Source organism: Schistocerca americana, chromosome 4 (genome assembly GCF_021461395.2).
Source record: "Schistocerca americana isolate TAMUIC-IGC-003095 chromosome 4, iqSchAmer2.1, whole genome shotgun sequence".
NCBI lineage: Eukaryota > Metazoa > Arthropoda > Insecta > Orthoptera > Acrididae > Schistocerca > Schistocerca americana.
Genome location: NC_060122.1, coordinates 266,395,393 through 266,539,571, shown reverse-complemented (window position 1 = coordinate 266,539,571; position 144,179 = coordinate 266,395,393). Strand labels below are relative to the sequence as shown.

The window sequence follows — 144,179 nt, the reverse complement described above, 5'->3', positions numbered from 1 at the left end:
ATTGCATTCCTACATAGTGCTTACTACTTACGATATAAATCTTAAAGAGTACATAATTTGAAACAAAAAATTATATCTACCTGCTGCAACCAACAAATATAGCTAAGCCGTTCAATATTACATGTGATGTATAGAACCAACAGCTGAATGTAGTTTTTCGTTGTCGGTCAGTGTTGCCAATGTAGAGAAAATGCCACTGCGAATTCTTATCAGACACCAACTGTTATTCGACCTGACCCCACTATTCAAACGTCCCCTGAAGGTGGACCAAAATGTTATCAACAGTAATCACACAAGGAATACAGTGTTAGCAGCGCCCGTTTTAATAACAATCAAGGTGATAAAAGTAGCAATAGGCCCTGCAAATTTTTTTGTAGTATATCTTATTATAATCACAGTTGCACCACAAGAACTAACAGTAGGAAACAGCAATTACAAAAATGCAATTGGTTAAGTATTAAATGTGGCTCAACCATATACCTTGTGATGAGAGCGCAAGTCACATGACGATTTTAAAGAGTAAGCTCCCATATTCAGATAAATATACAAGAATATTGAAGAATGGTTTATAATATGTTAACAAAATAAAAAAAACAAGTGACTGTGTTCAACTGTGTCGACAGAATTTGTAGAGGACTAAATGTGAGCGAAAAAGGGGACTGCTTTTTTTTTCTTTGTTAAAGTTTTAAATTTCTTTGAACATTCCTTTCTATGATATCTGAAGATGCGAGGCTGCTCTCGAAAGCCGTCGTATCCCTTGTCGCTTGTGTTCTAATCAATAATTTTATGTTTTTGAGCCAGTTTTTAAAATACTAAATTTGTGAAAAAATACTGAACCTAGCGATAACCTGTAGTTCTTTCTTCTATAATAGGAAACGAACACGCGGCTAAGAACACAGTGATGCCACAGAGAAATTGTAGGGTAGCGTGTTTGTAGCCATCGGAATGTCAAAATCGTTGTAACCACAGTAGACTCAGGTAAAGTAAAAGTTATGTTATAAATGTTGTAAACTTAGATTAAGTTTCAATGTAAAAAACGTCTGTACTTAAAGTAATTGCCATAATGATTAACATAAAATTTAATTTAATCTGTAACGGCGATTCTTGTTACAAAGTGAACTAGTATGATTAAAAGTTATTACGTCATATATGGCAAACAGAGAGAAGAGTTAATCAGAGCTGCATTCTTTAAAAACATTAAATCACCCAAAATTTTGGATGGCAGTGAGGGGCTGTGGAGGACATGAACTACTTTACTCATGAATCGGACAATAAATCTGGACTGCAGATACAAGTGGTCCGAAACTAATAGTTACTCTTGAACGAACATGATTACCTACTAGTGGCATGTATTAGACTGAAATCAGTTTCAGAATGAATTCACAAAACTGTTCATAGTAACGCACAGCATTTACTTGCAATAGCTGTGTTGAGGGAGGAGTTCAGCACGACTGCTGCTGTAAAGTGGACCACAGACGTTCCATAATTTTCATATGACCTGATGGCTCAGGGAAGGTATTGAAATTGGGAATGGAACAACGTGTCTTCTTTAGGGTGCATTTTATTAACTACCATGTCTGCCAAATTCTTCTCTGCAACTATTCACTGGTGTGTTAGAAGAGCGCTACAAGAATACGTTTACAGAATAAGCCCACAGTTTTACCTCACCTACATCCAACCACCTTCATTACGAATAAGCACTATACACCTAATAAAGCCAGCTGTGAATCAAAATAATCAGAGTTACTGTCTCATGACATTTCGGTAATAACGCACTCTCAGTACTGATGGAGCAAAGTCTTCTGCTATGAAGAATCCGTATTGGAGAGGAATATTCACGTTCGCTCGAAGATTTCTCAGCTGTTTTGACTGCTGCTATTCTAGAATCGTTACACGTTCCAGAAGTGAACTTTGTTTCTGCTGTACTGACTACTGAGATGTATTAAGCACCTGGAACTCTGCTTGAATGTTTTATACCAAACAGAACTTCCTGCTGTCAGGTGCAACACAATTCTGTTTTAAGTTCCTCATGTGTTAAGGTAAATGGGTAACTGGTGGCGTTAACCTTTCGCAGTGGAAAATCGTAGGGAATTGATTCATACGATTCCAAATAATCAAAATCCATATCCCTCATCCTGCGAAACGTTTTTGAAAATCCTGAAAAAATAATTAAGTGTCTGGGATGCTGTTATTGGTGTAGATTATCTCGAAAAGATGGAACAGGACGAAAATTTTTGAGCACCCACAGAAGAAATTGTAGAAGAGGCAAGTACATCCATCACTTTCCTACCACAATGGATCGCTTAACGAACACTAGAGTGGTAACCCGTTCCTTGTGTCAAACTTGCCTTATAGCAGATGGGTGTCGAAGGTCTAAGATCGTTTCTCGTGTGAGAAACGTATTGTAGTTAGAGAAAGGACAGTCCTTGGGGTAAATGAATTAATCCGATTATTCTTAAGGCTGCAGAACGAATTAATTTCGTCGAGTGGAAATACTAAAGGAAGCTTAACAATTGTAAAAAGGAAAAGAATCACAAACTTTAATTACAGAAACCTTTCCCCACTCATTTACCTTCATCGAAAATCATTTACTTTCGTCGACTTCGTAAATAATTTTGCTCCTTCAAATTTCAGTGTAGCACGTGTTCCAAGAAGCTGTATTTTCTCATCCCAGAAGTAAATCATTCTGTGCTCTGTTCTACTGCCAGTCAGCACAAAATCACAGTAGTCTTCAGACAGAAAAAATTATAAACCAACGGAAAATAGCCCCTGCCGGAGCACTAAAGGGGTGAATATGTTTCTCTTTAAAGAACTCTGACAGAAAAGTGGTGTAGCAGCTGCCTCAATTCTCGTACAGCTTCCCTCATCAAACATTTTGGCATGGGCACAAATTCGCTCTCTTTTAACGCATAGCTTTCAAAATCTTTTCATCCGGTCTCTCTTCATACTCAGCATCTCCATCTCACTTCCACAGTCTATACATTAGGTCTCTCTCTCTCACTATGTCCTTTCTCTCCCAATGATTTACAGCGTATCCCACGGCCACTCTCTCCTCTGTTACTTACACTGTCTCCTTTTGTCTTTCAACTCCCACTGTCTCCTCCATACTTCGGGATTTCAAAAATTCTGGCGGGTCCAGCTTTTTCTCATAATGTCATGTGTTCAAAATTTCAGTTCAAAATGTATCCTCCCCTATACTTACATGTTTATGTTCGCCAATCTGGAGAATCCACAACATTACTTCGGAAACTCAAAAATTCTGGCTGGTCCAGCTTTTTTCCCCATGGAGTCATGTGTTCAAGATTTCATTCCAAAATGCACACCCTCCACCGTGCTTATATGTTTCTGTTCACCAGTCTGCAGCATTCACACCCCACACAAATCTTCATATGTTCTCCACTCATTTGTACTTTTGCCTCTCTTTTGCTACTGGAAAAAGTTTGGAAGCTCCCCGAGAACACCATCTTAATAATCTGTACTAAAATTTTTGACGGTCTGCCATGATCAGAAATTATAGAAATGGCCATCCAACTAATACTTCTCGTATTTAAAAATTATGGTTTTTCGGAGCTTCCTCGAGAACCGGAAATGAACAATTGTTGCTTTTTTGAAGCCGCCTAAGTTCCACTTTACACCATATCTAATGCAGAAGAACCAACAGATTTGTTCAATTTGTCGGGGCTGGAGGAAGTGTGTAATACTTAACTTTAACCCTGTATTGTAGGATAGCTACGGTAGGGCCGATCTTCCGTTAGATATACATATGGTCGCTACGACTAGGGCTATCTGGAAGGGCTGTCCAGACCACCTATGTGGTCTGTGGAACCCGATATATCATCCCCTGAAAAATCGCATTTTAGGGCGCCGCTTTTTGGAACAAGGATGTGTGGCACAACATTATTCGGAGAGTTCAAAGTTTACTGCGTGGTTCTTTGGCAGGCTGCCCAGATGTTGGAGCCAGCACGTGTAGGATAGACTAAAAATGTCGACAAGACTTGAGCTTTTCGTTCACGGTAGGGGACAGTATTATATCTGAGGATGTTGTACCTATGAACATGTAAGTTTTCGAGGTCGGTGTTTCAATATTGTGACCAATTTTAGAATCACACGAAGGAACGTGCGCTTCCAGCATTTTCGTTTTTTGTTGTTGTTGTTGTTGTGAGAGATGAGGTTGTGTTTCATACAGCATTTGTATATATTACGAGCTCTACACATGTAAGTGCTGTATATTAAACCTGTGTTTTTAGGATACTGTCACTCCTTCAGTTACGGAGTTTCATGGTGACTAAGATATTGTATATTTTTGAAACTAGTTACATAACCTGTTGACGGCTTAGCCACACTTTGTCAGTCGATCACTGACTTATACCTTGAAACGGGAGGAATCTTTACTGTGGGCCTCGTGATATTTGTAAACGAACTGAATTCTTTTAATGTATTAACAAATTCCCCTGTCTTGAAAACGGAAACTTGCGTTAGTTCCCAACAGATTCTATTTCAAAATGTCTTTAACTTGTGTGGTTTTTGATAACAATTTTTCTCAGTTTCATTTCACTTATGGTTTATTTGTATGTTGCAGAGTAATAATACACATAGAGTATTAGATACAGTACTGAAAATATTTTCTTGATAGCAGTTCATTTAAATCTGGGTAGAATATTTGTTCCTAGGTACATGGCCGTGCTGTGCCATGGAATAGTTCGCACATTTCGAGAAGCTCAACTTTTCCCGAGTAATTTTTGAAATTTCAGAAAAATACAGCACACGTACAGTGAATGCTATTATTTCAAAATGGAATAAAAAAATATTAAACTTCTTTTATAGGACTGGCTAGAGGCTAAATCAAAAGTGTTTCAAAGTACAACACTTCCTTCTATGTATTCCTCTTCTGTCAACCTAACATCATTTCATACATTAAAAAGGTACAGCTCTGTTGCTAATACTTCCTTCAAGTCAGTGTGAAATATCATCGTTGGTATACCATATCCGCCATTCTGTTTTCTGAGGTACTCTACTCTTACGATGGTCCGTACGACTTGCCAGACGGAGAGCTTTGATCGATCATGGATCTGTGAAGTAGCAAAGAAGAATGGAAGATTACCATCATGGCAGGTATTATCCCGCACACAGAGTCAGCGAAGGATGAGCAGTGTCCAAAACTGATTGATAATTTTGGATAGAATACCCGTTGAAAATCACTATCGTTATTGAACGTTCTGGAGTGATGAGTAATTAGTATCACAGAGATTTCTGTTTCATTTCGTAATGGTATCGGAGACTGTAATTATTACCTTTTTTGTACAGGAGATGAACACACTAGGTTTGTAGACTCGACCGCTATGCTTTCTCGTCAAAAAATCACACAAAAAAGAAAGGAACTACATTAATGGAGACGGAGCCCTAGCTAAGGAGGAATAGACTCGGGGTAGTGATACTGTGTGATTGTATCCGATAAACGATCACATTTTTCACATTACACTATCTAGTGAAACCATGAAGAGCCTCATCAGCAACGCCTGGAGGGGGTGGCTTACATTCTGCTCGTTGTAAATATTCCGTGCCTTAACTGCTCAGTACCTCATCAGGACCCTAACAGCAAATGGAAACAACTCCAAAAACCACTGCAGTGATTGCTTGACAATAATAGCTCACCGTCATTTCACCAGTCTTCACTCAGAAAACAATAGTTCCTGTCCGGGTAGCCGAGAGTATTAAAGTGTCTATTCCGAGATACGGAGAGGACAGCCTGTCTCGGATCGAATCCGCCTCGCGGATTAACCGTGAGAGCTAGTGAGTTGGCCAGCCTGTATGTGGGTCTTAGGCGGTTTTCCCTCGTCGTTCTAGGTAAACGCCGGGGTGGTACCCACGCTCCGCATCAGATACACGCTACGCAAACATTGAGAAAACTTCCTCACTTGAGATGAGATTTACTCCTGACGACGCAGACAGGTGCGGTACACAGATTCCGTCCGGGTTGGTCGGGAGGGCGGAGGGGGGAGGGGGGAGGGGGGGAGAGTAGTGGAGTAGTGGTTTAAATTACTGCGATTACATAATTTCATTATAACATACTCTTAACAAGTAACAAAACCTTTTGTTTTCACTGATGTCCAGACTGTGCGAGCTAGCGCTCCAATTTTGCTAGTCCGCTCTGCTAAATTGCCAATTCACTGTTACTATTATGTTAAACATTTGCGAACGTTTTGTATTCATTTACCAGAAAATAAACTCAGCGTAGAAGTTTCCTTCAAAGTGAGGATGTTACACGAGAAATTTTCTGAAAACAGCAGAGGAGAACCTCTCGATAAATTCACTTTAAAGTTGATCAAGAACAGAAAAGGAGATTTATTCTGCAGAGAAATCGCGGCCTATGATGAACAAATTAATTACAGACTAAAATGTAAACAAAGAGTAAGCTGCCTTATATTCTCTTTAATTCTTTTAACCAATAGTAACTACACAGATTGTAATTATATTGCATCAACATGAAAGTACACACTTCAATTTTCTGCAACTTGAATCTTTCCTCTCATCAAAACACGCGTTATGGCACCCTGACAGCTTTCTGTACGAGATGTAGGCCTCAACTGGTGCTTTATAGCACTGTCTGTAAGAGCATTTCAAGCGACAGGAGTGAAGCGTACTTCTGTCTTAGGTGAATGTGCGTCTGTCATAGTATTTCCAGCGAGTGTGTTCCGTGCTCTAAATGCGAAGAGCTCATCTGCGCTGCTAATAACCTCTTTGTCATACTCTATATATTTTTATCCCAAAGTTGTGCTTGGGAGTTACGGAACTGTATGAACAAATCGTATTTCGAATGTGTCCAAATCTAGCACTGTCAAATCACTTAGTGTTTCGCCGTTTGCAAGGTCATCAAAAAGGTGAATGCCGGAAAACACTGACCATAAACATACAACCATCGTGTATCTCGCATAGGGATCATGAGTAGGAAGTGTGAGAGACCATGGCGCGTTTAGAGCCGTCTCTTCCTCGCTGAACTCGCAGATGGGAAAGGACACTAGATCTCTAATTTTCGTTATAATTATTCTCCGCCACAGACTGCGTGTATACGTAGACTTAGAAGCTTCTGGAGAATGAAATCGGCTATTTTGATGCCGGGCCGCTGTGCTTCAGTTGTTTCCTTTGCGGCGTGACACGGGGTACTTGGAAGATGAGGCTATAGGCGTGAAATCGGCGCAAGAAATAAAGTTGATGTGTGTAAAACATTTCAAACATTGCCTTCTCACCTTTACTTTTGGTCAGCACACAAAAAAAAATAAGGGATCACGCACCAAATGTCTCGTAGTTAATAGCTGTTGTGACCTTCAGTCTGAAGACTGGTTTGATGCACATCACGCTGGTTAATTTTGTGCGAATCTCTTCCTCTCCGAATAATTACTATAACCTACATCCATTTTAAACTTGCCTCCTGTACTCAAGAATTTGTATCCATGTGCAAATATATCCCTCCCCCCCCCCCCCCCCCCCCGTTATGACACACATTTATTTTCCCTAAAGTCGTTTCAGTAACACCTCATCAGTTATTCAAAATTCTTTTATAGCGCCACTTTTCAAGGGCCTCTCTTCTCTTATTGTCTGAACTGTTTAACGTCCACATTTCACTCTCACACGATACTGCACTTCATAAAAATTCCTTCAGAAAATATCTAACACCCAAATTTATATTAGGCGTTAGCAAATTTCTCTTTTTCAGAAATGCATTTCTTACTGTATTTTGTATCCCATCTCCTTTGGCTGTCAGTTATTTTTACTGCCAACAACCTAATACTGTCCGCACCACTTAATTTAATTCCACCACATTGCATTGCACGTGTTTTGTTTTTACTGATATTCATCATACAATATAACCTCTCTTCAAGACACTATCCATTACATGTAATTACTCTTCCAAGTCCTACACCATAGTTGACAAACTATAAGTTTTTATTTCTTCTCCCTGAATTCAAATTTCCATTCCAAATTTCTCTTTGTTTTCCTTTACTACCTTCTAAACGTACTGATAAATTAGCGTTGGAGACAGGCTTCAACCCTTACTTACTCACTACCCTTTTATGATCTATGATTCTTATAAGTGCAGTTTGATTTCTGTATAAATGGTGGATAGTTTTGCGGTCTCTGCACTTTTCTCCTGCTACATTCATAATGTCGAAGAGTTTATTTCGGTCGCGTTGTCAAAAACTTTCCCTAAATTTCCAACTGCAAAATGTAGGTTTGCCGTTGTTCAGTCCACATTCTAAGTCGTAGCATCAATGTAGCCTCGCGTTTCCCGAGGTTTCTTTACATTCCTAACTGACCTTCCTTGAGGTCGGCTAGTTCCGAGTTTTCCATTTCTACATTACGTATGTAAAATTGAATTACTCTTTCTTTTTATATACGCGTGCTTATGTCAGTGCTGGTTCATTCGCCGTTCGTCCGATTACTTCCTCAGCGTTGTTCTAGGTGTTCTTTGCATGGATCACCTACGAGAGATGTATGGCTGAGGTGAATTCTGCTCGTCAGTTCGTAACTCTTTAGTATGAAAGGGCAGATTTGTTGCAACTCTTAATTAACGTTCGATAAATATATTTCGAAAACAAATTGTCCAAACCAAATAAGTGTGTGATGTGTGATATTCCAGTTTATCCATTTCTACGAAACACCCTCGAAGTGATTGTTTCCGTAGATCAACTTGACACTTCTCTTACTGAGAAAATTGTACCAGCTGAACAAAAACGACATTCATACACGACGTCTTGCAAAGCAATAGATGGAGATGAACTGCCAAATTTCTGTAAGGCACTAGACAGAGGGCAACTCCGTTGACTCCTAACCAAGATATGAACATACGTAGTATCTGCGCAAATACGTGTAAGATTGGCTCTAGTAATATTTCGCAAACACAATCCACTACGTTATACTGGACGGCTAATGGTTCATAAGATAAGATCAGCTCACTGATGACGTTGTACACAGGAAAATATCGCTGTTGGACCACCTTAAGGAACTGCGGAAAGTCTCACAGTAAATTTCCAATTGGTGTAACGAGTGACAGCTCTCGTTAACTGCGGGTAAGTGTAAGGTAATGCCGACAACAATGAGGAACAACAGTACATCGTTTTATTTCATTATTAGTGATGCACATCAAATCGTATAAGTATTTAGGATAATACGAAAAAGTGATAAGAAATGCAACAATCACGTAAAATCGTCATTAGAGAAAGGGGATGGAAGACTCCACATCTGTAGGAAGATTCTGGGAAAGTGCGACGCATCTATAAACGAAATCACGCACGAAATGCCAGTGTGACCGATTCTACAACACTGCTGCAGTGTCTGGAGTACTTATCAAGTACTTACGACGAGATGCAGTGAACGAATTCAGAGATACGCTGGTTACTCGTAACAGGTCGATATAGCCCTGGGGAAATATAAAAAAAGAAGAAAAAAAGTTCCGGGAACTTACATGAGAGTTGTTGGAAGAAAGGCAATGTATTCTCACAAAACACTGCTGGGTAAGTCTAGCGAATCTGTATCGGACGATGACTGTGGGACCTTTATGCTGCGAGCAACAAATATCTCACGTGTGGGCCCTGAGAAGAGGACAAGAGAGATTAGTGCTCATACAGAGACATATAGGCATTTTTCTCTCGCTCAGTGACATTGATAATACTGTCAGGATGCAGTCTTCAGATTCAGCCTCGTGGCTGCTCTAGTGTCTGAGGATTACGCAAACCCTTCGATGCCACTCAGGTGGCGTTTATCCGGGTTCAGGCGCTAGGGCAGCCACTAGGCAGAATGTGTGTGGAAATTTCTGACAGCTACGTATGTAAGTTGCTGAGTTAAGGTGTGTGGGTGGCTCTGAAGGTGTTGCGAACCATTTTACCGTTTTATTCACGCACACACTGATATTTAACCTCCTCCCCTCATGTGATCACGCCATAGTAGGGCTCAAAAAAGGAGTGGTGGAGATGCATATGAACCCTTTGCTGCTTCGGATGGCGCTCATATTTCATCGAATGGCCTTTAACAGTCCCTAGCGACTCCAAAATGTACAGCAGAGCAAATACTGCGGTCGCATTACACCTCATAAGGGGAAGATCACGTTCAGTGCTGTTTCAGACCCACGATATCCTGAGAGTGGCGTTGAAACGCCCAGAGGGTGACAGCAGTGGAAAACATTGTCAAGAATGACGTCATTTTACTCATCGCAACGGCAGCTATCTTTTTGACTGCTATCTGTGTGGGAATCAACGCCCCAAGGGAAGGGGTGGTTCCACGCACGCCCATTATGCACCACCTGTATCATTTTCGTTTTGATTCTGAACGGCTGTGCATCTGAAAAGCTTTTCTCGGTCTCCCATAACAAAATCGTGTACTTTCAGCTCTGGGAGTCGCGGTTCCAACATACATCGCAGAGGTGCCAAAGGAAATGATGAAATTTTGGTGAGAGGGATACGACGGTCTTTCCAACGTATGACACGTGCATGGTAGTGATGGACAGAACTGCAGTGAATTTTTTTCCATGTGTCGACACGTCGCTAATAAATATCTTTATGCAGAAATAATCAGCAAGTAGCGGCATAAAAGAAATTTTGTCTTCTGAACATTTTCTTAACTGACTTCAGAAACGTACTGCCCTTCCTCAGAAGGTAATAATTTTTTCTGATGATAAGGCTGTGGTGGTTCGTTTTCTTTATTTATATCATCAGCTGCAGCCCAGCGTCCGCAAGAATCACTTTTTCGAAACTCTGCAATTATATACACCCAGGAGTTATGCGGCGTAAACGAAAGTTGGTAGGCGTGTTTGTACACCTGGAAGATGATGTCTATTCACATTTCGCGTCAATCGCATCAGAGTGGCGCTAGTAGTGCCATTATGAGAATGCAGATCAGGTTTGCTTCAAACACACGCTGTAACGGTCATGTGCGTTGGTTACATGTAAGACTGAAGTTTGTGTGCTGATGCCTTTAAGGGTCAGCGGCGCGATATCCTATTAAAGCAGGAACACTCTCTGTGTTATCCCACCCACGCTCACTGCAAATTTGTACTTCACTCTGGTGACGAGATCTGTTGTCTTGCCATTCATGAACAGCATTCCAGGGGGTGTTTTACAACAGTATAACGCTCTTCCACATACAGATATTGTAACCCAACATGCTCTACAGAATGCCAACATGTTGCCTTGGTCAGCTCGATCACCAGATTGTCTCCAATTGAGCACATGTGACGCATCATTGGACGACAACTCCAGCATCATCCACAACCAGAATTAACCACCCCTGTAATGACTGGCCAAGTGCAACAGCCACGCAGCTCCATCCCACAAACTGACATCGGGTACCCTGACAACACAATGTTCGCATTCATGATTCTGGCGGTTAAACTGGTTATTAATGTAGCAGTATTTCACATTTGCAGTGGCTTATTCCGAGCTTGTATTAACCTCTAATCTTGTGACGTTGACAACTTAAGTGTGTTACGGAGACAAATGTGTCCCTGAAATTTCATTACTCTACATTAATTATTTTTTGGTGTTACGACTTTTTCCGTCAGTGTATATTAGGCACTGCGCTCAATCAGGTTCCGCAGCTGATTGCTTTCCAGTGAAACAATTCTTTAGCTGTCGCACGCCAGGCGCTGCCCGCAAAGCGCTCCTCAAGAATTTCCGGCTCAAGTATCGGAAATTTGTAAATGCTTCAGAGCTGCCCCGGCCGGCTGGCGCCCTCCCACGCGCGCCCCTTCAACTTCCCTTCCCTTCCGCCCCCGCCCCTGCACCTACTCACGCCTCGCGCCTGCCCTTCCTTTAGTCAGCTCTCCCGCGGCGCAAACTATGTTAAAACTTCACAGCTCTCGAGGTTTGTTCTCAACTTTGTAATGACGGAGCTGTACGTACAAGCAAGCAAGCGAGCAAGCGGCCGAGCCAGCCGGCGTCTGTGCGGCGTTAAGCGCCCGAACCTCCCACCCCGCGAAAAGCGAAACCCTTGTAGCCCCCAGGCGTCTCCGGGAAAAATGGAAAGACGCTAAAAGAGAACCGCATTTGAAACTTACGCGCGCCGCTTCTCACAGACACTGGTCGCGACCCGCCATCTGCAGGGTAATTTACTGTAATTCGGTGGATGAGAATTGTAGAATTTGTGCTGTACGGACGCACAGGGGCAGCGGTCGTCCTTACAATATGTATGTGTGTATGTGTGTGTGTGTGTGTGTGTGTGTGTGTGTGTGTGTCATGTGGAGGAGGAGGAGGAGACTGTGGAGGGGGTAGGGGTAGGTGTGTGCGTGTGTGTGTGTGTGTGTGTGTGTGTATGTCATGTGGAGGAGAATAAAGAGTGTGTGGAGGGGTGCAGAGAGGGGTTCTATAAAGTGTTTAGTGTTGGTGAATGCTGTATTACGGGTCATAAGGCCGTGGTCTAAGGCATATTTCGGTGCCAAACCTTTTCCCTTCTAATCGTCAGAGATTATAAAGACTCACAGAGCCGAGTCAAACATGAACACGCTAAGCAAGCCGAAATATTTATAAGTATCCACTCAACTGTCGCGTCCTGACGTCATCAGCCCGCTGATTATGATATCGGGTTCGCATTGATGAGTTTTATGAGGCTTTTAACGAGGAGGGGTTGGCACTCACACCCAGAAATTTTCCAGTTTTTGTACTTCTTCTTTCCCCTTAAAGTTGTTTCTGTTGTTTTAGATTTCTATGTCCTGTCTGTACGTCCTAGCATAGTAATGATTCTATCTTGATAGAACTGTATAATCCGAAAAATGAATTTGATGGCTTTCTGGCCCCAGAGCATGATCTGCTATTGCCAATTAAAGCGTTTCCATGACGATAAGAGGCCTTGTGGTTTTTAATGCTTTTTGTACTTCCTACCTGCTGCCTTCCTGCACTTGCCCGCATGTGTAGAGCATTTTGTGTATTCATCAAGTACTAAGCGGCGAACAAGGTCCTTTGCAGTGTTCAAGTATTCGCACGTTCAAATATTCAGTATCTTTTCTTGCTGATTTAAGCACACTGGCAATTCCATGTTTTCTCAGCAGTGTGCTGCTGCGGTGCGTGACTGTTTTTACGAATGGAAGGTAAATTTTCCCTTTCGTTGGTTCTTTTTCGCTTGAAGCTCCACATATTACGTGCTGCAGGGTCTTATTTATACTTAGTTCGAGCACCCGTTTCTTATGAAAACAGTTCTTGAAGAATCGAGCGCTTCCTCCAAGTACTGCCGTTCACTTGTTCTTTCGCACTGCTGATTAATGTCCTTAAAACAAAATTCACGAAAGACGCTCGCAAGGTCGTGATGGACTTGAGTGTATAAGTAACGTATCAGCTTGTCACATACACCGCGTCAGCTTAAAATCGATTCAGATTTTGTGTGCAAAGGTAAGTTTCGTGTAATCATAACTCAAGAATGTGAGAACAATCGCAGAACGCAGTCCGATCAAAATTTTGTGTGTTTCGCTCCCGAATGTCGGAAAAAGAACAGATTTCCTACGGCTCAGAGACGCGTACTAAATCTGAAAAACCAAAGAAATGGTAAGGAAGTATCAGATGACATGAAATATCACTGAACTTCATGTCCCACCAAGATCGAGATTAGTCACGATGGCAGGAGATGTTTTGCGCCTTGCCACTCCTTGCATCCTTTCCTTGTATACTGGATGCACGCCCTTTGCATGATATACATGATACACGTACACGTCATGGCCAGCATACTTCTTACAATTATCTCATGAACAGAAATGCCACTTTCATACTCCACTACATGAATGTCCAGTTGGTAATATGGAGGCCACGGTTTCTGATAGTAACGCGCTGTGATGTTAAATGCGTGTTTCTCTTTGTACATATACATATGTTCTTGCTGATCTGTAACAACAGGAAAACAACTGTATAGTTACTTGCTCGTTTCTCGGGTTTTGTTCCAGTTGAACATGCATGGGACGCTCTAGGTCGACGGTTTCCATCCCTTACATCCCCATCACAGAAATAGTAGTCTCGCACTTCAGGCGCAGGTCAGATGCACGTGGTGTGCATTTAGCAGCGGTGTACGAAAGAGACAGAGCGAATAAACTTCGCACAACTTGGCGGAAGTTTCCGAAGACAACCGTGAGGGATTCGCCTAATGACACAGCCACTTGCGTTACCTACAAAACCACGTGAAACTAAGGCGGGTGGGCATACGAGCAATTAAAAGGAGAACGGTACAACCGGCTTTCGGATGAAATTGACCGGTAAAATATGCGCGAATATGAACATTAGTCTGCGTTATAGGTCAGTGTGATAGAGCGATCATTATTTGGCATTCATATTGTTGGCTTCGCCAACTTAGACGGCCTCTGTGGCCGAGCGGCTCTAGGCGCTTCATTCCAGAATCGCATTGCTGCTACGGTCGCAGTTTCGAATCCTGCCTCGAGCATGGATGTGCGTGATGTCCTTAGGTTACTTAGGTTTAAGTAGTTCTAAGTCTAGGGGACTGATGACCTTTGATGTTAAGTCCCATAGTGCATAGAGCCATCTGAACAATGTTTTTCGCCAACTTACTATCAGATTATCACCTTTAAAACTACCCTAGACTTCGGGGTTAGCTCCAGATCAGACTGCCTCCACAACCAAATAGACCGATTTCAACCAAACGTGGGTTTATGCGCACTCATTTTAGGGAATCATGATGTGCATAGGCAGCAAAGTTGCAAACATGACGATAACGGCAGAAATACTCTAACCGGAAGTGCCATTGCTTGAAACATGTGAAGTATCTGTTTCTTCATGAGCTCTGTGTATGCTAGAAAATAAAAGTACAAATATTTGTGACAAAGAAGGCTATTGCTCCTCGTTTCACCCGCAGCAGTTTAAGCTCTCCTCTTAGGTTTCTACCTAATCTAGGATTTCCAGATAATCCGTTTTTAAAGTATTGCTCATTTTCTTGGATTTTATTTCGTTTTTTTTTCCTTTACTCGGAATTACTTTTTTTTAGTTGTGGAAAACGACAGATTTAACAAGGCCCATAAAGGAAAACATATTTTTAGATTTATAAATTTGCAAAGGGTGGTACAAAATTGTTAAGAGACACCAAATTATCAATAAAGTACAACTGAAGAAAAACTGGAATATAAAATACGTGGTATCAGGATTTACTCATATGCAGTATAACTAAATGTCGAAAGGTAACGATTTGCTCTTTTAGTGTATCGATTCACAGTAAATATGTGTTCAGTATTTATGCAACTTTTTTTTATCTAGATTGTTTATTGAAAAATGTGTCTTGTGTTACTGTGACCTCAAGGAACAAGCATTAATGTCACAAAGCCGTTGTTTTAGTTTGTGTGTAGCTGTAAAGTATCTGTGTGAGTTGGGAAGAACAGCCACTAAAAATCACGAGGCAGTACTCCATCTTTTGGTTTTGAAAATCTGGGAAACCCAGCCCAATAACACACTCGGAAATCGACACATATTCGGAAATAAGAGAATTTATTTCAGCCTTAGTTCTACAACCAGACCGAAATCTAAATAACACGGAATGTTGTAGAATATACTTGTATTATCTTCATAAGAAAGTCCCAGAATGTGTCAACAACACTATGATGAAAATAATATTACCATACAGCAGGACGCATACTTTCCTCTCGCACGTCGGTAATCCACGGCACTATCTACTACGCTGTAAGTGTCTCGTGACAATTCATTCTCTTGTCTTCGTTATCATAGTATCTCTTGAAAGTTTATATCATTGTCACGCTAACAACTATGTTCAGAAAGGAGACTTTCCGATCTCTGCCGCATTCGGGCTATGAAAGAATCCATGCCAACAAATGAAAATTTGGGCTAAGGCCGGGAGGTGAACTCCGCGGTCTCCTGCTTGCTAGGCAGATTGTTAACGATCTACGACACGTTGACACAGTATAGTCTTTCAAAAATGTCCGAAAGTGCAGACACCACTCATATACATTAATAAGTGCCATTTGAAGAAAAAGATAACAACATTATAATAAATTTTCAGCACACAGTTACTTTAAAGCGACGTACTGTGTGATATATTACGAAACAGATAAATACGCCAAAATGGACAATGGCGCCTGTCTGCTATCTCGGCAAAATCCACTGAGATAATGGGTACTTGTAGCGACGAAAAGGGAAGTCTTTCTTACTGTAAAAGTTAGCAATCTGACTGCAAGAATTTTGAACAGTGTGAACTGCTTGAATAATTAACATAGACATGAAAAACGTAAGTTGGCCCTGACTGAATAAATAAAACAATCAAAATATTTCTTCCTTACCTCTAATACGCACAAAGCTGCATAAAGCGTTGCAGTACTGCTCTATCTTGCGCGCCGCTACGCTAAAGCTGCAAATTACTGTGTCTGCTGAGACACTCGAAAGGTGCAATGAGTTCTCTGTTGATTGCAAATCGAACATACTTGGTAGGATCATCCATTAAAAAGAATTATAAGAGAAAGGTTGGTAAGCAAATGAAACATGCGCAAATATAACAACACCATGTTTACAGTATATTGAGATTAACTGCTTAAGACAGATTTTTAATTTAATGAACTTCTCTACATCCAAACAATACACTTCCCTGTCTCTCAAATGCAACAGCTTTCAGTACAATAACCAAGTTAGTTCGATAGCGCAGCAACAGTGAAAAATAATAACACCATTATTGTATTTACCTGACATTCCGTTAGATTTCTTTATTCAAAAATCAGTTTCGTAATCATTTTGATTGAACAAAAGATAAATTTTAATTTGAATCATAAAACTGCCGTAGCTTCCTCACAACACTGCTTAAAATTACCAGCTTAACTTTAACACAGATGAACTTCGACTCCACTCGCTACCAGAGCTAAACATTGTCTGCTTCCACTGCCCTCGCACGCAGCTCAAAGATACTCACTTAACTTCTTCGGTACAGCTTACAACATCGCTGCTCGTTCACAATCGGTTCATATACCAAAAACTCTTATACCAAAATTATACATGACTCCTATCAACAGAAGTCATGGGACAGCGAGTTGCACATAAAAATGGTTCAAATGGCTCTGAGCGCTATGGGACGTAACACCTGAGGTCATCAGTCCCCTAGAACTTAGAACTACTTAAACCTAATTAATCTAATGACATCACACACATCCATGCCCGAGTCAGGATTAGAACCTGCGACGGTAGCGATTGTGTGGTTCCAGACTGAAGTGCCTAGAACCGCTCGGCCACCCCGGCCGAACAGTTGCACTTATACCGATGATACTAGTATTGGTTACACAAGGTACAAAATGGCAGTGGATCGATGGAGCTGTCATTTGTATTCAGGTGATTCGTGTGAAAAGGTTTCCAACGTGATCATGACCGCACGACAAGAATTGACCGATTCTGATGGGGGAAACTCAGTGCCCGGCGTACTTCACTTAACAACCAAGAGCAGCGGTGTTTCCGTAGTGTTACCGGAGCTAACAGACAAGTAATAGCGCTCGAAAAACCGTAAAAGTCAGTGTGGGACGTACGACTCACTTATCCGTTAGCGCAATGTGGCGAAATTTGGCGTTAAAGGGCTGTGGCAGTAGTCGACGACGCGAGTGCCTTTGCCAGCAGCACGATATCACTTGCGACTGCTGTCCCGGGCTCGTAGTCACGTAGTATTTCGTTTGGGCTCTAGACGAGTGGAAAATCGCGGTCTAGTCATATGAGCCCGATGTGAGTTGGCAGAGGTCTTCGTAGTGTTCGATTGTGGCGCAGACCCTACCAAGTCATACACCCAAATTTGTCAAAAAGACGTTTTGCAAGCTGGTGGTGGCTCAGTAATGGTGTGGGCTGTGTTTACATGAAATAGACTGGATCATCTGGATGTTCGGCTACTCGGAGACCATTTGCTGCCATTTGTGAGCGTCATGTTTTCAAACAACGATGGAACTTTTATGTATGACAGTGCACCATGTCACAGGCCACAACTGTTCGCCACTGGTTCGAAGAACTTTCACTCCAGTTAGAGCGAAAGATTTTGTCACTCTCATCGAACATTTACAGGACACAATCGAGAGGGTGGTTCGTCAGCTAAATTCTGCACCGGCAACATCATTGCAATTACGGACTGCTACGGAGGCAGCATGGTTCATTATTTCTGTAGGAAACTTCCGACGATTTGATGAGTCCATGCCATGTCGAGATGCTTCACTGCGGCTGGCGACAGGAAGTCGCTCACGATTTTAGGAGCTATTCCGTGACTTCCGTTACCTCAGTGTGTACTAAGTTGCAGCGTGCGCGAGTTCAGTGCACTCCCCGTGCGCTTCGAGCTGCGCTGTAGCTAACCGCCGCCGCATGGCAGGGGCCTGTCGAGTCGCAGTCGGGGAGTGCTCGCCCACACGCACGCGAGTGAGACCGAGGAGCGTGGGTGGCAAGTGCTGGGCAATGACTGTCGCTCGCTCGGTTTCGCTCCGTGGACGCAGTGCTCTAGTTATCAGATCACCACAGTGTACTCGTGAAGCAGTGAATGGCATACGTAATATATTATCAACTAGGGTGGTGGTGGTGGTGGTTAGTGTTTAACGTCCCGTCGACAACGAGGTCATTAGAGACGGAGCGCAAGCTCGGGTTAGGGAAGGATTGGGAAGGAAATCGGCCGTGCCCTTTCAAAGGAACCATCTCGGCATTCGCCTGAAACGAATTAGGGAAATCACGGAAAACCTAAATCAGGATGGCCGGAGACGGGATTGAACCGTCGTCCTCCCGAATGCGAGTCCAGTGTGCTAACCACTGCGCCACCTCGCTCGGTCAAATAGGGTGAGCTGCACCGTGGACAGCACTTATGAGTCCTGTTTTGCAATTCATTGGTGTCACACCCCACTAAATACTCCTATAATGTCGAAAGGAGTATAAAGTTTGGAAGCGAATGTAGGTTCTAGATAAGTAACCCTAAGCCTTATTGCACAGAAAAATGTGAAACAGCGGATCTATTACCAGAAATTTCATTTTGTAGGCAGATGAAGTAGTTATCTCTAAGTAAATAGTATAGTAGCAGTAGAAAGCTAGATCAGCCAAAGTCTGGCAAATATTGTAAACATAAAAAAAAGGAAAAAAAAGGAAACCGAGTTCTGTTCTTCACAAAAGTTTGTCACTGTTTGAGTACTGGAGTTATGAGCCACTACTAGGTTGCGTAACGATCATGGGGATGGTCACGTAAAATAAATATTTGACAGCATGAATGCAGCCTACGTCTACTGTGAAGTGCAGTTTTTCCACTAAGACATTGTATATAAAACACTTGTATAACACTTACTTGATTACAGCTGGAGTGGGTTCGATTTTTATCAGTTCGGAGCATCGAGCATAAGCCAGAAACAAAGTGACAAATGCACACATGTTTGACTGACTAGAGACTAAGTATAATGGAACAGCACTGACTGTTTGTTCGCAGGCACTTGTGAGAAATTCAGCTGTGGCTGGTTTAGTAAGATACATGCTTACATATTTAACGATTGTGTGGTACATGCCAGTGCCGTGGCTGTTTACTTATGATGGTAACAACATAGTGTCACATGATGTGAATTTGTGATGTACAGTCAAGTTCGCTTGAAAATGGTCCTATATCCCAAACTGAGCAGTAGCATTTGGAATAAGTCATTATTCAGTGGCGGTGGAAATAATGTTCGCCCTCGTGAAATTTTAAATGACTGTGTAAGAAAACCTGAAAAATGTAACAGCTGACATTCTCAATAAGTGCACTCACGACCACCTTCTTTAGGGCAACAGGCGACCGAGGCGACGAGAAGAGCACTCAGCACCAGAAAGATAGCTTCAACGAGATCGCAAACATTTCTCATGTTCGAAATGAGTTTTTTTAGTTTTATGGCTTCCACAACACTTTCGTGTCCCCTAAATACCAGTGTCAGATTTTCACCACAGTGCCGTGCACTAAGTACGATATTTTCTTCTTCCCATCATTTTATAAATCCAGTTTCACATTTACGAATGCATGTCGTGCATGTATTCCTAATATGACGTTTCACATATCTGACTGGCGTCTAAAACCAATAAATGGTACGAAGTAGAAACACCAGCATATAGAAGGGCGCACAAAATTTGTGAACCGACTTATTTAAAATATGAAGTTGTACTCTACGGTCGACATTCAAGAAGAATGGTTATTTTAACAAGGAGATTGGTCGAGCACTTCGCCCTATGGAGAGAATCAAGATCGATGATGAACGACAGCCACCCAAAGGGACCGTATTCCTTCCGTTCATCAGTACGATTACAGATCGCATTGCCGAAATGTTAAGCAAGTACCCTCAGGCTCACCAGAAAGATAAAAGAATGTTCAGCGTCGGCAAAAGATTTACGACGTCCTTTGGCTACACCGAGTGTGTATGAAATTCCTTGTAGTTGTGGACTGGTTTATGTTAACACTACAAAAAGAAGTGTTAACACCCGTCTAGTTAAAGGAGAATTGCCGCCTGGGACATACGGATAAATCGGCTATAGCGAAACATCTGTAGCAAGAGGATGATCCTGAAATAAAATTCATCTAAGACAAGTGTCATATCGAAAACCTCGCTTTATCATGCGCGTATGCGTAGAGAGACTATTGAGATTTGTACGCACCGTAGTAAGTTGTAGGTGTTAAATTACAGAACATTTGGATTTCAACATTGCAATATAAGTATGACGAACGATTAATTTCAATCGAGAATGCTGGCATTACCAGAGGTAATCTCGCAGCCGACGTCACGTGATCCTTGTACTGTCCTCTATACGGCCCATACATTCGGCACTTCCTCAAGTTCTGGTTGCATTTCGCCACTTTACATCTGAACATGTCTCCCGTAGTCAGAGAGAAAACGTAAGGAGAAAGTTTTATACATCGACGTCGGGCTTTTATCCCAGAAGTTTCATGTGATGATTGGCGAACAATACTTGAGTGATGCTACAGGTCATGTTGGAAGAATCTGAAGACTAGTTCGTATAGTAATATCGTGGTCAGGATGGTGGGTGCCAAGGCTCCGTCTGCTGATCCTTTCGAGCTATTTAGTTCCGACCGGCCGCCGATTCATCCTCGCCTGTGGCATCATTCAAACGCGTTTTGGAGAGGCGAGGGGTCAGCACACCGCTGTCTCAGACCTTGAAACCGCTGCTTCTCGAGCACCTCAGTTGGCATCAAATCTAGGAACCCAGGTCCTACTCATAGTTGTAAGAAACGCTTATCACTGAGCTAGGGAAGCAGATGATGGTGGTTGCAAAATAGGGTGTATCTAATACCGTTAGTTATAACAGCAGGGAGGAAAGAGGAAGCTTGAAGTACAGATTTGACGCGTAGTCTACCAGTTGGATTCTACATTAGAGTAATACCGCCAAACTCATTCGAAGTCTGGAGTCTGATGTTGCTGTTGCAGTTGAGAGAGACCATAAAGAAGCAAATAGGTACACCGGACAAGTTAGTATTGCCCAAAAGACATCACGCTATTAGTGTAACACCGTATATACCCTCGAAAACAGCTTCAATTCAGCGTGGAAGGGAATGCAGCAGTTTCGCCAGATATGTCACAACCACGTGAAGCCACTCATTGCTATTTAGATCCTTTACACTTACCAAATTGCGGGAATGCTCATTCGTTGATGATCCAAATAGTCCCAGACATTAGGAATGGAATTCGGGCTGAGTGATAACAGTGGGTCAGAAAAGGTGCGGTGCAGTGCACAGTGTTCGTCAATCCAGTCTGCGTGCATCGCTGTGAAAATGCGAGGGTTGTAAGATTAGTAGTGGCAACTATTTATTTACAGCTCTTACAAAGTAGATACGTCTTGCAAAGTTTTACTGACCTTCAAAGTAGTTATCAGCATTGTGTATAACCCGTTGCCAGCGATGTGGAAGTCGTAGGATACTCTTAGCAGTGTCAGTTGTGTTGACAGTTGGAGCGGCGCGGTCTATTGCCCGACGAAATTGTAGCAGTTCTGAAGCGAATGCCGTGAAGTGTTTCCTTCAGTTCAGAAATCCAGTTGAACTGACGAGGGCTTAAGCCAGGTGAGTGCAGTTGGTAGTATAGCACTTAGTAGCCCCATCAGTCAAACAAATCAGTAACAGCTTGCACTGTACGTACTTGAGCATGGTCCTGCATAATGGATGGTCAGATCCTGCAGTAAGTGTCATCACTTCTGTCTCTATGCCGTTAATTGCTGGAACACAACCTATAACAAGCTTAGAGACAGAGGTGCTGACACTTTCTGCAGGACTTGACCATTGTAGCTGCATTTATTCCATACACAGGCGCACTCTCGGGGAAAATCGCCCGCATTCTGAAGAAACACCGGGTCGGAACTGTGTTTTGTCCTCCAAATAAAGCTCGTGCATTGGTGGGGAGCGCCAAAGATGACCTCAGTTTGAGGAAGGCCGGCGTGTACCAGATTCCGTGTCAATGTGGGAAGTCGTATATTGGTCAGACGATGCGTACCGTCGAGGATCGATGCCGTGAACACCAGAGGCACACTCGACTGATGTATCCGAGCAAGTCGGCGGTCGCTGAACATTGTTTGTCGGAAAATCACGCCATGGAGTATGATCGCACGAGGATTCTGGTACAGACGTCGAGATACTGGGACAGCATTGTTAGAGAGGCCATCGAAATTTACACCAATGACGACCTCATAAACCGTGACTGTGGCTATAATCTTAGCAAGGCTTGGGAACCAGCGATCGGGTTAATTAAGAGTAATCGAGCAAACGTATAGTTGTGACGACCACGGCAGACAGAGCCATCACACCGACGTCATCTCAGACGCCGTCGCAATCTGTTCCACCGCGCGACCGTGGCGCGGGGCGCGGATGGCGGAGGGAGCGCGCCGCGGGGGGAGGGTATTTAAATCGGCCGCCGTCGCGACCGAACCCAGTTCCCTCTGAGCAGCCATAGCCTACGGATCTCCGTGCCGGCACGTTCACAGGAGCTCAGTCCGTCAGTTCACCTGATGATGGCGACATGTATGATCGCCGAAATATTGTGCCCATTGGACACTATAGACCGGCAGCATACCCGTGGATATTTTGATTATCAAATACGCCGGGAGAAACTCAAGAATCACATTGTAGCTGGTGTTACCTCGGAAGACGGGAGTGTCCACAGTATGCTGTTCACGAAGAATTAGGAGAAGGCGATACTAGATCACCAAGAATGTTGTAATAATGTTTTGTTCATGTTCAGGTTTACCTAAAGACTGAGCTAAGCTCACAGTGCAAAGAACACCCTGTAAAAACATCACAGAATAATTCCGACCCTGTAAAAACCTCACAGAATAATTCCAACCTGATGTACACACTCTCTCCTGACTGAACCTTCAGTGCACACAATGGCTTATATCTTCTGAAAAGAAGCAAAATCGTGACTTGTTGGCTAATATTACATAAATAATATCAGCTATTGTAGATTGTGGGTGTTTTATTGCCAATTAAAGAGGAGAAGCTTGATGAGCCACTGTGAGCAACGCTCTTTTGATCGGTATTTGTCTCTAAGTCTGCATTACGTCTTTTGCAATGATCACTCGGAAACTAGTTCAGATGGACACGTGTTCGTTGACAGCAATAATTCCAGTTACGAGTATACCATTTGTTGGGTAATCACCTTATTCAACTCTTTGCAATAATTTAAGTTCATTTTGTCTTTGTATTCAGTTAGTTCAGTTAGACGAAAAAATCTTCCCCGTACCACCCGGAGGGACAAGGTAGGCAGAGGCAAGCGGTAAAAGAGCTAGCTTCTTCTGACCTAAGGGTATTACCTGGTCTTACATGCTGACGGTGCGATGTTGAGTCTCGGTGGCACCGTGTTAGAGTGTGAGATGGAAACACGTGAAGGCCGATATCTACGTGAAATAGTTCCAGAGGCAAAGCGCGGGCTCGTGATGAAAGCTGCGTTATCTGTCTTCAACGCTGTAGAGGCAGCTGAAGTCTATTTAATTTTTCAGGTGTGGTAAATTTAACACTGAAGTAAAATGCAAAATTATCTAAAGATGGTCATTGACTGAATTTAAAAAAGTAGAAACAGTTACATACAACTGTCCGACATTATGAGCGGTGATCGCTGGGTACAAAGAAATTATGTAGGTTCGCTGCATGTTCTTTCCACACGACAGTTACAATATTATCTCTCTCTTTGGCCCGGGTAAAAATCATTTTCCCCTGAGGATATCGTACAAAGTGTGACTTTCCTCCTCCTCTTCTAGGTGTGTCACGTTTTTTGTCGGGTGGTGTATTTTCCAAAGAGTTTCGAACACTTTGCCCCATTGTAGAGCGTCGAAAGGTCGACAAATCATATGGCATATCTTGGTTTCTCTGAAGTCTACCGGCCGCTGTGGCCGAGCGGACCTAGGCTCTTCGTTCCGGAACCGCGCTGCTGCTACGGTCGCGGGTTTGAATCCTGCCTCGGTCATGGATGTGTGTTGTGCCCTTAGCTTAGTTAGGTTTAAATATTTCTAAGTCTAGAGGACTGATGACCTCAGATGTTAAGTCCCATAGTGCTTAGTGACATTTGAACCATCTCTGAAGTCTCTTTTCGATTACCAACCGCAACAGCGTAAGTGCCTGTATATTGCGTTTACCTTTCTTTAACACCCCAACGACCCCCTTAAAGTCAACATCATAATATGAAGTAGGGAAGAGTTATCTTGGAAAATACGACATCTTTGCCGATAAGCTAACACCAAGAAGTTTTGATAACAACGACATTATACATCACTGAGAGTTTTTGTTATGAAAAGAGGAGGAAGAAGCTTCAGATTTAATTAAGGGATAAATATCCAAGTGATAATTGCAATTAATATGTTGAAAGCTAAGTCTAAGGTGATGTTAGTCAGAGATAACTTTTATATGGAAACGAGGTGTAAGCGAAACGAAGTAATTCAATGCGCCTACAATACTCTCTCACAGAAGAACTCGCTTGCTGGCTCTCGTCCTGTAAAGACGTGCGAGAACAATTCTTGTCTTAGTTATTGAGAGTACGGAACGCGACGAGATTGTTTTTCGCACATAAGTGTTTCTTGCGTGACGTGATTCACGAACTTCGGAAACTGATTTTCTAAGCAGAGACATGAACCGATAGACGCGTTTAACCGTGCATAATGGGTTAATTGAACTCTATTGACGAAACTAGTAAATATCGGACTTTCAAATAGTTAGAACTAAAAGAAGGGTGGATATTATATCAAAGGAATACACTCAATTAGTCTCGAGTAGGACACAATTACACGGCTTGACGAAGACAATACAATTACGCTGAAGAGTCAAGTTGTCGTAATTCTCAAGAAACTTCATTTTAATAGAACTGACTTTACCAACCAACTGCGTGTGCGTGTGGTGCGAAAGTTATAAAGTATTTAGTGGCCAAGGAACAATAAACTGTTCCTTCCAAGTGAAATATCAAGCGTGGACTACATTATTAAGTGATTTAATCAATGATAGTTAACCAACGACTGTTCAGCAGGGACAATTTAATCTGAATATCAAAATACCTAGTTCATTAATTGAAAAGAGAACGTTTGAACATTTTTTTTAACATTGCGGCGTAGGTTCACTCAGACGTGACCAAAGAGTATCTGTGGATCTCGCTTCATACAGGTTCAACAACTCCGTAGCAACGAGCCAACAACGTACGGGAAGACTGATAATTACAATGTTTCCTCGCAATTGGTGGTGTGTACGATGCGGAAGAGATAAGCTTTAACAACTAATGCATATCCGGGCAATGAATCATTCAATCTGAAATCAGAAGAAGCATCCATCGTACAAGTTCGCATTTCTGTCTCCTGTTCACCAACGGGGACCTACGTCATCGCGCATCGTGCCTCAACTCCACTGCGAGAGCTGTGGCAGTAGCAGCTCCACGGCGTCGACAACATCAGCACGCGGTTGGAGTGCGGGGACACCACACTTTCCTAAAGCGAACTCGACCTTCACCTAACATATCCACAATTTTCATTAACTAAAGGGTGTAACAAAGTTCTGACTGTGACTGTGACTTTGTCTCGTTGCCTTATAGGAGGCATCAGTGAGAGAACGAATCAGGACCCCTAATTAGATCCCTGAAAGCCAATACTCTAAGTCAGATCACAATACCAGCTGCCAGATTATCTGCACGGGTGCTCCGAGGTAGCAGACGCCGCGTTCTCAGTTACAAGAGCGGCCGCTTAGCAGTGGGCGGCAGCAGGTGTTGGGGAGCGCGCGCCTGATTCACGGCCAGTGGCCGCCGGCGAACACCGGGGGGGACCTTTCGTCGACAGATCTCATCTCTGCGCCGCTGAGTTATACACTGGAGGCGTATTTCTGGCTGTCGCCGCGCCTCCTCTGCCCACTCCCGCTCCGCCCCCGCCGATGCCGCTCCTCTTTCTCCGGGCGCTATGTTTATTGCGCAGCCGTGGCGAGAGAGAGTATACCCGCCCCCCCTCACACTCCGACAATCTCGCTCTCCGCAGCTTTTCTAGCGCTGCGGAATTTACGGCCGCGCATTTTCACACGGAAATTGTTTTCTTGCTTTACGACGTCCATACATCGAAGGCGCCGGAGCGTTTGCCTCGCCGCGGACCGTAAGTCAGGCGGCCTAACTAGCAGTTAGCCGCTCCGCCCAGCTCGGACGCCCGCAGTTTTCGGGCCGAGGGACCGCTTTCGGCGTCCGGACGGTTGGCCACCCTGCGGGACCGCGCGCCGTTTTGAATAATTGAAATCGACGGTGGGGGACCTTTCGCGCAGTCGCCGCATAAAATTTAATTGAGGTGTCCGGCCGAAAAAGAGAAACGACGTCTAAACAGCCGCCTGGGAGGCGCGCCGGGCACGTCTGCGCCGTACTGATTGCGTTGTTTACAGTATCTGCTTTACAGACTTGTCCACACGGCGCCTGGAGTGATGAGGTAGTAGTCGTGCTGGGGCTAGCATAGGTGGGGCTCTCGCAGCGGGATTCGAAAACTCGTTTTCGTCGTTGGGGAGCTGACGCCGCAAATTAGTCAACGAAAATTTCGTAGCTCCACCGATTTCTCGCTAAATCACCGACGGAATAGATGTCGTGAGGCTTCTAGGAGGAGACTCCCAGTTTGGTCAGTCATGTGACTAACAAAACCTTCGGAGTGCGGAACCAAACTATAGCGTGAAATATAACACCTGTTACACTAGCTCAATTGGCCCAATTGAAGTGTCGCTTGAGCAGATGACAAGGTGGTGCGCCAATATGAAACAGTCTACTAGAAATAAGATCGAAACTTTATTACACTACTGCTCGTGAGAATTGCTGCAACAAAGAGACATGCGATTACAGTGAAATTTATTCCACAGGTTAGCGACATGACACTACACAGACGAATAGAATTTCAGGCCATGACAAACCAGTATGATGTGAACAGGGCACGTCAAACTCTAGACGTCGTGGAATTCAATCAAAGAGGGCATGGGTATTCAGACACCCCCGATTGAATTATGGTAATCTTCTACATCTACATCTACATCCATACTCCGCAAGCCACCTGACGGTGTGTGGCGGAGGGTATCTTGAGTACCTCTATCGGTTCTCCCTTCTATTCCAGTCTCGTATTGTTCGTGGAAAGAAAGATTGTCGGTATGCCCCTGTGTGGGCTCCAATATCTTCGCGAGATATACGTAGGAGGGAGCAATATACTGCTTGATTCCTTGGTGAAGGCATGTTCTCGAAACTTCAACAAAAGCCCGTAACGAGCTACTGAGTGTCTCTCATGCAGAGTCTTACACTGGAGTTTATCTATCATCTCCGTAACACTTTCGCGGTTACAAAATGATCCTGTAACAAAGCGCCCTGCTCTCCGTTGGATCTTCTCTATCTCCTCTATCACCCTTATCTGGTAAGGATCCCACACTGGTGAGCATGTAATGTCTCTTGCAGCGGTCTCTCCGCGATATTTTCAGAAATTCTATAAATTATATAACTCAGTACATATCTCGAAATATCTCTTCTTATCTTACCGATTCCTAATCTTTAATATACGATGATTATCAATGCAAAGTAGTTTCAAGCCCTATTATTCCTTGGAGCGTGCATTTACTCCATGGAATAGCTTCTCTGCTATCTATGTTTTCTCTTGCCGATTAGCGGTGAAAGAACGAAGATGTATATGTATGTATTGTAGGGCTAGTCGCCATCTTGATCATATTCTGTATGAGAAGGAATTTAATACATGAACTAAAGTAAAGTAAATGTGTTCGTGTATTATTTAACTGATTATTGTTGACAGTGTCTGCTAACTACGCTGTGTTGCACGGGTTCAGTGGGGAACGTCTGATTTACACAGGACGAACCTGCCGTTTTGTACGCTCAAGATATCCAGTTTATTACTTTCAATAAATGGGCTAACACGGTCTTACCAGCAGATCTCCGGTCTTCCCCATGTGATCACCGAAAGTTAATAATTATTACAAATGTTTTCAGGAGATCGACTGACAATTTTCGTCGCACCGAGACTTCGAAATTGCTTCACTGCCGTATGGAATTTAAGTTAAGCTCACTTTAATCAGGATAGAACAGTATTGTACTGTGTGAATGTGATAAGCCTGCTTTCTGAATGAAAATTCCCTTAATATAGGCATGTTTTTTATTATCCTGATCAGTGAAGCTAAATCAGGCCAGTGTGAGAGAGGTTTTTAAATTTCAGATCCCACAAAAATATTAAAAGCAGTATTCAAGCAGTGGGCTAACAAGTGTACTGAAACCTACTTCTTTTGTTTTCGGACTGCATTTTCTTAGAATTCTTCCAATGAATATCAGCCTGGCTTCTACTTTACCGACGATTAATTTTATAAGGTCATTCCATTTTAAATCACCCCTAACGCCTACTCCCAGATAATTTATGGAATTAACTGCTTCCAGTTGCTGACCTGCTATATTGTAGCTAAATGGTAAAAGATCTTTCTTTCTATGTATTCGCAGCACATTACCCTTGTCTACAATGAGATTCAATTGCCATTCCCTGCACCATGCGTCAATTCGTTGCAGATCCTCCTGCATTTCAGTACGATTTTCCATTGTTACAACCTCTCGATATACCACAGCATCATCCGCAAAAAGCCTCAGTGAGCTTCCGAGGCTATCCAGAAGGTCATTTATATATATTGTCCTACGACACTCCCCTGCGCCACACCTGAAATCACTCTTACTTCGGAAGTCTTCTCTCCATTGAGAATGACATGCTGCGTTCTGTTATCTAGGAACTCTTCAGTCCAATCACACAATTGGTCTGCTAGTCCATATGCTCTTACTTTGTGGGGAACTGTATCGAACGCCTTGCGGAAGTCAAGAAACACGGCATCTACCTGTGAACCCATGTCTATGGCCCTCTGAGTCTCGTGGACGAATAGCGCGAGCTGGGTTTCACATGACCGTCTTTTTCGAAACCCATGCTGATTTCTACAGAGTAGATTTCTAGTCTCCAGAAAAGTCATTATACTCGAACACAATACGTGTTCCAAAATTCTACAAAATGGCTCTGAGCACTATGGGACTCAACTGCTGAAGTCATTAGTCCCCTAGAACTTAGAACTAGTTAAACCTAACTAAACTAAGGACATCAGAAACATCCATGCCCGAGGCAGGATTCGAACCTGCGACCGTAGCGGTCTTGCGGTTCCAGACTGCAGCGCCTTTAACCGCACGGCCACTTCGGCCGGCCAAAATTCTACAACTGATCGACGTTAGAGATATAGGTCTATAGTTCTGCACATCTGTTCGACGTCCCTTCTTGAAATCCGGGATGACCTGTGCCCTTTTCCAATCCTTTGGAACGCTACGCTCTTCTAGAAACCTACGGTACAGCGCTGCAGGAAGGGGGGCAAGTTCCTTCGCGTACTCTGTGTAAAATCGAACTGGTATCCCATCAGGTCCAGAGGCCTTTCCTCTTTTGAGCGATTTTAATTGTTTCTCTATCCCTCTGTAGCCTATTTCGATATCTACCATTTTGTCATCTGTGCGACAATCTAGAGAAGGAACTACAGTGCAGTCTTCCTCTGTGAAACAACTTTGGAAAAATACATTTAGTATTTCAGCCTTTAGTCTGTCATCCTCTGTTTCAGTACCATTTTGGTCACAGAGTGTCTGGACATTTTGTTTTGATCCACCTACCGCTTTGACATAAGACCAAAATTTCTTAGGATTTTCTGCCAAGTCAGTACATAGAACTTTACTTTCGAATTCATTGAACGCCTCTCGCATAGCCCTCCTCACACTACATTTCGCTTCGCGTAATTTTTGTTTGTCTGCAAGGCTTTGGCTATGTTTATGTTTGCTGTGAAGTTCCCTTTGCTTCCGCAGCAGTTTTATAACTCGGTTGTTGTACCACGGTGGCTCTTTTCCATCTCTTACGATCTTGCTTGGCACATACTCATCTAACGCATAATGTACGATGGTTTTGAGCTTTGTCCACTGATCCTCAAGACTATCTGTACTTGAGACAAAACTTTTGTGTTGAGCCATCAGGTACTCTGAAATCTGCTTTTTGTCACTTTTTCTAAACAGAAAAATCTTCCTACCCTTTTTAATATTTCTATTTACGGCTGAAATCATCGATGCCGTAACCGCTTTATGATCGCTGATTCCCTGTTCTGCGTTAACTGTTTCAAATAGTTCGGGTCTGTTTGTCACCAGAAGGTCTAATATGTTATCGCCACGAGTCGGTTCTCTGTTTAACTGCTCAAGGTAGTTTTCAGATAAAGCACTTTAAAAAATTTCACTGGATTCTTTATCCCTGCCACCCGTTATGAACGTTTGAGTCTCCCAGTCTATATCCAGCAAATTAAAATCTCCACCCAGAACTATAACATGGTGGGGAAATCTACTCGAAATATTTTCCAAATCATCCTTCAGGTGCTCAGCCACAACAGCTGCTGGCCAGGGGGCCTATAGAGACATCCAATTACCATGTCTGAGCCTGCGTGTCCACACGCGTTGCGGTCCACCAGTGTCGGGACAACACTGTGGACGAAACGGTTCTGTCGGCAACGGCCATGCGGATATGATGGTGGTCATCCCGCGCTGTGGCCGTATTGTGTTGTCCATTTACCTCTCGAGGCTGTGTTTGACACCAAATGCAGGGTGACGACTCCAGCGAGCGACCAAATGGTGTAGGTTGCCCTGAAGATGACCCCATCGCGGGTTGAAACCGGCAAAATAAATAATGCGATTGCGACTGTCATTTTGAATAATTGATTTGTTACGCTGTCGTATTGAAGCAGCGTGTCTTGTACGAGCCGCGATATCACGGTAAGACAAACCGTTTTCCTGCAGACCGGTCATTCTGCCCCGTTTCAACTTGCTCACCAACTGATTGCGCCCTTTGACGTCGACTAGGTATGCCGGCACTTACTCGTTTCCACTTCGTTTGACGGCTTTGCACCGACTCATTGTAGCGTAACCCTTACATATTTGATCAAAAAAGAGGACGCTGTTTGGTCGACGCCCACGCCACCTCTCTGCAGTCTTTTAATTTATTATTGTTCCACAACCCTAATCATCCTCCCATTTTGGAGTGATTAAGACCATTCCTTGTAACTTTCACAAACAGTAGTGTAACTGCAAAGTTTCCAAGCACCATCGAGTGTCTGGATTCGACCACGCCGCATTTGGCGCATATACAACCGAGATTAAGGAGGCTCGCAGCATAACAGGATCTCGGATCTGCTGTGTGCTCGTACGATCTAACCGCGTGAATACCGCGCGAATCAGCGTCTTCCATCATCGAAGTTTGGACGATTCTTTCAGAGCTAGGCTGAACATTGGCCAGAACAGCTTCGCCGTGTACAAGAGCGAGGGGCCGTTCAGGGCGCAGCGCGGGTTAGCCTAGCGGTCTCGGCCGCCTTGTCACGGTCCACACAGATCCCCCCCCCCCCTCCCATGTCGAGTCATCCCTCGGGTGGGGGTGTGTGCTGTCTTTATAGTAAGTTAGTTTAAGTTAGATTTTAAGTTAGATTAAGTAGCGTGTAAGCTTAGGGACTGGTAACCTCAGCAGTTTGGTCCCTTAACACCTTAAGCTGTCGGCACACGGACCGTGCATCCGAACGTTGAGCGTTGAGCGTGCCGAGTTTCTGACGTCACAGCATGGAATAGCACGCTCGTGAGTCTTTCCGAACGTGCAGAGCAATATCTGGCATGTCAGATATTCTAAGCGTGCGTCTGAGCGTGGACCAATGACATGGCACAACGCCACCTACGTCACACGCACGCCGTCTCCCTTCAGTTCAGAGTTGTGACGCGCCATATTGTCATTCATTTCAAGCCTATACGTGTATATTCCGTTCCGAGCACCAGCAAATTGAGAATCACTGCAAAACTCATTGTTAACTGTGTGATTCGTTCCAATAAAATAATGAGAAACATCATATTCGCGGCAAAATAATTATTGTAACTTGCGTATAATGAGAGTAGGCTATTTGAAGGCAGCGACACACTGAAGATCCACCCAAAACGCATTGTTCTTGGTACAATGTGTTATAATTAAATTTCAGTTAGTAAAATATCTACGATTAAAGTTTTTAGCAAGCGGTAAGTTACTATTATTAGATACAGCTGATGCGATGTTGGTATAGCGTAATGAATAGCATCATTGTATACTAATGAGGTTTTTTTTGTTGGGGCGGTGGTTCGCGTCCTGACACTACAAATTTTTTTTTTTTCCTAACATTCGCGTTTTTATTAGGTTCTGATACTTTATTATTAGTTTAATATAAGTATAGACTGTAATGTTTGATTTTATGTAAATACAAGTTCACCTTTTTTTGAGGGGTGATTTTGTTCGATTGGCTTAATATAAAGGACAGCTTACGCTACTTGTATAAAGGTATTTTTTCTCCTTTTTCTTTTACGCTTCGTAATTGACATGTTGCAAAGATTCTGCTACTGGGTACGAACAGTGATCAAGTAAGACTGACCTTGGGGTTTTACTAAAATGTGGGAATGATGAAATAATGTTTATCTTATGCGGAAAGTATTCCAATTTTGTAACGCACTGCTTGTAATGGAACTTTTATAAGCCTGTGTCCTTATTGATTGGACGTGGTACTTTCCTTTTCGTGGACGATGGAAGAGATGTGCATTTTAATAGAGCTAACTTGGGAATTTTACGCGCCCGTTGAGTAAACAGTGTGATTAACGAACTAGAAACATCCCTCAACTGTCGCTTGAGTGCGTTGCGATCGCGTATACCACGTTGGGGTCCACGTACCGTGTGCACAAGTCGCATCATTCCTGAGCGTTGAGCAGCACGTTGAACTGGGCACGCTCAACGTTAACGTTCGGCAGCACGGTCCGTGTGCCGACGGCTTTACCACAAATTTCCAAACATTCACGGTGGTGTAAAGTCCGCCGCTTCGTGAAAAACAAGCCAAGGAAACAACTATTAGTCAACTACTCTTGGTGAGATGTCGGCCAGATTCGTTGTACAATATTACTCGTTACTACTTTCGTGTCTGCAGATGGTGCAACACCGATTAATTTACTGTAGACATAGGATAATTAAATTTCAGTAGGTGAAAGAAAGTACGGCAATCAGCCGCAACTTATGTGTATTGTAGCAGATCTTTATTTCGGTCAATGAATGGCTATCTTCAATACAGCAGACAAAGTTAACAGGGCAGTTTGAGCTCTTAATACATATAGTCCAGGAGGGACTATGCAAAATAACGGCTGAAATGTATTAGAATTTTTGCTGTGTTGAAGATAGTCATTCAGTGACCGAAATCTAGATCTGCTAGAGTAAACACAAACTATAACTGACGGCTATACCTTCATTCACGACTTGAGACAAGTGCGGTCGCTGAGCACTTCCATGTTCCAGGTGGACTCAGGTTTAAGAACTAATTAAGTTTCGTTTATAATCAGTGCGTTTCAAGCCTGAGTAATGAAACTCGACCCCACAGGAAGAACAATGTCTCTGGCATTTATTCCTTTCGCTAACTTTATCACCTAGACGATAACAGTTAATATTACATCCAGACCGAAATTGCTGGGCGCCATTTAGAGTTACCAGGTGTTAATATGTTTCGTTTCCTGGAACTTGCTTCCGACTGAATCCATTGCCTTACAGAGGCCGAAACAAAGTAAGGGGGTCTACGATGTAGCATTCGAAGTTACGAGAAATAGTTGCAGCTAGCATTATTCGGTGCTTAATGTCGTCACCAAAATGTGCTAGGGCGTGTGGTTCCATCACATTCAGAATCCAGGTGATCGAGATCTGTCCTATTCTGTCATAGCACAACTGTTCACTACCTTCACCCCTGTGCCCCGCGGCACAATTAGAAAACCCAACTCTCTGCATATAACAAGCATAAAACACCGAACTTCAATCAAGAATAAGCAATATGAAGTGAAGACGAGATTGGATTTTATTACTATCATCAATCTCTGACTAAACACCGTATCGATTTGCTCTTACGAAGCACAAGGTATACCAAACTAATCTTCTATAACAGTTATAGTGTCATTGTCTGTCTCTCTCTCTCTCTCTCTCTCTCTCTCTCTCTCTCTCTCTCACACACACACACCTCTGAGAAATTCAAACAACTGCCAATGACGTCTTCAACTGTTTCACTGTCTGCCATCTTATTTTTCACACTTTCTACTGTTCAACTGTCAACAATCTTGTTATTACAGCTCGTAAACAGTGACCGTGACAACTCAACACATAGAACTTGACAATGAAGAAGATGACGATAAAAGAAAGCGAAAGTAAAACATAATGTAAATAGATATACATACACACACACACACACACACACACACACACACACACACACACACACACACACACACACACACACACACACAACCTTTCACCTGAATTATTAATCTTAGCCATATCCATTACAGTTTAAAAATCGTAATTTTTGCGTGAATATTTAGCCTACATTAAGTTGTATATAGTTGGAGCTGACAAATTGTAAAGAAAAACAGTCACTGTAAAAATGTAATACAGCTCGAAAACTACATCATGTGGTAAGAAGGTATGAAGACACAATTTTATGTGCTCTTCAAAAACCTGTAATTACGATTTAGAAACTAATATTTATATGTATTTAACAGTAAAGAGCATTCCTTATGTTTAACTGCCATAATAGTGAAAAAAACCACTGATGATCTGCAACTGCAGTGAAACATGTCTGGGACAAAAATCAAAATTGTGTTTTGTTAAAGGCGGGTCCACCTCAAAAACATATGTTATTGAAAAATAGGGTTTTGTGGTCAAAAGAATGGGGAATAATGTGGTATATCGGAATCCTGAATAAAACCAACCTGCTTTAATAAAAGAAAGTGCTACATTGCTTATTGAACGCCCCTTGTAAAACTAAGATTATAGTGTGAACATTCTCCACCCAATTAAAAAGGACCTCAACGGCCAAAAATAAGACTAAGCTCAAGCATCAAAAGACATTAAATTATTTGTGCTCCTTTTCAAGAAGGTAATAAATAATTTAAAATAAAAAAGACAAAAGTAATAGGTCGTCGAAGCAAACCTATTAATTCACGACAACACCCTTCATTCCTTTTCGAGCCATGTATTTAAATTACATTTGCATCATCAGTAGCTCATCGTATATAGTGACCGCCATTATATTAGGGTACGTCAGCGACCTTGGTTTCTAAGGTCGGTCAAATTGAAGTACACTTGATGAAGCAAGTATTTCGAATAAACGTGCAGGCGATGGAAAAGAGTAGTCCAACCATCTACCTTATTAGAAGAAATACATTGGAAACAAGGGCACACACTAAATGGGGGGCTGAATTAGTTAACCTCCAATCATCGTCAGCGCGATGTCACGTGTCATCATGGTATATCACAGGAAACATTCAGGATCTCATGATGACTGCTAAACAGCTACTACACGACGCATGACGCTTCTCCTAAGCACGCATATTCTGCAAAGTGTATTCATATAGTGCTCCTTTTCAGCATTAGTGTGTCCATTCGGAGTATGTATTCGAGCAGATGTAGTTCAGTTTAACAGCTGCACTTGTCTCAGACACTGACTGAATGACGGTATAGTCAGTAGTGAATGAACATTGCAAGAGATAGCATCTAGATGGACTGAACAAGACTCAGAGCAGGTGATAAATCTCTTTGGCTGGAAAGTTTATTCATATAAATTAAATCCTCATCGATACACAGTTATGTGATTCGGAATATACTGGCCACCACTTTGTTCTACAGACCAGACGGTCTACAAAAATGTTTTGTAGGGCATTCACGTCCCTGTATCGTTCTACCGTGTGAGGTGATGTCAAAGGCATCCCAGTTCTCCCTGAATAACTCTGACTCTAAAATCGCCGACCATTGCCCTATCCTGTTGATAGCGTTGGTCGTTCACACATATAATACTCATCACGTGACATATTTCTCGAGTCATCACTTAAAGCAAATTTTTTCCGTAACCCGACTATAAATGCTGGTAGGTACGGAGTTACAACGCAGTGAATATTCGTCGTTATTGTGGATGCTACGGATGACTCTTGTATTTTATTTCAGCGATTAATTTTATCTCTTGACAAATTTTCCAGTCCTAATAATGACGCGTTTTATGCCAAAGCGCGTTAACGGTTTATTGCCTTTTAGGTGCCGCTACATGAAAGGGGTACTCCGTCACAGACATATGATCGCTGGCGCAAATTCTACAGTTAATAGCCGTTTTAAGAAGGGAAATTTCTTTCATGTAATTTTAAATTTGGATTCTATATTTTTAAAGCTGGTAAAAAAAGAAGTTTTCTCCCATGTGGAAAAATACGTCACAGCATAAAAGTTAAAGAATGAAGTTCTTTATATCTTTCTTTGATTTAAATTTTTATCCGTTTTTCATTTTGTTGTGTTCGATTAGAAATTAACTAATTTCACTTAGTTGGTAAGGTGAACATTATGTAAACTAATGAATAACAGAACACACATTGTAACATTGTTACCAGCTTTTTAAACCCTAGCAGTATTAACTGGGAGATACGTCTTGCCCACCTTTTGCAAATATTATTATCTAGTCGTGAGCTTCGAATTTTAAAATTTTGAAAAAGAAATTATTGTTTCTAACGACTTCTTGTAGTAGATTCTATAACTGTTTTAATTTTTGTCAGTTAAAATTAATCAAAAAGTGTAACTGAAGTGTTCAAAGGTTTTTATAGAAATTTATATTTTCATGTGGTTGTCCTGAAGTAATCATGTGATTGTCCTGAAGTAACTAACACCCCTCCCTCCCTCCACGCCCATTGGTAGCATACGGTGCTGAATATGCGTTCGCATTGCTAGGTTTAAAGGGTTAACAGACGAAATTATGGAAGAAACGTTCTTCTGGCGTGGATGGTAAGTTACTCAGTTTGAGCTCAACATATACGATTGACTTTATTGCGAAAACCACAGGTGGAGATTCCTTTTGCCGACAGTGTTTGTTGTTTTCTCCATATTAAGTTAGAACGTCCAGAAACTTAAGTATAAAAGTCTAGCAGTTATTTTGCTTTACCATGTTATTTCTCATAGCGGAGCAGAGAAGTAACAGATACATGAGGTTCACCAACGCCTCACAAAGATATTTCTTCAGCATTTTCGTGAAACATCATTCCGCATTTACAACCCTTCGTTTGGAATGCTCGCTTTGTTAGATTCAATCCGTAGCGCCTTCCATCGCAAGTTTTGCGCTGTAAACAAGACCTGCCTTTACCACAAATAAACAAGCTTGTTACAAGCTTGTAGTAAATATCACCGTTGCAGCACGTAAAAAGGGTTTTCCTTATAGCTCAACAGAGCTTTTAGCAGACTACTTAAAACCTGAGAACGTTTCTATGAGACTACGCCAGTGTCGATGTTCTTCATTCTTAAATCTCATAGGAAGCAAAGTGCAGTACATGAATGAAAATAATTTTGAAGACACGGTGCCATTCGGAAACCACCACTGAAAACAGGTAAAAATGTGATACGCCAGCTCCACAAATACAGTGATAATGTTTTGGTTTTTCTTTATCTTTCCTTTCCTTGCTAAGCACAAGTAAAACTTTTTTTGCTAAATACCTTTATGTACTGCTGTCTTCTTTTGGAAAACCAGTTTATTTGCCAATATACATTTGTTAACAAAATTGCTGGATTACTAGTTTCGACAATGTGCATTGCCATCCTTACAACTATAAAAAGAAAATATGTCGAGGTTACAGGCATAAAATCACACGAAAATTGTAGTGTGGCATACACAACAACTGAGTGACAAAAATTAAATCCCCATAAACTGAGCAGTGGTAGTTATATCATACAACGCATACGCCACTTTGTCACAAGAGGATTATACAATCATCATCATCATCATCATTTAAGACCGATTATACCTTTCAGCGTTCAGTCTGGAGCATAGCCCCCCTTATACAGTTCCTCCATGATCCCCTATTCAGTGCTAACATTGGTGCCTCTTCTGATGTTAAACCTATTACTTCAAAATCATTCTTAACCGAATCCAGGTACCTTCTCCTCGGTCTGCCCCGACTCCTCCTACCCTCTACTGCTGAATCCATGAGTCTCTTGGGTAACCTTGCTTCTCCCATGCGCGTAACATGACCCCACCATCTAAGCCTGTTCGCCCTGACTGCTACATCTATAGAGTTCATTCCCAGTTTTTCTTTGATTTCCTCATTGTGGACACCCTCCTGCCATTGTTCCCATCTACTAGTACCTGCAATCATCGTAGCTACTTTCATATCCGTAACCTCAACCTTGTTGATAAGGTAACCTGAATCCACCCAGCTTTCGCTCCCATACAACAAAGTTGGTCGAAAGATTGAACGGTGCACAGATAACTTAGTCTTGGTACTGACTTCCTTCTTGCAGAAGAGAGTAGATCGTAGCTGAGCACTCACTGCATTAGCTTTGCTACACCTCGCTTCCAGTTCTTTCACTATGTTGCCATCCTGTGAGAATATGCATCCTAAGTACTTGAAACCGTCCACCTGTTCTAACTTTGTTCCTCCTGTTTGGCACTCAATCCGTTTATATTTCTATCCCACTGACATTACTTTCGTTTTGGAGATGCTAATCTTCATACCATAGTCCTTACATTTCTGATCTAGCTCTGAAATATTACTTTGCAAACTTTCAATCGAATCTGCCATCACAACTAAGTCATCCGCATATGCGAGACTGCTTATTTTGTGTTAACATATCTTAATCTCACCCAGCCAGTCTATTGTTTTCAACATATGATCCATAAATAATATGAACAACAGTGGAGACAGGTTGCAGCCTTGTCTTACCCCTGAAACTACTCTGAACCATGAACTCAATTTACCGTCAACTCTAACTGCTGCCTGACTATCCATGCAAAGACCTTTAATTGCTTGCAAAAGTTTGCCTCCTATTCCATAATCTTGTAGAACAGACAATAACTTCCTCCTAGGAACCCGGTCATATGCCTTTTCGTGATCTATAAATCATAGATACAATTCCCTGTTCCACTCATAACACTTTTCCATTATTTGCCGTAAGCTAAAGATCTGGTCCTGACCACCTCTAAGAGGCCTAAACCCACACTAATTTTCATCCAATTGGTCCTCAACTAATACTTGCACTTTCCTTTCAACAATACCTGAGAAGATTTTACCCACAACGCTGATTAAAGAGATACCTCTGTTGTTGTTACAATCTTTTCTGTTTCCATGTTTAAAGATTGGTGTGATTACTGCTTTTGTCCAGTCTGATGGAACCTGTCCCGACTCCCAGGCCATTTCAATTATCCTGTGTAGCCATTTAAGACCTGACATTCCACTGTATTTGATGAGTTCCGACTTAATTTCATCCACCCCAGCCGCTTTATTGCACTGCAATCTATTGACCATTTTTTCCACTTCCTCAAATGTGATCCTATTTCCATCATCATTCCTATCCCATTCTACCTCGAAATCTGAAACATTACTGATCGCATTTTCACCTACATTGAGCAACTCTTCAAAATATTCCCTCCATCTGCCCAAGGCATCCACAGGATTCACCAGCAGTTTTCCTGACCTGTCCAAAATACTTGTCATTTCATTCTTACCTCCCTTTCGAAGACTGCTAATTACACTCCAGAATGGTTTTCCAGCAGCTTGACCCATAGTCTCCAACCTGTTTCCAAAGTCTTCCCACGATTTCTTCTTGGATGGTGCAATTACCTGTTTGGCTTTGTTTCTTTTTTCAACATAACTTTCTCTGTCTACCTGGGTTCTGGTATGTAGCCATTTCTGATACGCCTTCTTTTTCCTTTTACAGGCTGCCTTGACTGTATCATTCCACCAAGCTGTTTGCTTCATCCTCCCTTTACACACTACTGTTCCAAGACATTCTTTAGCCACTTCTAGTACTGTGTCCCTGTACCTTGTCCATTCCTTTTCCAATGACTGTAATTGACTACATTCAACTAACTGGTACCTTTCTGAGATCGCTGTTATGTACTTGTGCCTGATTTCCTTATCCTGAAGTTTCTCCACTCTTATCCTCCTAGATATGGACCTGACCTCCTGCACTTTCGGCCTCACAATCCCAATTTCACTGCAGATTAAATAATGATCAGTGTCATCAAAGAATCCCCTGAATACACGTGTATCCCTCACAGCCTTCCTGAATTCCTGATCTGTTATTATAAAGTCAATGACAGATCTGGTTCCCCTGCCTTCCCAAGTATACCGGTGAATGTTCTTATGTTTAAAAAAGAAGTTTGTGATTACTAAGCCCATACTGGCACAGAAATCCAAGAGTTGTTTCCCGTTCCTGTTGGCCTCCATATCCTCTCCAAATTTACCCATAACCTTTTCATAACCTTCTGTTCCATTTCCAATCCTGGCGTTAAAATCACCCATGAGCAAAACACTGTCCTTGTCCCTTACTCTAACAACTACATCACTGAGTGCCTCATAAAAACTATCCATCTTATGTTGATCTGTCCCTTCACTATGCGAATATACTGACACAATCCTAATTTTCTTGCTAGACACTGTCAAATCTATCCACATCAGTCGTTCGTTTACATACCTTATTGTAACTACGCTGGGTTCCATTTCTTTCCTGATGTAAAGCCCTACACCCCAATGTACTATTCCTGCTTTGACTCCTGACAGGTAGACCTTGTATTCTCCCACTTCCTCTTCTTTCTCACCCCTTACCCGAATGTCACTAACAGCTAAAACGTCAAGCCCCATCTTACTTGCAGCCTCTGCCAGCTCTACCTTCTTCCCAGAGTAGCCCCCATTGATATTAATAGCTCCCCATCTCATTACCATTTGTTTGCCAAGTCGTATCTTAGGAGTCCCTGGTTTGTCAGTTAGAGGTGGGACTCCGTCACCTCCAAAGGTCCGAGGCATTTTGCTCTGATTGTTGCCAGCATCATATTTAAAGTACCAGGGAAGCAGGTTGCTAGCCTTACTTGCCCCGAGTCCCATTGGTTTTTACCCCTAACGGCTGAGGGACTAACCGGTGGATTTGGTAGTCTTTGCCGTATGAGCACAAAGGTGACCACGACTCAGAATATGTCCGAGATGCCCAGCCATATTCCAAAGTAACTGGTATCCCGACTGTCGGGACCACTTACTTGGCCACTCATACGTCGCCCGTGGTGCATGAACTAGGACATGATACCAGGAACCCACACCATGAACCACGGATTATACAATATGCTGTTAAATAATAGTTCTCATAAAATTCTGCTCGTGGGTGTAGAAACAATCCGAAGTCAACAGAGAATAACGAGTGCTTCATTAAGCAAAATTTTAAATGACAACTTACCATAAAAAGTCGAGGCATTACAACGACATGCCAGGAGTGCTGTCACAAAGTATGTACAACATGGAGTCCGAATGGCACGAACAAGACAGCACACTTGGTATTCATTGTAATGCTTCAACTTTCTTATGGTACAGTGTAATTAAAAATTTTATTTATTAGAAGTATTTGTTAATATATTGATGGATTGAAGCCGTCCATGTGAGCAGGATTTTATGAGTTATCGTTTTATAGCTTACTGTATAGTCCTCAGGTGACAGAGCGGTGTATGCATTGCCCTGGTTTATGGGTATCTAATTTTTGTCGTTGAGCTGTTGTACATGCAGTACTACAATTTTTATATGACTGTAAGCCTGTAACCTCGAAATACCTTTTAGTGATCTGAAGATGGCTGTATACAGGGTGATCAAAAAGTCAGTATAAATTTGAAAACTGAATAAATCAGGGAATAATGTACATAGAGAGGTACAAATTGACACACATTCTTGGAATGATATGGGGTTTTATTAGAACCAAAAAAATACAAAAGTTCAAAAAATGTCCGACAGATGGCGCTTCATCTGATCAGAATAGCAATAATTAGCATAACAAAGTAACAGAAAGCAAAGATAATGTTCTTTACAGGAAATGCTCAATATGTCCGTCATCATTCCTCAACAATAGCTGTAGTCGAGGAATAATGTTGTGAACTGCACTGTAAAGCATGTCAAGAGTTATGGTGAGGCATTGGCGTCGGATGTTGTCTTTCTGCATCCCTAGAGATGTCTGTCGATTACGATACACTTGCGACTTCAGGTAACCCCAAAGCCAATAATCACACGGACTGAAGTCTCGGGACCTGGGAGGCCAAGCATGACGAAAGTGGCGGCTGAGCACACGATCATCACCAAACGACGCGCGCAAGAGATCTTTCACGCGTCTAGCAATATGGGGTGGAGCGCCATCCTGCATAAACATCATACACGTTCCAGCAGGTGTTTATCAGCCAGGCTGGGGATGATGCGATTCTGTAACATATCGGCGTACCTCTCACCCGTCGCGGTAGCAGTTAGCGCCATCTGTCGGACATTTTGTGAACTATGTTTTTTTTTCTTTGTTCTAATAAAACGTCATGTCATTCCAAGCATGTGTGTCAATTTTTACCCCTCTACCTACATTATTCCGTGGTTTATTAAGTTTTCAAATTTATACTGAATTTTTGATCACCCGGTACATTGCCGAAGCTAGTAATTCAGTAACTGTATTAACACCGCGATACTGACAAATAAATCAGTTTCGAAAACAAGACTGCAGTACAAAATCATGGATCGCCTCCTGAACTGAACGATCATACTACGTAATCATAACACCTTTAAATCTGACGAAGCCCAAGTGATTTTTGTCCAATAGATCTAGTTTATTTTCTGTTAATTCTGTTTAATATTCCCATCACCAGCTGTAAACCGTGAGTTGTCAAGATGGTCGTCACAGTGATGTTACTTTCATTCGTTTACATCTTGTTAAACAGGAAAATATAGGAAGTTATAAGCTGGACACTGCACAATGGTTTTCTTAGTTTTCACTTCACATTGTTTTTCTTATTTTTTATTTCATCCGTCTAACACGAAATGTTGACCTTTCACACGTAAACACTGTGACACGTTCTTCTGTCTAACTGCCGTAATATTAATTTGCCAACTGTGAATATAATGGATGAAGACACCATATAATACGCGTGTAGCAACTTTCTCTTCGAATCCGTCAAAAAGGAACGCTGGTCAACCACTACTACGTCGGTGTGCATCGCAGCAGAAACTCAGGAATTCCTGCACGCGTGGAAATAGCCTACTGTAGGAGGCAAAAAGAGCCGCCAGGGGGGTAAGACGTTGGGGAGGATCGCCGCATTACGCCACTAATTGCAGGACGAGTGAGCACGCCGGGCGAGTCGAGAGGGGAATTGGCGGCTCGGCGATCTAGCCCACTTGGTTATTTTATCATCGTCAAAGATTTCGAGATGCGGTAACGTATAGTGCCGGACGGGGCACGCGCATGAATATTAATGAAGGTATTTGAATTACAATGTGATACCTGACACCTGCGCGTGCGCGCATGCGCGAACCGACCGTACGCGGTGAGTAATGTGTGCGCGCAGCGTGCTTCTAGGGGCCTTTAAATGATGAATGCGCGTCCTTTATATTCGTTCGCATTCGGGCGGAGTGGCCGCTAAGATAATGGCTTTTGAACTGCTCTCGGCCGTACGGTGCGTCCCATATGCAGCCGTTAAGGCGACTGCTGTCACGAACTGAGGAGAAAAGATAGAAATAAAAAGTTTTCTGAGAGACACCGAGAAAAGACGGGGCAGAAAGGGAGACTGAAAAATGTTCAGGAAGACAGAAGGAAAAACAAGGAACACTTTACCTTTCACAGACGCTAGTGTTGCATAATACTATCTCTGGCAGAAGTTCTGCAGCCTGAACACGCACCACATTATAATAGAAGCAATTTTGCAGCTGTCATTCAAATCTGAAAATTCCAGTGTGTTGAAACCGAGCTGGCCAGCAGAAGGGGCGTAGAGGATTGGGAAAAGCAGACTGTAAGTTTCTGAACGTTTCTTAGAATTAATTTTGGTAACCTCTCACTTCTCCATACGTGAGACTGAGGAAAGAAGAGAAAAGGAGAAAAATGAAACTATGCTGCGGTATCAACAGCGCGACTGTAGAAAAGAGAAGATGAAAGTTTTTCCTGGATTCCATTTGCGACCCATATCAGTTCCATCGGTGAAAATATGAATTGAAACAATTTAGTCATTATACACACGAGCGAAATCAGTTGGTACTTTGATTACAAGCTATTTTTTTACCTTTTGCATGTAATCATTTAAGCCCATCTCTGTTTTGGAAGACACTTCGTAATATTAAAGCACCACGCAAAAGAAGTAATAGATTGGTAAATGAGATATCTAAATATAAAGTTCGAATAAGACAACAAGCGACTAACTCGATAAAATTTCGTGCCCTTAAGAACCTTCATGTTAAAATACAGCGACATACTTCCATTTCGTTTCGGTATAAATATAGCCTTTACACTATCATCCATAGCCAGTATACAGTTGATAAGAGAACTCATACTCCACTATTGGACCTGCTAATTACATTGGTTGTCTAATCTTAGGGACGAAAGTGACTTTCGCATTGCGTGCCACTGCCTGGTAACATACCTCAATGGAACTCTGGACCATAAATAGAAAGAACTGCTACAACTGACAGAAACACGCTATGAAACGAACAGAAATGACTCTTAAGTTAAAAGACCATACTCACACTGGAACGTTAATAAAAACACCAAAACGACCATGTTCGACAATGCTGGACGTATCCCCATATGGCGACAGTGGGAACACATAATGCACCCAGGAACACTTTCGAACATGATAGTTTCAGTGGACCAGGTGCCATGATGTGGGGAGGCAATGCTACACGGGCGTACTGACATCCAAATTTTTAAACATGGTACACTGACCGGTGAACGTTATCGTGACACTGTACTCCGTTGCCTTGTGCGTCTTTTCAGCGCTGCAATCTGCCCTGACTTCATTTTTATGCATGGCAGTGCCCGACCGCATCGGACAGCGCAGGTGCAGAAGCTCTTGTAATGAGAGGATGTTCGACGAATGGACTGGCAAGCCTATTACCCAGACGTAGCTCCCATCAGGCACGGGTGGGATGCAGAGCGGCATTCGGAAGAAGTATTGCAGCACGTCCTCATGCTCCAACGACTATTTATCAGTTGTCGGTCACGCTGGTGAGGGGATGGAACGCCCTACCACAAGAACTCCTTACGTAGACTGGGACCAACGTAGGAGCAATGCAGGGCACGCACTTCTGTCCGTGGTGATCACACACCCTATTCCAAGAACTTTCCCACCATTTGTAATGTCCAGGGGACCGTAATGAATCGCTGTGACTTTACTGTTGTTATTATCTTTGAGTAAAGTTCTTACACTGAAGAGCCAGAGAAACTGCCACACCTGGCCAATATCGTGTAGCACGCAGAAATGCCGCAACACGACGTGACATGGACTTGACTAAGGTCTGAAGTAGTGTTGGAGGGAACTGACACTGTGAATGCTAAACGGCTGTCCATAAATCCGTAAGAGTACGAGGATGTAGAGATCTCTTCTGAACAGCACGTTGAAAGGCATTCAAGATATATAATGTCCACGTCTTGGGAGTTCAGTGGCTAGCGGAAATGTTTAAACTTAGAAGAGTGTTCCTCGAGCCACTCTATAGTAGCTTTAGACATGTCGGGTGTCGCATTGTCCTGTTGGAATTGCCCAAGTCCGTCGGAATGCACAATGGACATGAATGGATGCAGATGATCAGACAGGATGCTTACGTAAATGTCACCTGTCATAGTTGTACCTACACGTATCGAAGTTCTCATATCACTCCAGCTGTACACGCCACACACCATTACAGAGCTTCCGCCAGCTGGAACAATCCCCTGATGATATGCAAGGTCCATAGATTCAAAAAAAGAGGTTGCCTCCATACCCGTATACATCCATCCCCTCGATAAAATTTGAAACGAGACTCGTCTTAGCTGACAACATGTTTCCAGTCATCAACAGTCCAATGTCGGTGTTGACTGGCCCAGGCGAGGCGTAAAGCTTTGTGTCGTGCAGTTGTCAAGGGTACACGAATGGGTCTTCGGCTCCGAAAGCCCATATCGATGATGTTTCTTTGAATTGTTCGCACGCTGTCACTTGTTGTCCAACAGTGAAATCTGCATCAATTTTCGGAGGGGTTGCACTTCTGTCGCTTTGAAGGATTCTCTTCAGTCGTCGTTGGTCCAGTTCTTGCAGGATCTTTTCCCGGCCGCAGCGATGTCGGAGATTTGATGTTTAACCGGACTCAAAATTTTAAACATGGTGGGTTCCTGATATTCACGGTGCACTCGTGAAATCGGCGTACGGGAAAATCCCCACTTCATCGCTACCTCGGAATGCTGCGTGCCATCGCTCGTGACTATAACACCACGATCAAACTCACATAAATCTTGATAACCCGCCATTGTAGCAACAGTAGCCGATCTAACAAATGCGCCGTGTTCTGCCCGTTTACATAACTCTGAATTTGAATATGCAAAAAAAAAAAAAAAAAAAAAAAATGGTTCAAATGGCACTGAGCACTATGGGACTTAACATCTGTGGTCATCAGTCCCATACAACTTAGAACTACTTAAACCTAACTAGCCTAAGGACATCACACACATCCATGCCCGACGCAAGATTCGAACCTGCGACCGTAGCAGTCGCGCGGTTTCGGACTGAGCGCCTAGAACCGCGAGACCACCGCGGCCGGCTGAATATGCATTCCTGTACAAGTTTCTTTGGCCCTTCAGTGTATATCTGCTCGTCTCACTGCGTATTCCTTTCAGTTACCGTATGTACTATACAGAAGCAGTGCTTTCTATGTATGCTCCAAATTTCATCGAACTGTTTCGTGCTTAAGTTTTGTAACCTAATGTAAACATAAGTCTACACGTCATAGTTATCTGTAAATCTTAATAATAATTCCAGTTTTCGAGTGATAGGTACGTAAATTTCTGTCATTCATAATGTATAAATTCAATTTCCGATTACTTGAAAATTACTAGTGTGAGTAAGATTAGTGGACAGTGTTTGACATGAAACTTCCGTCTAATGAGTACTGCCAGTAAAGGTACAATAAGTTCCTCTACTGATAATATCTTGTAGATTGTGGGTAAAGAAAGTACAGGCAGGAATCCAGAAGCACCAAATGCTTACAAAAACACAGAGAATCGTAAGAGAGATATATCCGTTTCGTCTGTCCTAAACTTACCATAGTAAGAGGAACAGTACTCAAACATTGAGTGGAAATCATTTCCTCCCCCAATTCAATCTTTCCTAATTTGGGGCTATATTTGATTAGCAATATTCCATCTTCAACCACAACATTATTTTAATTTTTTAATTATTGTTCAGCGCGTTTAGAAGCTGCACCTCTATTTTCGAGGTCTGTATAGAAGTAATGGGCATTACACCTGCTTCAATTTTTCACCTAATAGTGGCAGATCTGAAGCCGCCGCAACCCTATTATGTCTATAAAGCCCTTGAAAATGGAGTAGTGGCAACGTAAAGCACTGATGGTAATTAGAAAACAAAATTTCTGTGAATGAAGACGAAATATTATTAGTCAGATATATCGCTAACCTAGTAGTTACAGGCACGGACGATAATTATTTTCAAAAATTGTAATTGGATCGCTGATATCTCCAATAACGTTCTCAAAAGTAATCAAATGAAATACATCGAAAACTTTAATGCAAGTATTTTTTTAATCATTAAAAAAAGAAGTGACTGTGCAAGTGATGACATGTGATGCCGAGAAATTATGGGGGTTAACTTAAGATGAAAATAAAACTGCGCCTATGCATCAGTCTCAAGGATCTAACAAAATTACGTAAAAATGGTAAAATAGATAACAAGAAGAAGCCAAACGAAGAAAAATTATGACTGGTGTAAGTAATCTGCGACCGCTGTTGGAATAGTTGCCAGAGTTCATCGTAAGCAGATATTATCATGAGGAAGAAAAGGATCACATACCACTATGTTTGTCAGTCAACTATCCTGACCATCTCCCAACCGAATGGTTAGCAGGTCGAGGTGGTCGAGCGGTTCTAGGCGCTACAGTCTGGAACCGCGTGACTGCTACGGTCGCAGGTTCGAATCCTGCCTCGGGCATGGATGTGTGTGATGTCCTTAGGTTAGTTAGGTTTAAGTAGTTCTAAATTCTAGGGGACTGGTGATCACAGATGTTAAGTCCCATAGTGCTCAGAGCCATTTGAACCATTTTTGAACCGAATGGTTAGCGTAGCCTCCTGCTGAGAGAAAGGGTTCCATTTTTGGTGCCTCCTCCGATTTTTTTCTAAAGTGTGAAACTCTGGAACGGGGTGTACTCAGCCTCGCGTGGCCAAGTGAGGAGCTGTAAATTTCGTGTGACCAGGGCCTCCCGTCGGGTAGATCGTTCGCTGGGTGCAAGTCTTTCGATGTGACGCCACTTCAGCTGCTTACGCGTCAATGGGGATGAAATGATTATGATTAGGACAACACAACACCCAGACCCTGAGCCGACAAAATCTCCGACCCTGCCGGGGATCGAACCTGGGCCCTTAGGATTGACGTTCTGTCGAGCTGCTTGAATAAAGAAGCTGTGGCATCTTCAGGATTCTTCCACTGGCAATGAAGCCATAGTTGATGTTGCCTTGCAGACAACAGTCGGCCAGTCAGTATAAGCCTAATCCTCGAGTGGTATTCAGGTATTAGTGGCGAGTTAGATACTTGGTGCTGCTAACTGAAGACGGCTGTGCTGACACGGACCGCCTGGTGGTGTGTTGCAGAGTTCGCGGCCGGGCTCGCGACATGGAGGAGGAGTGCGGGCCGTGCGGGGGCCCGCCGCCCCCGCAGTTCTCGTTGCCCCCGCCGCCGCGGCCGCCCTTCCTCGTCGACGGCGACTGCTCTGAGGACGGCCCGCTGCTCGCCTTCGAGGTCTGCGACGCCTTGCCCGTGAGTAGACGACCGGTGCTTGATGCAGTACACCCCGTCAGAGCACACAAGACAGCATACATGTCACTGAAAGGCACATTACAGCGACACCCATCCATTTTCAATACACAATACAAACATTAAAAGAGAAACAGCACACGATACCTGGGAGTATATTGTAAAACGCAATTTTACCCAACACATATTCACAACCACAAATAAAGCAGAGAAAGCATTCCTCAGACTGGCACATATGAACACATCATAGTACAGACTACCAATCACATACGTAGGAGAATACCATTGCGCTCTTTATGAAACTGTGGTGGGCTTCGCAGGAAGGGTACGGACACACAGAATTGCTGTAATAGCCAACAGGATAGCAGTGTGGCGTGGACGAAAGAGTATACTTTTGAGACTGTCTCGGGCTTTCCACACTATCTCAACAGAGGCGCTGTGTGTGGGTTGGTTTTTTTTCCTAATGGATATAACGATCAGATACCACTACGTTTGCTACTGGCTTAAGGGTGAAAGACATAAACAGTTCAGGAAAATAACATGGGGAACACATCGAACACAAACGTCAGTTAAACACTTGGCTATTTATGTAAATTAAAGAGGGAGAGGAGAGATGTGGACGACTGAGTATACTTTGGAGACTGTCTCAGGCTTTTCCATACTACCTCAACAGAGGCGCTGTGTACGGATTGGTTGTCTTTCTCAAGGACATAACGATCAGATCCTGCTCCCCTTGCTACTGGCATAATAGGAGAAGGCATGATAAGTTCAGGGAAATAGCAGGGGAAGACATCGAATACCAACGTCAGCCAAATACATGGCTGTTTATGTATTTTAAGGGAGTAGAGGAGAGAAATGAGAAAGGAAAGCAATTAATGATATCAGCTGCATCGGGACTTCGTGTCGTATCAGCGGTGTCGAGTGAAAATCTGCGCCGACCCGGGACTTGACCCCGGGATCTCCTACTTACCAGGCAGCTACATTAACCACTGTGCCACCCAGACACAGTGTTTCCCTTAAATCCACAGACTATCTCTGCATGTCACTTGGCCGACTCGTCTGGCACCATCTTTCCACAGTCCCCGTCCGTATCCTCCATGATCGCTAATTTTAGATTTCCGCTAGAGGTCGGACGTAAATGTGCATCCGCACTGAAAATTGTAGAATCACTGCCCATCGAGGCGAATCATTAGCTATATGAATGTGTTCTGTCGCTTCCGTAAGAGGTTCGAGTCCTCGCTCGGTCATGGGTGTGTGTGTGTTGTTCATGGCATGAGTTAGTTTAAGTTAGTTTAAGTAATGTGTAAGTCTAGGGACCACTGACATCATGACATCAGCAGTGTCTGTTTTTTTCGGACACGGAAAACACCAACACGAAGAAGGGGCACAATGACATGACGTGTCTTAAGCCGTCAGGGAATAAATTCCGTGGTACTAGAGGGAGCTGTACAGCGTACAAACTGTAGAGGAAACCGGAGCTTGGAATGCACCCAGCAAGTAGCTGAGGGCGCAGGTTGCAAATGCCACTCTGAGATGAAGATATGAAGATGGCATCTGTTCTTTCGGACATGTCCGAAAGAACAGATGACATCTTCATGTCGTTTAAGGCTAACCGGCTGATAACCTTCTTCAGTGCGGATGCACACGATTTGACTGAACTCTTACGGGACTCGGTGGATTGCCTGCTGCGAGTAATGGATATAATGGCAGGGGCACTACGAATGTAGTGTGCGAACTATAAGTTGAGAATGTGGATCTCACGCGGACCGTGCCGGTGATAAATCCCTGGAGTCGCACTATCCTCTGTGCCCTCAGTGGCTCAGATGGATAGAGCGTCTGCCATGTTAGCAGGAGATCCTGGGTTCGAGTCCCGGTCGGGGCTCACATTTTCAACTGTCCCCATTGATGTATATGAACGAGTGGCTTACCGCATCAAACCAGTATGATGACTAACAAGGGAACCTCCCCATCGCACCCCCCTCAGATTTAGTTGTAAGTTGGCACAGTGGAAAGGCCTTGAAAAACTGAACACAGATCAATCGAGAAAACAGGAAGAAGTTTTGTGGAACTATGAAAAAAATAAGCAGAGTATACAAACTGAGTATTCCATGGGCAAGATAGGCAACATCAAAGACCGTGTGAGCTAAGGAGCGCCGTGGTCCCGTAGTGAGCAGCTTCGGAACGAGAGGTCCTTGGTTCAAGTGTTCCCTCGAGTGAAAAGTTAACTTCCTTTATTTTCGCAAAGTTATGATCTGTCTGTTCGTTCACTGACGTCTCTGTTCACTGTAATAAGTTTAGTGTCTGTGTTTTGTGACCGCACCGCAAAACCGTGTGATTAGTAGACGAAAGGACGTGCCTCTCCAATGGGAACCGAAAACATTTGATCGCAAGGTCATAGGTCAACCGATTCCTCCGCAGGAAAACACGTCTGATATATTCTATACGACACTGGTGACAGCATGTGCGTCACATGACAGGAATATGTTGTCGACCCACCTAACTTGTACACTTGGCGAATGGGTAAAAAGATTCTTCTACCATGCCCGATTTAGGTTTTCTTGTGGATGTGATAATCACTCCCAAAAAAGTGATGGAAGCATAAGAGTTTGTCACATAAACTGTAACAAATGAATGCAACAGTTTCACAGTCGCACAGTTTTCTCTGTGCTGTGTCAAGACATATGTATTTAACGTTTTCAAATTTTTCGGTGTGTAGACCATCAAATCCTACATATGTCCAAGCAAATGTGAACATGTCCTGGAATTTTGGAGAGCGAAGTTGATTATGTGTGAGTGCCTGAACTTTGATAATTGACACACGATCACGTAAACAATACTGTTCTGTGTACCTGCGCAGCTTCGCAAAATAATTGTCTGAAAACAAAATATTAAACTTTTCACTCGAGGGAAGACTTGAACCAAGGACCTCTCGTTCCGCAGCTGCTCACTCTAACCACGGGACCACGGCGCTGCTGAGCTCACATTATTCTTGATGTTGCCTGTCTTGCACATGGACTACTCAGTTTGTATGTTTTGCTTATTTTTTCCATACTTCCACACAACTTCCTCCTGTTTTCTCGAGTGATCTGTGTTCAATTTTTCAAGGCCTATCCACTGTGCCAACTGATAACTAAATCTGATGGGGGTGTTATGGGGAGGTTCCCTTGTAAGAAGTCCCTAAACTTAGTGTGAAGTTAGTGGTTAGTCTGATTTCTGCTATTCTTCTTTACCTTCGTCCTCCCAATTCATATCCTGTTGTTTCCGTTCTGTGGGTCATGAAATGCCACTCGCCATTCGCAAAGTTATAGCATAGATCAGGGTAGCTGATTTATGTTTAACTCCTGGAGTGGAGTGGAGTGTGGCTGAGGCGTGCTTTGTGGTGCCGGCAGGTGCTGGACGCCGAGCTGCACAGCAGCCCCGCCATCCCGTCCACGGCCGTCATAGTGGGCAGCTGCGTGCTGCTGCTCGCCACGCTCCTCATCGTCTCCGTGCTGCTCTTCAAGTGAGTAATGCAGCCAACACGTCTCACCCTGCCACAGTCCTCCTCACCTTCTTCCTGCAACCATCGCCAGCAATATTTAGAACAATTTTTATTTTATCCATGTTGGATCTTGTGAACTCCACTGCTTTTAATGATAGCTGCTGAATGACGCAACCAGCCACAAATACTTTTTGAATGTTTTATTTTACTGCCATAACCGGTTTCGGACTACCAAACTCATCTTCAGGTGACTAATATTTTTTCGTCACTTGGATATTTTGGTTAACAGCGTGTCGCCTGCTCCACACTGCACAAGAATATTTGAGCATTTAGTGCCACTTTATCAGTTGTTTCATTAACAAAAAATACGCTAAAGTGTTTGCGTTTCACGAACATATAATTCAAGGTAGTCGTGTTCACTTACATATGTTCCAGTAGACGGTACTTCGTTTTGTTGTGATTCAAATGGCTCTGAGCACTACGGGACTCAACTGCTGAGGTCATTAGTCCTCTAGAACTTAGAACTAGTTAAACCTAACTAACCTAAGGACATCACAAACGTCCATGCCCGAGGCAGGATTCGAACCTGTGACCGTAGCGGTCTTGCGGTTCCAGACTGCAGCGCCTTTAACCGCACGGCCACTTCGGCCGGCTTGTTGTGATTCATTTGGTTTTCTACCTCGATGTATATGTTCTTAAATTTCAACAAAACACATGCACTTTAAATGGGTTACTGTGGCACACTACACAATATTCTTACAATGCTTGTTGAGCATCCCAAATGTGTTATACAGTTCAAGTTTTTCTTTACAATGCAAAGATTATCACTAAGGAATGGTACAAATATACCATTCATTGAGTATCGACCGAGGATGTAAACAGAGCGAAGTTGATGTGTGGGATGTGCAAAACACAACATGCTAATAAAAGAAATATATTTGCACCCTAAGCAAAAAGTTATTATAAAAAGACAGTAGATTCTTTTATACTGTCAGCGGTAACATAGTAATTACCATTGACAGTATAAAAAATCCTGATAAAAACAATTAATTCTACAGTCTTTTAATAATAAGTTTGTGGTTAGGGTGCAAATACTTTTCTGTTATTGACATGTTACGTTTTGCACATCCCAAACATCATCTTTGGTCTGTTTACATCCTCGGTCCATATTTAATGAATGATATATTTGCAGCTTTGCTTAGTGATAATCTTAGCATTGTTAAGAAAAACGTTAAGTGTATAAAACATGTACGATGCTCAACAAGCATTGTAAGAATATTGTGAATCGTGCCACAGTAACCCATTTAAAGTACATGTGTTGTGTTGAAATTTAAGAACATATACATAGAGGTAGAAAACCACATGAAAACGAACCACCATCTACTGCAGCATATATAAGTGAACACAACTATTTTGTCTCATAAAACACAGATACTTAAGCGTATTTTTGATAATGAAATAACTGATAAAGTGGCACTAAATATTCAAATATTCTTGTGCAATATGGAGCAGGCAATATACTGTTAACCAAAACGTCTACGTAACGAGAAAATATTAGCCAACTGAAGATGGGCATGGTAGCTCGAAATCGGCTATGGCAGTAAAACGAAACATTCGAAAAGTATTTGTGGCTGGTTGCGTCATTCAGGAACTTTAATACAATAATCTGCTCGTTTGAGAATGTGCTGTATCTTAGAATATAAATTCATTGTATTCTGATTACGCGCGTTGACAGTCGACACAGAGGGTAAAATTCCACAGCCATTGGTGTTGGTAATAATGATGAGGAAGATGGTACTTCTTGTATGACACTTTTGACACAACCACAGAAGGAGATTTTACTCTTCGCCACCCTCAACTATTTATAGTGCGCTAAGGGAAACACTATGAGAAGAGAACGAGGACGACACTGAAACACTGATAATGATTAGTAACAAAAGCACACACGTTTACTGACAGATACTCAACTTTGTACAAATCGACTCAGTCCTGAAGTTCAAATACCATTCCAGAAGCTAAGAATGGATAGTAAACAGTTCCTTTAGAATGGTCGATGAAGACAACTAATGTGGAGTCGCTAGAAGCAAACGATGCGGCGCGAAGTACACAAGTAGAAGGCGGTCTTCTCGGTAGTCGAGTTTACTTAGACTTGCCCGCTCTGCCGTACCGATGGCGCATTCACATGTCTGCGGGCGCAACCGCTGCAACGTCTTGGCGCGACAATTGCTGGGTTATACGTCGTTTCTGGAGTGGGTTGTCGACCTGTCGACGACTGTGGTGCTACCTGGTGGTGCGTGATTTGCTTCCGACACCACTACATTATCCGTCCATCCTTTTCCTATTACTGAGCATGAGTCCCGTCAACCACTCGGTCCGTTGTACTCTAGGATTTGGCAAATTTACTTTATCTTACTTTATGGCCAGATGCCCTCTCAGCTGTTTGCGTATCGTGGTTCATTCCGTAGAAATTAGGGACCACCATAGCAGTTGCTTAAGAGAGCGTGGGAAAAACTTAAATCACACAGAGGCTGGCCGGTGGACTAACATCGATCGTTTATCAATTCAATCCTAGTCTGCTTCATCTTTCCAGCGTGGAAGCTGAATGACTGTAGCAAGATACAAGACGACTTAGACCAAATTTCTGGTGGGTATTGCGAATAGCAGCTAGCTCTAAATATAGTAAAAACGCAATTAGATACAGATAAGTAGCAAAAACAGTCCCTTAATGTTGAAGCATAGGATTAGCAGTATGCTGCTTGCTTGACACAGTCATATCTGGTAAATATCTAGACGTAACGCCGCAAAGCGATGTGAAATGGAACGAGTCCGTAAGGATGGTAGCAGGAGAGACAAATCGTAGAACCAGTCTACTGAAAGAATTTTGGCAAGGAGTTGCTCATCTATAAAGGAGACGCCGTATAGAACACTAGTGCGACCCATTCTTCAGTACTTCTCGAGTGTTGGGGTCCGCAAGTGGTCTGATTTAAAGATCACATCAAAGCAATTGAGACATTTGCTGCTAGATTTGTAACTAGTAGGTTCGATCAACACTCAGGGGTTATGGAGATGCTTCGGGAACACACATGGGAATTCTTGAAGGGAAGACGACGTTCGCGGAATACTGTTCGGGAAATGTAGAGAATCGGCATTTGAAGCTGACTGCAGAACGATTCTACTGCCCCAACGTACATTTCGAATAAGGATCGCGAGGACAAGGCATGTAGACAATGGGTTTTGTCTCTATTTGCGAGTGGAAAAGGAATGGAAATGACTAGTAGTGGTACAAGGCATCCACTGCCATGCACCATATGGTGGTTTGAGGAGTACCTATGTGACTGTAAATGTGTATGTACATGCGTTTCGTCCGTAATACAGGTCATTCGCTGCAGGTTCAGAATTCTCCACTTCTTCCGGTTTGCCTCGACCCTTTTCTGCATATGACACATTTATCTTAATCCTGTCAAAGAGAGTATTTTTCGTTCTCTGGTTCTCATCCCAGGCACAATTCTCCTAGTGCATTGTCAGTCAACCTGGTCCTTGCCGCCCACCAGTGACTATCCGAGCTTTCGTGTTGGGCGGTTGGCGATAGGGATTTTAATTAGTTATCATAAAATATTGACATAATATATATTATTTTATGGTATATTTTGCTATAACTCTGCTTTATAAAGGTGATAAAGTAAAGTAAAGTTATTTCGCTACCTTACAAATCACCAGAACTGTGGAACAGGGGAGGGGGGGGGGGGGCGGTTAGAATACGAGTATTTCGCTGCTAACAGAGATAAAACAGTGGGCGGTAAGTAAAGAAGGTTGACTACCACTGTTTTAGTGGGTCCTCTATTACGCATTCTATGACCATGCAGTGGTACAGACATCTTTTTTCCCACTTTTAATGGTTCCCACTTTTTGTCATTTGTCATTCTCGCTCGATAAGTCTTGAAAATAGACGTTCCACAGCTATTATTTTATCTGTTTATTTTTTAATGTATGGTAAGCTTCAGACACGGAGCTTTTACTGCCTTGATCGCATATATATAGACTGGATTACTAATTCTGGCATTACTAAGCTGTATCTAGAAGCGATGAAGGTAATAAAAACTTCATATCTGAAACCCTCTTTGGACTGATTTCGTTCTTGCTACTACTTTTGGGATTCCAGCCCAAATTTCAGGTAATCATTCGTTACACTAAGTCTTTAGGCTGGAGTCTGGCATCACCATCTGTCGTAACCAAACTGCTGAAATAGCTATTCACGTTTCCGTTTCTTGATTACACGTCTTCTCACCAATTATTTTACATACTGAGTTCCTGATGTTATCCACTTGTTCCACTAACCCTTCACAAACATCAGCTCTCATTTTTCTTCATTTCATTCTAAAATACCATTATCTTTGTCTTTTTCATGCTTACGTTCATTCCATATCCCTCATAACTGGTGTTCAGTTCACATCACTTTTTTATGGAAGCAATTTTATCGACATCATGGTTCACTGGTTGGTTGATTTGAGGGAGGAGACCAAACAGTGAGGAGATCGGTCCCATCGGATTAGCGAAGGACGGGGAAGGAAGTCGGCCGTCCCCTTTAAAAGTAACCATCCCGGCATTTGTCTGAAGCTTATATATATGGCGTACCGCCCACATGAGCACGCGAAAGTGCCGCAGCAGGACGTGGCATGGACTCGACTTATCTCTGAAGTAGTGCTGGAGGTAACTGACACCATGAATCCTGTAGGGCTGTCCATAAGTCCGTAAGAGTACGAGAGGTGGAGATCTCTTCTGAACAGCACGTTTCAAGGCGTCCCAGATATGCCAAATAATGTTCATGTCCGGCGAGTTTAGTGGCCAGTGGAAGTGTTTAAACTCAGAAGAGTGCTCTGCAGCAATTCTGGACTTGTGCGGTGTTGCATTGTCCTGCTGAAATTGCCCAAGTTCGTCGGAATGCACAATGGACATGAATGGATGCAGGATACTTACGCACATGTCACCTGTCAGAGTCGTATCTATAAGTATCGGGGGTCCCCCATCACTCCAACTACACACGCCCCACTCCATTGCAGAGCCTCCATCAGCTTGAACAGTCCCTTGCTGACAAGCAGGGTCCATGGATTCATGAGGTTGTCTCCATACCCGTACACGTCAATACGCTCGATACAGATTGAAGTGAGACTCGTCCGACCAACATGTTTCCAGATATCAAAGGTCCACTGTCGGTGTTGACGGGCCCGGGTGAGATGTAAAGCTTCGTGTCGTGAAATAATTAAGGGTACACGAGTGGACCTTCAGCTAAGCAAGCCTATATCGATGATATTTCTTTGAATGGTCCACACGTTGACACTTGTTGACGGCCAAGAATTGAAATCTGCAGCAATCTGTGGAAGGGTAGCACTTCGGTCACGTTGAACTAATCTCTTCAGTCGTCGTTCAATCCGTTCTTGCAAGATCTTTTTCGGGCCGCAGCGATGTCGAAGATTTGATATTTTACAGGATTCTTCATATTTACGGTACTCTCGCGAAATGGAGAAATCCCCACTTTATCCCTAACTCTGAGATGGTGTGTCCCGTCCCTAGTGCGCCGCTATAACACTTAAATTTTGATAACCTGCCATTGTAGCAGTAGTAACCGTTTTAACAACTGCGCCAGACACTTGTTGTCTTGTATAGGCGTTGCCGACCTTAGCGTCGTATTCTGCCTATTTACGTATCTCTCTATTTGAATACGCATGCCTATACCAGTTTATTCAGCGCTTCGGTGTATAATATCAATAAATATACTAGTGCTAATTAACGTTCAAGTTGTATGATGCTGCAAATAGAACCTGGATTCATCCGAGAAAATGACGTTTTGCCATTCGTGCACCCAGGTTCGTCATTGAGTACACCATCGCAGGCGCTCCTGTCTGTGATGCAGCGTCAAGGGTAACCGCAGCCTTGGTCTCCGAGCTGTAGGTCCATGCTGCTGCAAACGTCGTCGAACTGTTCGTGCAGATGGTTGTTATTTTGCAAATGTCCCCATTTGTTGACTCAGGGATCGAGACGTGGCTTCACGATCCGTTACAGCCATGCGGATAAGATGCCTGTCATCTCGACTGCTAGTGATACGAGGCCGTTGGGATCCTGCACGGCGTTCCGTATTACACTCCTGAACCCACCGATTCCATATTCTGCTAACAGTCATTGGATCTCGACCAACGCGAGCAGCAATGTCGCGACACGATAAACCGCAATCGCGATAGGCATTTCTCCTCCTTACAGGAGGCATCACAACATTGTTTCACCAGGCAACGCCGGTCAACTGCTGTTTGTGTATGAGAAATCAGTTGGGAACCTTCCTCATGTCAGCATGTTGTAGGTGTCGCCACCGGCGCCAACCTTGTGTGAATGCTCTGAAAAGCTAATCATTTGCGTCTCACAGAATCTTCTTAGTTGGAAACCTTCCTCATGTCAGCATGTTGTAGGTGTCGCCACCGGCGCCAACCTTGTGTGAATGCTCTGAAAAGCTAATCATTTGCGTCTCACAGAATCTTCTTCCTGTCGGTTAAATTTCGCGTCTGTAGCACGTCATCTTTGTGGTGTAGCAATTTTAATGGCCAGTAGTGTATTAGCACAGGTATTGCTTTCGGATAAAACTGTGTAAGTTTCATTCCAAAGCCTTCCTGTAGTCTTGAGTTCATTCTAGAGAGCTAGCCATTCGGAGTTCGCGGTGTGTGCAGCTGGCGCTCGGTTGCAGGTACAAGCGGAAGGTGCCGAACGCGGCGCCGAACAAGGCTGCGTCGGCGCCCGTTCACTGCGACACCGCGTCGTCTGCCGGCCTGGGCGGCGTCGGCGGCGCAGACCCCTCCTACGAGGACTCCGGCAGCGTCCGTCCGCGCACAGCGCCACCTGCTGAGTCGCCCAAACTGCAGGTACTGACACCCAGCCAGCAGTGAGCTACCGACCGAGTCGATTTATCGTTGAAAGGATGGGACAAAAATGTTTATTGAAAGTGCAATTAGTTTGCTGACAATCATACGGTTTTAAAAGATAATGTACTCTAAGCACATCGGTCAAAAAGTTAGTCACTTCTACATTTATCAGTTCAAGAGGGAATCCATAAATGTGTCCGCCATCATGTTTTGCAGTGTATCCATAATGTCACCTTCCATCGCAAGTAACTGCGTAATTCACAATGAGCGGTTTCGGCTTACTGCCATCATCAGATCATTAAAAGTATCAACGTCCAATAACCTCTACATTCTGGTACATAAAAGGTGTTACTTTCCTCACCCATTCTGCGCCGTTGGTCAGACCACCAGATCTTCAATGTCCTTCTAAAACACTACGTCTCATATTCTACGATTACCTTCCTTTACCATTACTCTGTAGTCTGTGTTTCACTACTCATACAATTCTGTACAACAAAGACACAATCTCGAAAGTTTCTTCCTCAAATTAGGATTTACGTCTTCTGTACCAGAATTATTTTTTTTTCAGGAATGTTCTCTTTGCCCGTGTTAGCCTGCTGTGTCATCGTGCTTCGTCTGCTGTGTGTTATTTTGCTATAGGCTAACAGAATTCTTTAGCTTCGTTTACTTTGAACATGGACCTTCCCTTTGGTGGGGAGGCTTGCGTTCTTCAGCGATACAGATAGCCGTACCGAAGGTGCACCCAAAACGGAGGGGTATCTGTTGAGAGGCCAGACAAACATATGGTTCGTGAAGAGGGGCAGCAGCCTTTTCAGTAGTTGCAGGAGAAACAGTCTGGATGATTGACTGATTTCACTTTGTAACATTAACGAATCGGCCTTGCTGTGCTGGTGTTGCGAACGGCTGGAAGCAAGGGGAAACTACAGCCGTAATTTTTCACGAGAGCATGCAGCCTTACTTTATCGTTAAATGATGATGCCATCTTCTTGGGTAAAAATTTAAAAGGGGAAAAGGATAGGTTAAAGTTAGATATAGTGGGAATTAGTGAAGTTCGGTGGCAGGAGGAACAAGACTTCTGTTCAGATGAATATATTGTTATAAATACAAAATCAAATAAAGGTAATGCTGGAGTAGGTTTAATAATGAATAAAAAATAGGAACGTGGATAAGCTACTACGAACAGCATAGTGAACACATTATTGTAGCCAAGACAGACACAAAGCCGACGCCTACCACGGTAGTACAAACTGATATGCCAACTAGCTCCGCAGATGATGGAGAAATTGAAGAAATGCATGATGCGACAAAAGAAATTATTCAAATAGTTAATGAAGAATAAAATTTAATAGTCATGGGGAATTGGAATTCGAGTGTAGGAAAAGGAACAGAAGGAAAAGCAATTGATGAATATGGAATGGGGTTAAGGAAGGAAAGAGAAAGCTGCCTGGTAGAATTTTGCACAGAGCTTAACTTAATGATAGCTAACACCTGGTTTAAGAATCATGAAAGAAGGTTGTATACGTCGAAGACGCCTGGACACACTGTAAGGTTTCAGACTGATTATATAATGGTAAGACAGAGTGTTATGGGCCGGTTTTAAATTGTAAGACATTTCCAGCGGCAGAAGTGGACTCTGACCACAATTTATTGGTTATGAACTGTAGATTGGAACTGAAGGAAAGGTAAGAATTTAAGGGCATGGGACCTGGATACCCTGAAAGAACCAGAGGTTGTAGAGAGTTTCAGAGAGAGCATTAAGGAGCGGTAGACAAAAACAGGGGAAAAAAGTACATCAGAAGAAGAATGGGTAGCTTTGAGAGATGAAATAGTGAAGGCAGTAGAGGACCAAATAGGTAAAATGTAGGGCTAATAGAAATCCTTGGGCAACAGAAGAGAGATTGAATTTAATTGATGAAAGGAGAAAATATAAAAATGCAGTAAATGAAGCAGGCGGAAAGGAACATAAACGTCTCAAAAATAGGATCGAGAGGAAGTGCAAAATGGCTAAGCTTGATCACTAGAGGACAATATTACTAGGTGTAAGATAGATACTGCCTACGGCAAAATAAAAGAGTTCTTTGGAGAAAAGAGAACTACCTGTACGAATATCAAGTGCTCATATGGAACACCATTCCTAAGCAAAGAAGGGAAAGCAGAAAGATGGAAGGAGTATGTAGAGGTTCTATACAAGGGCGATGTACTTTAGGACAATGTTATGAAAACGGAAAAGACATAGATGAAGGTGAAACCAGAGATATTATACTGCGTGACGAAACTGACTGAGAAATGAAAGACGTAAATCGAAACAAGGCTCCTGGATTAGACAACATTCCATTAGAACTACTGAAAGACATGGGAAAGCTAGCCATGACAAAACACTTCCATCTGGTGAGCAAGATGTTTGCGGTTGAAAACGGAGTGAGCCAGGGTTGTAGCCTATCCCCCATGTTATTCAGTCTTTATATTGGCCAAGCTTTAAAGGAAACAAAAGAAAAATTTGGAGTAGGTACTAAAATCTATGGAGAAGAAATAAAAACTTTGCGGTTTACCAACGACATCGTAGTTCTGTCAGAGACATCAAAGGACCTGGAAGAGCAACCCAACGTAATGGACAGTGTCTTGAATGGAGGATATGAGATGAACATCAACAAAAGCAAAATCAGGATAATGGAATGAAGTCGAATTAAATAAGATGATGCTGAGGGAATTAGATTAGTAGTAAATGAGTTTTGCTACTAGGGGAGAAAAACAACTGATAACGGTCGAAGTAAAGATATGAAATGTAGGCTGGCTATGGCAAGCATAGAGTCTCTTAATAAGAGAAATTTGTTAACATCGAGCATAGATTTAAGTGTCAGGAAGTCTTTTCTCAAAGTATTTGTATGGAGTGTAACCATGTATGGACGTGAAATATCAACGATAAACAGTGTAGACAAGAAGAGAATAGAAGGTTTAGAAATGTAGTACTACAGAAGAATTCTGAAGATTAGACGGGTAGATCACGCAGATAATGAGGAGATACAGAATAGAATTGGGGAGAAGAGGAATTTGTGGCACAACTTGACTAGAAGAAAGGATCGTTTGGTAGGGCTTGTTGCGAGGCATCAAGGGATCACCAATTTAGTACCGGAGGGAAGCGTGCAGGGTAAAAATCGTAGAGGGAGACAAAGAGATGAATACACTAAGGGCTGTTTCAGATGCATGTAGGTTGCAGCAGTTATTCGGAAATGAGGAGGCTTGCCCAGGATAGCGTAGCATGAAGAGCTGCATCAAACCAGTCTCTGGACTGGAAACCACAACAACTCAACAAATTCTGCATTTTTTCTTGAGTTTACTGAGGATAGCATAGAATAAGGGAATCTTATCATTGAAATTCACTCAGAATTTTAATCCCGTTCTTGAACCTATCTTTTATTTCCATCATACCTTCTTCAGTGTACAGATGGAACAATAGGAGCGAATTACTGCATCCCTACATCACTCCCTTCTTAATCGGAGCATTTCATGTTTGGTCTCCCGTTCTTTCCCACTTCATTGTTGTAAATAGTGTATATTATCCGTCTCACCCTATAGATCACTATTATTTTGCTCATAATTTGGAGCAAATTGCACCGTTCTTACGTCATAAAACCCTTTTCGCAAGACGACAAAAAATTGAAAAGGTGTCTTGATTTTTCGCAATTCCTGATTTGTACCCAGCAGAACCACCAAATTGTTAGGATGTTAATTGCTAGATGCCACCCGCTGTTCAAAATATTCCCAGACATCATCCTGTGTTTAAGATGGGATATGCCAGAGGGACAGTAGGGTCAGATAACATACCTTAGTGTTCGTTAAGCCACCACCGTGTGCGTGCTGTCCTGTGAACACAACTTTTGTCTTCCAGCCTCACTTGCAGATTGCGCTGTTGTATTTGGCCATGAACGGCAACTGTGCAATGTCCTCAATACGTTGCAGCTGTCAGTCGTGGTCGGAAGAGTGTACTGCGTACTTGTAAGTGCATTATGTCGGCGCTAAGTGAATCAGAATGTAGCAAATTATTGGTGCTCGTATGGTGTATTCTTTCGTAAGTAAGGTACACAGAGTGTTTGATCCAAAAACGATGGAAGTGAGCAATCAGAAGTGACTCAATCTGTACTTTATTGCCGATCTAGATTTCAGCTACAGTATAGCTATCAGCTGTGCATCACATAGACTCAATAGGTTTGTAAACGCAATAGTTACTGTACGACCTTCGTGTAGTAAAATATTTATTATGTATTTTTGTTTTTTTGACGCGTTATACATCCTAGAGGATCTCCTCGTTATGGATCTATTCTAACAGAAAGTAAACCTAATCTAACGTAATAAAATCTCACAAATGGCAGAAAGGAGGCTTATCTTCCCGTCTAACAAGAAATCAGCCTCAACAGCGTCACATGCTCTTTGTTCCACGAGACGTTTCAGAAAGGTTTTAGATGTAGTCAAGTGAATTGGCACAAAGAGCGGAGATCACGAACTGTACGCCAACACATATCCTCTCCTCGCTGGTGAGACAGTAACGATGAAAGTCTCTTCCACCAACAGCAATCTGACTGGGTACCTCTGAGAGAAGAGCTGCTTAAGATGTTCGCTTTTGCGAACTCGGCTACATAAGCAAGTTTACGTGTCGTATACCTAGAGGTGGATCGCCTGTTTTTCGATAGAAGCGAGCTATGTTTCACGGGCCCACACAGCTCTTCCACTATATTGACTTTGTTGCGAAAACAAAATCTGGGGAACTAGAACGCTGTATAGTATTACCAGTTGTGTGTGTGTGTGTGTGTGTGTGTGTGTGTGTGTGTGTGTGCGTGTGCCTACGTGCGTGCGTATGACCATCCAATGACTCCTCAGCTTCCGTGGGGTAACATATTTACTATCCAGAGACCAACTTCTTTGGCTGATCAAACGAGAAGATGACCAGTGAGCACCGCTAACTGACACGTAACATCGGTATCATTTGAGGAATAGGTTTCGCTCTAACTTGAACCACTCGAGAGAGGTCTCTTTTCTGAAAAATATGTATTTTGAATTTATATAATTGATACAGAAAATATATCTTTTGTCACAAATATTGACAGTAAGTTATTACTGAGTTTTTCATATTATTTATTACTCTTATAAAAGCTGCTGGGAAAAGCAGGTGTCACCATAACAACTCTTCTTGTATAAAGTAACTACGTACTGGAGGAAAGAGACGTTGCTTTAAGACATTGCTAGCAAACAATGAAGAAAAAGAAAGAGTGGTACTTAATTGTACTGTACACGCAAACGAGACACGTGAGCAGTAACAAGGAATTGAATATCTTACTTCAGAGGTCCATTATGTGCGTTTGCTGTGACTGTTCCATTGCGGCATACTTCTTATGGAAATTCTCCAGTTCCTGGTTTTGTTCCGTAACACACAGCACGTTCGCGTGTCCAGCAGCGATAATGCTCCGAAAAAAGCGATAAACGTCCGCCACTTGGTGTTTATTTAGCCCCAAGCTGACACGGAGAAACGCAATAAAACACTCCTAATGAGACTGCCATTTGTTTCACCACGTGTGGGGAAATGTCGAAGCTCTCACGAAAGTTCGAAGAAAATACAGGTCGAACGGGACGTAACAGACGTGTGTTGATAAAATCAGAGAATTAGCGTCTTTAACGAATGTTCTACTTATTATCGCTCATGTGGAAAAATTATGATTATTGTGATTTTACGAGAGAGCGATGTTTCCTCTGAAAGCATTACCTTTTGCAATGAAAGTATATTCTTGCTCCTCTTTTCAGATGACTGACCTGAAATCCAACGGAGCTGGCTATCCGAATGGATTTCCTGTTCTGCGTGATCCATCGCTCTACATAGGATCGCATCCTTACATATCAGAAGATCTTTACAACCCAGTCTACGAAGAAATATCACACGGTAAGAAACGATAGTAAATTTGAAAACTAATGTAGACACTTATCTGTCACTAATTTCCTGCCAAAATAAAAAATAAATTCTTGCAAAATATCAGATTTGGTTGGTAAGCTGTTACATACGCGAGAAATGGTTCCAGCCTCTAAGGCATGGAAAGTTCTGTCTTCATTGAAATTTGTCCTGTGAAGGGTGATATGTGACAACACACCTTTTAGTTACAATTTGTGGAGGAGCTACAGTTCCGTTTTCTTGACACCTTTTTATGGAAAGATATCAGGAGTGGTGCCGACTATTTCTGTCCGTCACTTAGAGATACACTCTTAGAGCTGGTTGTGCGTCTTGTTGCTTTCCAAGAACATACTGCCTTTCTCAGAGGAAGCAGCTGAACATCTCCACTACTCCTGCGTGTAATTTCATGCCATCTGAGTAAATTACAATAACCTTTCATAAAAGTACCCTTAGAAAAATATGCACTACACAAGTGAGACATATGTGGTACATGGAAGAAAGCCACATAGGGCAGAAGTCCTGACTGGTCTACGGAGAGGTAATCCACTTCAGTCTACAGCTCTCTCTGGCATGTTCTCTCCTTTTTCACTTTCGGCCTTATTTAAAACACAGTCGTAATGAATTAGAACTAATGGTTTGCTCAAAATAGTTTTTGAGTACTTTTTGAGTGAGTGTATTCCTTAAGCACGTAAGGCCTGATACACAGTGCAGTACACGTTACCACTGCTGACTATTGACGTGGTAAACTGCAAATCGTTTTGATCTTGCTAAAGATAAACAATAATTATCATGCAACTAGCTGACGTGTGGACCAGTAACATATGGTCATCGTCGAAGTGACGTTTAAATGGAAGGTGTAAAGAGAGAAAGTGAAATTTCTTCAGTGCAACAAGATGCTAGATGCATAATAAAGGATATCTTACATTAAATTTGTTTATGTCTTTTATCGACGGAAATATGTTACACAAAAGAGATCACATAAATGTATACCTAATACAACGTTGTTACATACCATAGTAACACAGGCATTAAAATTATTTCTCAATTAAGATTTCCACACATCTCCACAATGTACATTTCTGTTCTGATAATTTCAGTTAACAGTAAAAAAAAAAAGGTACTGTTGTCGAAACAACGTCAAATGAAAGAAAATACCTACATAATTTTTTCTTGAAATTGTTGATTCATATGCAAGATAGTGGTTTATGTGAGACAATCGGAAGTCAGCGATAACGTAAATTTGCTAGAGATATTCGGAAGCTGTTTCTGATTTATTCACGGAGAATACGTGAAATACTTAAGTTAAACAATAAGGGAGAAGTCGTAGAAATTCTGCTGCACGTAAGCAACTTGTAGCTTCGTTCATACTCCGTGTTCCACACCTGCAAGCACAGCATCGAACGTTTATTAATTGATTACAAGTGATGCAGTAATAAAAGCGACGAGTCGCTAAATATCGATGATAAATCGCTGCAGCTATTAACTATTCAACTGTCATTTCATCATGGAGTCGTTGGTGAATTCCAATTAATTGCGCCACGTGCGATAATAAACAAACGTAATAATTCACCACCAAATCAAATTGCTATCATTGTTACCTGTTCTAACCGCGCTTCAGGGATAACTCAAACGTTGTACAGTTTTAATGTGCGGCGCTAACAACACAAGAACTCTAAGGCTATTGCTATACTGATCACTGACACCACGGCCAATTGAATTGAGGATGGTTGCTGCGTTTCGCTCCTGACGTCATGGCGATGTGGGAGCAGTTCGCCCCTTGGAGGTGTCTCCTCTAGTGGTTATAAGCTCCTCCGAGGGTCTCCGCATGGTTAAGTATACAATGTAAAGAGGTGTTTCAGATGGCTAAATAGAGCACCAACTTTGGAGGTAAAGTAAAACAACACAAACATTTTAAATTAAAACAATGCAGTTATTTACCACTGCAGAGGTCATCTGACATAAATAGCAGGGAGAAATTCTGTAACGTTTGTTAGCGAAATGAGTAAGCATCAGATATTCGCTAATAGATACAAGTAATCCTACGAACTTAAGATCCCGAACAAAAGCACCATATTATCTCAATTCGTGAAACACCTTGGAGATAATACAGATTACTATTGAGTATCCAGTGATCATTACGAGAACTCTACGAAATATCTTTTGATGGTACAGTAAACCCTTGTAGTTCTTCCGTCACAGGAATTCTTTGGCTGTACCAGAAACACAACAGCTTTTGTGCTTTAACAACCTCGACTACAAAATGCGAGCGTGCGACCCTAAAATGGTACATGTTGCCATTGAATTAACTTATGTATTTGCTAAGCGTCTATCGTCAACCTGACAACATTAGCTCCTCACAGAATCTTTAATCTTAGTCTAAAAGGATTTTGTTTGTTCTGTAAGATAAGTATCAGACGTTGTTGTTGAAGTCTCTAACTTGAAGAATGGCTTAGTGATGATCTATACGAAAAATTTCCTTCACTTTACGTCTACAGTCACAAATTTTTTGTCAACAGATTACTGGTTTCGGTCTATAATGACCACCTTCAGATCTGTTTTATAAAAATAATGTCCTAATATACTGCATTCATAGTGGCATCGTCAAATTTTAAACGTAAAATCAGCTCTAGTATCGTCAAATATATGTAAATAACAGCATATGCAAGAGTCATCTTGTCAGCAGCACTACTGTTCAAAACATTCCGTAAGCTGTTGCTGTTGTGGTCTTCAGACCAGAGACTGGTTTGATGCAGCTCTCCATGCTACTCTATCCTGTGCAAGCTTCTTCATCTCCAAGTACATACTGCAACCTACTGTACTCATCTTTCGGTGTCCCTCTACAATTTTTTGCCCCCACGCTTCCCTCCAACACTAAAGTGGTGATCCCTTGATGCCTCAGACCGTGTCCTACCAACTAATCCTTTCTTCTAGTCAAGTTGTGCCACAAATTCCTCTTCTCCCCAGTTCAGTTCAACACCTCATTAGTTACATGATCTACATATCTAATCTTCAGCATTCTTCTGTAGCGCCACAGTTCGAAAGCTTCTATTCTCTTCTTGTGTAAACGATTTATCGTCCATGTTTCACTTCCATACATGGCTACACTCCATACAAATACTTTCAGAAAAGACTTCCTGACACTTAAATCTATACTCGTTAAAAAATTTCTCTTATTCAGAAACGCTTCCCTCGCCATAGCTAGTGTACGTTTTATGTCCTCTATACTTCGACCGTCATCAGTTATTTTGCTCCCCAAATAGCAAAACTCATCTACTACTTTAAGTGTCTCATTTCCTAATCTAATCCACCCGGTATCGCCTAATTTCACTCAACGACACTTCATTACCATTCATTTACTTTTATTTATGCTCATCTTACACTCTCTTTTCAGGATATTGCCCATACCGTTTAACTGCTCTTCCAAGTCATTTACCGTCTCTCCCTGAGTTACAGTACTATCGGCGAACCACAAACTTTTTATTTATTCTTCCTGACTTTTAATACACTTTCTACATTTGTCACTGATTTCCTTTGGTGCTTGCTCTGCGTGCCACAAGACTGCCTCACGCTATTCTCATATAGTATCTCTGTTCCGTGTCCTTCAGCCCTAAGAAATGCAGTCTAACTTCTGCGCCAGTGCAGACATCTTTAGGTTTCCTGTATTTTATCCTTGATAACTTCAGAATTTCAAAGACTGTGTTCCATTCATTAGTGTTAAAAACATTTTCTGTATCCACAGATAATACAGTTGTGGTTTGTTCTTTCTTATATAGCAGAGTCAGTACTGCTTCGCAGGCTCATACTATCACTGGAACCCAACATTTGTTCCCGGAGGTCGGCCTCCGTCAGCCGTTCTATACTTCAGTTAGCAATTTGAAACCTTGAGTGATTAAACTGGCGATTCGGTAATATTCACAGCTGGCAGAACCCTTAAGAAAGGAGTAAAAACTATTATCACAGTCGGCAAGAGTTGCTGTCTCCGTGAGTTCGTCGCTGACATTCTACCTGACTTTGTAATTCCATTATGCTACTTAACATGTCGACGATTATATCGGTAGCTGTGGAAGACAGGGGGGCGTGATTCCACATATCATTTCCTTGCTGACAGTGGAAGAGCTGAAGAGTGGTCCTTTGGGAATGCAGTGCGCAGGAAATATAATTCCCCGCCATGACCTATGGCCCTATTTTTGGAGCAGTGGCTTTAAAGTTAGCCGGGTCAGGTGTGTGTGTGCCTTGTCGCCGTCACTGCGCTGTCCGCTGGTGCTTGTTCTCGTCAGGACGTTTGAAATGGTCGCCTTCGTTATCAGTGACAGGCACATCCACTGACCGGGCAGGACTGCGCACCTCAGCCGGACCCGTTCACTCAATTACCCGCGACACCATCTCTGCCGGTATTTGTCACAATTACCGGTCGGGCGTGTCACTGTCACTATTCGATAATCGAAAAATCGAGAATAAGTACAGCACTGTGAAGAAGATCAACTTTAAATTAAGCGTCGATAATGAAACAGTTCTACCAGCAAATAAATAATTTCTAGACGCACTTTGCTGCAGGTTGCTATACTTTTCTCTGAGGCCAAATCCACATTTCGCACTTATACAGCGCTCTCCATTTTTTAGACACTTAAGCAGCAAAGTAGTCATATGGGTATACTACAGGTCTCTCTCCCCCGACCAATAAATATTTTTCAAGAGGCTAAAATTCCTAAAACTTTGCCCATTCACTTCTTTTATTCTCGACCATACAGATAGGGTAATTATTTGAAGTACACCGTATTTTTCTCGACAATCAAAGATTTTACAGTTATATATTTTGGCATCTGTGCAGGATTCATACGGTCGTCATTAACTGACTGATGAGCAATGTATTCGTCCGACTGAATGCATTACATACCATAATAAACATACATTGAGGTGACAGGAGTCATGGGATAGCGATATGCACACGCACAGATGACCGAAGAATCGCGTACCTAAGGTATAAAAGGGCAGTGCATTGGCATAGCTCTCATTTGTACTCACGTCATTTATGTGAAAAGGTTTCCGACGTGTTTATAGCCGTACGATGGGAATCAACAGACATCGAATACGGAATCATAGTTGGAGCTAGAAGCATTGGACTTACCATTCCGGAAATCGTTAGGAAATTCAATATTACTAGATGCACAGTGTCAAGAGTGTGCCGAGAATACCGAATTTTGGGCATTACCACTCACCACGGACAACGCAGAGGCCGACGGCCTTCATTTAACGACTGAGAGCAGCGGCGTTTGCGTGGAGTTGCCAGTGCTATCACACAAGCAACACTGAGTGACGTACGACTAACGTATCCGTTGGGACAGGCGACGAAATTTGGCGTCAATAGACTACGGTAGCAGACGCCTTTGCTAACAGCACAACATCGCCTACAGCGCCTCTCCTGGGCTCGTGACCATTTCGGCTAGATCCTAGACGACTGGAAAAAAGTGGTCTGGTCTGATGATTCCCGATTTCAGTTGTCAAGAGCTGATGGTAGGGTTCGGGTATCAGCGTGATGGCCATACCCATGGATGAAAGTTTTCAACAAGCTAGTGGTGGCTCCATAACAATGTGGACTGCATCTTCTGGTCCAAGAGAACCGATTATTGATCGAAAATGATTATGTAGCGGTACTTGGAGACAGTTTGCAGCCATTCATGGACTTCAGTTCCCAAACAATGATGGAGTTTTTATGGATAAGAAGGTGCCATGACACAGGGCGACTACTGTTCGCAACTGGTTTGGAGCTCATGCTGGACAATTCGTGGGAACTAACTGGTCACCCAGGGAGCCCGAAATGTGTCCCCTCGAACACTGACGGGATACGATCGAGAGGTCAGTCCGTGCACAAAATCTTGCACCAGCGAAACCTTCGCATTTATGGACAGCTATAGACTCACCCTCATTCTGCCAACGGCCTTGTCAAAGAGAGCAGAGGCGCAGACAGAGAATCAGGGGACTCTCTTGTCCCGTGGTGGGAAACTGCCCATACAGGTGGAAGAATCAGCAAAGTTCCACAGCATGAGGAAGTGGAAGACAATGGAAACCACTGCATTAAAGACAAATAACGTGCACACACAGGACATGTGGACTGTAATTGAAAAGGTTTCATGTTGATCTCTCCGTTGGTAAAAGATTTCGGAATGGTTCCCCACTCGGACCTCCGGTAAGGGACTGGACAAAGGGGAGACGACCATGAGAAAAAGATTGGATAACCAGCGAAAGGATAACGTTCTACGAGTCGCGGCGTAGAATGTCAGAAACATGAACGTGGTAGGGAAGCTAGAAAATCTGAAAAGAGAAATGAAAAGGCTCAGTCTAAGATATAGTAGTGGTTATGAAGTGAAATGGAAAGAAGACAAGGATTTCTGGTCAGATGAGTATAGGTTAATATCAGCAGCAGCAGAGTATGGTATAACGGGAATAGGATTTGTCATGAATAGCAAGGTAGGGCAGACAGTGCGTTATTGTGAACAATTCAGTGACAGGGATGTTCTTATCAGAATCGATAGCAAACCGACACCAACCACGATAGTTTGGGTACACATTCCGATGTCGCAAGCTGAAGATGAAGAGATAGAGAAAGTACATGAGGATACTGAAAGGGTAATATAGTACGTAAAAGGAGAGGAAAATCTAATAGTCATGGGAGACTGGAATGGAGTTGTAGGGGAATGAGTAGAAGAAAAGGGTACAGTAGAATATGGGCTTGGAACCAGGAATGAGAGAGGAGAAAGACTAATTGAGTCCTGTAATATATTTCAGCTAGTAATAGCAAGTACTCTGTTCACGAATAACAAAAGGAGGAGGTATACGTGTAAAATGCGAGGAGATACGGGAAGATTTCCGTTAGATTACATCATGATCAGACAGGGACTCTGAGGTCAGATACTGGGTTGTAAGACGTACCCAGGAGCAGAAATAGATACAGATCGCAATGTAGTAGTGATGAAGAGTAGGCTGAAGTTTAAGAGATTAGTTAGGAAGAATCAAAAAGCAAAGAAGTGGCATACGGAATTGCTGAGGAAGTTCTATAAGGCTGCTGATGCAGCAGGAAGGACTAGCTCAGTAGGCAGTACAGTTGTAGAGGAATGGACATACCTAAAAAGGGTGATCACAGAAGGTGGGAAGATAAACATAGGTATAAAGAAGGTACCATGGGTAACAGAATATTACTTCAGTTACTCGATGAAACAAGGAAGTACAAATATGTTCAAGGACATTTAGGAAGGTATAAATACAAGTCGCGGAGGAATGAAATAAATAGGAAGTGCAGGGAAGCTAAGACGAAATGGCTGCATTAAGAATGTGAAGAAATCGATTGAAATTGTAGTCGGAAGAACTGACAGCCTACAGGAAAGACAAAGTAGCGTTCACTGAAATTAAATGCAAGGGTGGTATCGTTAAGAGAGTAACGGAACTTCTACAGGTAAATGCAGAGGAGAGAGCGGATAGGTGGAAAGAATACATTTAAATCCTCTATGGAGTTGAAGATTTGTTTGATCTGATAGAAGAAGAAACAGGAGCCGATTTAGAAAAGGTAGATGATCTAGTATTAGAATCAGAATGTAGGAGAGCTTTGGAAGACTTAAGATCAAATAAGGCAGAATGGGCAGATAACATTCCATCATAATTTCTAATATCATTGTGGGAAGTGGCAATAAAACGACTATTCATGTTGGTGTGTAGAAAGTAAGAGTCTGGCGAATACCATCTGACTTTCGGAAAAATATCGTGCACACAGTGCCGAAGACTGTAAGAGCTGAAAAGTGCCAGAATTATCGTACAATCAGCTTCACAGCTCACGCATCCAGGTTGTTGACGAGAATAATATACAGGAGAAGGTAAAAAATTGAGGATGTGTTAGATGACGATCAGTTTGGCTTTAGGAAAGGTAAAGACACCAGAGAGTCAATTCTGACGTTGTGGTTGATAATGGAAGCAAGACTAAAGAAAAATCAAGACACGTTCATAGGATTTGTCGACCTGGAGAAAGTGTTTGACAATGTAAAATGATGCAAAATGTTCGAAATTCCGAGAAAAATAGGGGTAAGCTGGAGGGAGAGACGGGTAATATACAATATGTACAAGAAACAAGAGGGAGTAACAAATGTGGACAACCAAGAACGAAGTACTCGGATTAAAAAGGGTGTAAGACAGGGATGTAATATTTCGCCCTACTTTTCAATCTGTGTATCGAAGAAGCGATGATGGAAATAAAAGAAACGTTCAAGAATGGAATTATAATGGAAGGTGAAAAAATATCAATGATAGGATTCGCTGATGACACTGCTATCCTGCATGAATGTGAAGAAGAATTTCATGATAAGCTGAAGGGAATGAACAATACAATGAGTACAGAATATGGATTGGGAGAAAATCGAATAAAGACTAAAGTAACGAGAAGTAGCCGCAATGAGAACAGCGGGGAACTTAATATCAGGATTGATGGTCACGAAGTAGTTGAAGTTAAGAAATTCTACTACCTACGTAACAAAATAACCAACGACGTACGGAGCACGGTGGACATCAAAAGCAGACTAGCACTGGCAAAAAGTCTATTCCCACCCGAGAGATGTCCACTATTGTGGCTTTTAGCATTGTATCTGTTCGTGCAGCCGAAAAGCTGACCTCCTTCGCTATATTACACTGTGAGGGTGCGACTAGACCAGTACGATGCATACTTATATGAATATGATGTCTGTTCTTTCGGACATGTCCAAAAGAATAGACACCATATCCATATAAATATATAGTCTGGCAATACCGGCCATGACCTTCCTCTTCTGTGCGGATGCACACTATTACCTGAACTGTTACGGGACTTGGTAAGAATGTCTTCCACGAGTAATGAGTGTGTTGGGTAGGGAGACTACGAATGTACTGTGTGGACATTTAAGGTGAGAATGTGGGTCTGGTGGGAGGCGTGCGCGAGATAGTCCCTGCAGTCACACTGTCCTCTGTGCCCTCGATGTCTCCGATGGATAGAGCGTCTACCATGTAAGCAGGAAATCCCGGGTTCGAGTCTCGGTCGGGGCACACATTTTCACCTGTCCCCGTTGATATATGTCGACGCCCGTCAGTAGCTGAAGGTATTAATATGTAATTCTCATTACAGTACGATACAGGTGATTCCTGTGGCAGCCGTGGTTGAATATGAGGCGCCTTATAGTTTTCGCGAGTCGTCCGAGGCATTGATTTTTCGCCTGCCAAAAGTTACAAATCAGTACCGGGTTCAATTTGGCATGCTCTTTACCTCTGTATCTGGATGTCTGTTGCTATTCTGTGTTCCACTTCTCTTTAGTTGGTGATTTAATAACGTTTAAGAGACACTTAGTTGGTAATTTCATGTGTTCCTCGTTGCGTCATAAACGACTGCTTTTGGCTAGCTAGTCTGCTGTTCCATTGCTAGATATGCCACAGTATGCATTTACTTAGTACGGTGTTACTTCCTAATATATGTAATCTCTAATATCAGCTTCATGACATCAAATGCTGCTGAATGTATGGATCTTCCACTGCGCATATGTCTTCATAGTTCTAGCGATGATTCGGAATCAGTAAGGATAACGAATCCAAAAGCGTCTCGTCATACTGAAGGATTTTAGAATAGCGAAGAGCTCGGCTGTCGCAGTCGTGAGTTCCTCAAGGTGCTTGAATTTCACTCTATTATGACGCCTGCTATCCCAGTAAGGAAACCTCATCAAGCTTCATTCTTCGAAGATTCGATGTAGATGAATCTCGAGTTGTTAGTTTGGAGAGGTAGTGCGTCAAAATCACTTATTTGAATAACCACAGTGAAAGTCCAGATGAAATACAACTTGTGGTTCCAGCAGATTTCCACGGTAGTCTGCTTAAAAGTAGAGTAATCGCTGTGCAAACATGATTTATTTGAGAAATGGACAATTGCCCTTGTATGCATAAAGGAGACGAGTAATACTTTTAGTGAGTCAGTGTATAGACGTAGAGCACAACTTCGTTAAGGTATAGATTTATTGTAATATTTGACGTTCTGCGAACTGCAAGTAAAAAATTCGCTCTCAGGTATTCGCAACGTAATTGTAGGGAAGGCTCATTTGCTTCAGATGAAAGAGCGTTACTCGGTGGAAACTGCATTGCCTCATACTCCAAGTGCTTTGTACTAACATTTGTCTAATCGTCTTAGACATGCTTCGGAGTTGCCCCTAAACAAAGACAACAATAACCCATATATGGACGTACCAAAGCACGAAACAGTCTCTGTCAAAAGTCTCATTTTTAACTTAGAGGTTAAATGTTGAAGTAACATTTGTAAAACGTAACCGAAGTTGATAAAACACCGCTTTTGAAACAGTGAGTCACAGCAACATTTTCATCGATGACCGCAACTCCGATAACAGAAAAAAAGGCACACAGTGGACAATATGAAATTCATATTATTTTCCCCGCGTAGGTGACAATTACTTCAGCGGACAAATGGGCAATATTAGTTGTAATGGCAGCACAAAATGCAGTCGTTAACAGTTATTGGTACTGATAGTAATTACCTGCTTAGGTTAAGAGTTAAATTTAAACTCTGCTTGTATGGTGTACCTCTTCAGCTTTCGGTATCCGACACGCATCTTAATTAAATGAAATACATAAGACAATTTGTGTTATTGGTAGCTGTTAAGAGATTTAAAACGTTTATTATGATATTCTCCCTCATTGCGGTTTCATATCTGATCCGAATACTGCAACGTACTGTGCCGTCCATGTTCGTAGTCGGGCTTACTGAGAATGGCTAATTCGCTTTGTCCATGAATGCCATTCTAGATGAGCACACGGGGCAAATTTCTTGCTATTCGCAAAGCTCGTTATTAGCACGCCATTTATCATATTGCTTTGATGGTGTTTGTGTGGACCATAGCACACTGTAAGAAGGCGCTCGGAATCAGAAATAATTCACGCAAATAATCTTTAATAGCTCACATTCGATATACTTATAGGCTAACAGTCACTGCAATTATAAGACTTCAGGTCCTAGTGAGACATAATGCTCTCGGGAAAGAAACCGAATAAGAGTACGTACTGATGATAGTGCAAATGTACTGAAACGTTTTTGCCAATAAAAAAGTAATAGACGGACGTTGCATGATCTGTTGCAGTACGTGTCCGCTCATACCGTCGTTTGTCATGGATATTGCCTGTTGCCTTCAGTCGCTCCAGTAAAAGACCAATAGTTGCATGATCGGAGGGGGGGGGGGGGGGGGGGGAAGGAAGCAGGAGTGGGCGTGGTTGATCCGGATGCCGTCTGTGATACTCCTCCGCCGCTTCCCGTAGATTTTTACCTGCAGCTTTGATGAGAACCATTTCCACCGTTTCCTGCATCGTGTACTGGGACATAATTGTTGACTACTAGAAAAATTCTACATTAAGATCATGATTTAAAATGTAATTTTCAACAGTTTTGTAGTTGATTACTGAAAAAATTCAACATGAAGGTCCTCATTTCAAAACTATGTCCAACAGTTTTGCACTCTGGTGGTGTTTCGGTTTCTGCACAAATAACACAGTTGTTCTATGTCGTGCGACTTTTGAACCACACTGGATATCCTTATGGTGGGATAAGCCACAGACTTTCATTAATTCATTTTTCTTCATTGCTAGTACTCCCATGGTGCTTGTGCAGAACCTCAGGCTGTAGTGTGTGGAAATCATAGAAGAACATTAAAATTTTAGTCATGCGCCGAGACATGCTCAGATAGTCCAATTGTTTAAGTCGCAGTTGGGGACGTATTTTTATTAGACACGATGTATTCATACCAAGTAGCCATAATTAAAATGCAAGTACTGACAGAGATCAGGTGCGGCTGTAATTATCGTATAGCAGCAGATATTCTAATATGTTAATACGGAACCGATTTATGCGCGAAAAAATTAGTTCCGACTTCGGCCACCAGCTGAAAATCTGGTGGTATCAATGCAACAAAGAAGTAAATAATTTTTTCCGTGCGTAATGGATTACGAATAGGACCTGAACAGAAAAGATCAAATAAGTAAGGAAGGCATAATGTTCATTTTTATTATAAACTGCCACCTATGCAGTTTATTCAGTATGAGCACTGGAGACGTCGACAAGATGCTGTTCAGCACCAGATTTGCCCCTGGTGGCCAAAATTGGATCTAATTTTTTTCCAGGGTAAATCGGTTCCACAGTAACTCATTAGCATATCTACCAAGTTCCCTTGCGATACGATGATTACCATTCCGTCTACAGGCCACAAGTGGCCCATCGGGACCATCCGACCGCCGTGTCTTCCTCTGGGGAGGATGCGGATAGGAGGGGCGTGAGGTCAGCACACCGCTCTCCCGGTCGTAATGATGGTATCCTTCAGTGAAGCCGCTACTATTCGGTCAAGTAGCTTTTCAATTGCCATCACGAGGCTGAGTGCACACCGAAAAATGGCAACGGTGCATGGCGGCCTGGATGGTCACCCATCCAAGTGCCGACCACGCCCGACAGTGCTTAACTTCGGTAAACTCACGGGAATGCACTGCGGCAAGGCCGTTGCTTGATACGATGATTACAGCCCTTTAATTTATTTTTTAAATAAAATATTTTTTTTCGAATAAAATGAAAAAGTTACGCCTGTCTGTGTATAGCCCTACCACGCGATATTTCCTGTGTCTCAATGCGGCCCCGTTCGCTTACAGGGTCCGGCGAGCGCGGCGAGACAGACAGCGAGCTGCCCGCGTCGGAAGATGAGTTCGCGGAGGACGAGCTCAGCCTGGCCGAAGCGCCTCGCCCGCAGCGGTCGCCACCCCCGCCGCTGCTGCACTCGCTGGCGGCCTCCGCCGGCTCGCTGGACGGCCGCAGCGGCCGCACGCGCCCTCCGCCTCCGGGCCTGGGGGCGGCCGTCTCCAGCGCCGCCTCCGAGTCGCCGTTCTACGAGCCGACGTCGCCGGACCTGCGGTACAGCAGGTGCACCGTGGCGCACCTGCCCAGCCCGCCGCCCCCGGCACCCGCCTCCGGAGGCCCCGGCGGCAGCGTGAGGCGGTCCCGCGGCCACCGCAGCAACGACAGCGAGTTCCACGAGGGGATGCTGTTGGACGCTCTGCTGCACCAGCTCTACTACCAGCAGCAGCAGCAGCAGCAGCAGCAGCAGCACTCGCTGCCCTTCGCCAGCCCCCACGTCCCCGAGCTGTACGGCCCGCACCGGGCGTCGCCGCAGCTGCCCCACAGGACTCTTCCGCACTTCTACCACCACCCCGGCGCCGAGGTGTTCACCACCCTGCGGCACCACCACGCCGGTCCCGCCGCTTCGCCGGTGCAGCACCGACACCACCACCAACAACAGGCGCAGAGGCGAAGGCCGCCTGTCGCCCACTCCGGATCGGCGCTCGGCCTGTCGTAGTACCGCCTGCTGCTGCTGCCCTAGCGCAGTGGCGGCAGCCGAGGAGTGTGCGCGGCAAGGATCCGCTCATTTTGATACTGCCCAGTGAGTTGTTACTGTACACAACCGTCTAGTTGTCTGCACGTGGATGAAAAAGAAAAAAAAAACAATAGGCATTCCAGTATTTTGACAGCAAAGCGCTTTCCAGACTTTCACCCTCACCAGAAACCTGCAAAGAGAAGCACATGAGCTAACAGTATGCTGTGTGTACGTTCAGTAACAGATGCTGGTCATTGCTGTTGTACAGGGTGTCCCAAAATTATCTTTACCACTTTACTTGATAATAACGACTACTTTTCAGCATGTTACAAGTTTTCTTTCCTTACTCATAAACGTCAATGTGTTGTCCACCTCAACTATATATTCTGCTTCCATCCATGTACACTCCAGTAAATTTATGGTGACAGGTCCAGATACATTGCAAATGCATGTGCTGTAGGTATGTATTCGTAGTTCAGTAAACCTGATTCTTTACAAAACTTCATAGGAAGACTAGTGGCCGAAAGTCGTGTCTGTGTGTAAAGAAACGTAGACTGCCCTCTTGGGTATTGGCGAATAAGCTGCGAGACTTTGAAGATATGCACTATGTAAATACTTTCTAATAGATCTGACCGAGAAATAAATAGGGAATAGTCATCCAGCACACACTTTCATAAATTCAGTAACAAAAAGATGTAAGGGCCTGCATATGTAATATGTGTGAGGACACATAGATGAATAGGTTTGGAAATACAGTAATTTCCTTTGAACGTGTGTTAGCTACCTGATTGCAGCGTCAGCTGTGCAACAAGGCTATCTTCCCTTTTCCTTTACATCTATATTTACATAGATACTCCGCAAGCCACCATATGATGCGCGGCAGAGGGTATCCTGTACCACTACTAATAATTTCCTTTGTGTATATAAGTTACGAAAGCACAACAAGTTTGGTTGTCAGAGTTATTAACGGCTAAGTTAATTCACTTCATACATAACATCATGTTAGCAGGTAACAAGATGTCTTATAGCAGCAGCCAGTAGCCGAGCACCCTATGACCTGCCTACTGCCAGCACCTAAGACACCATTAGTATGTAAGGAAATTCTACTTACCTGTTACATACACGAAGTGGAATGTGCATCTGTATGTGTGTGTGTCCAGGGTCTCTTCACAAATTCCTATATTGATTTCAACCAAATTTCGCACAGAAGAAGCAGGACACTTGAGCATTAGTACTGTGGGATCTTTAATGCCCTAGCTCAGAAGGAGAGGGGATAGAGGCAATAACCCTTTTTTCCAGTCTCTGGTATGTAGGTTACCCTGTTGACAGACATTATAGGTTAACAATATCAATCTGCCAAACCAAACTGCTTCGCAAGGCAGCCTATATGTCAGCAGTAAGAAACAATTTTCTTAGCTCCAACTTGTATGCTGCCCTGAATGACAGATATGTTGTGTTGGAGTAGTAGTTTCCTGCTTTATCGAACTGCCTTTGCATGGAGGTTTGTAAGTCAGGGGCAAATAAATGATTATGAAGCCCCTAATGTGTGGCCTATCTGCATGGTAGACACGTGGGAGTAGTATTGGCCTCCTTTATTCAACTGTATAGGGTGGAGAGCATAGAGAGGTAGTGGGCAGGTGGAGAAGGAACAGAGGAGACAGAGATCGACAGAGAAAGGGGAAGAGAATATATCAGAGGGAGTGGGAGGAGGATAAGCTCAAAGAGACAGGTGGAGAGAATGGGCAAAAACAAGAAGAGTAGGAGATGAAGAGAGAGAGAGAGAGGTTGGAAAGGAGGAGACAGACAGGTAGATGTGGGATGCGAGAGGATAAAGAGGAAGAGTGGGACACAGAGAGGGGGATGTGGAAGTTGTAAAATCTTAGCGCTGAGGTTTCTCTGTGGGCTTCGATGTCTGAAACAGCTGCACCTTAAAGGTAAAAAGACATAAACTCTCATGCAAGACTTTATCCACTGTTGATCTGGACACCTGCAACTATCTGGTCACTGTACACACTGATTTGTCAGAGTCCCTGCAAACTCCTGTCAACCCTCGTCCATGTAGACGACTTAGATGGCCGACCCACTGTCTGTGAGGAACACTACCTGTTTTCCTAAATGACGTATGTCAAGTCCAAATAGTTGGTACGAACGGTGGTTCTCTACCACAGTATGTCCGAATACTTCGCTGCAATTGGCTGACGATCTTCGTCTCTATGAACCATTTTTCGTCAAATTGGCAGAGGCAGAACCTGGAAAATGAAAAACTTTTGTTTTCTTTGTTACATGTAGAAAACCAGTTGTTATTACCTGGCATAGTTTTGGTGTAAAGATTAACTATACATACCCTGTAATACACCAGAATGCGTCACAGAAACAGTCGAGTCACTACGGACAAATTTACAGTGTTTCTGATCCGTCCAGGACGACACCGATATTGAAATATTTCACTCCTCTTTGTGGCCTTAAGAACGAGTTTTTGTAATCATGAAATGTTGTATTTCCTGTATTGTTCACGATTTTCTGAATCACACAGTTGACAGATATCGTTTGTGCATATAAAACTATCTGGTATATAAGAATTTGAGTAGTCATGTATCTTGCATAAGTATCAAACCTGCACTTTGCTGTTAAAACAAATTAAAAGTGGTTTTTACCAAGTGTTGTTAATATGTCACTTGGGAACATACTCATGAAATTTTTTACGTTCAACTTAAATGCGTAAGCTTTTATCACTGATTGAATCATAAGAAATGAACGAAATTGGAAAACTAAAGTAACCTCCCATATTAAATTAGCATTCCCGTTTTACAACTTGGTATTTTCCTTTTCCATTCCATTATGTAATTACCATATTGAATTAAATTTTCGTATCCAGCTGTACCAATCATTGAAGAACGGTGATATTTTCAAAAAATTCAAAAAATTCTTATTCAATATTAATAAGATCAGCTGGCAATTATGGATTGTTTTCAAGTTATGATGAACCAGTGATATCTTGCACACACATTCATATCTATTACTACTCTGAGATGCTATACATGTCACCTTTCTGATTCACTGTTTAAGTTCCTAATCGCTGATACAAATTTGTTGGTTTGGGTATGACGGACTTTTTTAAACATAAGTAAGGGTGAAAAAATTCAAGCAATGATGCAAGAGTTTATTTTTCTTTTTTAAACAAATTGTTGGTAGAATTCAGAAGTATTTAGTGCAAGGAGCATAAACGAGGTATCTCTGCTTTCATATCCATGATATTTGGAGGAAAAATCAGTGTACCTTAAAGTCATAACCTTTAAGAAAAATATCTACTTGCGATTTTCCAGAATACTGAATTCTTGTAACACTGCAGTGGCTCGTCCTGTTTCATCATTAGGTGAAATGAGTAATAAGCATGAGATTTTGAAGGTTAGTGAATTTTGGAAGTACATGAATTATTAAAGATAACTGAAAAATTGTCCATCTTTGTAAGACTAGATTTTTTACTTGTTATAGTCGCACAGTAAAATATACATTAAGAGATTGTAGTCAGTTAATAACTATGTAGTCCAGCCTATGGAAAAAGTTTACAATGTAGACTCCTTGAATTACAAAATTACGAAATAAATGGCACATTCTTAGAGCCACATATTCTCACAGGGAAAATGTAATATTTCCAAACCGAGTCTTTAACCATTGTTTTCATAGCCTTATAAAATTATTGTTTATGAAGTAACAATTTTGTTTCTCATTAAGTCATTTGAATATATAGCTGCATATGATGTAATACGCTTAGAGACATAAAACAGGACACTTTGATAATGAATTTTATGCCTGAGTTGTAAAAATGTAATTATGATGCACTGATTTTTATTATATGTTTATATCTATGAAATGAGTGAAGAGTATTTCACATAAAGAACTATTGTTCTCGAATTTTACAAAATCCTCGCAATACAGTTGCAACTTTGAGAGTGTATAGTGTTGAATCTAGTCACTAAATATTTCTTTCTACTGTTAGAGGGACGAAGAGGGAGACCTAAGTTGTACATTTGTAAAACGAACCTACATCTAATTGTAATTATAGTATTAGGGAAGATGATTGTGGTAACACAATGTTGTTTTCTAAGTATTCCAAATGTTAACCCTCAACAAATTTTTAAGAGAAAAAATAAAAAGTTATTTGCTTGGACATTAGAAGAAGAAACTTTTTCTAAGTTCTTAAAGGTTTACCGAAAGACTTCATAACCACAAGCAGCACCGAGAAAAGCTTAGAACTGTCAACATTTAACAGTGGTAGACAGATGTGTAAATACATGCATCTGATACAGTGCAGAGTGACTTATTTTTGTTTTACTGGACTGAATTGCGTGTTGTAATATATTACAATATTTTGTCTGACTGATTTTGTATATTCAATAAAACTTGAAATACACTATGTACAGAAACAAGAAGATGCAGTTTTCTCTCTTTAATATCTTGCACTTTTTTTAATCTCATTTAAGTGGTAGACTTACTTCCTCGCATTTTTTCATCGAAACGAATCCACAGACTACTGCATACTGTCTACTTCCATAAATACTAGTGTTACGTTATAAGTTTTAGGATATGCATAGCAACTGATCAGCAGTAAGAGAGAACAAGTTTCTTACTAAAATTATTTCTTGTCCCATGTGTTTCGTAGCAAAGATACATCCGTCATCCAAAATATTAAGTCCGTCACACTATGCTAAGGTAGAAGTGTAAAAGCTAACATAAAATTTACTGCAAGGTGCTTACAGTGTACACATAATGCTCCAATGTCCACGTCATTATGTTTCTAACTTTATATGTGTATCTTTATAGATAAGAAGAGAATTATGTACATCTAAGTATGTGAAGCGGTAAAATTTACGCAGTGACCTACATTCAAACATGCAGTACGACATAACAGTTTATAACAGTTGTAGCAATGAGGCTAGTAGAAATCAGCTAAGAGAATACACTTTTGGAATCCTTAACTGTCCTGTACAAAATGGCTCTCGTGCTCGGCTTCGCCGCCATTGGAATAGAGACTCATAATGGTGAATGAGCTCAGTCACGTCCTTTTCAAAGGAAAGAATACATTTATCTTTCTGTTTCAAAAGGAGAAACCTACGATCAGAAACCGGAAACGCAATTGATCTTTTGTTCTCCTGAATGCGAGATCAGTATCTTGCCTACATCGCACCATCGCTCGACAGGAAACACTATTGCAGGCATGGAGGTTATGTTAGGATTAAAACATGTCTGAAAGGTACAAACTAAATGTTTCTGATATATGAATCAATATCTTTTCCAATCATCAAAAAATTAAGTTTTTTACTCCCTTACCCACAACAATGATGCTGTCGAGTCGTTTTTCAGTACAGTCGTAACACACGTTTTCAACCGTCTTTTGAGTATTCCATTCTTTATTTTCATTTCATATATGTTATTTACGTTGGGCACATACGTATTACAATTAAAGTCTGTTGTCGGGGAAATTAAAAAGACCACGCAGTTCACACTTACATGCGTAACGAGAAGTGTGTATTATAATTCTTGCTATTTAACTAGTTGCAGTCACTACAAAAAAAAATCTAACAGTCCTAGAGAGATGTCATCACTATAAGACATGTACACAGTCTCTGGCAGCAAAAGGTAATGATCAAGTACGCCGAACAATCGCAACCGTCAAAACCCACTAGACGATTAAGACAAATAAGCGGTTGCTGACAACGCAGGATTTTCTGGGAAGCAGATTTGATAAGACAAGTAAAGCTAGACTTTTTGTACGAGAACTAGTGTAGCTATACTGCTTTTGTGACCAGATCTGCTACACGTCTCCGTCGGTTCATTCATTGGGGTCATCCTTTCCTTGAAAAATTAAATTCTTCTTATACTGGAACCACTTTAAATATTCCCCATGAACAGCTATTATCTGCTGGATTTCTTTGCTCTTGTGCAGCACGCCAGCAGCGTTTCCATTGTCACAATCAACTGACTGTAATTTTTAGAATCCACAACCTTTTAATCACTAACACCGACGCAATGCAAAGTCTTGAAGACATTTCCTACCACTGGACATTGATGGGCCTCTGTTGTCTTCCGTCCTGTGTACTGTGGCTGTAGTAACGCTTTAAGATGTGCAGATTTACTCGTTCGGCAATGCTGATTTTGGATCCAAGGTCCATTATGCATAGAGCATTATCTAATACATCTTCGAGACTAAGGTAAGAAAGGATGCTTCTCCAGAGAATCGGAGATGAAAGAAATATGTGAAAAACACTGACATCAAATAAGGGCCCAGAGGAGAGGAAATGTGTTAACACATCAGGGAATAACCCTCATGGTACTAAAGGGAGTTGTAGAGGATAAAAAATGCATTAGCAGAGAAAGACTGAAACGTATCCACCAGAGCACTGAGGACTTGAGCCTAAGTACTACCTTGAGATAAAGAGATTTACAGAGGACTGAAAATTGTAGCCGGTCACATTCAACCATTCAGAAGACCGATGACAAAATAAATAAATAGGTCTGTCAACGCAGCTGAGCTATGATGCACGATATAAAACTGATGCCCAAAGGGAATTGCACGCCTCTGATTCACAACCGGACACAACTGTTACAATCCCTAGCGGATATTTTTTTTGTTTTTTTTTGTCTTTGTTTTGCACGGTTGGTGAGGGTTGCTCCCTTTCCAACTGTCCGTTTAGTCATTCAGTGACTACAGCAAGAGCGGACAGCAGTCTCACTCAAACTTGGAAAAGTGAGCATCGAGTAAGACTGTGATTGTAGCAATTAATAATTTCCTCTTACGGAGGTAGTGTCTACGACCTCTACACACAAAGTCATCAGGTTGGTTGCAGCGAATTAAGATCACAGCAGAATTGCAACTGTTTATGGCGACTGTGTTGGCAAATTAGAGAGCATCGAACATTCAACAGCAGGTACAATCAAGGCATAATAAACTGTCATCAACGGCGGAAACAACATTATTCCTACCATTTGTACGAACAAGTTCATTTGCCAAAGCAACAGAAGGTATCAAATAAACGGCCTATTGCTAAATGTAAAGATACTGGACGTCACGTCGTGTGTCTGAAGAAGTTCTTAGACATACAACAGCAAGAAATTCCACAGGTCACAGTGTTTTAAATGGTATGGCAAAAACAACATGAGAGCTCGTCTGTAGTCAGTAAATGGCTAACATCGGAAGAATCCACCAAATATCATTAGGCAATAATTTGAGGGTAGAAACAAACCTGAAGATAAAAATTATTTAGAAAGTTTCTAGAGCAGTCGGTAACAACGTAGAACAGAAGGTACAAACAAGGGCAAAAGTAAACCAGTTAGTAAGAAGTAATATCTTCGCTACTAGTGACACTCTGAAGGAGAACTGGATATTATGTTGACGCAAAACAACAGAAGGTGAAATTTCATTTCCATTCAAGAAGAAAGATGAAAAAAATGTAAAATAGCGACTATAATACAACTAACAGGCTTCAACTACAGCTACATCTACATCTACGTGACCACTCTACCATTCAAAATAAAGTGCTTGGTATAGGGTCCAGTGAACCACCTTCAAGCTGTCTCTCTGCCTATCCATTCTCGAATGCCGCGCGGGAGAAACGAGCACTGAAATTTTTTCTGTGCGAGCCCTGGTTTCTCTTATTTTATCATGATGATCCTTTCTCCCTACGTAGGCGGGTGCCAACAGAATGTTTTCTCAATCGGAGGAGAAAATTAGTGATTGAAATTTCATAAGAAGTCCCGTCGCAACGAGAAGCGCCTTTGTTTTAATGATTGCCACTCCCACTCACATATCACATCTGTGGCACTATCTCCCCTATTTCGCGATAATAGAAAACGAGCTGCGCTTCTTTGAACTTTTTCGATGTAATCAGTCAGTCCCATCGGAAGCGAATCCCACACAGCACAGAAATACTCCAGCGTGGTGGAAGCAGTAGACCTGGTGCACTTTCTAAGTATTAAGTCAATGAATAGCAGTCTTTGGTTTGCTCTGCACACAACATTATCGATGTGATCGTTCTTACCGTTATCCATAAGTATTTTGTTGAATATACAACCTTCAAACTTGTGTGACCTATCGCGTAATTGAAATTTAGCGGATATCTTTTAATAGTCATGAGAATAACTTCACACTTTTCTTTGCTCACGATCAATTGTCAGTTTTCGCACCATACGGATATCATATCCAAATCATTTTGCAATTCGTTTTGATCATCTGATGACTTTACAAGACGGTAAATGACAGCATCATCTGCAAACAATCAAAAAGGGCTACTCAGATTGTCTCCTATGTCGTTAACATAGATCAGGAACAAATGAGAGCCTATAAAACTTCCTTGCGGAACGCAGGATACTACTTCTGTTTTATTCGATGACTTTGCGTCTGTTATTACGAACTGTGACCTTTCTGACAGAAAATCCCGAATCCAGTCGCCCAGCTGAGGCGATATTCCATAGACACGCAATTTGGTCGAAGACGCTTGTGAGGAACGGTGTCGAAGGCCTTCTGGAAATCTAAAAATATGGAATCAATTTGACATCCCCTGTCGATAGCACTCCTTACTTCATGAGTATAAAGAGCTGGTTGTGTATCAGAAGAACGATGTTTTCTGAATCCGTGCTGATTATGTGTCAATAAATCGTTTCCTTCGAGGTAATTCACAATGTTCGAACTCTGTATACGTTCCAATACATTACTGGAAATCGATGTTACTGATATGGGCCTGTAATTCAGCGTATTACTTCTCTTTCCCTTTTTGGGTATTGGTGTGACTTGAGCTACTTTCCAGTCTTTAGGTACGGATCTTCTAAGAACGAGAGGTTGCATATAATTGCTAGATATGGAGTATTGTTTCAGCATACTCTGAATGGAACCTGACTGGTATACAATCTGGACCGGAGGGCTTGCCTTTCTTAAGTGATTTAAGCTGCTTTGCTACATTGAGGATATTTATTTCTATGTTTCCCAACTGGCAGTTGTTCTTGATTGAAATTCATGAATATTTACTTCGTCTTCTTTGGTGAAAGAGTTTCGAGAAACCGTGTTTAATAACACTTCTTTAGTGGCACTGTCATCAGTAACTTCGCCGTTTTTATTACGCAGCGAAGGAATTGACTGCGTCTTGCCACTTGTGTGGTTTATGTATGACCAGAATCTCTCTAAGTTTTCTGCCAGATTGCGAGACAGACTCTCGTTGTGGAATTTATTAAAAACATTTAGCATTGAAGTACGCACTAAATTTCGATCTTCTTCAAAACTTTGCCAATGTTGGGGATTTTATGTTCTTTTAAATTTAGCATGTTTTTTTCGGTGCTTCTGCAACAGCGATCTGACCCGTTTTGTGTACCATGGGGGATCAGTACCATCACTTATTAATTTATATCTCTAGCTAGGTCACCCCTGTATAAGGACTTCTAAATACCATGGAGAAGTACAGCGAGCCTGAAATGAAATGACGAATATTCCCCCCTTTACCTCTCAACAAATGCTGCTTCCTTTACTGTTGTATATTAATGTAACACTGCCATCGTTAATTCTTTACATTCTTTTTTCCTAGAAATATCTGATGATTATCAATTTAAACTAAACCTGGTAAAAAATAAAAGAAAGAAATACTGCCAACCAGTACTAAACATTGGATACCTGTGTCATTCAGTGCGATTGTGTCACATTTAAAACATCTTGTCAACCACAAACCAACTACAGAAGAAGACTTAATTGATAGGTTCATTCTGAATTTTTTAACTCGCACTGCTGTTTTTTCATCAGTCTTCTGACATGTTTGATGCGATCTAACACGAATGTGACTAACTCTTCGTCTCACGGTAGCACTTGAACTTCAATAATTTTTAAATGTGTTCCAGTCTCTATCTTACCTTACAGTTTTTACCCTCTGCAGCTCCCTCGAACACCATGGAAGTTATTTCCTCGTCTCTTAGCACCTCTGCTATAATCCTGTCCCTTCTTCTTGTCATTGGTTTCCATACGCCCCGTCATTTCGCCTATTCTATGGAGGATAACCTTCTCATCCTTTTGCCACTGTAATTCTCAACAATCTTCTTTAGTACCAAGTCTGAAACGCTTAGATTCTCTTCTTTTCCCGTTTTCCCATAACCTACGATCCACTAAAGCATTGTGTTAGTGCTGTGCTTCAAAAGTACATTCTCAGAAATTTCTTTCTCGTATTGAAGACAATGTTTGATACCAACAGGCTTTTCTTGTCTAGGAATGCCCTCTTTGCCTATGCTAGTCTGCTTTTTATGTGTTCCTTGCTTCGTTCGTCATGGATTATTTTCCTTCCAAGGTAACAGAATTCCTTAACTTCGTCTGCTTCGTGATCACTAACTTTACTTAACCAAACTAAGCAATAAATTGCAGAGAACCGTCAACGTTGAAATATAATATCCTTAATTACTTGATGACTAATTTCTAGCCTAAGCTGATTGCCAAATCATCCAGTAAGCTCTGTGATAGCGTACATTACGGCAGCCCCATGAGTTTTCAATATAGTTAAACGCATCATTAGTATAAAGCAGTAGAAGGCTGAACTTAATGTGCAGCATGAAGTGATGTGTATCACAACAATGAAGGCTTTCGTGGCCGGTCTCACTGAAGTTAAAATCGTCTGGGTTCTGTTCTAGCAGTAGTGGACACCAAAAGATCCTGACGAAGATCCCAGCAGAGGGGTCGAAATGTCGAACATTTTAGAAGAAACATGACGGGGCCTAATAACGCAGAAGATTTTAACTTCAATGAATATTCATGTGTCTGTCTTAATGTACGGTACTGCATAACTAATTCGATGATTTTTAATTAACTTAGACTGGAAACTAGTCACAAAGGAAAGTAAAATTGCAACGTTTATTGGACTCTGCAGTTGAAAGAAAGTAATATTGCCACGTTGATGGTACTCTGCAATTTCCTGCATAATTCGGTTAACCAGAATAGTTGCTGTAGCCAAGCCTTCCAGAATTCTGGGAATTGGTAAATACCAAGTTTGATGTTAAACTAACTTCTATTAGTTCTCATAACTTCCGCCTTTCCTTGATGTATTCTCAGTCCATAGTCTGCACTTACTAGACTGTTCATTCATTGCAGCAGATCAAATACTTCTTTTTCACTTTCATTAAGGATATTAATGTCACCAAGGAATGCTATACTAATATACTTGCGCACTGAATTTTAACCCCACTCTTGAATCTTTCTTCTATCTCCGTCATTACTTGTTCAATATACACAAAACATCCCCGGATCACTGGTCGGTATTCAGGGTAATGATAGGAACGATCATTCAAAGCAGAAAAGTCTAATAAACGTGAACTCTGAATTGCATACCTTAGGACATACACGCTCTCATTCACTAGAAGAGATGAATTGCACAGTAACTAAGGTGAACAAGTGGTCATAGCTCTTAGGGTAATCTCTTTGTAGCCCATGTTTATCCGACATTTTTTCTTGTTTTGTTCCATAGTACCAACTCCCAAAATATTGCAAGAAAAGAGTTTGCAGTAGATTTTTTTCTCAGTATCGAAGATGAAAAAGTGCTGACAGCTCTTAAGCTATGCATTTTAGAAGCCATGTGTGCTAGACATTTTTGATTCAAAAATTTGTTTGTGCCATAGCCCTGAATACTGGTCATTCCTCCTGGGAAACCCTGTAAATTTAACAGAAGGGGCCAAAGTCTACAGCCGGCCGTTGTGACAGAGCGGTTCTAGGCGCTTCAGTCTGGAACCGCGCGACCGCTACGGTCGCAGGTTCGAATCCTGCCTCAGGCATGGACTTGTGTAATGCCCTTAGGTTAGTCAGGTTTAAGTATGATGACCTCAGATGTTAAGTCCCATAGTACTCAGAGCTATTTGAACCATTTGAAAGACTACATTCCCGTCTTACACCATTCATGATCTCGCATTCTGATTATCAGCTTCTAATTCTTGTACGTTTTATATACTGGTCCAGGGGATTGATAAGAGATTGTGTAGTAGTTGGCATTAAAGGATAAACTTTAAAATATAAGAGGTAAAAAAAACTGTATTGAAGACACATTCTAATTGTTTACAATACGTCTTAAAATATAAGAAGTAAAAAAAAATTATTGGAAACATATTCTAACTACTTACAATAATAAACAAAATTTTTCATTTAATTATCCGGGGTATGTATGTGCAAATTTTCTCAATTTGCTACTTGAGAGCATACTACTTATAGTTAACCGGGAGAGAAGCAGCAGTCTTTGAGGTTGATGCCACGATATTATAAAAGTTTGTCGTTGCACTTTGTTAATTGTAAAGTAGGCTAATTTGATTGGGAGTTGCAGTCTTTTAAATTGGAATTGCAGTTCAGTAGCGATCAGTGGTATTCTGGAGATAAGCAGTGTGTGTCCGTTGAACTTTCCAGCCATAAGTTCTGCTTCGATGATGTTATTCGACAGCTGTTTGATGATCATCCTCGTTCCATTACATAGTTTTGGTGAGTTGAGATTTCTGAGTAGTATGATCGGAGATCCAATTTTAAGTTGAAGGCATTGTAACGGCATTCCTGGTACCTACTAAGAGTTTAGAAATTCTGTGGGGAAGTTCACAGTTTCTTCAACATTTGTCATCCTGTCGATCGATCTGAATATTCTCTCTTCATCTGGAATTTTCGTTTGAATACTAAAGTTGATATCGCCGACAATATTATTTTTAATTGTCATAATTGCTCTTTCAAATAGACACTCCGGATTGGTGTGGTTGTGAACAATGTGTAGATAAATTTGGTCGTTGAGTTCGTTTTCATCAGTGACTATGTTGCAAAAACCACTGTTGAGTTTAATGAGGCCAGTCGTCTGGACTGCCCGTTATAAAAATTGTTGAGCAAAATGAGCTGTTGTTTCGCCTTGCGATGGTTCAACTCTCATATTTTTTGTTAGTCGCAGTATTTGTATGTGTGGACAGAGATATGATATTTAAAAAGCAGGCATTGATTTCCACTGCTAATGTTGACTTGGGGATAAGTGGAAGTGTTTGTGGAAAATATCAGTTGAGATCCTCCGGCAACTTCAGAGTTTCCACGCAAGTCTTGTAATGTTCTGTCCATGACTTCGAGAGATTTTTTATGTGCCATTGTGCATTCCTCCCAGAAGATAATTTTAGCTTGCTTTGGAAGTTCACCCCGTCCAGATGCGCTTGAGATTTTACATACCGGGAATTGTTCTTGGGCTGCATTCAACGGTAGTTTTAGGACGGAATGGGCAGTTTGTCCTTCTTCCATAAGTGTGTCTGTAATGCCGGATAACGTCAGCACAAGTGCGATGTGTTGCTTAGCACGTATTTCCGCCAGCAATATATTTATTAGAAACATTTTCTCGGTGCCGCCTGGTGTTTCCAAGTAAATAATTTCACCAGTGTCGTTGTCGATCTGGTCCATGATACCGTTGTAAATTTCCTTTTGGTTTTCATTGAGAAGTGGTTTATTGTGCTCAATGTCTTGATGTAGTTCGTTGATGCTGTAGCTTTTTTCCTTTGTAATTTCGAAGTTTAGCACACTGATAGCACCTTTTCGTGGTGCTTGCATCCTAAGTTGTACTAACGTCTGGTTGTTTATTTCTCAACGTTTATCATCTAGGCGAGTGAAATTTTCATTGAAGATGTCGTCGTTAAATTCAGTGATCAGTTGAAGATGAGCTTGTCGGATCTGGTACAATATGCCATCACTCATACTCTTTTTGAAGAGTCTCGTAGCTGTTTTGAGTTCGATGGGTTATATGTTGTTAGAATTATGGCGAATAAGTCTCTGATTTGTTCAGCTGAGGCTGTCAGTGAGTCTTCTTGTAGTGTTATCTCCCAGTGGTTGTCGTCTTCCAGTAGTCTTAAGCGGTGGCATGCTTCTCTGTACGTGTCAACAGTCTTGAAATCTGTGAAACTTTTTGGTCCCCGTATTCCGAGTAGCAACATCCGGAGATAGAAACATTCAGTGTTGTTCAGATGTAATGTGTATACTCGGGCTAGTGTATCAGGTTTCATTATTCCTGGATGATCTTCTACTGGAATTCCTTTTTTTAGTCCGTGAAGATTTTTCTTGGTGTGTTCCTCGTGTAATACGTAGGGACGTCGAAATATACTAATGTTTTCGCGAATGGATCCATTTGGCACAGTCGGTAAAAAGCTGTTAATGTTGTGTTCTGTGGTGGTTCGCTTGTAATTTTTCTGGTGGCGTCTTTTGTGACGAAAACCCTCTGTCCATTCTCCAAATGTACTGCCAGATGTTCCACACATGATTTGTGTTCGTGCATGGGAAAACCGATAATCCGCCACGCTGCCTCAATACTGTTGATGCACGTTCCCATCTGGGACATGAGGATCTCGTTGTTTCTGTTCTGTTGTTCGCTGTCTTTGCTGTTTAAAATACTGCCATGTCACTGTCTTTGTTCACAACTTACATACATATTTGACACATTTGATGGATTCCACTGAATTTCAGTACTCTCCGTTTATGTGTACTTGGAATATTTTTTGGAAGTAATGTGTCATATGGTACTACCCATTGATTATCTGTTTCCAGTTCGTCACTTCTGCTCATTAGTAATCTTGCTGTGAAGTTTCAGTTTTCGGGGTAGCCATCAACTCCTGTCTGTCTGTCATCCAAGTATGGGTTTGGGTATTCTTTTGTACATTTTCCATCACTCATACATGGCGAATTTGCGTTTAATGTTCCGCATGGTGCGTGAATCATATTTTTCACTACTATGTCGTACAGTTTCGGATCTTCTTGTGGATTGCGAAATTCAGCTGAATGATTTTTGTCGATATCTGAGGGTCGAATTCTGTTGAGAAGCCATATAAGATTCTTTGAGTGATGCAGTCCTCATTTTTTCCATACGATTGGATGCATCGAGAATCTAACGGTTCTTTTTGTAGGGCTATTATGTCGTGTCGATGCTTGGGGGCTTGTCCGTATCTAAGTTCTTTGATTTCTGGCCATGAAAAATTGCTTGTGAATGTTATGAAGAGGATCGTCCATATTTTCATATGTAGGTCTTGGCATCTTCAGTGTGTTCGTGCATGTGCCTCGGACTTCCTGTGTATGATGATGGCAAGACTACCTTTGTTCCAACGTCGTCAATGTTTCCGTCATTTATGATTGCGTCTCAAATATGAATGTACTCTTCCGTGCGTAGCGTCTGATTCAGTCTTATGTAAAGCAAACATTCCGCTCCTAATTTTGCATACATGTCTACCAGGAATTGTTGGAACAAACGGCGAGTGTTTAGAATGTGACTATGTTTCATTGCCTCTGATCATTAAGCGGTAAGCATAGAATTCACTGGAAATGACTTTTTTGTTTGTTTTTACGCCAGTTTCAGGTGGTATTTGTTTCACATTAAAAGTATATCCGTACTTTCTGTGCAGAAATGTTAATTGATATTGGAGGGTGCCATATGAACGGTGTGTCTCTGAATGTGTTGTAGTGCTTCTCTTCTTCGTTATACAATTGTGTCACGGCTTGTGTTTTCATTTTCTACAATTACGTTGGCGACCTCGCCTATCTGAGCTGCATTGAATCGACGTTCTGTAGATGGTATTTTGTAGGCTCGAACTTTATAGTCATAAGAATTCATTAGACCTAGTGCTATTTTGAATATGTGAATCCAGTGACTGTATTTGTTTAAGATCCTCTGTACATCCTGGACTACTTCTCGTCTCAATCCACTGATATTTGTGCACCGTTGATCAGTTTCTGTTTATTCACTTCCGATGAAATATACTTGCAGAAATTTGTGGCCGTAATGATAACATGTTGTGATAGATTTGTCACTGGATGGAAAAAACAATCGATTTCATCTCTGTTATTGTTGATCGAAGTGACACCGATAGAGGTCATTTGGAAGCAGGCGTTGCAAGCTTTCGTATTTTCATGTTGCAAAACTGGCAGATGTTATCCATTTTTCCGATTCAGACGTGTTTGTGTCTGTTATATTCTTTCGTCGGGTCGTATCTGAATGATTTGTCAGGTTGTACAGTTTACTTCTCTTCTTACTGGTTTCTGATTGGGTGAAGTTTTCATGGCTTGCTTGAGTTCGTAGTCTTTTATCGAAAGATTGTGTCGCCATCCTTGATTCTTCAGTCCGTTCATTTCGATGTTCTGCAGTTTTGCTGCTTCTCATAGTGTTCATTCTTGTTCGTTGCGAACTTAAACGTGCTTTGTGCGCTTTGTCTGTTCCGTCTTTTCGCTGTTATATTTTCGCCGTTTTGCTTCAGAGCTGGCAAGATCTCATCCTCTTTTGCGTTTCGACATTGTCCAAAATATAATTGAAATCAACTTTTTATTAACGAATATAATAACACATCTTACACACTTTCCACATTTCGTTTCCGATTTATATCCAGTCACTGCAGCACGTTGGGTGCCCACACTTCACTCTTTGTTTTTACCCACTCACTGCCCTACTTTTTTGGTTGGTCCCTTCGTCACTGATAAGGAACTGACGTTCGAACCCATGACGGGTTTTGCTTTATATACCCTCACCAATGGGTAACCCCCCCCCCCCCAGTGGCGAATTCTATAAAACACCAAAAAGGCTTCGAATGGTCAACAATGTTGCAAAACATTTCACAATATTCGAGATTGTTCTGGAACGCCACACAATGATATGGGACGTTCCAGGATGTTCCCGAACTTTCTGGAATCTTCTCGAAAGTTCCAGACTATTCCCGAACGTTCCAGAACATCATGGATCATTGTGGAACATTCCGGTACATTCTGGAATGTTGTGGATGCTCTCGAGTCTCTCGAATGTTCTGGAATATTTTCGAATACTCTCCAAGGTTTTGGAATGTTTTAGAAATCTCTAGAGTGCGAAACTTCCCAGCCCTTTTGTCTTCAAAAGCACGCCCTTCAGGTAAAACCGGGAACCTTTTTCATGGATGAGGGATAGAGCGGTACCACACCATATAACTCTCTTGATCGTACCGGGATTGTTTCTGAATGTTAGCGGCATGCACGTTGTACCCTTAATTTTATAATATATATTGATTTCCGGTCTTTTCCTACGCCTTACCCGTAATTTTATCAGTATTTCGAACATCTTGCACCAGTCTACATTGTCGGACGTTTTCCTAGATCGACAAATCCGATGAACATCTCTTGAATTTACTTAAGTCTTGCTTCTATTATCAAACGCATCGTCACAACTGCTTTTGCAGTTACTTTACCTCTCAAAAATAGAAACTGATCTCGTCTAACAGATCCTCGAGGTCCTTTCTCTTTTTTCTGTGTATTATTATAACTATATGCATTATTAAGCTGTTAAGCAGAATGTGCGATATTTCTTACAAATATCCACCCTTGCTATTTTCTGGCTTGTGAGGATGAGTGGAACTCGCTCTTCACTTATAATGTTGAGGCCCTTGCTTTTAATTTCACCGAAAGTTATTTGACGTTTCGATATGCTGAATCGCTTCTTCTGACGAAAAATCTATTTTCTATTAATCACTCTTTCAATATAGCCAATTCATTTTGGTGTCCTTGCACTTATTCTTCATTTCATTCGTAACCGACGTGTATTGCCGTATTCCTGTCTCTTCCTGGATATTTTTGTACTTCCTTCTTTCATCGACCAGATAAAGTATTTCTTTCGTTACTTAAGGCTCCTTCGCTCTATCTTCCTTAATTCATTTTTTTCCATCCAACTTCTGTGATTGCCTTTTTAAGAGATGTCTACTGGAGTATACGTTGTCGCAGTATCTGCAGCCACCTCTGAGCATTCTACAGTATTTCATTGTTTCATCTTTTTCCACGTTTATTCTTCTGGACGAATTTTTAAATTTCATTACACTGGTCATCATTACTAAATTGTGATATGAGCCCATATCTGCACCTGTGTACGTCTTACAATCTAGTACCTGATTCGCAACTGTAAGTAGGCTGTTTAGGTTTTTATGATGATAACGCCACGTAGCGCTCTGTAAGAAAACCACTGGCTGTGCTGTGTGCAGTCTGTGGTTGGTTGGCATTGTTGTAATATTCGCTATTGAAGCGTTGCGCAGTTGGAGGTGAGCCGCCAGCAGTGGTGGATGTGGGGAGTGAGATGGCGGAGTTTTGAGAGCGGATGATCTGGACGTGTGTCCATCAGAGAGAGTAAATTTGTAAGACTGGATGTCAGGAAACGATATATATATATATATATATATATATATATATTTCATTTGCTAACTATGCCTATCAGTAGTTAGTGCCTTCAGTAGTTATAACCTTTTATTTAGCTGGGAGTATTGGGGCTCGCTGTATTGCAGTAGTTCGAGTAACGATTTGTGAGGTAAGTGATTCATGAAGGGTATAGGCTATTGTTAGTCAGGGCCATTCTTTTGTAGGGGTTATTGAAAGTCAGATTGCGTTGCGGTAAAAATATTGTGTGTCAGTTTCGTGATGATCAGAATAAGTAAAGAGAGAAATGTCTGAGTACGTTCAGTTTTGCTCAGCTGTTTGAAAATCTAATAACGTAAGCGGTTTACCAGCACAGTAATTCATTAAATTTTCTAATGGGACGTGTCACAACCTCTGAGGGCGATGTAAACCATGTGGTATCTTACGTCTCTCTGCGGCTTTTGCAAGTACACTTCTCTTACTGTGATTTTTGAACAGCGTATTCGCTATTACAAACTGAAATATTGTGCAAAAATCCATTACTTTCTGCTCTCTGTTTCCTACTACAAAGCCCACATTCTTCCGTAAATTTTGCTTTTATTTCTTCGCCTACTACAAGATTCAACCCCTGTCATTATTAGATTATATACTCCCTCTACATAGAGCTCAACAGCCTCATATACTGTAAGGAAATAAATAAAGGAATACACGCACCACGAAGGAATTATCCAAATGGAATGGAAATGGAAAAGATATGTATAGACAAGAGAATGATAACAATTTCAGAAAAATTAAGTGATTTGTTGAAGAGAAAGGAGAAAGAGCTTCACAAACAACATTAATGAAATTGTCTCACAAATGTCTGCTGTTCGGGCATAAAAAAAAGTCAAGGCTTCAAAATAGAATGCAATTCGCTTTATGGTAAACCATTCACTCTTGAATTTATGCAATTACTTCCATCTTGTACTTGTGCTTTAATCCGTGTACATTTTTCATGTTGTTCGTGCGTATTAGTAAATAAGAGAGAACGGTACACCTGTTCAATGCACATAATTTTATAAAAAGATTACTGCACCATTCATACGCCCGAGTTTAAACAGACATCTGAAAAAGGGGCAGCAATTTATTAGAAGCTTACTCGCAGGGATTGCTATTGTGTTAGCAATTTTATTTGTTTCTCTTTTTTACTTCAAAGACAGAACTAATACATCATGACCTGAAGTAGTAGTCAAGTTTCTCTGTATTGTGGATGACAGTTAAAATATAAATATGTCTCTGGACCTATTAAGTTATCTCGGCGCAATTCATGCTTTATCTCAGAATAAATTTTCAGCCATCAGAGGAACACTCGACCAAATGTTGCAGATCACAAACATGATCTAGACTGTTCAAATAACTTACTGGATTGCAGCCGGGTGACTCATTGATACCCGCCGATAATTCGACGGGAGCACACCCTGTATGCTGGGCAGCGCTTTCTTGTTGCAATTTTGTTCTGAAAAAGGCAAGGCGTGCTTCTGTCGACAAGTCACCCGGCTGCATTCTCGTTACGTTATTTGATCATTGTATCCGCCGGGAGAAACTCAGGTCTCCTAATGTAGATTATTGGTCAGTAGCTTTACACAGGGTGAGTGTAATTGTTGTGATCGCCAAGATGGTTTAGACGTACTATCTAGTATTCAAATGAGACAGTCTGCTTAATTAATGTGTAACGGTCCCATGTAACTTTAGTACTGCGACGTATTCCAACTTAAATTTTAAAAATCGCCTCCATTCGTTCTGCTATATATTTCGTTCACCTGTTGTACGCTCTATCCATAATGTAAACGTAATTTCATTTTCTTTACAACCGACCTGCTCTTGAATGACATTCTTCACTTTGATTATCAGATTTTCGTAGTGTCAGTTGCTGCGGAGGCTGCTTCATCACATTGGTATTAAGAAAGCTAAATAACGTCGGCCAACTTCACTGTTATTTTCGGGCAGATTCACGTGAAATACGAGAATTTACGTCACGCGACGCCGTAGACATGTGTCAGATCGGAATACTTAATACCGTATAAGCAGACAGAGTGCACGTCCCGTGCCGAAGCTGCGGAAAAAGCACAGCTCCAAAAAAAAGAGGCTCGAGTGATACACGGAGCAGGAAGCGAGATCGACGGCTGTTGTTGGTGGCTGCTGTCGATGGAAAGTGGGGTGGGGGTGGCGTCGGAAGCTAGAGCGACGCCGGCGTCGGCGCCACTGCCGTCAAATTGCCGCGCGTTGCCTTTGTCGCAACAGAGCCGCAATAATGACGCGCGGCGTCGTTACACGGGCGCTGATTAAAAATTTACATGCCGCCAGAAATTAGGCCGTCGCCGTGGGGTTCCACGTTGAACGCTCCCCCCCCCCCCCCCCTATCCGGCCCTTCCTGTCCCAACCTCTCCCCCACCACCTCTCCCAGTCCGTCATCGTATGTCCACTTTTATCATTCCGGAAGCGGCGCAGCCGTCCGCGCCGGTGGAGCAAATTGCAGGTTGACTTCTTTCCGCCATGTTTTGTTTTCTGAGAGCAGCTGACAGTACAGTCCTGTGTCCTGCTGGTTTCGTCCTGTTCGCTCTTGGTGTGCAGAAGTAATACTGCACCATGGTGTACAGCGCAGAGTTTCACTGGTGCGTTCGTGTCTGGTTGTGTTCTTCCTGGCATTCTCAGCAACGTAGCATTGTTTGTCCGATATTTTTGTTTCTGTAGCGTATTGTGCTTCAGTGTGAGTCTCATGTGCTTTTGTTGTTGTTGTCTTCAGTTCGAACACGGGTTCGACGAATAACTACTGCAACCTACATCCTCCTGAATCTGCTCGCTGTATTCGCCGCTCGGTTCCCCCCACCCCCTTCTTCTATTTTTACTCCCCACACTTCCCTCTAGCATTAATTTGTGACCCCTTACTGTCTTGTGTCCTATCAACTGATGCCTTATTTTCTCAAATTGTGACAGACATTACTTGTCTCCCCAAAGTCCGTTCATTACCCCCTTATTAGTTACGTGATCGACTCAATCTTGAACATCCTTCTGTAGCACCACATTTCGAAAGCCTCTGTTCTCTTCTTTGTCCAAACTGGTTACCGTCCATGTTTCACTCCCCGGCTACACTCCACACAAAAAACTTTCACAAATGACTTCCAAGCGGTTAAATCTATATGTTATGTTAACATATTTCTGTCTTTGAGAAATTCTTTTCTTGCCATTGCCAGTTTACATTTTTTACTCTCACTGTTTTGACCATCATTACTTATTATCCTGCCTAAATATCAAAACTCATCTATTAGTTTAAGTGTCTCGTTTCCTTACCTAATCTCATTAGCATCACCTGGTTTACTTCGACTACATTCCATTATCCTTGTTCTGCTTTAGTTGATGTTCATGTTGTATCCTGCTTTCAAGACACTGTTCATATCTCTTAACTGCTCTTCCGTCCTTTGCCGTCTCTGATAGAATTACAATGCCATAGGCAAACCTCAAAGGTTTTGTTTCTTCTTCCTCAACTATATTTCCTATTCCAAATTTTTCTTTGGTTTCTTTTACTGCTTGTTCAGTGTACAGACTGAATAATGTCGTGGATAGGCTACAAACCTGTCTCGTCCCCTTCTCAACCGCTGCTTCCCTTTCCTGCCCCTCGACTCTTATAATTGCCGTCTGATTTCTGTACAAGTTGTAAATAGCATTTCGCTCCCTTTACTTTACCCCTTCTACGTTGAGGATTTAAAAGGCAGTATTCCAATCAAGAATGACAAAAGCTTCCTCTAATTAAAAAATTGTATGAAGATAGGTTTGTCTTTCATTAATCTATCTTCTAATATAAATCGTCAGTATCACTTCGCGTGTTACTACATTTCCCCTGAATCCAAACTGATGTTGCCAGAGGTGGGCTTCTACTAGTATCCGTTCTTCTGTAAAGATTTCGTGTTAATCTTTTGCAACAGTGACTTATTAAACATATTATTCGGTAATTTTTGCATTTGTCAGAAGTTGCTTTCATTAGAATTGGAACTGCTAAATTCTACTTGAAGTCATTTAATCTGTCTCATATATCTTGCATACCAGATGGAAGAGTTTTGTTAAGAACAGCTCTCCAAAGGCTATCAGTAGATTTGACGGAATATTGTCTACCCCTGGTGTTTTGTTTCGAATTAGATCTTTCAGAGCTCTACCAAACTCTTCTCGTAGTGTCACAGCTCTCATTCAGCTTCAGCTACGTGCATTTTCCGCCCATTCTCATTCTTTCAACTCAACTATGTCCCATCTCCTTAATTTCACAGTTTTCTCAATTTCTTCAGTTTTAATCTACAGTTCATAACCAATAAATTGTTTTCACAGTCCATAATATTTCAAATGGATCTGAGCACTACGGGCCTTAACTGCTGAGGTCATCAGTCCCCTGCCGGCCGGTGTGGCCGAGCGGTTCTAGTCGCTTCAGTCTGGAACCGCACGACCGCTACGGTCGCAAGTTCGAATCCTGCCTCGCGAATGGATGTGTGTGACGTCCTGAGGTTAGTTACGTTAAAATAGTTCTAAGTTCTAGGGGACTGATGACCTCAGATCTTGAGTCCCATAGTGCTCAGAGCTATTTGAAGCATTTCATCAGTCCTCTAAAACTTAGAACAAGCGGTTCCATACTGTAGCGCCCAGGTCCCCTCGCCCACTCCGGCCGGCTCAGAGCCCATACCTGTCCCGGGAAATGCCTAACAATTTAGAATTTCCGTCTAACCATTATATAGTCAGTTTGAAACCTTCCGTGTCTCCGCGTTATTGCCACGTACGCGACCGTCTTTTGTGATTCTTTTACCAAGTGTTAGCGAATGAAAACTGGTAATTGGAGCTAGGCGCATGGGACACTCTGTTTGGGAAATCATTAGGGAATTCAATTTTCCGAGACCGATAGAGTCAAGAGTGTGCCGTCAATATCAAATTTCGGTAATGCAGTATGTAAAGGGGGACGAAAATCTAATAGTCATGGGCGACTGGACTGCAGTTGTAGGGGAAGGAGTAGAAGAAAAGGTTACAGGAGAATATGGGCTTGGGACAAGGAATGAAAGAGGAGAAAGACTAATTGAGTATTGTAACAAGTTTCAGCTAGTAATAGCGAATACCTTGTTCAAGAATCACAAGAGGAGGAGGTATACTTGGAAAAGGCCGGGAGATACGGGAAGATTTCAATTAGATTACATCATGGTCACACAGAGATTCCGAAATCAGATACTGGACTGTAAGGCGTACCTAGGAGCAGATATAGACTCAGATCACAATATAGTAGTGATGAAGAGTAGGCTGAAGTTCAAGACATTAGTCAGGAAGAATCAATACGCAAAGAAGTGGGATACGGAAGTACTAAGGAATGACGAGACACGTTTGAAGTTCTCTAACGCTATAGATACAGCAATAAGGAATAGCGCCGTAGGCAGTACAATTGAAGGGGAATGGACATCTCTAAAAAGGGCCATCACAGAAGTTGAGAAGGAAAACATAGGTACAAAGAAGGTAGCTGTGAAGAAACCATGGGTAACACAAGAAGTACTTCAGTTGATTGATGAAAGGAGGAAGTACAAACATGTTCCGGGAAAATCAGGAATACAGAAATACAAGTCGCTGAGGAATGAAATAAATAGGAAGTGCAGGGTAGCTAAGACGAAATGGCTGCAGGAAAAATGTGAAGACATCGAAAAAGATATGATCGTCGGAAGGACAGACTCAGCATACAGGAAAGTCAAAACAACCTTTGTTGACATTAGAAGCATCGGTGGTAACGTTAAGAGTGCAATGGGATCCCCACTGTTAAATGGAGAGGAGAGAGCAGATAGGTGGAAAGAGTATATTGAGAGCCTCTATGAGGGTGAAGATTTGTCTGATGTGATAGAAGAAACAGGAGTCGACTTAGAAGAGATAGGGGATCCAGTATTAGAATCGGAATTTAAAAGAGCTTTGGAGGACTTACGGTCAAATAAGGCAGAAGGGATAGATAACATTCCATCACAATTTCTAAAATCATTGGGGGAAGTGGCAAAAAAACGACTATTCACGTTGGTGTGTAGATTATATGAGTCTGGCGATATACCATCTGACTTTCGGAAAAGCATCATCCACACAATTCCGAAGATGGCAAGAGCTGACAAGTGCGAGAATTATCGCACAATCAGCTTAACAGCTCATGCATCGAAACTGCTTACAAGAATAATATACAGAAGAATGGAAAAGAAAATTGAGAATGCGCTAGGTGACGATCAGTTTGGCTTTAGGAAAAGTAAAGGGACGAGAGAGGCAATTCTGATGTTACGGCTAATAATGGAAGCAAGGCTAAAGAAAAGTCAAGACACTTTCATAGGATTTGTCGACCTGGAAAAAGCGTTCGACAATATAAAATGGTGCAAGCTGTTCGAGATTCTGAAAGAAGTAGGGGTAAGCTATAGGGAGAGACGGGTCATATACAATATGTACAACAACCAAGAGGGAATAATAAGAGTGGACGATCAAGAACGAAGTGCTCGTATTAAGAAGGGTGTAAGACAAGGCTGTAGCCTTTCGCCCCTGCTCTTCAATCTGTACATCGAGGAAGCAATCATGGAAATAAAAGAAAGGTTCAGGAGCGGAATTAAAATACAAGGTGAAAGGATATCAATGATACGATTCGCTGATGACATTGCTATCCTGAGTGAAAGTGAAGAAGAATTAAATGATCTGCTGAACGGAATGAACAGTCTAATGAGTCCACAGTATGGTTTGAGAGTAAATCGGAGAAAGACGAAGGTAATGAGAAGTAGTAGAAATGAGAACAGCGAGAAACTTAACATCAGGATTGATGGTCACGAAGTCAATGAAGTTAAGGAATTCTGCTACCTAGGCAGTAAAATAACCAATGACGGACGGAGCAAGGAGGACATCAAAAGCAGACTCACTATGGCAAAAAAGGCATTTCTGGCCAAGAGAAGTCTACTAATATCAAATACCGGCCTTAATTTGAGGAAGAAATTTCTGAGGATGTACGTTTGGAGTACAGCATTGTATGGTAGTGAAACATGGACTGTGGGAAAACCGAAACAGAAGAGAATAGAAGCATTTAAGATGTGGTGCTATAGACCAATGTTGAAAATTAGGTGGACTGATAATGTAAGGAATGAGAAGGTTCTACGCAGAATCGGAGAGGAAAGGAATATGTGGAAAACACTGATAAGGAGAAGGGACAGGATGATAGAACATCTGCTAAGACATGAGGGAATGACTTCCATGGTACTAGAGGGAGCTGTAGAGGGCAAAAACTGTAGAGGAAGACAGAGATTGGAATAGGTCAAGCAAATAATTGAGGACATAGGTTGCAAGTGCTACTCTGAGATGAAGAGGTTAGCACAGGAAAGGAATTCGTGGCGGGCCGCATCAAACCAGTCAGTATACTGATGACCAAAAGAACCCATCACCACGGAAAATGCACTGCCGACAGATGTCACTTAACGGCCGAGAGCGTCGGCGTTTGCTTAGAGTGGTCAGTGTTAACAAACCAGCCATTGATTGAGACAACCGCAAAGATCGATGTGGGATGTATGGCGAACGTATATGTTAGGACTATGCTACGAAGTCTGCAAGTTATTGGGCTATGGAAGCTGATGGCTGGCGCAAGTGCATCACAACAGGACATCACCTGCAGCGCCTCTGCTGGACGAATTAACTTATCAGTTGGGACCTGGACGACTGAAAACCTGTGGCCTAGTCAGATGATTCCCGATTTGAGTTGATAAGATCTGATGGTACTGATAGAGTACTGCGCAGATCCCACGAAGCCTTGGAGCGAAGTTGTCAAGAAGGCACTGTGCAACCTGGTGGTGCTCCATGGTGGAGTGGGCTGTGTTTACATGGAACGCATTGTGTCCTGTGGCCCAACTGAACCTATAAGTGACTAGGAATGGTTATGTTTGCCTACTTGGAGACCATCTACAGGCAATCAAGGACTTCATGTTCCCAAAGAACAACGGAAATTTTTGGATGACAAAGCGCATGTCACGAGGCCACAATTGTTCGCGATTGGTTTGAAGAACATTCAGGACAGTTCGAGCGAATTATTTGGCCGCACAGATCGCCCCACGTGTATTCCATCGAACATTTATGGAACATAATTAAGAGGTCAGTTCCTTCAAAAGATGCTGCACGGACAAGTTTCGCAATTATGAACGGCTATAGAGATAGCTTAGCTCAGTATTTCTGCAGGGAATTTCCAACGACTTGTTGAATCCATGCCAGGCCGAAATTCTGCACTACGCTGGGCAAAAGGAGGTCCCACACGATATTAGGAGGCTTCCCATGACGTTTTTCATCCCAGTATATATTACGTTGAACTGTGCGGTGATTTTAGAACTTTGTAGTGAACAACTAACTACAGTTTCTTTAAGAATTCTAAAAAAAGTCATGTTTTATGTCAAGGATGTTTAAAGTTGTCAGTGCTCAAAATTACGTTTCTGATTTTGTCCAAATATGTGACTAATTAACAGGCTAGAATCGTTCTTGTGCAAAACCAGAATTAAATATATAATCTTAAACCAAAGCAGGCTGTTCCAAAAGTTTCACGTGTTACGACTGTGCTAAATATAATTATCACCGACCGAGGTGGTGTACTAGGTACTGGTGATTTAACATGCGGTTTTGCTAATTGCTGAACAAGAAATTTTGGCCGTGATCAAGTGCAGCTAATAGAAACCATCAATTTTGATAACACAGTCGTTTCCGAAAAAAAATTGCCGGTTAGTCGGGAGAAGTGGACAACAAATTATCCTACGTATAACTTTCTCTACTGTCTGCTTACTTGAATTTTGATTAAAGTACTTAAAATAGTGCAGTCACGCAGGTAAAATAAGAAAAGAAAAACGGTACCATGCAACTCGAACAATCCACAATAATCTCAAATAATCTTAAATAATATCGTCGCCACACCAACAGCACTATGTCTGATCACCACCTGAACAATAATAAGAACAGCAATGTTTATGTATCTGATGAACAGCCCGTATGGCAACACAAGGTTCGCACACACGTTTCCAACTAAACAACTTGGTACCGTAATTATGAGAATGTTAATATAATGAAAAACTAAACTGATTAAATGGAGGCAAGTTTTGTTACATCAATAATTTCGTAACATCACAGTAACGTTTATTTACACGCATGTTGTTTCTGGAATTTGCAAACTAATATAACTAATTTGAAACTTACTCACATGAATAAAATAGAATTGTCCCTCAACGTAAAGCCAACGCACTACACCACTTTGACAATTAACATAACATGAATGAAATGTGCCAAATTTGTAGTTAAGAACAGAATATTGATATTTAAATCAACTGTAGTTTTACCTCAATTTGGCTTTCATGAATGAATTTTGCCTCTGGTCATTAATATAGGACAGAACAGCTGACCTAATGAACTTTTTTTAATAACTACCTTTAGTTACAGTTTAAAAGTAGGTGTTAAAGAAACTTCATTAGGTCAGCTGTTCTCTCATATATTAATGAGCAGAGGCAGCATTCATTCTTTTAGTCACAGTTTAACAGTGTGTTAAGTCAGTTTGCCACCCTGTACCCAATTCTCAACACCGGCCTGTGGTGTGCCAAGTTACTGCAGTGTCCCAACAGAGAACCATTCCATGCCGCAGAAGATACAACTTCCGTAAGGCTAACTGGGAGCTTTTTAGTACCAACCTGGATAAAATTGTAACTGATCTCCAGGCAACAACAGAAAACTACGATAAGTTTGTGGATGGAGTGAAGAAAGTATCACGGTCACCTATGCCACGGGGCTCCAGAACACAACACCTCTACGGATTAACAACCAAGTCGGCAGCCCTAATGAATAAATACCTGTTGCTGTTAGAACAAGATCCATTCAATGAGCAAACCGCCTTGGCTGGTCAAGAAGTAATGTCTTCCATAGCAGAAAACAAAAGAGAAAGATGGATTAAACTTATTGAGGAAGCAGATGGTTCAATTAGCTGCCAGAAGGCCTGGAAACAGATGGGAAAACTAAATAACGATCCAACCAAACATGCGAATCACGCTAACATCACTCCAAATGAAATTGCTACACAGATTCTTGAGAATGCTAAACCAAGATCTCATATCCAAAAATCGGACTTTAAATTAGAGTTTAAGGAACAATCTCAGAATGATAACCTGACTAAACTATTCGACCTAGGTGAACTAGAAGAAGCCATTCACAAATGCAAAAATGTCAAGGCAGCAGGGTTAGACGATATTTGTGTAGAGCAAATTAAACATTTTGGCGCCGCAACCAAAGACTGGCTCTTAAACCTGTATAACCACTGTCTGGCTTTTTTCAAGATCCCGAAATTATGGCGCAAAGCACGCGTGATTGCGATACTAAAACCTGGAAAGTCACCAACGGATCCGAAGAACTACAGGCCAATATCTCTCCTTTGCCATCTCTATAAGATCCTAGAGAGAATGATTCTTCACCACTTAACTGCGGTAGTTGATCCACTTCTTATATCACAGCAAGCTGTCTTTAGACCAGGCAAGAATTGCACCTCACAAATCCTTTATCTTTCTCAGTTCATAGAAGATGGGTTTGGGCAGAGGAAGATAACAGGTGTAGCTTTTGTTGACCTTTCGGGGGCCTTTGACACCGTAAATCACAGAGTGTTTGTTACTGCACGAAGTCTACAACCTAACTAACGACTACGCGCTGACGAGGATAATTGCAACACTCCTACAGAATCGACGTTTCTTCGTGGACTTCCAAGGAAAACATAGCCGATAGAGGACACAAACTAACGGTCTCCCCCAAGGAAGTGTACTGTCGTCTATTTTATTTAATGTGTACACTAACGATCAACCACAGCCTCAAGGATGCAAAAGTTTCATTTATGCTGATGACCCTGCTCTTGCTTCCCAGGGCAATCGGTTTGAAGATGTAGAGATAATGCTTACACACGGTCTACAACAGCTTGGTACTTACTATGAAAAAATCAACTCGCACCCAATCCTAAGAAAACGCAAGTGTGTTCATTCCATCTGAAACATAAACAGCTGACGGGAAACTTGACATATTCTGGAATGGAGTTACACTAGAATATTGTTACCACTCCAGGGGTTTGGGTGTCACTCTCGACCGTACACTGACCTACAAGGAACATTGTCTGAAGCTGAAGCTGCAAGTATCCTCCTGAAAGTGCCTTCTTCGGAAACTGGTAGGCTCGAACTGGGGTACACATCCACAAAAATTAAGAACAACAGCTCTTGCCTTATGCTATTCTGCAGGAGAGTATGCTAGCCCAGTGTGGTAGAATTCAGTACATGCAAAGCAGGTTGATGTAGCATTAATGACAGCTGTAGGATTGTTACAGGCTGCCTAAGGCCAACCTCCATGGACAAAGTTCAATGTCTCGCTGGGTTTGCTCCATGTGACATCAGAAGATAATTCGCCGCTAACATCGAGAGGCATAAATCAAATACAGTGACCTCACATCCACTCTTTGGATATCAACCTGCCAAGCCAAGACTGAAGTCTAGGAAGAGTTTCCTAACAACTTCACAGCCCTTAGAAGGATCAGCTGCGGCTACCCGACTCACCAAGTGGAAAGAAAGATCCCAACACCCGTCAAACTGGATGACTCCACAATAATCTCTGCCACCTGGACACACAGAGAAGTGGGTCATCTGGAAGTCCTTGAACAGACTACGGGCCGAAGTCGCAAGATCGAGGGACAATCTCTTTAAATGGAACTTCCAACTGCCAAATGCCAACACAACACTGTGCGATTGCGGTGATTTGCAGGCAACCCGGCATCTCTTCAAATGTAACACATCCCAACCAGCTGCAGCATGAAGGACTTAACGTCTGCAGCAACCAAAGCTATCAAAGTTGCCCAATTCTGGGTGAATACTGTATAGTTTTCTTTGTATGTATTGTGAATGTGTTCATTTTAGTGTACCACTGACACGAATAAAGAAGAAAGAGTTACAGTTTGTAATCAGTAACAAACAAGCTGGCATAGTTATTATTTTTTATTGTTATATTTTTAATTTTGGTCAAAGATATATAATAGCAGGAAAGGATTGGGACCCTCTGTAGGTGCCAGTGACTGGATAATAAATAGGTTGGCAATCTAAAGTTTTACACACAACAACTATTATTGACATGAAATTCACTTAAGGCCATTGGGTAATGCCGCACAACGTTTCAAAAGGTGAACGGAAATAAAACGATCTTTCAGTTCGTCGTAGATCTTGACACTCTGACTTCGCTGTCATCGATAATTCTCCTGTTGCTCCATATTTAGTGGGCACACTTAAATTAGCAGAGACCAATTATGAGTTAGGATGCTGACGTTACTGAAGTCTTGCGCTTCGGAGCACAATCGTCATGGTCTTGTTCCTCGCGATTAGAACTTCACCTTGCATGGGCCCGATTTTCCACTCTACACACAACTCGCGCGACCAGTCGTTATCGCGTCTCAGACTGCAATCCTGCCGCGCGCTGGCTCTGACGTCGCATAGTCGCAGAGAGGTCGCTAGCATTTTAACTTCACTTGCTGAGCAATGATATTACGAGAGGGAGTCAAATGTAAATCTGAAATACTTTTTAATTTTTTTATTGAACAAAATAGTTCATAAGTGCTTTAATTTTCTACGTATTCTTCCTGTCACTCAACACAGTTCCTCCAGCGCATATGAGGTCTGCGGATTCCTCCGGAAAAAAAAAATATTTTGTACGTGTGGCCAGCCACTCGTGCACCATTTGCTGCGCCTCTTCATAGGAAAGAAATTTATTTCCTCCCATTGTCCCTCTGAGTGGTCCATACATGTGGTAATCACTCGATGCGGGATGTGGTGAGTATAGAGAATGCGGCAGGGTACCAAAGTGCAGGTCATCGATGGTTGCAAGTACTGCACGGACAGGCTGAGCATTGTCATGTTGAAAAGTGACCTCTGTAGCCAGAAGCGCAAGTCACATTGATCTTATTGCAGGCCTAAGCTGATTTTTTTAATGGATCATGACGCACTGGTGATGATGTTTACCCTAGTCGTGTACTGTTCCAAGACCGCGTCACGTTCGTCCCAAAATATAGTCAGCAAAACCGCCCCTCAGGATGTCTGCCCCGGAAATTCTTGTTTGTGGTGACAGCAGATGGGGACATTTCTTAATTGCTCTCTTTGATTCTGGATAGTGGTAGCGTACGCAGGTTTCGTCTCCTGCAAAAATTCTCACGAGGAAGCCATCGCCTTCTGCTTCGAAGCGCCGCAAAAGTTCTTCACTTACGTCCACACGTCGCTCTTTCAGTTCTGGAGTGAGCTGCTGTGGTACCCATCTTGCAGACACTGTTGCGAACCTTAAGCACCTCGTGAATGAAGCGATGTGCTGAGACACTAGTTATGTTCAGATCTGTGGCTATTTCGTCAACCATCACACGGCAATTTTCCATCACAGTTGTTTTAACTGATCCCGTAGACCCTGATGTGACAACGCAATGTTTGACCTGGGCCCTAAACGTCCCTTACAGAAGTCACAACGTTTCCTAACTGTCTAGTCCACTGATACACTCACTGTTATGCATCACCAAATAGGACATTCATCATTTGCCGATGGATTTCAATAGGTTTAGAAATTTTGCTGTTCAGAACACATGTGACAGAACGCTGTTCGTCGTTGGTACACCGGCAAGCGGACAACCATTTTTAACTGGTATTGTGGTTGCATTCTGCTTTTCTGCAGTATACCGCCTCTTTTAGGACATTCCTTATATCGTTGGTAGCAATACTGCCAACATACACAACAATGGCGCGAAATGTAGATTTTGAATTACAATTAAGATTTCCATTTCACTACTTCTCGTACATTTCCCTACCGCCATTAACCTACCAAAATTACATCATATTATAGAAATAATTTACATAAGTGTTGCGGTATTTACATAGATTATAAAAATGCATTCCTTTTTCAATTTACAAATGACAGTGTAAGTTTCATAGAAAAGGTAACTAAACAATATTGATAGTAGACAAATTTCATTAAAAATTTAGGTAGAACATCTATATTACCGTGTCACCGTAGTTCATATACCCGTTCGGCCATGAAGACTTGCAAGGAGAGGTCGCCAGCGGTGCGATCGAGTTTTTGAAACCATCTACACGGTGGTCTAGGTTAATATCCCAGGTATTACACACTGCAGCCATTCACCCTCGTGGTCCCCCTATTTTCGAGTAAATGACGAAAGAACAGGCATAATTTTGGTGTAATCTTCTTTCGAGGTGTAAAGAACACTTTTTTGTGTTTAAATATATATCGAAATGACTTTGATCATTATTTTAATCCGGTTAATCGATTTAAACGTAAATTTTTATTTCTGTGCCTTCGTCACCGTATCAACTTTTTCGTTTGTTCCGACCTACCAGTTGAAAAACAAAATACGAAATAATCTATTTATATCTGTGCAATTGTGACAAAAATGTATTTTTGTTAGCAGATGAGCATCTTTTTTGCACTATAATCGTCATACAAACATTTAAAACATAACCTAAAAACATGCCGCTCTGTGGACAAAATAAAGCAAGTGAAAATTTAAATGAAAGACGGGTTTATAAATAAAACACAATTCAAGCAAAATGATAAGTGGGTATAGTGAACGCAACAATGTGGAGGAAAGAGAAAGAAAAACAGGGTAATAAAATAAAAGAAATTAAATAAAAATTAGTACATAAAATTAATTAAAAACGCATGAACAAAGATTTAAAGTGGAGGAAGTATGATGGGCAGAAATGTTTGAGCAAATGAAGAAGTTTATAATTATGATTAAAATTATACGACAAAGGAATGAAATTGAAAAATTACGTTTAAATCAATTAATTGAATAAAAATGACGATCAAGTTCATTTCGATAAAGATTTAAAAAAAAATTCTTCCTGTCTCTCAAAATTTTAACCCACAACTTCCAGCATCTGAAGCTGTTACATTATCCACCACAGCACACAGCCACACAACACGTAATGCGCCTTCTCTAGCGCAATTTACTGTCACACAAAACTCGAAATTTTTTTCGTCAGTTACTCGTAGATGAGGGTCCATCAGGGTCAATGGCTGCAGTTTGTGATACATGGGATTTTAACGTATATTATCACATAGATAGTTTAAAAAACCCTGTTGCACCGCTGGGAACCTCGCCTTGTTACTTACGTAGAACAACCGGCTTTTCTCGTACAAGATTTCCACTCAGCTGGATTTATTGTTCTAAGTTATTCCTTACTGTTATGAAATCAAAGCACGGCCTTACCTTCAACCAATTTAGTACTGTACTGAAGCGCCAAAGAAACTGGTATAAGCATGCGTATTCAAATACAGAGATACGTAAACAGGCAGAATACGACGCTGCGGTCGGCAACGCCAATATAAGACATCAAGTGTCTGGCGCAGATATTAGATAAGTTACTGCTGTTACAGCCGTATTTTTTCAAGATTTAAGTGAGTCTGAACATGGCGTTACAGTCGGCGCACGAGTGATGGGAAACAGCATTCCGATGTAGCGATGAAATGGGGATCTTCCCGTGAGAGCGTTTCACGAGTGTGCCATGAATATCAAGAATCCGATAAAACATCAAATCTCCGACATCGCTGGGACCGGAAAAAAGTCCTGCAAGAACCGCATTAACAACGACTGAAGAGAGCCGTTCAGCGTGACAGAAGTGCAATCCGTCCACAAACGGCTGCCGATTTTCATGCTGGGGCATCAACAAGTGTCAGCGTGCGAACCATTCAATCAAACATCATTGATATTGGGCGATTGGGTGATTTGGGCTCTCGCAGCCGAAGGCCCAGTCGTGCACACAAAGATTTACGTCTCGCATTGGCCCGTCAACACCGACACTGGACCGTTGATGCCTGGAAACATGATGCCTGGTCTGACGAGTCTCGTTTCAAATTGTATCGAGTGGGTGGACGTGTAAGGGTATGGAGAGTACCTCATGAATTCATGGCCCCTGCTGGTCAGCACAGGACTGTTTAGTTTGGTGGAGGCTCTGTATGGGGTCTCTGATGCGTGTAGATACGGCTCTGACAGGTGGCACGTACGTATAAGCATCCTGTCCGATCATCTGCATCCATTCATGTCCACTGTGCATTCCGACGGACTTGGGCAATTCGAGCAAGACAATGTGACACCCCACATGTCCATAATTGCTGCATATTGGTTCCAGGAACACTCTTCTGAGTTTAAACACTTACACTGGCCATCAAACTCACCAGACACGAACAATATTGAGCATATCTGAGATACCTTGCCCCGACGTGGTGTTCAGAGGAGAATGCCAGCCTCTCCTAACCTCACGGATTTATGGACAGTCCTGCAGGATTCATGGTGTCAATTCCCTCCAGCATTACTTCAGACATTAGTCGTCCATGCTACTTCTGCGTGTTTGCGGCGGCCCACACGATATTAGGCAAGTGTACCAGCTTCTTTGGCTCTACGGTGTATTATCGATGTAGTATACCGCTACATGTGGTGTAAATAAAGGTCGACATCCTCTTGTACGACATTTACCAGGAGACTTCAAAAAATACGTTTCACATTATTATAGCAGACCAAGTAAGTTTCACTGAATAATGAACTAAACTTCTAAGTGACACCAAAACATGACACTATTTTTCAACATAGACAGCAAGTCTCTGTAAATGTAGGTCGGAACGTTCTACGACCCGTTAAGTTCCTCAACAGTAGAAATCTGCTTCTTAACCACGCAACCATTCAAGAACCACTGAGCGAACATAATCCTCGTTAGAAAATCTCTTTTCCTCACATGATCTTGCAGCTTGCCGAAAATATGGAAATTCGGTCTTGTAAAATCTAAACTTCCCAATCAGCATCGCGCACCTCCGTTTCGCTTTGGTCAAATTGCTGTCACCATTTCACTACTGCTGGACGTGACAGCACATTTGGCTCTTATACCACTGGCATTTCACGGCGAATCTGTGTGCATTAGGCGTTTTACCCACATGAATCGCACCTTCTAGCGTGCCTCAGCTTTGGTGTAAGTTTCCAATAGCCACACCACTTTAACATCACTCTGTCACTCTCCTGCCATCCGCACCGCAGCAGAGAAGCGTCTGCAGCAAGCTCGGAACATGCACTCCCTTCTTACAATGTACCACTCCTGTTGCGCATTGGTCTTTAGCGTGGGAAGATACACGTAACTTGTTTTCTGAAGTTCCTACACATAAGCTTATACGAGAAAGTCGCAGTACAGTAACACAATATTCTTGCGGCGATATATCACAGCGACAACATTACTAAAGTCTCTGAAGATGAAGTCATAGTTCCTTTCAAAATCTGTGATATTGCTAGATTCAAAGGGAGTCATTACCTCACCTACATAGCCGTTTCTGTTAAGTATGACCACGATATTACCACTATCAGCTTTGAACGTTATAGCATCACTTAATAGCAGCTTATAGTTTATATTATTCAGAACTTTATGTTCTGTTTTGGGCTGGTATTTGTACGCATTCTGTTCACATAGTGACTAATCTATAATAATTGTTATGTTAACTGTAATTTCATTCTGTCCTGTAAGAAAATTCGCAACATTATAGCAACTTAAGCAGTGGCTATCAATTGCTTTACAGAATTTCTTTGTAGTGTTGCGGCTGTGCTGTATTTCAGGCCTTTTGTGAGGAAATGTGTTTCGTTACCTGTAAATCCTACATTTGCGAAATTTTCTAATCCTGGCTAAAATTGGAAATCAGTTTCAAATTCATGTGTAGGTTATCGTATGTGGTGCTGAATGTGTAAAAGCATTGTGAATCTCTTATTATGAGTACGGCGGATATGTCTGCTTGTGTTCCACATTGTATCTATATCTATATCTAAGTCTGTAATACATCGTTAATCGAAAGTTGAAGGTGTTACACCGTCACTGAACTTCAGATGTACTGCATAGAGTTCTTGATTCAGTTTCTTTTCAATATAATTTGTCTTGTATTTATTGTCTTATTCACAATCTTGCTCCAAATTTCTTGGTTTGATGTACAAAATCTGGTCTTGCAGTCCCTTTTATGTCGGCATAAATAGGAAAGACATTATATCGATACAACGCTTATTATATTTTATGCCTTCCTTTATATTCACCAGTCTGACTTTTAAGCGTATAAAACACAGAATGTTCCCCTCTATTCCATAAGACAATGTCGTCAACAATTTTTCTTCTTTAGGGTCAGCATAGCCCAAGCACTACAGGAAAGTTGTGCAAAGAACTTGATAGCACTACTAAAGTGTCAGTAGATCTTGCGAATCTCTTATACAGAAAACGGAATAAAATTACAGCTAACGTACAAACATTTTAGACAAGGCACTATGTAAACAGAATGCATACAAATACTAGCCCAAAGCAGAACACAAAATTATGAATAATATAAACATATAAACTATAAACTGCTATTAAATGATGCTATAGGGTTAAAAGATGATATTGGGAAAAGCGTGGTCATACGTAACAAAGACGACTGTATATATATATATATATATATATATATATATATATATATATATGGCAAGTATTTCTTTGAATTTAACAATATCATAGTATTGCTTCACAACCCTACTAATGATCTGAAGCTAAAACAAAAAAGCCATCGAATATAGTAATACCGTTCTCACCGATCATGAAAAGAGAACATATATAGTAATGAATCCACCTACAACGAAACTACGTACCCGATTCGACCCATAGTTAACTGCATTAATAGCCCAACCAGAAAATGAAACACCCTAATAACAGAACTTTATACTTCCAACAAGAAGTACACAATCAAAAATTCGTGTAATCTGGCAAGAGCTATAAAAGACATACAACTAAAACTTAATCGTAAATCTTTCAAAATCGGTAGCAAATAAACTAACAACAATAAACAGAGCTCATTAGAAACATTGTGAGAGAGTAGCCTTTGTTCTACGTAAAAAAATGTTTCACAGCTCACAGTTTCAAGCACCATGAAGCAACAAGATCCGGATTTAGTTTTCCAGTGACTCCCAAAAATCGATTAAGGCGAATTTCGAAATAGTACCTTTGAAACGGTACGTAGATATCCTTTTGTATCCTTCCCCACTTTGAGACCGTGCTCGGTCTACAAAGTTCTGGCCATCGACCGGATATTACGCTATAACCTTCCTTCCTTTTTCAAATACTTCCAACTAAAATTGCAGTATTCAGTGTCACTCTTCTGAATATTTTTTTCATCTTAACTCGAGATTTTACAATTCATTTTCCACTAAAAATATGCTAAAACGCAACAAAAACAGCAATCTTCACATATTATGTACCTACTGCATCGTTAAATCAGGTTGCCTAAATCACAGAATACAAAAATCTAAGGACAATAAAATCTTGATGCTTCAGTAAAGCTGTCAGCTATGCTCGCTCTGTGATCTCAGAAACCCTCATGTGGGCTACTCTCAGTGTTACCCAAGGATATGTGCACATTAAAAAGATGTAATGATCATCGTTTTACACAACACACACGCATGTAAATTTATTCATGTTGGCTAGAAGTTCACAGTTTCACTGAGAAACATGAAAACGTTGAGCGAAAAGATTTTTTTTTTTCTCGTCAGTTATGTGCATCTTCATCTACGTCTACCTGATTACTGAGAATTTTATGGACTATGTAGAAATATCGAATGAGTTTCAGATCCCCTGCTGACTGCACTTCGTGTGAATAAAAACCCAGTTGTGTTCCACAATAACGATATTTTCTATACCAGCGTTGGTTATACATTTTCTTCGAGGTGTCTGAGAATGTTGGAACACTGTATAACGTATGTCCCAGAAATCTTTCCTTGATTACAAATATTCTTAGAATACACGATATGACACCTAAACAAATACTTCTTATCAAGAACTGTATGAGACACATTCAGTATTTTGTGCACATGCATACTTAATGTTACTTTGTTTGTTACAGGTCTCGCTGACGTAAAAGCAGCGGAATGAAACACCATTTGCAAACTTTTGCTCAGACCAGGAGAAATCCCATTGTCTCCTCTGGTATCACGAGACACGGGTCACCAATAACAGGCCAGATAAAATTGCAGATGGGATACCATAGACGTTACCAGATGTTAAAGGAATCGAGATGTGGATTGCGAAGTATAAAGAAACAGGAACTAGGGCGCATACAATTCAGTGAGAGATGCCTTCTTGAGAAGGCTCGAGAGGTCAGTGTACAATTTTCTGAGGACTGTTTTTGGTGACCATGTCTCGTGATAGCAGAAGACGCATAGGGCTTTCCCGTTGTTTGGGTTCATGTTGTTTGCAAATTGTGTAGGATATCGCTGTTGTTACTTCACTGGATCCTGTAGCAAACAAAGTAAAAGTAAGTATGTATGTACATAAAACATGAATATGTCACTTGCAATTCACAATAAAATGTATTTTATATCCGGCATATTTAATGTCTTATGAATTTCTGTATTCTAAGAAATACTTCTGGGAAACCCGTTATGTTCCAAAATCCTACTCTGAATCGATGTCAGCGATATAGATCTACAATTTAGCGAATTACTTCTATCTCGATTGTATATTGCCGCTAAGAATGGAATTATTTCATCGGCATACTGAGCGAATAACCTGTCATACATCGTGGACTGAAAGAAACTTTAAGTAACTCCGCTACACCGAGGGTATCTGTTTCCAAATTACTCATGTTGGAAGGTGGTCTTGATACGGTCTCTGGCGTATTAACTGCATTTTCTTCCTTTAAATAATTTCGGGAAACGGTTATTACGCGATTGTACAGGCTTTTTGAATAAAATTGTTCTCTTCCACGAAATGTGGCAAAAAGTACGTTAAGTGAATTCAATGTCCAATATTTTCCGTCAAAACCTCAATCATGCTCAAATAAGGAAATACTTTGATGCAAACTGTGTCTGATAGGCGGCGAGAGGCGCTGACGGTTGTAGAACCATCAAGTGGACACACTCCTCCTGAATGTGAGCGAGTTTCTTTTTCCAACCAAAGATTGCTTTAGCAGCATGGCTCACTGTATACAGATGCATTCGGCTTTAGGTGGTTGATAATTATCTTGTAGATTCGCAAGCAGTATCACTACTGGCGTGAATACAAAGAGGTCATAAACATATTCTCAATTCTTCTCATAGCGTAGATTACTGCACACGAGACTGCTCAGCCTTTAGCTCGGGTTCGGTCCTTACTAAGGTACCGTGTCCAATTTTTATTGGCTCTCTTGTTTGGTTTTAGGAAACTAAACGGAGTACACGTTTGGCGACACCGCCTGTGGCAGGCCACTTGAGCTTTCGTGCTTAAATGCCTGACTGAGTAACTTCAATGGCAATCAACTACGAAACAGGGCAAGGTATAGAACTTTTTTCTTCATAGTGGTTTCTCATAACAACCTACCCTGCAACGCCGTTACAAGCATTTCAGACCGTTCCTGACCACACCGTGTAATAGCTGTTCGAGACTATTATGTTTAAAATAATCAGAAATTATTACAAGAATTTCTGCATTAAATTTTCGTACTTATCACTCAACTTATCACATCAATCCAAAGACTATTTTGACCACCACTGTACTTGACTAGGCATTGTCCTGGTGGAGATGCTATATCATTGTCCTCTTCCGAGCTTTGAACTGAATTATCCAGCCAATTATATGGGGACCTACAGCTTAACGTGGATTCCAAAATGTGGCGCAACTCAGTATTTTTCACAACACAGACTACCAGGCTTGAAAAAAGTGGTAAATGACAGATGAAAATTCTAGAATGGACGTGGGAGCGAACCCGAGATGTTGGGATTTGTATACTAGCTCTTTACCACTGAGCGACCGAGCCAAGCACTAAACGTAAGAAATTTCAAAGAGTGAAAAAAGCAGTCGTGGCTAATCAGTTATTAGGTCAACCGTGGTCTTGAAAAGGCTAAAGTGAGAAATGGCTTAGCCTGAAGGCTGTAAATCTCGTACAGTTGTTTTAGTGAAAGTCTATACCCGATTCAGTATTAGAATAAAACGGACATTTTCAAATTAAAAGTGGGGTTTACGAAAGTACGAACACCTGCAGAATTCGAGGTACGTCGATATTTCTTGCGAAGCGTACTGAACTTTGTATTCATTGAGGCTGTAAGTAGCCCTGTTACCCAATTTGGGCTCTGTAAGCATTATTCGCTATAGTTTGACAGCGTTAACACAGCAAATGTCGGAGGCGTATCGGGACAAGAGAAACTATTAAAGACAATAGTAGCACACCATGTGGTATGACGGTACTAGACGATTGCAGGAAACACGCTACTTGGTCAAAGCGTAAGGTGGGAAAAGCACAGCATCTTCAACGAGTGAAGTAGCTGTTGTTGTTATTATTATTATTATCATTATCATTGTTCATTTTGTAACGTGAGCAGTCACCGGCAGGCGGCCTTTTTGGCAAATTAAATTTGTTTCACGCAAGTTAAAATTGTTTACAAATAATTATGACATATGACGAACTTCAACGAATAATTTGGTCTTGGCATGATCGTACTCTTGGAGACTCGACAGTCTGTGTTATCTCGTGTCCGTATGAAGAGTGTTACGATAGTTTAATTCGATTATTAAGATATTCATAACGTACATAAACGGTAGCATTGATATGATTCCTCAAGCTCTCCCGACATAATGAGATTTCCTTGAAGTTTTGGTCCTGCTTCTGGGTAACATCTACATGTTACCATTCTACTTCGCCAAGAAGATGACTTTATCTGGCTGCAGGCTCGAAACCTCGTGGAATACGAAGCACTGACGTTTGATTTTACTATGCATTTGCTTGAACTAATCTATTAAAGACGACCTTGAGTTAGTAAGGGAAAAAGCGTTTAGTGAAATGAAACCTCGAGTATTAGTTGTTACGAGGTTTCGTTCCTCCATACAATCTTATTTACATGCACGACTAAATTGTACCAGCTCATACATAGTAAGAATTTGTGCTAAACCCTCTCTGAACAATCTATTGAAGCTTACACGAAAGCAATTTGTCCAAGTATACAAACAGATAGAGCCGATATATAATTTTTGGAAACAATACTGGGAAAAGTAGTTATTTGATTAGATAATTTGAAATAATAATCAGACTTACTCGTAAATTTGTTATTAAAAATTAAGAGTCATATGTCGCTGGTAACCGATTTCGATCATATCTGTATCATCGTGAGACGAAGTCTCTGGAATACGATAAATATTTCTGTTTAGATGGATGCCTTTATAAGCAGAGTTGAACATGATATCCATGGGAGACAAGAAAATAGCATACAAATTAATGAAATACCTCAACGAAGAAAAATAAATATAAATGTAAATGTAATCCTTTAAACTGACTGGTTTTCACAATATAAAGAAGTATGATTCAATATAGAAATCAAAGAAGCAGGTAAAAAAAAAAGAACTGCTAGAAGAGACGACACTGAACTAACGGAATTGAAGAGAGTTTAAAAAAAATGAAAAACCGAAAATCACCAGTCATAGGTGGAATACATATAGAAAAGATAAAATACGGAGGAATTATCTTAGATTTAAGATTGCTACATCTCTTTGACATGTTATGGGTGAAAGATGAGATACCTTAGTAATGGAAAATACCAATAGTCATTTCTGTATATAACAAAGGCAAAAAATGTTATACATCTAACAACAGGAACATAAGTATTCTGAATATTACTTATAAAATCTACAGCGAAATAATAAATGAGAGATTGCGAAATATCCCGGAAGAAATTTTAATGGAGGAACAAGCACGTTTCCGAAAGGGAGCATAATGCATAGATGAACTTTTTGCACTGAAAGAAACAACTCCAAAGGGACTTTATTTTAATCTGGAAACTCACATAGTGTGTGTCGATATTTGACGGAATTCACTGCGACAAGCTATGAGCAATAATGGAAAAAAGAGGAATCCCTAAACATCTGATTCTATTCGAAAAAAGGCTATATATGAAACATGAATAGACCTAACACGGGTAACGAGATAACGCCTGAAATATAAAACAAAATCACGGAGTGAAGCAAGGATGTAGCTAATCAATAACATCATTCAGTATCTATGCAGATGACATGATCAGAGAAAGGGATAGGACACCATCAGATTAGTCCGCCCCTGGTAGCTGAGGGGTCAGCGCGACGGAATGTCATACCTATCGGCCCGGGTTCGATTCCTGGCTGGGTCGGGGATTTCCTCCGCTCAAGGACTGATGTTGTGTTGCCTTATCATCATCATTTCATTCCCATTGACACGCTAGTCGCCGAAGTGGCGTCAACTATAAAGACTTGCACCAGGCAAACAGTCTATCCTGCGGGAGGCCCTAGCCACACGGTGTTTCCATACCATCTGGTATAAATATTGGGAGGGCTAAAAATATTAACACAATGTTACTCGCGGATGATCGAGTTATCAGACAAAATAGCGTCAATGAATTACCAACGCCATTACATAAACTAGATGAGATAAGTGGAAGCTACAATGTGACTACATCTATAAATAAAACTAATACAGGGTCCTTTTAGATATTCACACAGTACGAACAAAAATAGACCTCAATAATTAACCTACAGAACATTTAGCTCATTTCAAGTATTTTTGATGTGACATATCATATGATTAAGATCTGGATATACAGGAAAAAAATACTTACCAGCTTATAAGAGCACTTAAGGGTGAAGTAAGGAAAAAGAAACAACTGAAATTTGATAAAGTCATGGCAAATCCTACTTTATTATATGGAGCAGCAATCAGGATGCCCAGAAACTAATATTTACTGCAGCTAGAAGCATCAGGAATGAAATTTCTTAGATTGGTGAAAGGCTGCACTAGAGAAGACAGAATTAGAGACAAAGTGATAAGGAAAGAATTGACAATCGAACCAGTAAACCAAAAGGGAATCCAGTACAAATAAAACTGGAGAGAACACGTAATTCGTATGTGACCACAAAGACTTCCAAAGAAGCAATGGATTAAAAAACTTAGGGCAACAGAAGTGTGGGAAAACCGAGGATGAGACGGTGAGACCGTAACAGGCCCTAGAACAAACCCTAGAATGGCAGAGGAAGAAGAAGGTAACAGGTATCAACATTATACAGTTTGTCTACACACGGATACACAACAGTAACAAAACAGAAAAGTTTTCTTTATCACTGGATCGTGAGCAAAGACGTCGATCGGAACATTGACAAGTGTGAAGTGACTATTCCAGAAACTACTAAATAGCTTCCAGGCGCTACGCTACGCCCCTAGCCTGCTGTAAGACCTCATTGGAAGCATATAGGGCTTAACATATGATGATATGGAAGCATATAGGGCTTAACATATGATGATATGGTATGTGGAAAAATATCAACGTAGATACAAATAAAATATGATGCGAAAGATTGATTGAATAAATGTAAGCTGGCCGCAGTAATAATTACATTTGCAAAAAATTACAAACTATCATAAGCAATCAATAAAATTAGTTTAAAATCGCTAAACTGACATCTACGGGCACTGCGTGAAAGTTCAGACTGAAACATTAGTTTTCTGGTAAATATAATTTACTCTTACCCGTCTACTCCCTGCTGTCTACTACAAACCTCACTATCAAGGGAACATTCCAGAAGTGTAAATAGACGATCTTGATGGAACTTGGCAGCTGTGTGGAGGGAGCATAATAATGCAGTATGTATTCTTTTGTTTGTGCGCAGTTTTCACTTTTAAGAGGTGAAGCACGCCCCTAAGAATAATTTGGCACATGACGTTGAGAGGGAATATCTTTGCAATAACGATATGTAAAAAATGATTTTCGTATTAAATTTGATATCTTCATCTACGTGGATACTCTGCAAATCACATTCAAGTGCCTGGCAGAGGTTCTTGAAAACTCTACAATCAACTTTTGTAATAATTTGTAATCACCCAAAACACCCTAGCACCTTTAATTAATTTTGAAAAATAAAAATTTTTCTTACAAAAAAATTAAAGAAAATTTTCAACCCACTTACATCCATCTGTAATAAAACTGCTTACTCAAATAAAATTTTTTGAAATGAAGCTGTACAGAATGAACTGTTGGAGAATTTACGCCTTGCCAATTAAAATATCCAAAAATTGTTATTCTATTTATTTATTTAACTTATATTTGTTTAATATTTTAAATTGCTATTTTACGTTTTACGATCATGTTTTCTTTCTTTTTTAGTTTACCATTTTAAATGTGTGTAATTCCTTTGCTGAAAATAATACGTAACTTATTATTCTGCTGTATCATTACATTGATAATACGTAAATAAATGCTTTAAACATAAAGTTTTTTTACACCACGAACGAAATTTCTTCACATAATATACACGACGGAGAATACAATGTAAACCCAATTCACCAGGATTTCAAACTGTCACATGTGATCCTCTAAGTATCCAGATTTGTATCAGGTGTATTTCAGTGCATTGGCAAATCTTGGGGAAGATAACTAATTATGTACCATGGACTGCAGCCTGATTATATTGTTTCTCCAAAAGAGATGCCAACATAATCATTCAACAGAACTGGATCTTACAACATCAAAAGCTGTACACGTCCCATGGCTGTACCTGTGTTTTTGATCCCTTTGGGAATGTCTATGAACAACTTTTTGGTCCTCGGCTATGACGCTCAAAACGGTTTTACCACATTGCACGACCACTTTTCACAGTGTTAGAAGAAACAAACGGTGAATTTGGATCGAGGATTTCTAAATTTTTGCATCCCAGGTGACCTTGTAACAGCATCAAAATTACTAAACTGATATGCGACCATGTCAAAAGGTATTTAAAGATGTTTCCTTCTGCAGTGAGGGCGCAAAGTTTGTGTTATTGTCAGATTCTTGAGGTGGTGAGTGTGAAATAACCGTTTAGAGCATTGTACCTGAGGACAAGGAACTTGACCCCAAAGGGCTCAATGGCACAAAAATAAGTTATATTTGAGGCATTTATTAACGTATTGTCATTACTATAATGATTTTGCACCATGATAATAAGTTACTTATTATTTTAAACTAACAAAACACACGTATTTAAAAAGATAAAATAAAAACCAAAAGACCTACACAGAATGTAAAACGTAAATAACACTTCGAAACATTAAACAAACATCAGTAAAACAAATAATGATCGTAACAATAAATGTTTAGATACTTTAATGAGATATGCTGAAAATACTGCGGTAATATGTTGTGTATACTTATATCGCAAAAATGGTATTTCAGAAAGTTACTTCATTACACATGGATGTATGTGCTTGAAAGGTTGTTTAATTTATGTTGTAACAATGGTTTCCTTCTTCAGAATCAACTAATGGTGCGGATGTATTTTGCTAAATTTCAAATTATTATGGAAGTTGATTATGTAGTTTTCAATAACATTAATTACTTATCAACTTCTATATGAAAAACATTTTTGCATGTCACGGTTTCCAAAATATTCGCTATAAGCCTAATATGCTAAATTACCTTTCGTTTTATGTTTTACCCCCTAAAAGTAAAACCTCTGCACACCTGCCAAGATCGTTTATTTAAATATAGGATTGTTCTACTGCAGGTATGAAACAAGTCAATATAAGAAAAATTTCAAAAAAAACCATTATGCAAATATGAAGGAAAACCCTTTTAAATATCGAACGAATACGAACTTGCACTTTAGAAGGGTAACACTGAACGTTCTCCGAAAACGAAGCCTTTTATGGAATTAAGACTCCCACAGACAATATTGGGTAAAAACGTAAATGCTGACTACCTGGAGCCGTTTCCTCGCGAACATTAAGTACACAAAAGCCCGTACGACCAGAATCATTGAGGCGAGAAGTCGCTCTCACTTTTATTAACCGTTAGCAATCCTTCCTGGCGTCCGGAAGAAGTGGCGTCACGGGAGACTCTGTCGCTCTTTTAACGCCAGGAAGACAATCAGTCCACTGAAAGCTTCGGAGTCGGCTCGACTCCGTGCCGCATTGCATCCCGGCTTATCTGCAGCTGAAATTAATGAGAATCTTAATTATTCAAGAAAATTAATTTGATAACTTTCTCAGAAGTTCTGTAGCTCACAGAGATCCGAATTCTAACACGGAAATGAAGTTATGTAATTAACTTCAATTTAATGAATTTCACCCATAGAAATATTGCTGGCAGCAAAGAACATTATACACAGGTCTGAAAGCCAAACTCTCATTACTGTTAATAACTTTTGCCTAATAAGCGTAATTACAGAAGCAGTTCCTGCCCGAGAGCCGGTAATTCTCAAGTTCATCGGAAAGCTCTCCAGCGAGTTGCTGTCGTTCTCATGTGTCGCTGAGAATTCCCTGTCGGTCGGGAGCAGCTATTACCATTGCCAAGTAAAGGGAAGTGGCATGTCGAAATACCCGCTGACAATGTGTAGCACCCACTCTACAATAAGCGTTCAAAGCAATTACTGTACAAAGCCTTCCTGCTATCTGTTAATTATCTCAGGTAACTAACACCAAGGGTTGGAAATCGTCGGAAACAAAGGAAGGTAAATGGTTTTTAATGTATCGTGCATCCTGATTAGCATTAATGGTGAAATTTTATTCATAACAGATGTTTTCAAGGATTTATTCAAGTCTCAAATTACGCAATGTTAAGTAAGATTTCATGTCATTTCATACCAGTAACGATGCTTACTCAGCATCACAGTTATTCCATAAATACAGTCACCATTTATAAAGTCTTTTTTAAGTTGGGCTTCATAGTTTTTATAAAAGATATTTGATATAATAAGGCCATAAAGGTGCTAAAAGTTTTACCCTACTACAACTGGTTGCAACGTTATTTTCGACCTCAGGCACACCTGATTTTGACATTGTTTTCCTTTTTTGTATTCCAAATGTCCACAGTTTTAAAATATTTTGAATATCTAATATATCTTAAAACTGTAGATGTTAGAAACAACGTTGTGATTAATTAAAAAATTGGTACCTTTGTGGTGGTTTTGAATAAAAAGTAAAAACAAAGCACCCGTGTTTGTATCCTCGTGCTAAGTAAGTACATTTGATTAATTCACTGTGTTTTGATACGACATCTTATCTGCACCTTTAGCGGCCAATCTATGGTGGTTCCGTGGAACCCTGCGATGGAACTGTAAGAGAAGAATGTGTAGAAAATTATAATTCATGAGGGAATTGTTCCATTTCCAAATGTGTGGTAGTAAACACATAGCTGATAAACGATCTAAAGTGGTCCTAACTAAATGCACTCGTCAAAATAGAAGCAGAAAAGTTTAATACGCTCTCTAAGTTTTAGATTTTCAGTGTATTCGAATGTAATTGATATTTGACATTACCTGAGATGAAAGATTCCCGTAAAGAATAAACATTATTAAATAATAGTCTAGGTAGTTCATGGACAGTTGCAGCATATACAGTCATGAAAAACTTGGGATACAAGATGTTCTCAGAAATAATTCAGCGTACAGGCTACGAAGCTTTCTTCTGCCATAGTTATGTAGATGACATAATTTGCATAAAAGACAGACGGAATAAAACAGCCTACAAAGTAAATAGCATACCAAAAACACACTTTTCAAAATTGAAGTATAAACAAATCTACTTTTTATTTCCAAGACACTACCCTTACACGCAACAATAATAAGCACGCAAAAAGTGAAAAAGCAAGAAAAATCATAATTCGTAACCAGTACAACTATCCATTGAATGAGAAAAAGGAGCTGTCACATGAGTACTACACTCACTGTTCATATGAATTTTTGCAGAAGAAATATATCACCAGAAATGAATACTATATACATAATAGAAAAGAATACTGACTATAATACAGATATAGAACACCCTCAGCGATGAAAGAGCCGAAATAGAATTTAAAAGAGAGAGAGACACTCTATAATATACATGCTGACGAACACAAGAACAGCACAAAATGATTGCAATGTATCATGACACCCACAAAAGAACGTCCGCAGAATTACTAATATATCTAAACTTCAAAGGATAAGAATAGTCTTCCAAAAAAACACAACACAAGAAGAATGTATGACGATAACACAACAAGAAGAAACGTTACTTTCCAACCCCTGAGTATACCCACAACAACGCAACGCAGTAAGCGTTAACCATCTTTTGCATCTAAAAGTTTATTTCGGTAACAAGCAAACATATTTCACTCATTCGTGTTATACCACATCATTGATCTATAAAATCAAATAAAAAAAATAGTTGTTCAATTGTAACCATTTTTTCAAGGCAGGAAATTTGATTTACGTCAATATGGTACTTGCAGCTACGATTTATCACTTGTTTTTTTGTTTCCTATTCTTTGCACGTGTCCCTTGTCCTTGTTTAGGCACTAAATGGTCACAATAAAGATTTCAAATTGATTAGGTACTAAAATTTAAGAGAATCATGCGGAAGAATCAATGGGAAAAAGTGGGTTACTATAGTACTCAGGGTTGATGAGATGAGTTCGAAGTTTTTCAAGGATGTCGGTACTGCAATTATGAACACTGCAACAGGCAGTTAAGTTGGATAGGACTGGGCATCCCTAAGAACGGAAATCACTGAAAATGGCAGACAAACATAGGTACAAGAAAGGTATCGATGAAGAAAACTTGAGCAATAGAAGAAATAACTCAAATGCATGACGAAAGACGAAAATCAAAAAATGTTCAAGGAAAGATAAGTATACAGCAATGAAAGTCACTTAGGAATTAAATAAACAGGAAGTGCCAGAAAGTCATATACAGTGAAATAAATTCTGACATAGACGGCAACGAACATCGAAATGAATTCAATGGCAACAAGTGAATATTTTTGCCGGACAGGGATTCAAAATAACCACTGCCAAGCACTTCACACTCATTTGCAGAGTGTGGATGTAAACGTAGAACCACATTTGTAAAATTCTGGTGATAATTTAATTTTGCTGCAATAATCATGACTTTAACTTCACCTGCTAATTAATGCAAAGAAAACATATCGTTCATTAGTAGCAGACGTACGATGTATTGAAATTAGCTCCAAGGCTGTAACTACGGCACCCAACGAGGAACTCTCCGGCCTTGCATAAACAAACGAATCACGTTTGGATCTCGCGAACGCCGCCAGTGGTGGTGAAGGGTCGATGGCGACGCGTTCCCCTGGGAGCACCGTGGCGCTCGGAGCTCCGATAAGCCGTCGACGTCGTCGCTTTGGGGAGCCACGGCTGGACGGGGGATGCATCAGGCCGGGGGCTGACTGCTGACAGCAGTCCCTCTGGCGAACGTCTGCCTCTCTGACGATCTCCTAGGTTACTCGGTTCTGCAATGTTGTTGTTAGAACCAGGACGTCAGATCTCAGTCCACCAGAGAGGCAGTGTTGAACTCATTTACACTTATCCTTCATTATGTGCGTACATGTTGCAAAATGGCGTACAACAAGTCGTAGTATAACGCTAAAAACACGGTCAGACACACACACACACACACACACACACACACACACACACACACACACGCACACACACGTGTTCGAACATTATGAATTACCTAGAAGAAAACGGTCTATTGACACACAGTCAACATGGGTTTAGAAAACATCGTTCCTGTGAAACACAACTAGCTCTTTATTCACTTTACGTGTTGAGTGCTATTGACAAGGGATTTCAGATCGATTCCGTATTTCTGGATTTCCGCAAGGCATTTGACACGGTACAACACAAGCGGCTCGTACTGAAATTGCGTGCTTATGGAATGCCGTCTCAGTTATGTGACTTTATTTGTGATTTCCTGTCAGGGAGGTCGCAGTTCACAGTAATTGACGGAAAGTCATCGAGTAAAAAAGAAGTGATTTCTGGCGTTCCCCAAGGTGGTGTTATAGGCCCTTTGCTGTTCCTTATCTTTATAAACGATTTTGGAGACAATCTGAGCAGCCGTCTCCGGTTGCAGATCACGCTGTCGTTTATAGACTAGTAAAGTCATCAGAAGATCAAAATAAACTGCAAAACGATTGAGAAAAGATACCTGAATGGTGCGAAAAGTGGTAGTTGACCCTAAATAACGAAAAGTGTGAGCTCATCCACATGAATGCTAAAAGGAACTCGTTAAAATTCGGTTACATGATAAATCAGTCTAATCTAAAAGCTGTAAATTCAACTAAATACCTAGGTATTACAATTACGAACAACTTAAATTGGAAGGAACACATAGAAAATGTTGTGGGGGCCTAACGACGCTCGTCCATCCTCTTTTAGAATACTGCTGCGTGATGTGGAATCCTTACCAGATATGACTGACTTAGTACATCGAAGAAGTTCAAAGAAAGGCAACACGTTTTGTATTATCGCGAAATATGGGAGAGTGGGTGACAGAAATGATACAGGATTTGGGCTGGACGTCATTAAAAGAAAGGCGTTTTTCGTTGCGACGGAAACTTCTCACGAAATTTTGTCGACACCAACCTGCATAGGGAGGAACGATCACCACGATAAAATAAGGGAAATCAGAGCTCGTACGGAAAGATATAGGTGTTCATTCTTTACGTGCACTATAAGAGATTGGAATCATAGAGAATTGTGAAGGTGTTTCGATGAACCCATTGCCAGGTACTTGAATGTGATTTGCAAAGTATCCATATAGATGTTGATGTAGATGCACGCACACTCACACGCACAAACACAAAAAAGACGTGCAAATGGTTATTTGTAGTTACGTGTTGTTTAAAGAAACTGAATCAGATTTCTGAGTATTATTGGAATACATAGATTTGAAATCCTGAAGGCACCAGGCATAAAATACAACTTTTAGATATACTAGATTTCACCTATAGGAGTAGGAGGCCATAAAAGGGAAATACAGTGGTCAAAATTAATGTTGCATGTTCGTTTTTCTTTCAATACTGCACGTAACAGAAAACAAAACTCTTTTTTCTGCATGGAAAAACAAAAACAAAGAAGATAAACGCATTTCCACTTGATAAACACAAACAAAATAATAAAACTTCACAAAAGATTCCATTACGAACACTACGGTTTCTTCTCACTGTCGTCTTACGTAACGTCGTGTTTATAGATTATCTGATCCTTCTCTTAATTGTATCTTTACAGATATATGAACGAGATGTATGACAAAGGTGAATGACCTGAGGACTTCCTTGCAAAAGTTATGATACCAATAGAGAAAAAGAGAAACACTAAAAAATGTGAAGAGCACCGGACCATCAGTCTAATTTCTGAAGCAGCTAAAGTCTTGCTGAGAGTGTTGAACAGAAGGCTATATGGCAAACTGGATGGAGGGATTGCAGAGGAGCAGTTCGAATTCAGAAGAGGAAAAGGAACAACAAGAGATGCTATTGGCCTGTTAAGAACAATAGGGGAAAGATATATGGAAAAGGGTAGAGAAATCTTTGCTGTTTTTACAGATTTAGAAAACCCTTTTGACAGAGTTCAGTGGAACAAGCCGATGCATATATTGAAGAGGAAAGGAGTAGATTGGAAGGAGAGACGACTGATACAGAATCTATGTTTACACCGGAAAGTAAGGATAAGGATTGGAAATGAAATGTCAGAAGGAAGCAGCATTGGACGAGGTGTTAGACAAGGTTGTTGCCTTTCCTTGCTGTTGTTTAACGTATACCTCGAAGAGATTATTGCGAAAAGCTTAGATGGGAAAAGAGGAATACGTATTGGTGGAAAGAGAATAGAATGTATAAGATTTGCTGATGACATGGTATTAGTGCAGAAAGTGAGCGGACAGTGAATATCATGCTGATATATCCGAATGAAGCTTGTGTGGAATATGGGATGCAAATAAACACAGCAAAAACAAAGAGTATGGTCATCAGTACAAGACGCAGACTGTCCAATATTAAAATAAGACAGTCTACCATTATCCAGGTAAGTGCATTTAAATATCTTTGAAGCACAAGAACTGAGGACTTGAGATGTCACCAGGAGGTGAAAACTCGAATTACTCGAATTACCATAGCGAAGGAGGCTTTCAGTAGAAAGAGGAGACTCTTATGTGGCAAATTAGATAAAGGACTAAGGAAAATGCTTGGCAAATGTTTTGTCTGGAGTGTGGCACTATATGGGGCAGAAACGTGGACGCTGAGACGAGAGGATGCAAAAAGGCTAGAAGCCTTTGAGATTTGGAGTAGAATGGATAGAATAAGCTGGATGGAAAGAGTGAGTAATGAAGGAGTATTGGAAAGGGTCGGCTGAAGGTTGTAAGAGAAAGGAAAAAGAACTACACTGCTGGCCACCGTAAATGCAACACCAAGAAAGACAAGAGGTAGCACAACAAAATTTATTTTGTAGATAACATGTTGGTCTGTGACATGTGGTTCCTGCCAGAATCAGTATCCAGAGAAGCCGCCATTGTTGGAGATCACCGCTGCCACACGTCTCGGCATTGAGTCAAAGAGACGTTGGATGTGTTCCTGGGGTACAGCAGCCCAAGCAGCTTCCACACGTTGCCAAAGATCATCTGGTGTGGCAGCTGGGGATGTAATTTGAGCAACCATGGACCACATGTTTTCTATCGGCGAAAGATCCGGAGAGCGAACCGGCCAGGGAAGCAATTCAATCAGGTTATTGACCAAGAACCTTTGGACAATGCGTGCCACGTGTGGTCGCGCATTATCCTGTTGAAATATGGCTGTGGCCGAGCCCTGAAGGTAAGGAAGGACAACTGGCTCCAGCACCTCGGATATGTAGCGCCGGCTATTTAAAGTACCGGCAATGCGTACTAGAGGCGTGCGAGAGTAATATCCAATACCGCCCCATACCATAATACCCGGTGCAAGACCAGTGTGGCGGTGCATAATGCAGCTGTCCAGCATCCTCTCTCCACGGTGTCTCCACACTGGAATCCGACCATCGTGGTGCTGCAGACAGAAGCGTGCCTCGTCAGTAATGACAACGTCATTCCATTCTGCCGTCCACATCCGTCTGTCATCACACCATTGGCGACGGAGACGTCTGTGGTTCTGCGTCAATGGTAGACGAAGCAATGGACGTCTTGCGGACAGACCACTCTGCTGTAAACGGCGTCGAATGGTACGCGCAGACACTGGATGATGCGTTACAGACGCAATGTGCTGTGCTATGGTTCGGGATGTCACTGAGTGATCCGTCACTGCCATGCGCACAATTTGCCTATCAGCACGTGCAGTGGTGCACCGAGCTGCATGCGATCGACCACGTCCGCTCGTCGTACCCTGCTGCACCCAACGGTCACATATCCGCATTACAGTTGTTTGGTTTCGTCCAACACGACTAGCGATTTCTCTGTATGATAATCCACAATCTCGGTAAGCCACTATCCTTCCTCTGTCGAACTCGGATACTTGATCAAACGATGTTCGCTGTTGTCTAAGAGGCATAACTGATCGTTTTGTGAAACAACCACAAGGTAAACACACGTGCCGAACGTACACTCGTCGAAATCGCCAAGCCTTAAATAGCGCTATGAGGTGGCGCCACAGGCGCGCGTGATGTGCGTCTGCGCTGAAATTCTAATCAGCTGCATATCTCATCACTGCAAACCCATGGTGTAAATTTCACTTGATTCGGATGCTTCCTTCAAGGTGTTGCATTTACGGTGGCCAGCAGTGTAGTTGAGACATTTATTGAGAAGGGAGTGCTTGCTAGCAGATGCTTTGGAAGGATTGGTTTGTGGGAGAAGACTGAGAGGAAGAAGGAGGTACAAGATAATAGACAGACCTGAAGAGGACAGCAGAAGACCAGACAGCCTGGAGAACTACCATGTGAAAACCTGCCTTTTGGCAGAACACTGATGATGATCTCTTAATTGGAGACACATTTTAATGCAGTTAGAGAAGCTCCTTATCAAATAGTCCGAATGAGCCTTGTGAAATTGTCTCATTCATCCTAGCAGTCTCGATGATTACCTGTGAGGTCTCTGGTGGGACAGGACGACTGCAAACCGCCCTTTTTAGCATGGCCCATTTTCGATGACGTTGAGATCTGAAGTACATTCATGCCACTAAATCCGACTGATTCTACTCTCCAACGGGAAAGTGTTCACAAGACTGTGACGTGCGGTGTACATTGACGTCCATCAGCGTGAATCCCACTCCAGTACGTTTATCAAATGGAGCCTCAATATATGCAAGGATGTCGTCTCGCTGCTTCACAATCGTCATCTTCTCATGCGTTGGCACAACGGATGTCCTGCGGCCGTACATGGCTGCACCGCCTTGATAAGAATGGTGGTCTGTGCTACAGTATGTAAACGTTATCCTCGTTGCTTCCACACACGAGTAACGATATTGCCGTGTTGGGGGCTGATACTGGTCTCCTCCGTTGACTGAACATACCAGTCCTGGAATAAAATTTACTCCCACACATATTGCCCCGAATATTTGGTAGAGGGCGGGGTTGTAATTGGCGGAGCTGTCTTGTTTGTCGCTTGGCTTTTTCATGTCAACGGCATTCTCCTTCATACAAGTCATACAAGTATCAAAGGTGGGTCAGATATGATAGTCGGATGCTTCTATAGACCACCTGCATCAGCAACCGTAGTAGTTGAGCGCCTCAGAGAGAACCTGCAGAACGTCGTGAAGAAGTTTCGTGATCATACTATTGTAATAGGGGGAGACTTCAATCTACCAGGTATAGAATGGGATAGTCACACAATCAGAACTGGAGCCAGGGACAGAGACTCTTGTGACATTATCCTGACTGCCTTGTCCGAGAATTACTTCGAGCAGATAGTTAGAGAACCAACTCGTGAAGCTAACGTTTTAGACCTCATAGCAACAAATAGACCGGAACTTTTCGACTCCGTGAATGTAGAAGAGGGTATCAGTGATCATAAGTCAGTGGTTGCATCAATGACTACAAGTGTAATAAGAAATGCCAAGAAAGGAAGGAAAATATATTTGCTTAACAAGAGTGATAGGGCACAAATCGCAGAATATCTGAGTGACCACCATCAAACGTTCATTTCTGAGGAAGAGGATGTGGAACAAAAATGGAAAAAATTCAGAAACATCGTCCAGTACGCCTTAGATAAGTTCGTACCGACTAAGGTCCAAAGCGAGGGGAAAGATCCACCGTGGTATAACAATCATGTACGAAAGGTACTACGGAAACAAAGAAAGCTTCATTATAGGTTTAAGAGTAGTCGAATCATAGCTGATAAGGAAAAGCTGAACGAAGCGAAAAAGAGCGTAAAGAGAGCAATGAGAGAAGCATTCAACGAATTCGAACATAAAACATTGGCAAACAATCTAAACAAGAACCCTAAAAAGTTTTGGTCATATGTAAAATCGGTAAGCGGATCTAAATCCCCTATTCAGTCACTCGTTGACCACGATGGCACCGAAACAGAGGACGACCGAAGAAAGGCAGAAATACTGAATTCAGTGTTCCGAAACTGTTTCACTGCGGAAAATCGTAACACGGTCCCTGACTTCAGCCGTCGCACGGACGCCAAAATGGAAAATATTGAAATAAACGATATCGGAATTGAAAAACAACTGCTATCACTTAGTAGCGGAAAAGCATCCGGACCAGACGAGATACCCTTAAGATTCTACAGTGATTATGCTAAAGAACTTGCCCCCTTTCTATCAGCAATTTATCGTAGATCGCTGGAAGAACGTAAAGTACCTAGCGACTGGAAGAAAGCGCAGGTCGTTCCCATTTTCCAGAAGGGTCATAAATCAGATGCGAATAATTATAGGCCTATTTCGCTTACGTCAATCTGTTGTAGAATAATGGAACATGTTTTGTATTCTCGTATTATGACGTTCTTAGATAATACAAATCTCCTTCATCATAACCAACATGGATTCCGCAAACAGAGATCATGTGAAACTCAGCTCGCCCTATTTGCCCAAGAAATTCACAGTGCCGTAGACACTGGCGAGCAGATTGATGCCGTATTCCTGGACTTCAGGAAGGCATTTGATACGGTTCCGCACTTACGTTTAGTGAAAAAAATACGAGCTTACGGAATATCGGACCAGGTTTGTGATTGGATTCAGGATTTCCTAGAAGAAAGAACACAACATGTCATTCTTAACGGTTCAAAATCTGCAGATGTAGAGGTAATTTCGGGAGTACCGCAGGGAAGCGTGATAAGACCTTTATTGTTTACAATATACATAAATGACTTAGTTGACAACATCGGTAGCTCCGTGAGGCTATTTGCAGATGACACGGTTGTCTACAAGAAAGTAGCAACATCAGAAGACTCGTACGTACTCCAGGAGGACCTGCAGAGGATTAATGCATGGTGCGACAGCTGGCAGCTTTCCCTAAACGTAGATAAATGTAATATAATGCGCATAAATAGGGGCAGAAATCCATTCCAGTACGATTATGCCATAGGTGGTAAATCATTGGAAGCGGTAACGACCGTAAAATACTTAGGAGTTACTATCCGGAGCGATCTGAAGTGGAATGATCACATAAAACAAATAGTGGGAAAAGCAGGCGCCAGGTTGAGATTCATAGGAAGAATTCTAAGAAAATGTGACTCACCGACGAAAGAAGTAGCTTACAAAACGCTTGTTCGTCCGATTCTTGAGTATTGCTCATCAGTATGGGACCCTTACCAGGTTGGACTAATAGAAGAGATAGACATGATCCAGCGAAAAGCAGCGCGATTCGTCATGGGGACATTTAGTCAGCGCGAGAGCGTTACGGAGATGCTGAACAAGCTCCAGTGGCGGACACTTCAAGAAAGGCGTTACGCAATACGGAGAGGTTTATTATCGAAATTACGAGAGAGCACATTCCGGGAAGAGATGGGCAACATATTACTACCGCCCACATATATCTCGCGTAATGATCACAACGAAAAGATCCGAGAAATTAGAGCAAATACGGAGACTTACAAGCAGTCGTTCTTCCCACGCACAATTCGTGAATGGAACAGGGAAGGGGGGATCAGATAGTGGTACAATAAGTACCCTCCGCCACACACCGTAAGGTGGCTCGCGGAGTATAGATGTAGATGTAGATGTAGACAGTGGTGGAAGTGGCGCTGCTCCACAGTAAGCGGCCCACACCACATTCTTCCCATGTCTGGATATACCAGTCGTCTTCACGATGTGTTTCAGGTGGGCTTTCAAGAGTTTAAGAGGGCCTCCATGCTGTCTACTGCCAGAGCAGTGTTGGCCATAAGGGATTTGGCAGGGAAGTGTGATATCACTCTGCCTTTCACGAGTACGATCAATAGATACTACAGGAAAGGACATACTTAGTCGTCTTCGTTGTTACTGTTCATAGCAGTGACACCAATATAACCACTGCGCTTGCCATACACATCCTGCAAGTGTAATAATGACCAGTATAAATAGTAGGTGCTGAGATATGGACAAGAAACTGAATGGATATCGAATAAACGACTCACAATAATTTACTCTCAAAACACATGACGAGCCGGCCACGGTGGCCGAGCGGTTCTAGGCACTACAACCGGAACCGCGCGACTGCTACGGTCGCAGGTTCGAATCCTGCCTCGGACACGGATGTGTGTGATGTCCTTAGGTTAGTTAGGTTTAAGTAATTCTAAGTTCAAGGGGACTGATGACCTCAGATTAATCCGAATCGGCAATAAAATAATGGGGGTTTCCATTTAAGATTTAAAATATGTCCCCCGCCCCACCCACGGGGGCTGGGGGTCACGTGTAGCATCATTTGATGCCCACCTTTGAGCTTACGAACTTGTCCTACCCATTGTATTTACCCGATGTATAGTTTTCGAGATAATTTCATCCGAAACTTAAGATGGACCACCCTGTACCTTTGGCAATCATCGATCTGCCATAACTGCCCATGCGTGTGCATGCTCCCTATATTTCTTTGAAAATTCCCCATCTGTTAGTCCAAGATATTTCGTTTCACACTATGAACGTTGTATTGCACGTTGTGTCAGCTACCGATAGTTAAGAGGAGGGAAGTGGTCATTGCCCTGTAGGTAAGGAGAAAGAGATAAAAAGTGTAAGAAGCTGTTGACAAGTTTATGGGAAGAGCTACAACTGAGAAAGGAAGAGAACCTGCGGTATTCTTCTGAAGCGGAAGAAATATGTATCTTTGTCCGAAATTTTCATGCCGGGCATTCTACTGTAGTTTCCTAATACTAAACGTTTTTTCACAGTGGATGTGTTATGGAGTGGGACAGAAAGGCTATCATTACTATAGAAATGTGTATTCCTTCTATACTGTTCAGACAGAAATATGGAGATTACGAGCAGGGAAATAAGTTGTGCAGATGTTTAGGCAAAAAAGAAATAATGGTTGTTTCAACGCCTTCGCACACGTAACCAAGACTACTATAGTTGGAATGACAGGAAGAGGTCGGAAAGATGAACACCACAAAACCATAATACGAGTACTGTAAAGCGTTCTTCCTTAGGTATACTCAATATCTTTCATGTTTAAGTCTCTGCAGAATAATGTCATCATAACTCAAAACTGGTAGTAAAAGTCCCTGTAAAATCTCATGATAAAGCTGGGAGGTTTAATTTCCTGCATTAAAGCAGTCGGTATTCAATGGGAATGGATTAAAGTTTTACGTCTTGTCTCGTTATCGTCGCTTTTTTCTTATTAGAAAAACCCAGTCAGACTCTGCTCCCTGCTAGTGCGAAAACTTTAAGATCGGAGAAATTAATTCGGTTCCTGACAAGTGCAATTTGTAATTAATAAAAGTTTTATCCAGTCACCTTGTTTATTTGAAGCACAATAATTGCTTTTTCAAAATATTGGATTGTCACCTAATGCTAGATTATACACATACGTCCAACAATCAGAACACCAGAGAGATACGTACAATGGTGAGAACGTAACTTGGCATGCCGACTCCCCAGTTCCGATGAGTAGCAGTCGGGAGGCTTCATGCCGCAGAGAGTTCCAGACGGGCGTTGCCAGATGTGAAGCGTACTACTAGCCGATATTGACTGCATCGTCGTCTGCATCGTCGTCTGCTTTGTCGCTAAGCTATGCTTTCGCTGTCAGTGTTTTGAAGTAAGTTGTGATAGTTTAGAAAAAGAGCGATTATGCCGTGGCTAACCAGCGGGGCTACCTTCTGTTCCAGTTCTGAAAAAGAACTCGATTATCAGGACCTCGTGAAAACTCTGCGTATTTACAATGATGTAGGTGGAGCTTGTCACCTCCTGCACCACACTTCTCCCCTCAGCAAATAATACCCTTTTCCTCCGTTACCAGCGTCTCCCCGCAGCGAGACGCCAAGCTATAGCTCGCGAATAATATTAATCTGTAAGCAACTTCCTTTGTTCACGAACCAGGCTAAGTGAAAAATTTACTTTTACATTTATCTTTATTGTTGTTCCATCACCTAGGCAATTAAATGAACCGTTTTTCTGTATTACATTTATTTACAAGTGGAACAAGCCATAGTTTCGTTGTGTCCTAGCACAAACTTATTATTTTACTTTTTCAAAAACTCTTAAAAAGACAGATTGAGAAATTACGAGAATTTAACTTGAGATTATTTGGTTACGAACCAAAAAAGGGAAGAGGATATAGTGTTTAAGATCACACCAGTTCCGTTCCAGAAGCGAAGACCTTGGCAGAAACGGGGTGAGTGACAATATGTGATACTGAAACACAATGGCGGAAAATTCATTTAATAACGATAACACATGGTGTCCTAGGAGAAATGGTCAATATTCAAGAACAGCAAAAAAGACTCGTAAGTGTCGGCTTTAAACACATACCTTAAGAACTATGAACACTGCTCTCTTCTACCCAAATAGTGCTCATAGCTCCTAAGTTACATCTTTTAGAAAACATGTTTACAAGACTTTTTTTCCTTTGAATGGCCGTTTCTGTCATATCCCTGAGAACTGACCATTCCTCCTGGGGCACCTTGTATTATTATTATTATTATTATTATTATTATTATTATTAACTACATTTTCCGCCATAGTTTTCGACATCACTTAATGAAGCACGCCCAGTGTCTTTCTAATGATTTAAATTTTTATTTCAAGTAACTATAATATGTATTTCATTAACTTTATTACTGCAACATCTTACAACATATTTTAGGTACTGAATAGATTTTTTTTTCTGTTTGTACATTTTTACATAATTTTAAATACATATTTCTCAAAAACGTGTACAGTAGTGACACCTGATAGGTCTACGTCCCAAATGTTATTTTGTGTCACAACTGCACTCCACATTGGTATGTGCAACGAGGTCGTTCATATTATGATTCTCCCCGTGCTCTCGCCTGCGTTGCACTGTGTTCATATAAATGTTTGACGACGCGAAGCTTTCTTTCGTTATATTTTACATCAACATCACTATGGTATAATCATATTAGGGCTCTTCTGTTTCCATCAAGTACTTTTTATCACATGCTGAAGCTCGTGTTTTCAATATACATGGTTCTCCACATGTCCATTAACATTTGAAACGACATAATTACGGAATAATGTAGGTAGAGGGGTAAAAATTGACAAACATGCCTGAAATGTCATAGGCTTTTATTGAAATCAAAAAGAGCGCAAAAACTGACGAACAGACAGATTGTATAGGATGAGCTGCATTGAGAGAGGGAGCCAGATCATCTTTAGCCTGGCTGGTAGACACCTGCTGGAACTTACGACTTTTGTGCATGATGGCGCTCCACCCATATTGCTCCACGTGTGAAAGATCTCTTGTGCACATCGTTTAGTGGGGATCGCGTGCTGAAGGGCCACTTCCGTCATGCTTGGCCTCCATGGTCCGAAGACCTCCACCCGCCTGATTATTTTTTGCGTGTTACCTGATGTCTCGGGCACACTCAAATTCGGCAACTTTTATTCGGAAAATTGTCAGTTAATCCCTCACTCGAATTCAGTAACTCTGCACTCAGGTAACACGGCCAGACCCTCTGAATGGGCCAACGGGGATTAATTTTCTTGCTGTAAACATACATCGTCACTTCCGTGGTTTCCAACAACTGGCTGGTACCTTTGCGGTCTTATATAGAAGTGAGAAATAGGGCAAAGAGATATATTTTACTACCTGTTTTGTAGTAATCGTGATAATATACATTTAGGAAACCACAGAAAAGGCGTCTGTTTAAAAGGGGGAGGTAAAACACAGTAAAGTAGTAGTAGAAACTATCGGTATTGTAGCTGTAAACTGTCGTAGCTGTGTCGGGAAAGAACCAGAGCTCCAAGCCCTAATAGAAAGCACTGAAGTTCTAATAGTTATAGGTACGGAAATCTGGCTAAAGCCGGAAATAAGTTCAGCCGAAATTTTTTCAAACGACCTAACAGTGTTCAGAAAGGATCGATTAAATACAGTTGATGGCGAAGTATTTATTGCTGTCAGAAATGGTTTACCTTGTAGTGAAATGGAAGTAGACAGTTCCTGCGAAATAGTGTGGGTAGAGGTTATACTTGACAATCTGACCAAACTATTAACCGAGCCCCGACTCAGAAGACATAGTTGCTGAACAGTTTAAAGAAAATTTGAGTCTCATTTGAAACAGGTACCCCACTATAACAATTATGGTGACTGCAATCTACCCTCGATATGATGAAAAAATTATACGTTTAATGCCGGCGGCAGGCATAAAACGTCGTCCGAAATTTTACTGAATGCTTTCTGAGAAAATTATTTTGAACAATTAGTTCACGAACTCACTCAATGCGTAAATGCTTGTGAAAGCATACTTGACCTCTCAGTAACAAAGAACCGTGGACAAATAGGGAGTATCACGATGAATACAGTGATTAGCGACCACAAGGATGTTGCTGCTAGGCTGAATACTGTGACACCTAGAACCACCAAAAAGGAACGCAAAGTACATCTACTTAAAAAAAGCTCATAAAAATGCTCTTAACACCTTTTTAAGAAACAGTCTAAACTCCTTCCGATCTGATCATGTAAGGGTAGAAAAGACGTGGAATGAATTCAGAGAGATACACTCCTGGAAATTGAAATAAGAACACCGTGAATTCATTGTCCCAGGAAGGGGAAACTTTATTGACACATTCCTGGGGTCAGATACATCACATGATCACACTGACAGAACCACAGCCACATAGACACAGGCAACAGAGCATGCACAATGTCGGCACTAGTACAGTGTATATCCACCTTTCGCAGCGATGCACGCTGCTATTCTCCCATGGAGACGATCGTAGAGATGCTGGATGTAGTCCTGTGGAACGGCTTGCCATGCCATTTCCACCTGGCGCCTCAGTTGGACCAGCGTTCGTGCTGGACGTGCAGACCGCGTGAGACGACGCTTCATCCAGTCCCAAACATGCTCAATGGGGGACAGATCCGGAGATCTTGTTGGCCAGGGTAGTTGACTTACACCTTCTAGAGCACGTTGGGTGGCACGGGATACATGCGGACGTGCATTGTCCTGTTGGAACAGCAAGTTCCCTTGCCGGTCTAGGAATGGTAGAACGATGGGTTCGATGACGGTTTGGATGTACCGTGCACTATTCAGTGTCCCCTCGACGATCACCAGTGGTGTACGGCCAGTGTAGGAGATCGCTCCCCACACCATGATGCCGGGTGTTGGCCCTGTGTGCCTCGGTCGTATGCAGTCCTGATTGTGGCGCTCACCTGCACGGCGCCAAACACGCATACGACCATCATTGGCACCAAGGCCGAAGCGACTCTCATCGCTGAAGACGACACGTCTCCATTCGTCCCTCCATTCACGCCTGTCGCGACACCACTGGAGGCGGGCTGCACGATGTTGGGGCGTGAGCGGAAGACGGCCTAACGGTGTGCGGGACCGTAGCCCAGCTTCATGGAGATGGTTGCGAATGGTCCTCGCCGATACCCCAGGAGCAACAGTGTCCCTAATTTGCTGGGAAGTGGCGGTGCGGTCCCCTACGGCACTGCGTAGGATCCTACGGTCTTGACGTGCATCCGCGCGTCGCTGCGGTCCGGTCCCAGGTCGACGGGCACGTGCACCTTCCGCCGACCACTGGCGACAACATCGATGTACTGTGGAGACCTCACGCCCCACGTGTTGAGCAATTCGGCGGTACGTCCACCCGGCCTCCCGCATGCCCACTATATGCCCTCGCTCAAAGTCCGTCAACTGCACATACGGTTCACGTCCACGCTGTCGCGGCATGCTACCAGTGTTAAAGACTGCGATGGAGCTCCGTATGCCACGGCAAACTGGCTGACACTGACGGCGGCGGTGCACAAATGCTGCGCAGCTAGCGCCATTCGACGGTTCCTGGTGTGTCCGCTGTGCCGTGCGTGTGATCATTGCTTGTACAGCCCTCTCGCAGTGTCCGGAGCAAGTATGGTGGGTCTGACACACCGGTGTCAATGTGTTCTTTTTTCCATTTCCAGGAGTGTAGTATCGACGGTAATTGAGAGATATATACCACATATATCAGTAATATATGGCAATGGTCCCCCACGGTACACAAAACGGGTCAGATCGCTGTTGCAGAAGCAACGAAAAAGTATTCCAAATGTAAAAGAACGCAAAATCCCCACTTCAATGCGAGATGCTTTTAGTTATTTGCACAGCGAAGATCTGTCTCGGAGTCTGGCAGAAAACCCAAAGAGATACTGGTCACACATGAAGCACACGAGTGGCTAGATCCAATCAATACTTTCACTGCACCATAACAACGCTTAAGTCAATGATGACAGTCCCACTAAGGCAGAGTTATTAAACACGGATTTCCGAAACTCCTTCACCAAAGAAGAGGAAGTAAATATTCCTGAATTCCAATGAAGAACAACTGCAAAAATGAGAAACATAGAAGTAGATAGAGTGCTAGTTCTGCAAGGTCCGCAGGAGAGCTTCTGTAAAGTTTGGAAGGTAGGAGACCAGGTACTGGCAGAAGTAAAGCTGTGAGGATGGGGCGTGAGTAGTGCTTGGGTACCTCAGATGGTAGAGCATTTTCCTGCGAAAGGCAAAGGTTCCGAGTTCGAGTCTCGGTCAGGCACACAGTTTTAATCTGCCAGGAAGTTCCATAAAAGTAGTAATTCTCGGTGTAGTGATAAGTCACACAAATCTTAAGGCAGTAAGTTCATCTAAATATTAAGCAATTACAATTACAAATAACCTAAATTGGAACGATCACATAGATGATGTTGTGGGTAGAGCAAGCCAAAGATTGCAATTCATTGGCAGAACACTTAGAAAGTGCAACAGGTCCACCAAAGAGACTGCTTACACTACGCTTGTCCGCCCTATTCTGGAGTATTGCTGTGCGGTGTGGGATACGCATCAGGTGGGACTGATGGATGACATCAAAAAAGTTCAAAGAAGGGCGGCTCGTTTTGTACTATCGCGAAACAGGGTAAATAGTGCCACAGACATAATACGTGAATTGGAGTGGCAATCATTAAAACAAAGGTGCTTCTCGTTGCGACGGGATCTACTCGTGACATTTCGATCACCAATTTTCTCCTCCGATTGCGAAATTATTCTGTTAGCATCATCCTATTTAGGGAGAAACGATCATCATGATAAAATAAGAGAAATCAGGGCTCAAACAGAAAACTTTTAAGTGCTCGTTTTTCCCGCCCGCCGTTCGACAGTGGAGCGGTAGACATAGAGCTTGAAAGTTGTTCATTGAACCCTCTGCCAGGCACTTTATTGTGAATAGCACAGTAACCATGCAGATGTAGATGAGTTTACTTTTACTATAAATTCAAACATTATAGAAGTGTTTTAGGATCCGAAGAACGTGGATGGCGACGCTGCGGTAACAATTCGCGGTACTCTGTGAAACTGTTCACTGCAGACAGCGAAAACTTATTTTTGTGTTTGGAAGGCCAACATAATCACACAGAAGTTCCGGAACACTTAATAAACTGAAAAAAGTCATCAAATTCTATTAAAAGAAAACCCGAAACTTTGGATGAAAGACCATCAACTTATTGTGTGAAATAAGTGACAAACCATCAACTGTAAACACTTTAACTAGAAAGGATATAGAATACATACGCAGGACTTTTACTCACGCTCATTTGAAAAGTATGCCAAAACTGCCAAAATATGCGGGGGAAATTCAGATTTCTTTTACCACATGG

General features: G+C 41.7%; 1 protein-coding gene across 1 annotated transcript; it reads left to right on the top strand.

Annotated features, from left to right (window-relative positions):
• Positions 1-49,149: 49,149 nt before the first annotated feature.
• LOC124613393 (atrophin-1-like) lies at positions 49,150-83,444 on the top strand. The gene is made up of 5 exons (XM_047142095.1): positions 49,150-49,293; positions 52,680-52,792; positions 59,499-59,673; positions 65,464-65,599; positions 78,299-83,444. The coding sequence occupies exons 1-5, from the start codon at positions 49,150-49,152 to the stop codon at positions 78,997-78,999; spliced, it is 1,269 nt and encodes a 422-aa protein (XP_046998051.1). The 3' UTR covers positions 79,000-83,444.
• The last annotated feature ends 60,735 nt before the right edge of the window (positions 83,445-144,179 follow it).

What these genes read in the sequence shown, in the direction of transcription:
- LOC124613393 (XM_047142095.1), top strand. Translation starts at nt 49,150, where the DNA reads ATGGAGGAGGAGTGCGGGCCGTGCGGGGGCCCGCCGCCCCCGCAGTTC. An exon ending in AGGTCTGCGACGCCTTGCCC is followed by an intron (nt 49,294 to 52,679) that starts GTGAGTAGACGA and finishes TGGTGCCGGCAG; the next exon opens with GTGCTGGACGCCGAGCTGCA. An exon ending in GTCTCCGTGCTGCTCTTCAA is followed by an intron (nt 52,793 to 59,498) that starts GTGAGTAATGCA and finishes GCTCGGTTGCAG; the next exon opens with GTACAAGCGGAAGGTGCCGA.